General features: G+C 52.3%; 4 protein-coding genes across 8 annotated transcripts; 1 reads left to right on the top strand and 3 right to left on the bottom strand.

The window, feature by feature from the left end:
• Positions 1 to 78,434: 78,434 nt before the first annotated feature.
• On the top strand, positions 78,435 to 79,274 carry SFTA2 (surfactant associated 2; the record flags this gene model as incomplete). Its single annotated transcript, XM_080710362.1, has 3 exons — positions 78,435 to 78,498; positions 78,751 to 78,839; positions 79,188 to 79,274. The coding sequence occupies 3 exons, from the start codon at positions 78,435 to 78,437 to the stop codon at positions 79,272 to 79,274; spliced, it is 240 nt and encodes a 79-aa protein (XP_080566488.1).
• A 2,735-nt stretch (positions 79,275 to 82,009) lies between these two features.
• Positions 82,010 to 97,492, bottom strand: VARS2 (valyl-tRNA synthetase 2, mitochondrial; the record flags this gene model as incomplete). The annotated part of the gene is given in 32 exon segments (XM_080710361.1): positions 82,010 to 82,066; positions 83,136 to 83,236; positions 85,321 to 85,430; positions 85,432 to 85,514; positions 85,604 to 85,732; positions 85,835 to 86,010; positions 86,110 to 86,221; positions 87,325 to 87,531; positions 88,334 to 88,486; positions 88,586 to 88,713; positions 88,794 to 88,872; positions 88,976 to 89,044; positions 89,126 to 89,230; positions 89,383 to 89,508; positions 89,627 to 89,697; positions 89,891 to 89,996; positions 90,775 to 90,847; positions 90,924 to 91,000; positions 91,224 to 91,305; positions 91,767 to 91,870; positions 91,959 to 92,086; positions 92,175 to 92,265; positions 93,534 to 93,622; positions 94,527 to 94,638; positions 95,090 to 95,209; positions 95,370 to 95,451; positions 96,117 to 96,214; positions 96,313 to 96,379; positions 96,485 to 96,606; positions 96,876 to 96,976; positions 97,085 to 97,166; positions 97,292 to 97,492. Coding segments are annotated over 32 exon segments (3,441 nt in total).
• A 651-nt stretch (positions 97,493 to 98,143) lies between these two features.
• On the bottom strand, positions 98,144 to 104,289 carry GTF2H4 (general transcription factor IIH subunit 4; the record flags this gene model as incomplete). 3 transcript variants are annotated; one of them, XM_080710465.1, is made up of 13 exons in its annotated part: positions 98,144 to 98,316; positions 99,085 to 99,163; positions 99,316 to 99,363; positions 100,205 to 100,335; positions 100,535 to 100,667; positions 100,862 to 100,945; positions 101,118 to 101,186; positions 101,297 to 101,408; positions 101,605 to 101,693; positions 101,782 to 101,878; positions 102,126 to 102,257; positions 103,003 to 103,107; positions 104,150 to 104,289. In XM_080710465.1, 13 exons carry the CDS (start codon positions 104,287 to 104,289, stop codon positions 98,144 to 98,146), a joined length of 1,392 nt encoding a protein of 463 aa, XP_080566591.1. The 3 variants fall into 3 exon arrangements, with proteins under 3 accessions (XP_080566591.1, XP_080566592.1, XP_080566593.1); XM_080710466.1 differs by lacking the exon at positions 101,118 to 101,186; XM_080710467.1 differs by lacking the exon at positions 103,003 to 103,107.
• A 6,864-nt stretch (positions 104,290 to 111,153) lies between these two features.
• On the bottom strand, positions 111,154 to 135,900 carry DDR1 (discoidin domain receptor tyrosine kinase 1; the record flags this gene model as incomplete). Of its 3 annotated transcripts, XM_080709904.1 has the most annotated exons (18): positions 111,154 to 111,294; positions 111,385 to 111,534; positions 111,924 to 112,158; positions 112,838 to 113,056; positions 113,227 to 113,354; positions 113,487 to 113,731; positions 114,659 to 114,769; positions 115,838 to 116,003; positions 117,231 to 117,382; positions 117,462 to 117,557; positions 119,194 to 119,440; positions 119,556 to 119,742; positions 121,105 to 121,204; positions 121,429 to 121,576; positions 125,903 to 126,131; positions 126,528 to 126,630; positions 126,723 to 126,852; positions 135,739 to 135,900. In XM_080709904.1, 18 exons carry the CDS (start codon positions 135,898 to 135,900, stop codon positions 111,154 to 111,156), a joined length of 2,949 nt encoding a protein of 982 aa, XP_080566030.1. The 3 variants fall into 3 exon arrangements, with proteins under 3 accessions (XP_080566030.1, XP_080566032.1, XP_080566031.1); XM_080709906.1 differs by lacking the exons at positions 114,659 to 114,769; positions 135,739 to 135,900 and having other exon boundaries at positions 126,723 to 126,846; XM_080709905.1 differs by lacking the exons at positions 113,487 to 113,731; positions 114,659 to 114,769; positions 135,739 to 135,900 and having other exon boundaries at positions 115,838 to 115,921; positions 126,723 to 126,810.
• Between the last annotated feature and the right edge of the window lie 4,489 nt (positions 135,901 to 140,389).

Genomic DNA, 140,389 nt, shown 5'->3' with positions numbered 1-140,389 from the left:
TAAAAAAGGAGACAATGGCCGGGCGTGGTGGCGCACGCTTGTCATCCCCGCGCTTGGGAGGCGGAGACAGGAGGATCGCGCAGGTTCGAAGCCAGCCGCGCGCGCTGGCTTAGGAGACCCTGTTTCCAAATAAAAATATAAAATAGGTCTGGGAGTGTAGCCCGGAGGTAGAAGGGCTTCCAGGAACCCCAGTACCACCACCAAAAAAAAAATAATAATAATAATAATAAATAAAATAGAGAGAGAATGGATGTGAGGAATGAATGAGCAGGCGTTGGGGCAGACGGCAGCTTGTGGAACTTTCTGGGCTTTACCTGCTTCATTTGTGTGGGACGGGGTAGGTGCTAGGGGTGGGACCCAGGGGGCTTCTACCTCTAGGCTACACCCCCAGCCCTATTTTTTATTCTATATTTTGAGACGGTCTCACTGAGTTGCAGAGGGCCTCACTAAGTAGCTGAGGCTGGCCACGAACCGCGATCCTCTGGTCCTAGCCTCCTGAATGCTGGGATGACAGGCGTGCAGAGGGCCCCACTAGGCTGCTGAGGCTGGTCTTGAACCTCGTGTCACTCCTGTCTCAGCTTCCCAAGTATTCGGATTACAAAGCCTGTCTCATTCCCAGCCCTTTTAATTTTTTATTATTATTTATTTATTTATTTTTGCTGTACTGGTGATGAAACCCAGGGATATTCTACCTCTGAGCCGCACTCCCCAACCCTATTTTTTTATTATTTATATTTTGAAATGGTCTCATTGAGTGTAAAGGGCCTCACTTAAGTAGTAGCTGAGGCTGTCTGCGAACTGTGATCCTCCTGTCTCAGTCTCCCAAATGCTGGGATTACAAGCGTGTGCCACCACGTCCGGCTTTAATTTTTATTTTGAAATGGGATCTCGCTACATGGCTGAGGCTCCAGCCTTCGGTTCTCTTGTCTCAGCCTCCCATGTGGTGGGGTTAGAGGCATGCCCACCACACCGGGCTGAGGGGGTGCAGAGCTCCCGGGTCTTCCTTTGTGCAGGGAGGAGCAGCCTGCTCTCTATGAGACTCAGGAGGGGGGCAGGGCAGGGGGACAGAGGTGCCCCTGGGCAGCAGGGGCTTCCGTCTAGGGCTGAGTTGAGCAGCAACACTACAAACCTTGTTACCAGCGGCAGCATCGCTCCTCACGCCCCAAGATGAAAACTCTCCAGAGGGCTGGTACCAGGGATTGAAGCACACGCCCAGCCCTTTTTATTTTGAATGCTGAGGCTGGCCTTGAACCTGCAATCCCCTTGTCTCAGCCTCCCAAGTACTGGAATTACAGGTGTGCATCACCAGGACCAGGTGCCCTTTTCTTCTTGATTTCCATGTTTTGGCGACCTGGAGGTGTGTTTGTTTCCTTGCTGGTACTTTACAACAGCCCCCTGGCTGGATTCCAGCACTCAGGCTATTGGAATTAGGGGAGAGATCTTGTCCCCTACACCCTACAGGTGGCTTCCCGTTGTGACGGGCTGGACTCTAGTCTCCTCGGTGTGCGGCCCCAAGCCCCATGGTTACCCCCCAGCCTCTTCTCGGTGGCGCCATCCAGTCCCACCGTCTCCGGCCCATTCGCCGGCCTGCTGCACCCACCTTGGCACAAGCCATTGGCTTCGCCGCCTTGCAAACGCACTGGCCACAGTCCACACGCCATTTTCTGTTGAGTCAGCCCTCCTCCCTGGGCCGAGGTTTACGTTTCCTCGTGGGGCTCGTCCATCCACAGGACTTGCTCGTTGGCCCACAGCTCATCTGTCTACGAACCTGTCCTGCACCAGACTGGGACTTGCAGGCTCCCAGCTTGTCAGGGCTTTCTCGGGTGCCAAGCAGGGGCTCTATAAATACGGAACATGAGTGAATGAAGACCATGAGGGAGAAAGAGGGTAATTGTTTGGGGTAAAGGCCTGGAGCTGTTAAGGCGGAGGGGACATAGCAGATAGACTGGTTACTACAGCTTCAAGGAAGTGTCATTTTATTGATGCATTGAGATGATACATCATAGTGGGGTGAAAATGGCTCCAGCACCTGGTCTGAGTCCCTCTGGGTCCTGCCACCTGTACATGGCAGTGGGATATAGTGAAGCCTTCATATATGGACATAGCTTTTTTTTTTTTTTTTTTTTTTTTTGGTGGTACTGGGGGTGGAACCCAGAGGCTTTCTACCTCCAGGCTATACTCTCAGACCATTTTTTATATTTTATTTGGAAACAGGGTCTCACTAAGTTGCTGAGAGCCTCACTAAGCAGCTGAGGCTGGCTTTGAACCTGCGTGATCCTCCTGTCTCAGCCTCCCAAGAGCTGGGATTACAAGCGTGTGCTACCATGCCCGGCGACATAGCTTATTTGAACTGTCTTCTTCATCAGTTCCCTCTCCCCACCTCCTTCTCTCAATCCCGCTCCTCTGTTCCCGTCTCACTTTTCATTGATTTTTTTTTTTTTTTTTTTTTTTGGCAGGTCTGGGGATGGAACCCAGGGGCATTTGACCTCCGAGCTTCACCCCCCAGCCCTATTTTTTATTCTTTATTTTGAAACCGGGTCTCACTGAGTTGCAGAGGGCCTCACTAAGTAGCTGAGGCTGGCCACGATCCTCCTGTCTCAGCCTCCCGGATGCTGGGATGACGAGCGTGCGCCTCCACGCCCGGCTTCATTGATCTGAATTCTCTTTAGTTTCCTATTTTTGTTCCAGCTTCTACACATGAGAGAAAACATATGACCCTTGACTTTCTGCGACTGGCTGATCTCAGCTTACTCTCCTCTAGTTCCAGCCATTTTTCTGCAATGACATAATTTCTTACTTCCTCGTGGCTGAGCAAAACTCCATTGCGTGTACGTACACACCACATTCTCTTTAGGCATTCATCTGCTGATGGACGCCTAGGTTGGTTCCCTAATTTGGCTCTACGAATTCTGCTGCTTATAAACATGGATATACGTGTATCCCTACAGTGTTCTGACTTTTATTCTTTTGGAAAGACTGAGGAGTGGTAGACTTGGGTCATATGGTGTTTCTTTTTTTTTTTTTTTTTTGGTGGTACTGGGGGTAGAACCCAGGGGCTTTCTACCTCCGGGCTAAACTCCCAGACCTGTTTTTATATTTTATTTGGAAACAGGGTCTCACTAAGTTGCTGTGAGCCTCACTAAGTAGCTGAGGCTGGCTTCGAACCTGTGCGATCCTCCTGTCTCCGCCTCCCAAGTGCGGGGATTACAAACATGGGCCACCACACGCGGCTCATGTGGTGTTTCTATGTTGTTGTTTTTTTGTTTTGTTTTGTTTTTTTTGTGGCTCTGGGGATGGAATCCAGGGGCACTCTTCCTCCGAGCTATACCCCCAACCCTATTTTTCCCTTTATTTATTTATTTTTGAAACAGTGTCTCAATGAGTTACAAAGGACCTCATCAAGTAGCTGAGGCTGTCTGCAAACCATAATCCTTCTGTCTCAGCCTCCCAAATGCTGGGATTACAATACTTACCCCCATGGTGGTTGTGGTTTTTCTAATTTACTCTCTCACCAACTGAGTATAAGAATTCCTATGTCCCACTGGGCGTGGTGGCGCACGCTTGTAATCCCAATGCTAGGGAGGCTGAGACAGAAGGAGTGCACAGGTTCGAAGCCAGCCTCAGCTACTGAATGAGGCTCTCAGCAACTTAGTGAGACCCTGTTTCCAAATAAAGTATAAATAGGTCTGGCAGTGTAGCCTGGAGGTAAAATGCCCTGGGTCCCACCCCCAGTACCACCAAAAAAAAAAAAAAAGTATTTCTATATCCCCAAATCTTCACCAGCATTTATTATTGTTTATATTCTTTAATTTTTGTGTGGTAATGGGGATGGAAACCAGGGGCATTCTACCTCCAAGCTATACCCCCAGCCTTTTATTCTTTATTTTGAAGCAGGGCCTCACTATACTGAGGCTGGCCACACACTGTGATCCCCCAGTCTCGGCCTCTGGAATGCTGGGATTACAAACCTGTGCCACCTGCCTGGCTTACTGTTTGTATTCCTGATGACTGTCATTCTAACTAGAGTTGGATAGCACCTCAGGATAGTTTTGATTTGCCTTTCCCTGACTGCTAATGATCCCAGCACAAGAGTCAACTCAAGATGGGCCAAAGGCCCATTAGACCCAAAACTTTGCAATAACTAGAAGAAAACATAGGACCAACTCTCCAATGTATAGGCGTGGTAGAGACTTTCTCAATAAGATCCCCAAAGCTCAGGAAATAAAACTAAGAATGAGGAAATGGGATAGCATTTTGTGCTGAGTACAGTGGTGTATACCCGTGACTCCAGACCTTGGGAGTCTGAGACAGGAGGATGGCGAGTTCAAGGCCAACCTCAGTGACTTAGCAAGACCCTCTTTCTTTTTTTATTTTTATTTTATTTTTTTTATTTTATTGGTGCACTGTATTCATACATCATAATGGGATAAAAATAATACTTTTGTAGACATACATGCACACATCACCCAGGTAGCCCCTACCCGATCCCCACCCTGTTCCCCCCCATCCCTCCTTCCCATGCTTGGCTTAGTGATTGACATCTAGTATTATAGCAATTTATCCAATATTAACGTTGATAATCTCACATAACAGTTTCATTTGTCTGATACCAAGCTTTTGATGACTTAAAGATAACACTTCAATATTTCTTTTTGCTTTCTTTCTTACCAGAGAATATTTATTTCTTTTTTAAGGTGAAACTATCATATATTTATTTATTTATTTTTCACAAAAAATCTATCCTAATATGGAATATGGACTCTAGATACCCAAAACGATCTCGAAAAAGAACAAAGCTAGAAGATGTATATTTTCTGATTTCAAACCATATAAAGCTACAATAATTGAAACAGTGTAGTACTGTTCTAAAGGCAGATATATAAACCATTGGAGTTAAATAAAAGCCTAGAGATAAATTCTTCCATATATTATCAAGTTATTTTTGACAAGGTTTCCACGAACATTTTTTTTTCTTTCTTTTTTTTTTTTTGTGGTACTGGGGTTCCTGGAAGCCCTTCTACCTCCGGGCTACACTCCCAGACCTAATTTTACATTTTTATTTGGAAACAGGGTCTCCTAAGCCAGCACGCGCGGCTGGCTTCGAACCTGCGCGATCCTCCTGTCTCTGCCTCCCAAGCGCGGGGATTACAAGCGTGCGCCACCACGCCCGGCTTCCATGAACATTTGGTGGAGGAAATAATTATCTCTTAACTAAATATTGTTGAAAAATAATAATTACATAAAAAGAATAAAATCAGACCCTTACCTAACTCCATATACAAATATTAACTCAAAATATATAAAAGACCTAAATATAAATCTTAAGACTATAAACTTTTAGAAGAAAATCTGGGTCATAAAACCTCACAACATTGAAATTGGCAGTGATTTCTTGGATATGATTTCAATGGCACAGGCAACAAAAGGGTAAACGAACTCCCTAAAAAATAAAAGCATATTGTATATCCAAAGACAATGTAAACAGAGTTAAAAGTTACTGGTAGAATGGGATAAAATATTTCCAAATGCTATATCTGAAGGTATATTAGTATTCCAACTAGAAATCCTAAAAATTAGCAACAATAAAAGCAAACAGTACAATTTAGAGGTAGGTAAAAGACTAACATAAATAATGAATCTCCACAGACAACCAATCTTAGTTGTCTGTTGGATGGAAAATCTTGTTTCTCTGGTTCTGGTGTGAGTTACCTATTTCTTCTTTGTAGTTAATCTCTTTGAGTATTTTCTCTAGTGCTGGTTTTGAAGACATAAATTCCTTCAGTTTTTGTTTGTCGTGGAAGTTTCTTATTTCCCCATCTAATTTGATAGAAAGTTTTTCTGGGTAGGAAATTTTTGGTTGGAAGTTGTTGTCTTTCAGAGTTTGGAATATGTTACTCCAAGCCCTTCTGGCTCTCATGACTTGGTTTGGGAAGTCTGGAGTGATTCTAATTGGCTTGCCTCTGAATGTCACTTGGCCCTTTGTTTTTGTTGCCTTTAAGATTCTCTGCTTGGCTTCCAAATTGGTCATTTTGACAATTATGTGGCGTGGGGATCCTCTTCTCCGATCCTGTCAAAAGGGAGTTCTATAAGTTTCCTGGACCTGTGTATTGACCTCTTGCTCTATGTTTGGAAAATTTTCTGCTATTATTTCTTTGAAGATATTACTTATCCCTTTGGTTTCACCTTCTTTTCCCTCTTCTATTCCAATTATTCTTAGGTTAGCTCTCTTAAAATGGGCCCATATTTCTTCAATGTCAGATTCCTGCTGTCAGATTGTTTTCTAAATTAGAAACTATGCGTTCATTTTTTGAATGATCTTCTTCTAAGATCAAGATTCTATTCTTTATGTGGTCTAGTCCATTGTTTGTACTTTGAATTGAGGCCTTTACTTCATTAATTGCATCCTTTATCTCTTTTTGACTCTCTCTGTATTCTTTTCGAAACACCTCTATTATTTCTACAGTTATTTTCCTGATTTGATCTTCTAGAAATCTCTGAATTTCTGTTTTATCAGGTTCTGATGTTGTGGGGTAGTGGGCATTCATTGCTCCATTGTTATTCCTCTTTCCCATGATTTCGGAAGTTTGTGCCTTCTCTGGGTTCTTCCCTGGGTCACTACGACTTCACTTAAGGTGCTCTGGATCTCAAGTCTGTGGTATCTCAGACCCCACTACTGCTTTACTGGGTTGTATCGCAGAGTGTCAGACCCAGGGAGTCGATAGAGGCTGCTTTAGACCATGGGGGGGTGCCAGGTTGGGCGTTCTCCTATGGTGTGATATCTCTGCCACCGCCACTCCCCCACTGGGTCAAGTCCCTGGGAGTACAGTACTGGGATTTCTCCTCTGGGGCCCGCAATTTGACTCACTGTTGTTGAGTGTGCAGATGGAGCTGTCGTGGACTCGGTGAATTTGCTGTTGCTGCCGCCGGTGGCAATATGGCGCCGCTGCCACGCCCTCGGCCGTGAGGCTGGCGTATTTCTTCTCTGGTTTTGAGCTCTGCTCTGAGTCCCTGCAGGGTGTGCTGAGCCCAGCCCCTGGGAGCTTTAGATGCTCCGTGCGCCGAGAAATCTGCCGAATCCCGCCCGGCTGATCCGCAGCAGCTCACCTTGGCTCGCTGTCCACCGCTCCTCTCTGGAGTCTGGTGGGCTGTTGAGTGCGTTGATCTGGTGCCGTCCGGTGAACTCGCCGCTGCCGCCAGCAGTAAGGCGCTGCTGCTGCGTCCTTGGCCGTGAGGCTGGCGTATCTCCTCTGTGGCTCTGGGCTCCGTTCTGAGTCCCCCTCCTCTCTAGGGCCTGGTGCTGCAAGGAAAGATGGCGCCCGCGCCGTTCCGTGCCATGGCTCTGGCTGCAGCACTGCTGTCTGGTTTCTTTCTGGTGTCTTGTTTTTCCAGCCCTCTTTTTCTCTGTCCCTTGTAATTACATTTTTTGTTTCTCTGCTGATGGTGTTTTCTGGCTATGAAAGGCGCTGATTTTGTGGTAATAGAGATTGGTTGTTAGCAGGGCTCGTAAGCCCCGCTTTCCTCCATCGCCCAAGACCCTCTTTTAAAAGAAGAAATAAAAATAAACTGAGGGCATATTCTCAGTTGAAAAATACCCTGGGTTCAAACCCTGTAAAACACACACACACATACACACACACATACACACACACACCATATTGTATAGTTTTAATTTTTTTTTTGTGTGTGTGTGTGTGTGGTGGTACTGGGGTTCCTGGAAACCCTCCTACCTCTGGCTACACTCCCAGATCTATTTTATTTATATTTTGATTTGAAAACAGGGTCTCTTAAGCCAGCTGTGGCTGGCTTTGAACCTGCGCGATCCTCCTGTCTCCACCTCCCAAGCATGGGGATTACAAGCGTGCGCCACCATTCTGGCTATAGTTTTAATTTTTATTGAGGTGAAATTTGTTAACAGTGAAACTGCACAGATTCTAAGGGTTCAGTTTGCCAAGCTTTGTCAAATTTATTTACCTGTGTAACCAACAACCCAATCGACGTATAAAACATTTCCGTCACTCAGGAAGTCTCCCTCCCTAAAATCCTCACCCTATGGCAGACCAGGGGCCAGGCCTGTGGGCCGCAGACTAGTTTTGCTATCCTTGAGTTTCATAGCAAAGGAATTTCACATCAACGGCACTCTCGGTAAGCACCTGTTAGGCTTTTGTGTTGATGCTACTGGAAAACGCATCATGTCCCTGTCTGAGGCCGGAGCTTGCAGGGGCTGCAGAGAGCCAAGATCTTAGCAGGCGAGCCGGCCCTGGGGAGTGCCTGCTGGGGAGAGAAAGAGGCCTCGCACATCTGTCTTCCCTGTGGGAAGCCCATGCCTCACACCCTGCCAGATGCAACCGGACCACCTTGGTGACAGCCCCACAAGTGAGTCCTTCCCTGCCTCACGGCACACAGGATCTCTTTCCCCTCTGCACAGTCTAAGCTCACGCAGAGACCTCTTCCCACTGCGCGACCCAGGTCCCCAAGTCCAGCACCTGCCTTGTCCATCTTTCCTGATTCTGATGTTCTGTTAGCCCTGAAGCCTCAGGGGAAGGGGAAGGGGAGATGAGACCTATTGGCGCTCTCTGGATTACACAGAAGGGGTTTGAGGATGGGGTGGTGGCTCGTACCAGTAATCCCAGCACTTGGGAGGCTAAACTTAGTGAGATCCTGTTTCAAAATAAAAAATAAAATAAAATAGGGCTGGGGGTGTAGCTCAGAGGTAGAATGCCCCTGGGTCTAATCTCCAGTAACACACACACACATGCACACGCCTGCACACACGGATTCAAGGCTGAGAACCCCTCTTCTCAGCGATGAACAAACACCCGCAGAGTCTGGCTCCCACATATATTAAAGGCATTTATTTTATACTTTGTGAAGCTATTGCTCTATTTTCCAGTCTGGAAAAACCAGACAGGAGAGAGAATGGGGCTGGGCAGGAGGCCGGAGCAGGGCCGGGAGGAGCGGCTCGGCGGGTCCTCTGGTCGGGCCCCCTCCTCAGGACTCCGCTTCTGCCCCTAGGGACACTCAGGGTAGCAGTGTCTCCCAGTCAGCTCCATGGCGTCGGGAGGACAGTCGTCCCCGGGACCCATTCCAGTGGCCCGGGGCATGTTTTCAACCCCATGATAGCCATGAGGACATGGGTCCACGCTGGGGCCGTGGGGGTGGTAGAGGTCCGTGCTGAAGTTCCTGACGCATGGAGAATTTCTCTAAAAACAAGAAGGCAAATGATGTCAGAGTTATGTCTTCTCTCTTCCAGTCTCTCTAAGCCCAAGAATCCCCCACCCACTGTAGCCCTCTTCCTTGTCGCTAATGTTTTGATACTGGAGATTGAACCCAGAGGCATTCTACCTCTGAGTTACACCCTCAGCCATTTTCATTTTTTAAATTTTTATTATTAATATTTTTGGTGGCACTGGGAATGGAACCTAGGGGCATTATACCTCCGAGCTACACCCCAAGCCCTAGTTATTTCGGTCTTTTTATTTTTGAAACAGGGTCTCACTCAGTGGCAGAGGGCTTTGCTAGGTTGCCGAGGTTGGCCTCAAACCTGCGATCCTCCTGTCTCAGCCTCCGAGTACTGGGATGATGGGTGTGTGCCGCCACACGCCCTCCTTTCCCACGTCAGTGTTCTGAGTACCTCCTGGCCTGTCAAGTCCTCTCTTACTAGTTCCAACCTGCCATTCATGTTCAACTCTCCTGACTTCTAATTCCCGGGCAGCCCCACAGTGACCCTACTCTCTGTGTCCTTCCTTCCTCTCTTTCCTGCATGTTCTCTTCAGAAAAGGGGCTCTCAAGCTGGGCATAGTGAGACCTTTAGGAACTTAGTGAGACCCTGTTTCAAAAATAAAAAATAGCCGGGCATGGTGGCGCACCCTTGTAATCACCGCGCTTGGGAGGCTGAGACAGGAGGATCGCGCAGGTTCGAAGCCAGCCTCAGCTACTCAGTGAGGCTCTCAGCAACTTAGTGAGACCCGTTTCCAAATAAAATATAAAATAGGTTGGGGGTATAGCCTGGAGGTAGAAAGCCCCTGGGTTCCATCCCCAACACCACACAAAAAAAGAAAGAAAGAAAAAATAAAAAATATCCAGGGGTATAACTCAGAGGAAGAACACCCCTGGATTCAATCCCCAGTACAAAAAAGGGAAGAAAAAAAAAGGGGGGTCCCCACACTTCAGGCACTCACAAGAGAGATGGCGAGTCCAGTGGAGAGAATCACACCCATGGCCACCGAGGCCAGCGCGATCAGGGCCACTTCCCAGGGCCTCAGTGATCCGTTCAGTGTTTCATCGTTTTCTGGAGAGGCAGTGCTCGTGCTAGGGGAGGCGGAGGCTGTCTCGGCTGTGCTGGTCCCAGCGGAGTCGGTTGTTGATGTTTCTGTTGTTACAGTACTGGCTGCTGTGCTGGTCCCACTGAGGTCGGTTGTTGATGTTTCTGTTGTTACAGTACTGGCCGCTGTGCTGGTCCCAGCAGAGATGGTTGTGTTTGCGGCTGTACTGGTCACAGCTGTGGTTGCTGCAAGGGAGGAGCTTGTGGCGGCCCCACTGGAGGATGTTGTTGACTGGGTGACCACTGCTCAAGAAAGAATGGCCGATTGGTTCCACTGGAAATTCAGTTTGATTCTGCAGTGACTAGGATTGCTACTTTTTTTTTTTTTTTTTTTTTTTTGGTGGTACTAGGGGTGGAACCCAGGGGCTTTCTACCTCTGGGTTATACACCCAGACCTTTTTTATCTTTTTTATATTTTATTTGGAAACAGGTCTCACTAAGTTGCTGAGAGCCTCACTAAGTAGCTGAGGCTGGCCTTGAACCTGCCCGATCCTCCTGTCTCAGTCCCCCACACGCGGGGATTACAAGCGTGCGCCACCACGCCTGGCTAGGATTGCTTCTTATAATGACAGCTTTCGTTTATCGAGTGCTCACGGTGATCCAGGCATTGTGCTAATAAACAGATTAGTACCTTAAACCCTCACAATACCTCCATAAGATAGACAGGGACATTTTTTTTGGGGGGGTAGTGGAGATTGAACCCAGGGGCATTCTATCTTTATGCTATACTCCCAGCCCTTTTTACTAATTTTTCTGAAACGGGGTCTTGTTAAGACACTGAGGTACTCATAAAATTGCCCCGGCTGTCTATAAACTGTTATTACCTGCATTTATTCATTTAAACTGAGGTTTAGAGAAATAAAATAACTAGTTCCAGGAAGACCCTAAGTTGGTAGTAGAAAAAGAGAAAAATTAAACTTATTTTTAAAATTATTTTAAAACTTTTTTTTTTGGTTCTGAGATTGAACCCAGGAGATAATCCCCTACTGATCTACGCCCAGCCCTTTATATTTTTTTGTATTGAAACAGGGTCTCGCTAAATTGCTAAGGCTGGCCTTGAACCTGCGGACCTCTTGACTCAGCCTCCCAAGTCCTGGGATTACAGGCATGCATCACGAAGCCCAGCTGAAACCAAGGCAGTCTGACCCCAGAGCAAAACCTCACCCCGTATGCTATTCCCCATCCCAGTTGTGGGGAGTCTGCGTCCACAGGGAGCTGGTATTATTGTCAACTGTTCCTGCTACTTTCCAGATAAAGCACGTAAGAGAGGATGTCGAAAGGTCCAGATGTGCGTCTTGAACGAATCCCCGGATGATACTGTGCTGGTCTCCTAGGAGGGGTTAGTCAAGGAAGTCCGCTTGACGGAAGGCAGTGATGTGGATTTTACTACGATCGGGTAATTCTCATCACACAAAAACGTGAGCGCCATCAATGCCAGAGATCGCAGGCAGCTTTGGCACATGGTCTTGCAAAACCAACGAGGGATAGCTTGAAAAAGCAGGTCTTATCGGCCAGCTAGAGTCAAGGTGAGACCTGGATTCACTCACCCTTTCTTGGCCCTATTTTCAGTCCTCTTCCGTAGCCACCAAGTGTCTGACCACAGCCCCCTCTTCTCCTGGGCTGTAGGTGATCTGCCCTCACCCTCCGCCCGTGTTCTTTGCTGGGTGTTGCTGGACTGACATAAGAAATACAACTCTCTATCTGGGGGAAGAAGCCAGGTGTGATGATGCACGCCTGTAATCCCAGTACTTGGGAAGCTGAAACAGGAAGATCGCAAGTTCAAGGCCAGCCTCAGCAACTTAGTGAAATTCTGTTTCAAAATAAAAAATAAAAAGGGCCGAGGATATAGCTCAGAGGTAAAATGCCCCTAGGTCAAAAAAGCAACTCTAATATCCCTCCGATTCCAGCGCATCTACATCTGCAATTAATTTATTGTATATTATAAGTCACTATTATTGGTTATTATACAATGTATTATTTATTGTAATTGATTGGACCTCTGGACCTAACAGGAGTTGCAAATGGGAATAAAAGAGAACCAAGTAGGCGTGGTGGCGCACGCTTATAATCTCAGCAAGTGGGAGGCTGAGATAGGAGGATCTCGGTTTGAGGACAGCCTCAGCCCCTCAGTGAGGTCCTGTTTCAAAATAAAGAATAACAAATAGCGCCGGGGGGGGGGGGTGTAGCTAGAAGGTAGAAAACCCCTGGTTTTCATCCTCAGAACCCAAAACAACAGCAACAACAACAACAACAAAAAAGCCAGAGAACAAACACTGGATTGGATTGGTGAGAATAGAGAAAAAACCAGAAGAGCCTTATTCTTCTGTTGAGAGTGGGGGTGAGGAAGACAGGCCTGCCTGCTAGGAGTGGTTGGCATTGTCTACCCAACTGTACCCCAAGATTGGCCGGTTTGAAACAAAACCACTCACCATTTCCCCAAAGTAGAAGAAGATGCAACAGCCAGCCTGCAAGGAGAAACGTTTTTCTCTTCATCTTGAGACCACAGGCCTGTGTGGGGCAGGAAGGAAGAGTCCCGAGTCCAAGATACAATCAGGGCCTACAGGAGAAAGAAAAATGGGGTCTTGTGCAAGCGGAGGTGCCAGGCGGGGATCCGCGGCCGGAGCTGGCTGTTGGGGTCTCCACCGAATGGGTCCTCCACCTGGAGAAACACGGGCGTGGGGGGACGGGGTGGCAGGGTGGGGAGGCCGTGTGTCTCCTGCCTGGGGCTACCTCCATAGAATGTGGCGTCCCTCCTCCCCGCACAGACGGCCTTTATAGCACCGTGGGGCCGGGCAGGGGCTGGGCAGGGGCTGGCCGCGAGCCTGTTTTTGCAGCTCTGAGCAATGACCCGAGTTCAGAGAGGAAGGGACAGAGGCCAGGAGGTGCCTGGAGAGGGAGAAGGGCTTGGCCCCGGTAGGTGGGTCTTGGGGAGGAGTAGGAAGTAGGTCAGCGCAGGGGATCAAGGCTGTCAAAATGGAGGAGACCCACCCTCTGAGGCAGAGGACGGGGCTGAAAACCTGTTCCAGCGGGACACCTCATTTCCTGCCCCAGAGGTCCCACGTGCTTAGGGAGCGGGGTGTGAGGAGCCCCCAGTGATGGAGCTTAGAAAGCAGAACCTTGGACGAACCAGGTTCTGTGTGACTGAGAGTTGGGCCCAGGGCCTCTGGATGGCCCTGAATACACACTGAGTACGCAGTAGGTGCCAAAGCACAACTTGTTTTTTTCTTCTTTTTGTACCGGGATTGAACCCGGGAGCATTCTACTTCCAAGCTACACCCCCAGTCATTATTTATTTACTTATTTATTTATTTTTATTTATTTATTTTTTGCAGGTGTTGGTATGGAACCCGGGGGCGTTCTACCTCCGAGCTACACCCCCAGCCCTATTTTTTATTCTTTGTTTTGAAACCGGGTCTCACTGAGTTGCGGAGGGCCTCACTAAGCAGCTGAGGCTGGCCGCGAACCGCGATCCTCTGGCCTCAGCCTCCCGAGTGCTGGGATGACGAGCGTGCGCCACCGTGCCCGGCTCAGTTTTTAGTTTTTATTTTTTATTTTTTAATTTTGAAACAGGGTTTGCTAGGTTGCTGACGGTCTCACTGTGTTGCTGAGTCTCATCTCGAACCTGCGATCCTCCCGTCTCAGCCTCTCAGGTACTGGGATTACAGGGATGTGCCACCAGGCCCAATTCCAAAGCACATCTTGAATGAGTGGTGGAAGAGAGATTGGGACTGAGAAATAGACTCTGGGGTGTCTGAGGCTGGGGCTGGAACCAGGTATAGATTAGTGTCAAGAGCCCACTGTTATTTTTTTGCAACACAACCATCATTAAAATTAAATTGTACTAACTTACACACACACACACACACACACACACACACATTTTTGTGTGTGTGGTACTGGGGATGGAACCCAGGGGCTTTCTACCTCTGGGCTATACTCCCAGACCTATTTTTATAATTTATTAGAAACAGGGTCTCACCAAGTTGCTGGGAGCCTCACTAGGTAGCTGAGGCTGGCTTTGAACTTGTGCAATCCTCCTGTCTCAATCCCAAATACTGGGATTACAAACGTGTACCACCACGCCCTGATAAATAATTATTTTGTGTGTATGGTACTGGGGGTGGAACCCAGGGGCTTTTCCACTCCGGGCTATACTCCCAGACCTATTTTATACTTTATTTGGAAACAGGGTCTCACTAAGTTGCTGACAGCCTCACTCAGTAGCTGAGGCTGGCTTCGAACCTGCGCGATCCTCCTGTGTCAGCCTCCCAAGCACTGGGATTGCAAGCATGAGCCATTATGCCCGGCCAGAATTAAATAATTTTAAAAGCAAAGGCGAACCAGGTGCAGTGGAGCACACCTATAATCTCAGCTACTTGGGAGGCTGACACAGGAGAATCACAAATTTGAGGCCAGCCTTAGCAATTCAGCAAGACTCTATCTCAAAATAAAATTTTAGGTGAGGGGGACAGAGCTGGGCATGGTAGTACATACCTGTAATCCCATACTTGTAAGCCTGAGACAGGAGGATTACATGTTCAAGACCAGGCTCAGCAACTTAACAAAACCTTATTTCAAAATAAAAACTAAGCTGGGCATGGTGGTGCACACCTGTATTCCCAGTACTTGGGGAGCCTGAGACAGGAGGATCGCAGGTTCATGGCCAGTGTCAGACACTTAGTGAGGCTTTCAGCAACTTAGTGAGACCCTGTTTCAATATTTAAAAAAAAAACCATTCAGATTGCTCAGATGTTGGGGTGGAGGCAGAGTCACGGCATCTGAGGCTCGAGGGAGGAAGCTGCCACTCGGGACGTGACCGGGATCCATCCACAAACGCTCTACCGGACCTTGGGCTCTGGCGAAGGAGACAGATACCACCGTGTTCTTTCGAGCTGACATCCTAAGATAGGAAAGGACCATGAATGAACATGCCGTAGACATGGGAAGAAAATGGGCTAAGGTGGAAAGGGTGGGGAGGGCAGGAGCAGAGAGTCAGATTCTTCAGTTCCCTGGAAAGGGCTTGAAAGTTGATCCGCCCAGGGTCCAGGGTAGGAAACCCTAGCGGGGAAGGATGAGGGCCGGTCAGTAACCAGCAGAGGCGGGGATCGCAGCGTGCTGCTCTAAGGGTAACAATCCCATTAACATGTCTAAGTAGAAAGACATACTTCCATATCTCTCTCTCTCTCTCTCTCTCTCTCTCTCTCTCTCTCTCTCTCTCTCTCTCTCTCTCTCTCTCTCTCTCTTCTCCAATAAAAGAGAAGGAACTTGCTCCTGCTTGCTCATGGGTTAGCTTTTTTTTTTTTTTTTTTTTTTTAGTTACAGGTTTCTCATCTACTTACTGGGGATTACAGTCTATGTTTCTTAGGATTGTTGTGGAGACTGAGCGATGGTGTACATAAAAGTTCCCAGATGCCAGGCTTGGTGATGCATGCCTGTAATTCCAGTTTTTATTTGGGAGGCTGAGACAAGAGAATCGCACGTTTCAGACCAGTCTCAGAAACATGAGACTCTTGGGGACTTAGTGAGACCCTGTTTCAAACTCAAAAACATATTTGGGCTGGGATTAGATCTCAGAGGTTGAATGCCCCTGGGCTCAACCCCCAATACCAAAAACAAAAACAAAATCTTCCTAGAAGAGTGACTGGCACACAGAAATCATTGAATCATTAAAAAAAAAAGAGAGAGAGACAGTAGCAAACCAGTTTTTAAAAAGATAAGGATTTTTGCCGGGCGTGGTGGCGCACGCTTGTAATCCCTGCGCTTGGGAGGCAGAGACAGGAGGATCGCGCAGGTTCGAAGCCAGCCGAGCTGGCTTAAGAGACCCTGTTTCCAAATAAAAGTATATATATGAGACCTGTTTCCAAATTTAAAAAAAAATATATGTATATATAAAATAGATCTGGGAGTGTGGCCCAGAAGTAGAAGGGCTTCCAGGAACCCCAGTACCACCAAAAATAAATAAATAAGGATTTTTATCTGGATACCACATACCTTAATGAATTTTATTTCCTCTCTCTCTCTCTCTCTCTCTCTCTCTCTCTCTCTCTTTCTCTCTCTCTCTCTGTCTCTCTGTCTCTTTCTGTCTCTTTCATGGTATGGTACTGGGGATTGAACCCAGGGGCATACATCCCCAACATTTACACTGATTGATTGACATATTGATTTATTTAATTATTTGTGGTACTGGGGATTGAACTCAGAAGCAGTCTACCTCTGAGCTACACTCCCAGCCCTCTTTTATTTTTTATTTTCAACCAGGGTCTTACTAAGTTGCTGAAGGCCTCACAAAGTTGCTGAAGGTGGCCATGAACCTGTGATCCTCCTGTCTCAGCCTCCCAAGTACTGGGATTACAGTCGTGGGCCACCATGCCTGGCTAACTATTTTGGAAAAAGGTTTCTCTAAATTGCTGAGGCTGGCCTTGAACCTGTGATCCTCCTGTCTCTACCTGTTATTATAGCTATGCACCATCATGCCTGGCAGAAGGATATTTCTTTAAAGGACAAAAATACTGCTGTTTTAAGAGATAAATTATTTTCTCTCCCAGTTTACAACCTTCCTGGTTGACTAAGGTCATAGAATTTCACTTTTTAGAAAAGCTACTTAAAACTTTTTTTTCTGATCTCCTTACTATCTCTTGTGTTTTTCTTCATGTCTTTGTTGTGTTACTCCTTTTTTTTTTTTTTTTTTTTTTCAGTACTGGGGATGGAATCCTGAGGCTTTCTACCTCCGGGCTACACCCCCATCCCTATTTTTTATATTTTATTTGGAAACAGGGTCTCACTAAGTTGCTGAGAACCTCACTAAGTAGCTGAGGCTGGCTTCGAACCTGTGTGATCCTCCTGCCTCAGCCTCCCGAGCACGGGGATTACAATCCTGTGCCACCACGCCCGGCACATGTTGTTCTTTATTTATTGCTGTGAGGGGGGGGGGGGGAATCACAGAGCAAAACAAGCAAAAGTCAAGTAAAACAATGCTGTGTATTCAATTTACTATGTGATTCCAGTGTAATACAGGGGGATTTGTAAAGCAAGACTAAAGCATGAGCCGGGCTTGATGGCGCATGTTTGTAATCCCCGTGCTTGGGAGGCTCAGACAGGAGGATTGTAGGTTCGCAGCCAGCCTCAGCTACTTAGTGAGGCCCTCTGTGACTTAGTGAGACCCTGTTTCAAAATAAAAAATCAGAATAGGGCTGGGGGTGTAGCTCGGAGGTAGAAGGCCCCTGGGTTCCATCCCTAGTACTGAAAACAAACAAACAAACAAACAAACAAATAAATAAATGGAAGACCAGAATTGGGGTGGGGAAACTGGATGAGATTTGCACGTGTCTGAGAAAATTGGACCTCCAAGTCCCGCTGAGCTTTCCTCACCAACAGAGGTGGCCGCTCACCTCTTCGCTGTTCCGGAAGACCTTGTGTTGACACCCTGCACGGCCTACAGCCCATTTCTTGTCCCTCCTCTAGTCAATTACTACTATAACAAATTCCCAGAAACCTGGTGGCTTAGAACAACACAGGTCTCTTATCGTACAGTTCTGGAAGCCAGAAATCCAAAATAGGTTCGATTGGACTAAAGTCAAGGGGTCAGCAGAGCAGTGCTCCTTCCGGAGGCCGGGGTTCTAGGGCCTGCTTCTGCCTTCTAGAGGCTTCTGACATCCTTGGCTTGTGGCTCCCTCTCCAAAGCCCACGTCAAAGCAAGTTGAATCTCACTCTGACCCCGACCCTCCTGCCTCCCACTTATAAGAACCTTGATGATGAGACTGGGCCGGCCACTCACATAACCAATAGTCTGTCCATTGCGGGGTCCATACAGTAATCATGCTGGCAAAATCTCCTTTGCCACATAAGGTAACATATTTAGAGGAATATTTGTTTTTTGGGGGGGAATACTGGGTTTCTCCCAGCTACACCTCCAACTCTTTTTATTTTTTCATTTTGAAAACAGGGTCTGGCTAAGTTGCTGAGGCTGGCCTCAAACCTGCAATCTTCTTGTTTTAGCCTCCCAAGTACTGGGTCTATAGGCATGTACCACCATGCCTGGCTGGATGTGGACATTTGTTGAGAGACCAGTATTCTGTTTACTAAAAGTATTATTTCAATAGCCCTCAGACACCCCAGCTACATACATAGAGACAGATCTAGGAGCTGAAAGCAGCCTTAGCTGTCATTTACCAAAAACCTGCAGGGATTTCTTTTTCTTTTTTTTTTTTTTTTTTTGGTGGTACTGGAGGTGGAACCCAGAGGCTTTCTACCTCCAGGCTATACTCCCAGCCCTATTTTCTATTTTATTTGGAAACAGGGTCTCACTAAGTTGCTGAGAGCCTCACTAAGTAGCTGAGGCTGGCTTCGAACCTGCGTGATCCTCCTGTCTCAGCTTCCCAAGCGCGGGGATTACAAGCGTGCGCCACCACGCCTGGCTTAAACCTGCAGGGATTTCAATTCTACAACCATAAAAACTGAATTTGGCTACATCCACATGAGCTTGGAAGAGAGGCCAAGCCCCAGAGGAGGATGCAGGCTAGTCACACCTTGGCTTGAGCTTTGTAAGACGCCGAGCAGAGTACCCGCTCATGCTGAGCTCAGACGTCACAGCGTCAGACTCACACCTGAGAGCTCACACATGGGCGTTGTTTGAAGCTGATGTCTGAACTAAGTTGCTATGCAACAGTAGAAAATGAACTTATCACACATTCTAGGTGAATATTTCAGCTCAAGCTAAGTGTGGTGGCGCACGCTTGTAATCCCAGTACTTGGGAGGCTGAGACAGGAGGACTGCAGGTTCGAAACCAGCCTTGGCAACTTGACGAGGCTCTCAGCAACCTAGTAAGACCCTGTTTTCAAGTAAAAAATAAAATCTGTCTGGGGGTATAGCTCAGGGGTAGAATGCTTCTGAGTTCAATCTTCAGTACAAAAAAGAAATCAGCTCAGTTAGCTGGGAGTCATCCTGACAGTTTTCTTGCCTGATGAAAATAGAGACTCACAGGTAGCCTACATTAAATGGTGTTAAGAACCCAGTATTCCACTGGTATAATTAGAAGAAAAACTCCAAAGATTCAGAGGGAAAATAAGGTTCATGTGGATTGTTGTTGTGCTGGTGATTGAATCCAGGGGCATTCTACCTCTGAGCTACAGACCCAGCCCTGTTTTATTTTTTATTTGCAAACAAGTTCTTGTGAGGTCGTTGAGAGCCTCACTAAGTTGCTGAGGCTGGCTGTGAACCTGCGATCCTCCTGTCTCACTCTGAAATACTGGGATTGCAGGTATGCACCACCATGTCTGGCTTCAAGTAGATTTAATTTTTATTTTTTATTTTTATTTATTTATTTATTGGTGGTACTGGGGTTCCTGGAAGCCCTTCTTCCTCTGGGCTACACTCACAGACCTATTTTATATTTTTGAAACAGGGTCTCTTACGCCAGCACGGCTGGCTTCGAACCTGCGCGATCCTCCTGTCTCTGCCTCCCAAGCGCGGGGATTACAAGCGTGCGCCACCACGCCCGGCCTTTCAAGTAGATTTAAAAGGCACAATTTGAGCTGGACGTGGTGGTGCACGCTTGTAATCCCAGTACTTGGGAGGCTGAGACAGGAGGATCACAGGTTCGCGGCCAGCCTCAGCTACTTAGTGAGGCCTTCTGCAACTTAGTGAGACCCTGTTTCAAAATAAAGAATAAAAAGTCGGACTGGGGGTGTAGCTCAGAGATAGAATGCCCCTGGGTTCAAACCCCAGTACTACAAAAATTAAAATTAAAATTAAAAAAATAAAAAGCACAGCTTACTCCTTCGTTAGGTTCTCCAGAAGGTTTGATATTTTCTTCTGGTACTGGGGACTCAACCCAGGAACATCCCACCTTGAGCTTCACCGCCCACCCATTTTTATTTTTATTTGGAAACAGGGCCGTGCTAGGTTGTTGAGAGTCTTACTAAGTTGCTGACGGAAGGCCTCAAGTCTTCCATCCTCTTGTCTCAGCCTCCCAAGTGCTAGGATTACAGATGTGCCCACTCATCCTTAGCTCTGGTACTCTGTTCCTCAAGGTGTAGAGAGAAGAGCGCCAACACGTTTGGAGAACCCAGCAGCAGCTCTTTGCCAGATGTATGGTGGGAAATCTCACCTTTGAAATGGGCTTCCTGACTTCAGTGAGTGCGGTGGGATCCTCAAGAGACAGTGGCCACACGGTACGTGTAATCTCCAGAGCGAGGCGGGCGTAGTTACTGAGGTGGGCAGGGTGGCCAGAGCCATAATCAGGGATCTTTGGCCGGGGTGTTCTCAGGAATGATACAGATACCCAGCCTGCTAAAGTCTCGCTTGGTTTGTAGAAGTGCAAATGTCTGGGGTTGGAGAGAGCTGATTCAAGTTATCTCACTGGAGAGTCTTAAGATTCTCCCCTAAGCCGGGCGTGGTAGCACAGGTTTGTAATCCCAGCATTCGGGAGGCTGAGACCGGAGGATCGCGGTTCACGGCCAGCCTCAGCTACTTAGTGAGGCCCTCTGCAACTCAGTGAGACCCTGTTTCAAAATAAAGAATAAAAAATAGGGCAGGGGCTATAGCTTGGAGGTAGAATGCCCCTGGGTTCCATCCCCAGACCTGCAAGCTCCCAGGTCTGGACCTGCGCACGGACGTAGAGATGGAGGGAACGCAGAAGGATCCAACGTTACGACGTGTGTGTGTCATGACTTCTTCCTCCTAGCTCCCAAATGGGACCAAGACTATTTATCACGGCGACAGATTCAATGGGGGAAAAGAAACACCCAAACCTTTAAGGCATTAAAAGACGCCTGGTTGAGTCGGGCGCAGTAGCACACGCTTGCAATCCCAGTACTTGGGAGACTAAGCCGGGAGGATTGTAGGTTTGATGCTACCAAAGCAACTTGGCAAGACCCTGTTTCAAAATAAAAGAATAAAAAATAAAAATAAAATAGAGCTGGGAGTGTAGTGTTGGGAGTAGAATGCCTCTGGGTTCAACCTTTAGTACCAAAACAAAACAAAGACATTGGCAGGGATGATGGATGTAAACCACTACTATAAGCCAAGTGTGGTGGCGCCGCTTGTGATCCCGGTACTTGGGAGGCTGAGACAGGAGAATCGCAGGTTCAAGGCCAGCCCCAGCTACTTAGTGAGGCCCTCTGCAACTTAGTGAGACCCAGTTTCAAAATAAAGGATAAAAAAATAGAGCTGGGGGTGTAGCTCAGAGGTAGAATGTCCCTGGGTTCAATCCCCAGTACGGCAAAACAAAAAAAACAAAGCTACACCACCACCATGATATAGAAGTCAGAGCAGGGCTTATTGAATTGGAGAATGAAGAGTCTTACCTCAAGTCCATCTCCAGTCCCTTATCCACAGCAGAGTCAGAAGAGTGAAATGTATTTTTGTCTTTCCTTTTTTTTTTTTTTTCTTTCTTTTTGTGGTACTAGGGATTGAACCCAGGGATGTTCTACCTTCGAGCTACACCCCCAGCCATTTTTTTGTTTTTGTTTTGTTTTGTTGCAGTTCTGGGGATGAAACCCAGGGGCATTTGACCTCCGAGCTACACCCCTGCCCTATTTTTTATTCTTTATTGTGAAACTGGGTCTCACTGAGTTGCAAAGGGCCTCACTAAGTAGCTGAGGCTGTCCACGAACCGCGATCCTCCGGTCTCAGGCTCCCAAATGCTGGGATAACAAGCGTGCGCCACCACGCCCGGCTTATTTATTTGTTTTGAAATGGGGTGTACCTAAGTTCCCGAGGCTGGCCTCCAACCTGCAATCCTCTTGTCTCAGCCTGCCAAGTAATAGAATTACAAGCCTGTGTTATCACGCCCGGCTGAGGTTTATTCTTAATAGATCCAATGCAGCCCAAAATATCTGTGATAGATCAGAATGTTTATGAAGCCTGTGTAGCCCTGATAGAGGGGACAACTCCAACCCTAGACATCTGGAGCAAAGGCATGCCTTCCAGATCTCCCCCTTTTAATAAGTCTCTGACCTGTTATTGTGTTCTCAGTGTGTAAGAATTCGTGGACGTGAGCTACCCAGTAGGAACTGGGTGTTGTCAGTACCATCAGAAGTGCCTGCCTCATTGAGCATAGGCGGCGTGCACAAATTAGGGTTTAATTAGGTCCTCAAGGTTCAAATATGAGCAGGTCACCGAACCCCAGCTGCATTTCCCACATCTGCCTCTATAACCACAACCGCGGTCACATGGAGAGTTTCCTAGGCCCAGCTGCTGGAGACAGGAGAGACTTGGTTTCAGCTGGTTTGTGGGGTAATACAGGAGCGGAAGTGGGCAGAGCATACCACAGCCCAGGCAGTGTGGTCCCAGGGAAATCCTCCTAGTAAGCTGAAGACAGACTGCCTCCTTCCCTCCCTCCCTCCCTCCACTCCTTCCCTTTTCCCTCCTTTCATTCCTTTACACTGGGGTTTGAACCCAGGGGCATTCTACCTCTGAGCTACATCCCTGGCCCAACTTCTTCTTCTTCTTCTTCTTCTTCTTCTTCTTCTTCTTATTATTATTATTATTATTATTATTATTATTATTATTTATTATTATTATTATTATTATTTTGCGGGTCTGGGGATGGAACCCAGGGGTATTTGACCTCCGAGCTATTTGACACCCCCTGTCCTATTTTTTTATTCTTTATTTTGAAACCAGGTCTCACGAGTTGCAGAGGGCCTCACTAAGTAGCTGAGGCTGTCCATGAACTGCGATCCTCCAGGTCTCAGCCTCCCGAATGCTGGGATTACAAGCATGCGCCACCACGCCCGGCTACTTATTTTTATTTTTATTTCATTTATTTATTTATTGCAATACTGGGGATAGAACCCACCCCAGCCCTATTTTTTATTCTTTATTTTGAAACAGGGTCTCACTCAGTTGCAAAGGGCCTCACTAAGTAGTAGCTGAGGCTGTCCGCGAATGGCGATCCTCCCTGTCTCAGCCTCCCGAATGCTGGGATTACAAGTGTGCGCCACCACACCCGGCTTATTTTTATTTTATTTTGAAACGGGGTCTTACTAAAGTTGCCGAGGACCTCCACTAAATTGCTGAGGCTGGTCTCAAACCCGCGATCCTCCTGTCTCGGTCTCCCAGGTACTGGGTAACAGGTGTGCACCACCACGTCCGACTCAGTGTGTTCTCTGATTTGACTTCCTTTATTCAACATTACGTCTCTGAAATTCACTAATGTCGCATGATCCTGTCATCCGTCTTGTTTACTATTTGGTAGCATCCCATGTATTGTGACTGTGTCCATTTTCTTACTCATTCTAAGGTTAATAGGCTTTGGGTAATTTCCAGCATGGCACTCTTATGGATAAAACAGCTTGGATACATGTCGTTGGTGGGTATAGGCATTCATTTCCGTCGGATATATATGCCGTGAGTAGAACTGCGGGGTCTTGGAATATAGGCGTGTTTAATTTTAGTTTTGCCAAACATTCTCCCAAAATAATTGTAGCAGTTTACACACCCGCTAACACGGTGTGAGAGTTCCAGTTGTCCCACATCCTCACCAGACTTGGTCTAGCTGTTGTGTACGCGTAGTGGTACCTCGTGACGGCTTTGATGGCCATTTCCCTGAGAAGCAGTGATATCCAGTACTTCTTCAGATGTTCACTGGCCGTTCTGATCTCCTCTTTGGGGCAATATTTTTCAAATCTTTTGTCATTTTTAAATTGCATTGTCTTGTCTTTCTTACTGATTGTAGTTCTTCTATATCCAGGATAATAATTCATTTGTTTGTTGTTATGGGTATGTGTGTTACTGGGGATTGAATCCAGGGGCGTTCTACCTCCAAACTATACTCCTAGCTCTATTTTATTTTTTTTTTTTTTGCTTGTTTTTTGGATCCCCCCCCCCATGGTTATTTAGGGCCTTGCTAGGTTGCTGAGGCTAGCTGCAAACCTGTGACCCTTCTCCCAAGTACTGGGGTTACAGGCGTGCGCCACAACGCCTGGCTTATCATCAGACCTTTCTTTTATTGTTAGTGCTTTTTGTATTACCCTTTAATATCTTGGTCTACCTCAAGGTCATAAAGATATTTTCCTCACAGGATTATTTTGAGGACTTATTTATTTTATTTATTTATTTATTTATTTATTTATTTTTGTGGTACTGGGGATGGGACCCAGAGGCATTCTACTTCTGAGCTATACCCCCAGCCCTATTTTTTCTTCTTTATTTTGAAACAGGGTCTCACTAAGTTGCTGAGGGCCTCACTAAGTAGCTGAGCCTGGCCGCGAACCGCGATCCTCCGGTCTCAGCCTCTCAAGTGCTGGGATGTTTGAAGGATCTAATGATGATGTATTTGAAAGCTCCTAGGAAAACACTTAGTACGTAGCAAGCCCTCAGGACAAAAACAGAACAAAAACGCTCACAAGAAAAACTGGAAGAACAAACAGGAGGCCGAATGAGTGGTCCTGAGGACGCGTTCACCGTGGGCTTTTGTTGTGGTGACTCGAAGCATCCTGAGGAAACAGGGACAAGGAACGCTGTCCGCGGCTCGGTGGGGGATGAGAGGGACGACGTCCTCAGGGCGATCGTCATGACTGTCCGCAACAGAAGCTGCCATTCAGGTGGGACGCGTGCCAGCTGTGACGCAGCCCCGCCAGGCCTGGCGAACCCTGCTTCTCTCTCGGAGCCAGACTCTGCTCTGTCTCTCTCAATACTGGTCATGGCTCTGTGACCCTTCTGCTGTTTCTTGTCTGGACCTCGGCCGTGTTCATCTGCATGTTTACTATATATGTATGTGTGTGTGTATGTATTGACACTGGGGATTGAACCTAGGGTCATTCTACCTCTGGACTACACTCCCAGACCTATTTTATTTTTTATTTTGAAGCAGGGTCTTGCTAAGTTGCTGAGGCTGGTCTCGAACCTACGATCTTCCTGTTTTAACCTTCCAGGTACTGTGATTATAGGTGCGTGCCATCATGCCCGGCTTTATGTTTCATTGTAATGGTCGTTCTTTCCTTCTCGTCCACAATTCCTTCCCACCCTAAGCATTCTTTCCCCATAATATTGTCCAATACCCAAGCTACGGCAACAGGTGTCCTGTCCTGCCAGGGGCCCCTGGGTGGCCATTGCTGTGGCTTCTTCCATGCCCGTGAATTCCACCGTGGTTCATTCCATAACCTCCTCCATAGCTGTCTCCAAAGCCATGTGCTCCTGCAGGTCTGACCCCAAGTGGCCCTCTGTGGCCCAGTCCATTTTCCAGGCTGTGGAACATTCCAGAACTCAGGCCTAAATTCAAGTTTCCACCAAAACCAAGGCCGTGGTCATGGGGATAAAAAATACCACTGTGTCTCAGGGGGAAGGAGAAGTCCCTCTAAAAGGAAAAAAAAAACAATATTATAAAAATTGAAATTAAATCCCTCTCTTCTTACATATGGGTGTTTCACCAGCATCAGATTTTCATTTTTCTTTTGTTTGGGGGGGTAACTAGGGATGAAATCCAGGGGAATTTTACCTCTAAGCTACACCCCAAGTCCTATTTTTCTTTATTTTGAAACAGGGTCTCACTGAGTTGCAGAGCCTCAATAAGTAGCTGAGGCTGTCTGCGAACTATGATCCTGCTGTCTCGGCCTCCCGAATGCTGGAATTATAAGCATGTACCACCACGCCTGGCTAGATTTTCATTTTTCTCTACAATTTTCTTTCTTACCATCACCCTTACTTGCTTTCTGTTTGTCTCTCTCCTTGTTTGACCCTTACTTTCTCTGAGAAAACAACCTCTCCTGTGCTGTATTAACTTATCCTTGTGTATGTGTGTGTATGTGCGTGCACGTGCTGGGGATTGAACTCAGGGACATTCTCTTTCTGCACTACACCCCAGCCCTTTTTATTACTTTATTTTGAAACAAAGTCTTGGTAAATTGTGGAGTTCACTAAGTTGCTGAGTGCTGGCCTCGAACCTGTGATCCTCCTGTCTCCACCTCCTAATCCTGGGTTATAGATGTGCTCCACCGGGCTCTGCAGTGGTCAGGTTATATGTTTTGGACTTTCAAGAGAAAAGTGAGCCCACATTTCTATCTGAAAGGCACAGGGGTCCTCCTGAGAGACAGTCTTTCGCTTTGTCGGCTGAGAATGTGAGGACGGGCGTGTGGAATTGGGAGACTTCAGAAAACTGTCCATATATAGTCCTGGCATCAGAGGCGTGAAATACAGACCCAAGGCGGGCGGGCTGAGTCCCAGCTCTGCCACTCCCGGCAAGGGCAGGGACCCAAGACTAAGACCAGGAGCTCCAACGCCTTTGCTGGGAGGCGGCGGACATCCTCACACGATGGAGAGTTAATGACTCGCACTTTTGAAACACTCAGTCCTGAGCCTAGCACTTCCTCTTCCTGCTCCTCCTCCTCCTCCTCCTCCTCCTCCTACTACTACTACTACTACTACTAATAATAATAATAATAACAATAATAAATAAAGTGACAGTCTAAACATCCCCACTCCCATTCTTCTTCCAGGGCTAAACTATTCTGACTTCCACGTTTTGTTTCGATTAGAGATAGATTTTCTCTGGATGTCTTCTTTCTCTTTCCCCCCATCCATCACCCAGTTTCCTCTCCTTTGCCCTCGCTCGTCTCTTCCTTTCTGTTTTCCTGCTCTTCATACCGTGTGCTTTTCCTCCCCGGAAGACCAACTTATTCCCCTCTGTTCTTCTGCTCATCCTCAGCACTATTTACAGAAACCTTTCTCTTCTCGTTGGTGACCCGCCTCCTCCCAGCTCCCTGAGGAGCCCACCCTGGATACTGACCAGACAGACGCTCAGTCCTACTAACAGCCAAGCACCAACTGCAACTGCAGCCAGAGAAATGAGGACGATGCTCCAGGGCTGTAAAGATCCGCTCGGCCTGGTCACGCCTGTGGGCGTGCGGCTCACGCTCGCTGCGCCAGTGCCCAGGGTCACAGGTCCTGGGCGGGAGGTGGCGCCGGCTCCGGGAGTGGTGGTCCCCACACCTGGGGCTGAGGGTGTCGAGGATGTCCCCATGGTGGATGTGATCAGGCCAGAGGTATTCAGGGCTACTCCAGAAGCCGTACTGCTGGTAGCAGAGGCGTTGTGGTCCCTTCCAGGTGCCGTGGTGACGGAGATGGGGGTGGTGGGGGTGCTCCCAGCAGTCTCGGTGCCTGGGAAACAGATCACCGAGAGGATGCGTTTGTAGTGGAGAGAAATAAAGGGGAGACGGGGACCTTGGAGCAGGGGGAGGCTGCTCTCACAGCTCCGTTGGTGGTGGTTTGAGGAGAGGGCTGAGGATTGAAAAAGATGCTATGAAGTGGTTCACCTGTGGCCAAGGTCCCCAGAATAAAGATGAGCGTCTTAGAGGAGAGGACGTGGAATATATTCACGTGAGTGGTGTTGGTGATGGAGGAGAAAAGGGAAGAAAAAGGGAAATGACAGCGACAGACACAGAAGACCCACTCAACTTCCCGGCGGCCGCCCCAGAAGCGGCTGGGCCGGGACACAGTGCGGGGCCTGTTCTCTTGCAGCTGTGATGTCTGGGTGTCAGGAGGAGATGACGGGGTGTGATTCCAGTGAGCGGGGCTTGTGGTCCCCAGAGTGGAGGCGAGTGTGCTCGGAACAGACGCGAAGGGACCTGACCCAGTGGCGGAGACCGGCCGCGGGGACAGGAGGCAGTGATGGAGATGAGGGACAGACAGCAGAGGCGAGGGTGGCGGCGGCAGAGGTAGCAATGGAGGTACCTGGGCCAGAAGTGGTTAAAATCTGATACACAAATGGACCCAATCACGGAGTAGAGGCGCGTGTGCTCAGAACACAGGGTCGGATGCAGAGCTGAGGCCAGCGCAGATGTGGCCTTATTCAGAGCAAGAGCCAGAGGATGAAGACAGTCACTGGCTGTAAACTGAGTAAGGATTGGCAAACCTTCTCTGCAAAGGGCCAGCTAGTCACCAACCATTTGAGGCTCTTTGCAGGATAAAGTCTCTATTGCAGCTACACTGAGGAGCCAGAGAACAGCTGGAGACAATATATACATGATGAGACAATATATAAATGATGTTTTTGTTAAGAAAGCCTTATTGACATGTGCCAATAAAGTTTTATTTACAAAAACAAATAAGAGGGGAGACTTGACCGGGAAGCATGGCTTACTGACCCCTGGACACAGTATCTGGAATGGGAGGTGGTGGTATTAGAAACGGTGGGTCGACAGAGCCAGCTGCCCTTGGTACAGAGGCCAGAGCATCGGACAGAGTTGGGATGGGGGTGGATGGAGTTGAGGTGGGTCTGCGGAGGTAGAACTAAAAGAGCCCAACTAGAGCTGGTGATGGGGAAGCTATTCGCCAACAGCATTCTTAGAGGATTCCAGAAGAGGAAATGGCCTGGGGTGGGGGAGTGGTGCACAGCTGGAAATCCCTGGAGGCTTTCACCAGAAGGTCACAGGTTCAAGGTTGGCCTCAACAATTTGGTGAGACCTTTAGCAACTTAAAAAAGGACCCTGTTTCAAAATAAAATATATAAAGACTGGAGGAATTATAGTTTGGAAGTAGAACTCCTGGGTTCAGCCTTGAAGGAAAAGAAGAGAAGGGGGACAGGGAGAAGATGGCATCTACCTGGCATGCTCGCTTGACTACAGGCTAGGGCAGAGAGGACGGAGATCGGCAAGAGGTGGTGGTTGTCAAAGGATTTTTTAAAAATTTGTTTTGAGTACTGAGGACTGAACCCAGGAGCATTCTACCTCTAAGCTACATCCCTAGCCCTATTTTAATTTAATTAATTAATTTATTTATTTCATTATTTATTTATTTGCGGTGCTGGGGATGGAACCCAGGGGCATTCTATCTTCAAGCTATACACTCAGCCCTATTTTTTTCATTCTTTATTTTGAAACAGGGTTTCACCGAGTTGTAAAGGGCCTCACTAAGTAGCTGAGGCTGTTCTTGAACCCTGATCCTCCTGTCTCAGCCTCCCAAATGCTAGGATTACAAGCATGCACCACCATGCCTGGTGGTTCTATTTCATTTTTTGTGGTACTGGGAATGGAACCCAGGGGCATTCTACCTCCAAGCTACACCCCCAGTCCTATATTTTATTCTTTATTTTGAAACAGGGTCTCACTGGGTTGCAAGGGGCCTCACTAAGTAGCTGAGACTGGCTGAAAACCATGATCCTCCTTGTCTCCGCCTCCAGAATGCTGGGATTACAAGTTTGCACCACCATGGACGGCTTTTTATTTTAATTTAATTTTTTTATTTTTTGGTGGTACTGGGGGTGGAACCCAGAGGTTTTCTACCTCCGGGCTATACTCCCAGACCTATTTTATACTTTATTTGGAAACAGGGTCTCACTAAGTTGCTGAGAGCCTCACTAAGTAGCTGAGGCTGACTTCGAACCTGCGTGATTCTCCTGTCTCAGCCTCCCAAGCGCTGGGATTACAAGCATGTGCCACCACGACCAGCTTTTTTAATTTTTAATTTTAAAACAGGATCTTGCTAGGTTCATGGGAGTCTCGCTACTTGCTGAGACTGTCCTTGACCTGCGATGATCCTCCTGTCTCGGCCTCCCAAGTACTGGGATTACAAGTGTGTGCCACTGCACCCGGCTTGTCAGTGAATTTAAAATGTGTATGTGCAGAGAAGATGTATTATTACCTGACCCAGCCGTGCTGGCAATGGACAGAGTGGCAAGGCCGGTGGCCTTGGTGGCAGAGCTGGTGAAAGGTCCAGAGACTTCTGTGGAGACTGCAGGGGCCCCCGAGGCAGCAGTGGAGGCTGAGGTGGACGAAGCCACAGTGAAGGCTGTGGTGGGTGCAGCCAGTGAGCTGGGAGCCTGGGTGTCCCCCGCAGCAGAGGAGGTCTTAGAACCTGACGTGCTGGTTGCGGTGGGCAGAGTAGACGTGGACAAGTCTGTGGTGAGTTGGGAGGCTGAGGAGGAGGCCGTGGAGGAAGGTGTGTTTGCCTCAGAACCTGTGGTAGTCACTGCATCCGTCGCAAAGGCTGTTTGGGGCACAGACATTATGGTGGAGGCCCCGGTGTGCTCAGAGACTGTGGAAGAGGTTATGGTGGGGACCGATGCTATGATGGAGGGTGAGGTGGTCTCAGAAGCTGTGTTAATGGTCCCGGTGATTCCAAAGCCTGTGGGGGCCTCAGAGGCGATGGTGGTGGATTCGCCAGGATTTGTGGTGTCTGTGGAAGACACAGACTCTACTGTTGTGCCAGAAGTGTTAGTAGAGACCGTGGTTATCTGAGAGGCTGTCACAGAGGCCGTGGTGGTCTCAGAGTTGGTGGTGGAAGCTGTAGGGATCTCAGAGACTGTGCTTTTGGGGCCTAAGGTGGAGGCCATGGTGGGGCCAGACCTTATGGTGGAGTACGTTGTGGCGTCAGCGACCGTGGTAGAGGCTACAGTAGACACTGAGGTGGATTCAGAGGCCATACTTGAGACTGTAGTCAATGTAGACACTGTGGTGGTGGGTGTGAGTGTCCCAGAGGCACTGACAGAAGCTTCAGTGGTCTTTGAATCTGTGGCGATCTGTGAGCCAGTGGTGGTCTCCAAGCCTGTGGTGGTCTCTGAGCCTGTGGTAGTCTGTGAGCCTGTGCTGGTCTCTGAGCGTGTTGTGGTCTCCGAGCCTGTGGTGGTCTCCAAGCCTGTGGTCTGTGAGCCTGTGGTGGACTGTGAGCCTGTGGTAGTCTCTGAGCCTGTGGTGGTCTCCAAGCCTGTAGTCTCTGAACCTGTGGTGATCTGTGAGCTTGTGGTAGTCTCTGAACCTGTGGTGGTCTCTGAGACTGTGCTGATCTGTGATACTGTGGTGGTCTGTGAGCCTGTGGTGATCCCTGAGCCTGTGGTGGTCTGTGAGCCTGTTGTGGTCTCTGAGCCTGTGGTAGACTGTGAGTCTGTGGTGGTCTCTGAGTCTGTGGTAGTCCGTGAGCCTATGGTGGTCTGTGAGCCTGCGGTGGTCTCTGAGCCTGTGGTGGTCTCTGTGACTGTGGTGGTCTGTGAGCCGGTGGTGGTTTCTGAGCCAGTGGTAGACTGTGAGCTTGTGGTGGTCTCTGAGCCTGTGGTGGTTTCTGAGCCAGTGGTAGACTGTGAGACTGTGGTGGTCTGTGAGCCTGTGGTGGTCTGTGAGCTTGTGGTGGTTTCTGAGCCTGTGGAAGTCTCTGAGCCAGTGGTAGACTGTGAGCCTGTGGTGTTCTCTGAGCCTATGGTGGTTTCTGAGCCAGTGGTTGTCTCTGTGCCTGTGGTGGTCTGTGAGCCTGTGGTTGTCTCTGAGACTGTGGTGGTCTCTGATCCTGTGGTTGTCTCTGTGCCTGTGGTGGTCTCTGATCCTATGGTTGTCTCTGTGTCTGTGGTGGTCTGTGAGCCTGTGGTGTTCTCTGAGACTGTGGTGGTCTCTGATCCTGTGGTGGACTGTGAGCCTGTGGTGGTCCGTGAGCCTGTTGTGGTCTCTGAGCCTGTGGTAGACTGTGAGTCTGTGGTGGTCTCTGAGCCTGTGGTAGTCCGTGAGCCTATGGTGGTCTGTGAACCTGCGGTGGTCTCTGAGCCTGTGGTGGTCTCTGTGACTGTGGTGGTCTGTGAGCCTGTGGTGGTTTCTGAGCCAGTGGTAGACTGTGAGCTTGTGGTGGTCTCTGAGCCTGTGGTGGTTTCTGAGCCAGTGGTAGACTGTGAGACTGTGGTGGTCTGTGAGCCTGTGGTGGTCTCTAAGCCTGTGGTTGTTTCTGAGCCTGTTGTGATCTGTGAGCCTGTGGTGGTCTGTGAGCCTGTGGTGTTCTGTGAGCCTGTGGTGGTCTGTGAGCTTGTGGTGGTTTCTGAGCCTGTGGAAGTCTCTGAGCCAGTGGTAGACTGTGAGCCTGTGGTGTTCTCTGAGCCTATGGTGGTTTCTGAGCCAGTGGTAGACTGTGAGACTATGGTGGTCTGTGAGCCTGTGGTGGTCTCTAAGCCTGTGGTTGTTTCTGAGCCTGTTGTGATCTGTGAGCCTGTGGTGGTCTCTGAGACCACAGTGGTCTGTGAGCCTGTGGTGGTCTCTAAGCCTGTGGTTGTTTCTGAGCCTGTTGTGATCTGTGAGCCTGTGGTGGTCTGTGAGCCTGTGGTGGTCTGTGAGCTTGTGGTGGTTTCTGAGCCTGTGGAAGTCTCTGAGCCAGTGGTAGACTGTGAGCCTGTGGTGTTCTCTGAGCCTATGGTGGTTTCTGAGCCAGTGGTTGTCTCTGTGCCTGTGGTGGTCTGTGAGCCTGTGGTTGTCTCTGAGACTGTGGTGGTCTCTGATCCTGTGGTTGTCTCTGTGCCTGTGGTGGTCTCTGATCCTATGGTTGTCTCTGTGTCTGTGGTGGTCTGTGAGCCTGTGGTGGTCTCTGAGACTGTGGTGGTCTCTGATCCTGTGGTGGACTGTGAGCCTGTGGTGGTCTGTGAGCCTGTGGTGATCCCTGAGCCTGTGGTGGTCTGTGAGCCTGTTGTGGTCTCTGAGCCTGTGGTAGACTGTGAGTCTGTGGTGGTCTCTGAGCCTGTGGTAGTCCGTGAGCCTATGGTGGTCTGTGAGCCTACGGTGGTCTCTGAGCCTGTGGTGGTTTCTGAGCCAGTGGTAGACTGTGAGCTTGTGGTGGTCTCTGAGCCTGTGGTGGTTTCTGAGCCAGTGGTAGACTGTGAGACTATGGTGGTCTGTGAGCCTGTGGTGGTCTCTAAGCCTGTGGTTGTTTCTGAGCCTGTTGTGATCTGTGAGCCTGTGGTGGTCTCTGAGACCACAGTGGTCTGTGAGCCTGTGGTGGTCTGTGAGCTTGTGGTGGTTTCTGAGCCAGTGGTTGTCTCTGTGCCTGTGGTGGTCTGTGAGCCTGTGGTTGTCTCTGAGACTGTGGTGGTCTCTGAGCCTGTGGTTGTCTCTGTGCCTGTGGTGGTCTGTGAGCCTGTGGTTGTCTCTGAGACTGTGGTGGTCTCTGATCCTGTGGTTGTCTCTGTGCCTGTGGTGGTCTGTGAGCCTGTGGTGGTCTCTGAGACTGTGGTGGTCTCTGATCCTGTGGTGGACTGTGAGCCTGTGGTGGTCTGTGAGCCTGTGGTAGACTGTGAGCTTGTGGTAGACTCTGAGCCTGTGGTGGACTGTGAGCCTGCGGTGGACTGTGAGCCTGTGGTGGTGTCTGAGCCTGTGATGGACTGTGAGCCTGTGGTGGTCTGTGAGCCTGTGGTAGACTCTGAGACTGTGGCGGTTTGTGAACCTGTGGTGGCGTCTGAGCCTGTGGTGGTCTGTGAGCCTGTTGTGATCTGTGAACCTGCGGTGGTTTCTGAGTCAGTGGGGGTCTGTGTGCCTATTGTGGTCTGTAAGACTGTGGTGATCTGTGAGCCTGTGGTAGTCTGTGAGCCAGTGATGGTCTCTGAGCCAGTGGTGGAGTGTGAGCCTGTGGTGGTCTCTGAGTCTGTGGTGGTCTCTGAACCTGTGGTGGACTGTGAGCCTGTGGTAGTCTCTGTGACTACGGTGGTCTCTGAGCCTGTGGTGGTCTCTGAGCTTGTGGTGGTCTGTGAGACTGTGGTGGTCTGTGAGCCTGTGGTGGTCTGTAAGCCTGCAGTAGTCTCTGAGACAGTGGTGGTCTCTGAGCCTGTGGTGATCTGTGAGCCTGTGGTAGACTGTGAGCCTGTGGTAATCAGTAAGCCTGTGGTAGCCTCTGAGCCTGTGGTAGTATATGTGACTCTGGTTGTCTCTGAGCCTGGGGTGGTGTGTGAGCCTGTAGTGTTCTCTAAGCCTGTGGTCATTTGTGAGCCTGTCGTCTGTGAGCCTGTGGTGGTCTCTGAGCTTGTAGTGGTCTGTGAGACTATGGTGGTCTCTGAGCCTGTGGTGGACTGTGAGCCTGTGGTGGTCTCTAGGACTACAGTGGTCTGTGAGCCTATGGTGGTCTCTGTTCCTGTGGTGGTCTGTGAGCCTGCAGTAGTTTCTGAGCCAGCAGTGGACTGTGAGCCTGTAGTGAACTGTGAGCCTAGTGTGGTCTGTAAGCCTGTGGTAGTTTCTGAGACTGTAGTGGTCTCTGAGCCTGTGGTGGTCCCTGAACCAGCGGTGGTCTGTGAGCCTGTGGTGGTCACTGAGCTTGTGGTGGCCTGTGAGCCTGTGGTAGTCTGTAAGTCTATGGTTGTCTCTGAGCCTGTAGTGGTCCCTGAACCAGCAGTGGTCTCTGAGCCTGTGGTGGTCTGTGAATATGTGGTGGTCGGTGAGCCTGCGGTTGTCGATGAACCTGCGGTGGTCAGTGCGGTGGTCGATGAGCCTGCGGTGGTTGGTGAGCCTATGGTGGTCGATGAGCCTGTGGTGGTCGGTGAGCCTGCACTGGTTGATGAGCCTGTAGTGGTCGGTGAGCCTGTGGTGGTGGATGACCCTGTAGTGGTCGATGAGCCTGTAGTGGTCGGTGAGCCTGCGGTGGTCTCTGAGCCTGCGGTTGTTGATGAGCCTGCGGTGGTCGATGAGCCCATGGTGGTTGGTGGGCCTATGGTGGTCTCTGAGCTTATGGTGGTCGATGAGCCTGTGGTGGTCTGTGAACCTGCAGTGGTCGATGAGCCTGCGGTGGTCAGTGAGCCTGCGGTGGTCGGTGAGCCTGTGGTGGTCGGTGAGCCTGTGGTAGTCTCTGAGCCTGTGGTGGTCTCTGAGCCTGTGGTGGTCGGTGAGCCTGTGGTGGTCGGTGAGCCTGTGGTGGTCTCTGAGCTTGCGGTGGTCGGTGAACCTGTGGTGGTCAGTGAGCCTGCAGTGGTCGGTGAGCCTGTGGTGGTCGGTGAGCTTGCAGTGGTCGGTGAGCCTGTGGTGGTCCGTGAGCTTGTGGTGGTCGGTGAGCCTGTGGTAGTCTCTGAGCCTGTGGTGGTCTCTGAGCCTGTGGTGGTCGGTGAGCCTGTGGTGGTCTCTGAGCCTGTGGTGGTCGGTGAGCCTGTGGTGGTCTCTGAGCCTGTGGTGGTCTCTGAGCCTGTGGTGGTCCGTGAGCCTGCGGTGGTCTCTGAGCCTGTGGTGGTCGGTGAGCCTGCGGTGGTCTCTGAGCCTGCGGTGGTCTCTGAGCCTGTGGTGGTCCGTGAGCCTGTGGTGGTCCGTGAGCCTGTGGTGGTCCGTGAGCCTGTGGCGGTCGGTGAGCCTGTGGTGGTCGGTGAGCCTGTGGTGGTCCGTGAGCCTGCGGTGGTCGGTGAGCCTGTGGTGGTCCGTGACCCTGCGGTGGTCGGTGAGCCTGTGGTGGTCTCTGAGCCTGCGGTGGTCAGTGAGCCTGCGGTGGTCTCTGAGCCTGTGGTGGTCTCTGAGCCTGTGGTGGTCGGTGAGCCTGTGGTGGTCTCTGAGCCTGCGGTGGTCGGTGAGCCTGCGGTGGTCTGTGAGCCTGTGGTGGTCTCTGAGCCTGCGGTGGGTGTTGAGTTGACGTCAGGGCCAGTGGTGGTTTCAGATGTGCCAGTTGAGACTGTGATGGGCACAGATGTTATTACTGTGGTGTCAGTGGATTTGACGATTACTATGGATTAAAAAAATAAAAATTAGTTGGGCCTGGTGGGACACAATTGTAATCCCAGTACTTGAGAGTCCCAGACAGGAGGATCTTGGTTCAGGGTTTCAAGGCCAGACTCAGTTATATAGTGAGCCCTCCGCAATTTAGTGAGACCTTGTTTCAAAATAAAGAATAAAAAAATGGGCTGAGGATGTAGCTGGGAGGTAGAATGCCTCTGGACTCAATACGCAGCAACACACACACACACATACACATTATTCCTTGTTTTCTATTGTACATGGTTTCTATATCCTTCTGGTCCAGACAGCTTAATATTAAGATATGTGTGTCCCTTTTTTATATTGACTGTTTCCTTTCATCTATAACTCTGTGTTGCCCCCCCCCCATTTTTTTTGTTTGTTTTTGGTGGTACTAAGGATTAAACTCAGGGGCTTACTACCTCCGAGTTACACCCCCAGCCCAAATATTTTATTTTTTATTTAAAAACAGGATCTCACTAAGTTGCAAAGTTGCAGAGGGCCTCACTAACTATCTGAGGCTCCCCCAACTCACCCATCCATTTTTTAAAATTATTTCTTCAAGAATTCACATTGTCGCCGGGAGTGGTGGTTCATGCTTGTAATCCCCGCGCTTGGGAGGCGGAGACAGGAGGATCGCGCTGGTTCGGAGCCAGCCTCGCTGGCTTAAGAGACCCTGTTTCCACATAAAAAAGTTAAAAAATAGTTCTGGGAGTGTAGCCCGTGGGAGTGTATCCTGGAGGTAGAAGGGCTTCCAGGAACCCCAGTACCACCAAAAAAAAAAAAAAAAAAAAAAAATTCACATTGTCTCCGGGCATGGTGGCACATGTTTGCAATCCTAGTATTTGGGAGATGCTAGGACAGGCAGGGCACTGTTCGAAGACAACCTCAGTTACTTAATGAGGCCTTTTTGCGACTCAGTGAGACCCTGTTTCAAAAAATAAAGAATAAAAAATAGGGCTGGGAGTGTCGCTTGAAGGTAGAATGCCCCTGGGTTCCGTCTCCAGTACTGGAAAAAAAAAAAAAAAAGAAAAAGAAAAAGAAAAAAGAAATCACAGTCTTCAAGTCTCTATTTTACTCCCAGAACAATGCTTTATTTTGGCCTAATCCTGTTTTTCCAACACTAAAACTTGCATGTTAATGTTCTTAGAGGATTTCTTCAAAACCTTAAAACAAACTGGGTATGGCTGCACACACCTGGAATCCCAGTACTTGGGAGGCTGAGACAGGAGGAACACACACACACACACACACACACACACACACACTCACTCACTCACTCACTCACTCACACATGCTGTGCTATATCCAGACCATAATAGGCAGCTCAGCTACAAAAGAGGAACTACTGATGCATGTAATAACATGGACGACTCTGAAACACATTCCACTGTGAGAAAGAAGCCAGACTCTGTGTTATTTAGAGTCTGTATTCTTTAGGCTTCCATTTATATGACATTTTAGAAAAAGCAAGAGCTGAGACACAAAACATAGCATTGGTTACCAGGAGCTCTTGAAGCTGGTTCTGATTTCAAATTAAGAATGTAATAGGAGTTGGAATTTTCCAGTTTAAAAGAAAACATTTGCCAGGCATCATGGTGCACACCTGTAATTCAAAGGATTGCAGGTTCAAGGCCATCCTCAGCAATTTAGTGAGGCCCTGTTTCAAAATTAAGAAAATAAAAAGGAGCCGGGTGTGGTGGCACATGCTTGTGATCCCAGCATTCGGGAGGCTGAGACAGGAGGATCACGTTTCGTGGACAACCTCAGCTACTTAGTGAGGCCCTCTGCAACTCAGTGAGACCAGGTTTCAAAATAAAGAATAAAAAATAGGGCAGGGGGTGTAACTTGGAGGTCAAATGCCCCTGGGTTCCATTACTAGACCGCAAATAAATTAATGAATGAATAAATAAATAAATAAATAAATAAAATAAAAAGGACTAGGATATAGCTTATAGGTAGAATAGTCTTGGAAGAAAGAAAGAAAGAAAGAAAGAAAGAAAGAAAGAAAGAAAGAAAGAAAGAAAGAAAGAAAGAAAGAAAGAGGAAGGAAGGAAACCCAAGCTATAAAGGAGAGTGGAATGACCCCACAGAGAGATGTGTGCAGATGTGCTGCCTGGGTTGCTTAGAGTCACGGGCGTGGACTCAGTCCAGGTCCGTGCACAAAGCACCGACTCATCTTTGCCTCTGGAAGACCCTGCGTCCTTCGGGCCTCCCGTGGCCTCTGACCCTCTTGCTCACGCATAGGTACACACTTACTGGGTCCCAGGAGCCCAAAGAGGACGAGCAGCCTCAGGAACCTAGAAGCAGGAGAGAAGTTTCCTCTTCTCATCTTGATTTCAAGATGCACACGGGAGGCTGTCGTGGAGAGCGCCTGGGCCGCAGAGGAAGGTGGACCGCAGAGGCGGAGAGTGAAGGAGACTGAAGGAGCTCCGGGGCAGGGCCTCCAGGTGTAAGAGCCGCGGGCCGGCTGGGGTGAGCCTGGGGAGCAGGGGGAGCTGGGGAAATCGCTCTGCAATTTGGTGCCTCCTCGCCTCATGGGCATAGCGATGGCACTTATACCTGCGACCAGGTAGGAGAGGCCAGCGCCCCGGTCCTCCCCACCGAGGGAGGGGCATCTCTGGGCGCTGCGCTCGGAGCAGTGTGAAGAGTGGTACCCTCTGGGTCAAGGCGGAAGCGAGCGCAGCGCACCGACGTGCTCGGAGGGTATAGATGGGCGCACGAGCAGAAAGGGGAGCAGAATAGGAGGCTCAGCCTTGTCAGCGGGGAGGCCCCACCCTGTGAGCAGAGATGATTTATGACCTTGTCCCTTGGCTCAGCCTCATCTCTAGAGCAGGAGGCCTCTGTAGGGGCGAGGAGGAGGAAGAGAAGACAAGGAAGCAGGCAGCCATCAAAGGTCAAAGATGTCTACTTGGAGCAGTGGAGACTTGAAGACCAGGTTGTGTGAGTGACCTCGTTCACTCACCCTGGACTCTCTGAGGCTGCAGGCGAATGCAGAAAGAGCCCAGTGGAGGCGGGGGTGGAGGAGAGGGGTGCTGAGCTACCAATGTTCCTAGGTCTGTCTTTTTCCTTTTTTTTTTATTTTTTAATTTGCAGTACTGGGGTTGGAACCCTGGGGGCAGTCTACCTCCAAGCTACATCCCCAGCCCTATTTTTTATTCTTTATTTTGAAACAAGATCTCACTGAGTTGCAAAAGTAGCTGAGGCTGTCCGCAAACCGCGATCCTCCTGTTTCTCCCAAATGCTGGGATTCAAGCGTATGCTACCACGCCTCGCTTACTTTTTTTTTTGTATTGAGGATTGAACCTCAGGAACGTCCTGCTTCCAAGCCACACCCTCAACCCTTTTTATGTATTTCTTTTTATTTACCTTGCTAAGTTGCTGAGTGTCTCACTAGGTTGCTGAGGCTGACCTCGAACCTGCAATCCTCCCATCCCAGCCTCCCAGGTCCTAGGATTACAGGTGTGCACCACCATGTCTGGCTTCCCTGGTCTACCTTTGATAATTTTCAGCTTGGCCAGGGGTTCTCCTAACTCATCTGGTCTCTATTTGGAGACCTTACAGCTAGCGGTCAGTCTCAGTTTATACCATGCAATTCAGAGGCACAAGGAAAACCAGGTAACACTATTTGCTATAACTGGTCTGACTTGGTTGTTGGCTCTCCTTCCAGCTCCAGCAGGGGGGACCGGGTAAGAGGGGATATGAATCTAAGCTTCCAAATATTGATGCTTCCATTTTGTTCCTATTTATTTATTTATTTATTTATTTTTGTGGGTCTGGGGATGGAACCCAGGGGCATTCAACCTCGGAGCTACACCCCCTGCCCTTATTTTTTTTATTCTTTATTTGGAAAACGGGTCTCACTGAGTTGCGGAGGGCCTCACTAAGTAGCTGAGGCTGTCCGCGAACCGCGATCCTCCTGGCTCAGCCTCCCTAATGCTGGGATGACAAGCGTGCGCCACCATGCCTGGCAGTTTTGTTCCTTTTTAAAGGGTCCTTTTTAGGGAGCATATCGTATGGTTCCTTTTATATAAAGGTCAAGTACGGGGAAAATCGACGGGTGATGATCAAAGACAGATAGTGGCCACGTGTGGGGTGGTAATGACGGAGGCAGCGGGGCGGGAGCCTGTTGCAGTTCACTTGAACTCGTGATTTGCCCACTTGGCACATTCCACGTCTTCTATTTATGTATTTGCACTTATATTACGCTTCAGTTTTCTCTTGTGTAGTACTGGGGACTGAACCCAGGGGCATTCTACCTCTAAACTACACCCTTAGCCCTATTTTATTTATTTGTTTTTATTTTGAAGCAATAAAAAATAATAAACCGCTGGGTGTGGTGGCGTGCGCTTGTAATCCCAGCATTTGGGAGGCTGAGACAGGAGGATTGCGGTTCACGACCAGCCTCAGCTACTTAGTGAGGCCCTTGCAACTCAGTAAGACCCTGTTTCAAAATATAGAATAAAAAAAATAGGGCTGGGGGTGTAGCTCAGAGGTAGAATGCCCCTGGGTTCCAACCTCAGTATCACAAAAAAATAAAAAATTAAAAAAAAAACAAGTTGCTGGGGGTCTTGCTTAGTGGCTGAGGTTGCCCTGGATCCTGCGATCCTCCTGTCTCAGCTTCCCAAATTCTAGGATTGCAGGTGTGTACCACCATTCCCAGCTTTTATATTTAATTTTTAAACAGAATCTTGTTAAGTTGCTGAGAGTCTCACTTAGATGCTGGGGCTGGTCTTGAACCTGTAATCCTCCTGTCTCAGCCTCCCAAGTACTGGGATTACAAACATGCACTACCATGCCTGACAACCTTTCCTGTTTATAAACTGATTGTCTCACATATTGTGTTATAGTAACAGAAAGCTGACTAAAACACTCCCTCCAACCAGATTGCCAGTCTCTACCCTAGTTCTGGATAGAAATTCTGGAACCATCACTGTTGGAATATACCTAGAATAATACACAAACACACACACACACGCACGCACGCACGCACGCACATACACGTGGTGGAGAGGCCCGGATATATGGGGTTTGGAAAAACAGATGGAAGAGTCATCCAAAGAAACAAGCCAGGAGAATTGATGACTTGGGAGCAGGTTGACCTAGCAAAGCTAACAGGTCAGGGACCATTTTTTGAGTTCCTATTTGGACAGTCAGTTCCGGAGACTGCAAAGGAAGAAACACGCGGGAGCCAAGGACTCAGAACTTATATTTGTTTGGAGAGTAAGAGATTAATTTATCATGGTGTAAGAACTCACAGGCAGTAGTCAGTTTGTAAACACAGCATAGATTTTACACAGATCTTGTATCATTCATGCCGAATGTCTTGTTTAGGGACTGCCTGAGTTCTCGATCCCACTGCCAAGTCAGATCCACACCCTGGCTCAACATGAATCTGCTTTGAATTCCGAATTTCACTCTATTCCCAATTCAAGCTCAGCTCTCTCCATTACAAGAAGTCTCAAGGCAACTTCCCATAGGATATAGGGCTCATCAGAAAATGAATAAAAATGGCTAGGACATAACAGTGAGAGTGTGTTCTTAGCAGGTGCAAAACTCTGAGTTCAATCCCAAGCAGAGAGAGAGAGAGAGAGAGAGAGAGAGAGAGAGAGAGAGAGAGAGAGAGAGAGAGAGAGGAAGAGAAACAGAGAGAGAGACGGAGAGAGAGAGAGAGAAAGAAACAGAGACGGAGAGAGACAGAGAGAGACAGAGACAGAGACAGAGAGAGAGACTGAGAGAGAGATGAGAGAGAGAGAGAGAGAGGGAGAGAGAGACAGAGACAAAGACAGAGAGACAGAGACAGAGACAGAGACAGAGACAGAGAGACAGAGAGAGAGGCAGAGACAGAGAGAGAGACAGAGAGACAGAGAGAGAGACAGAGAGAGAGAAATTGATTTTCTGTGAAGCACCAAGGCACAGCCACACTGTTCTGGGCCTCCACCCAGCCGCCTCCAAGCTGCCCCGACCCCTGGTGGCAGCCATCCTTGGATCTGGAACTCTCTTCTGTGACTATTTAGACTTCACTGAATACTTGAAACTACCATTTGTGTAGAAATGTCCTTATAAGCTCAGACAGTTTGATATGCACATATTCCCACAAAGAAATTTGAAAACCAATATATTCTGTTTGGAAAACTATATATTCTGCTATGTGTTTAACCAAAAATTTTTGTCCTAAATGTTAATAGTTGCAAAATGTGTAATTTCTACCATATTGTAAATATAGACATTCAAATAATGAAACAGTTTTCCTTTTCTTTAAAATGTTGCCAGTAGCCAGGTGTGGTAACACATGCCTGTAATCCCAGTTCTTGGGAGAAGGCTGAGACAGGAGGATCACAGGTTCAAGGCCAGTCTCAGCAATTTACCAAGACTCGGCTTCAAAATGAAAATTAAAAATAAAAAAGGGCTGGGGGTATAGCACAGTAGAGTTCATTCCCCAGTACAAAGAAAGAAAAAAGAAAGAAAGAGAGAAAGGAAGGAAGGAAGGAAGGAAGGAAGGAAGGAAGGAAGGGAGGAAGGAAGAGTTTCCAATACATTTTAAATACTACAACATCTATATACCCACTTTTTCTTTCTTTATTTTTGGGGGTGTGTAGCATTGGGGATTGAACCCAGGGGAATTCTATCTCTTAAATACACCCCAAGCCCTTTCTATTTTTTATTTGAAACAGAGCCTCACAAATTTGAAACAAAGACTCTCTAAGCTGAGAGTCTAACTAAGTTGCTGAGAATGGCCTTGAACCTGCAACCTTTCTATCGCAGCCTCCCAAGTACCAGGACTACAGGCATGTGGCACTATACCTAGCAATTTTTTTTTTTTTTTGGTGGTACTGGGGGTGGAACCCAGAGGCTTTCTACCTCCAGGCTATACTCCCAGACCTATTTTATATTTTATTTGGATACAAGGTCTCACTAAGTTGCTGAGAGCCTCACTAAGTAGCTGAGGCTGGCTTCGAACCTGTGCGATCCTCCTGTCTCAGCCTCCCAAGCACTGGGATTATAAGCGTGCGCCACCATGCCCGACCCTAGCATTTTTTTTTTTTATAAAATAAAAACGTGCTTTCCCACAACAGCCCCAGTTCCTTGAGCTTTGTGAATTTATAATTCCATTTCAGTTGTGTGGCATTATTCCACTGTTCCATACAGCTGAAGCGTGTACAGTAGTTATGTAAATTTCTATTGTTTTATATATGTCTATGTGTCTCAGCGCTCTCACAGTGATAATCTAAAGAACTGGCCACATAAATTGGGGGAAGGATGGCTTGCTTGACATGCTCGCCTCAGAGGCCCTCTGAGATCAGTTTTAAACAAAAAGTATATGCGGAAGTCAAACATTTGATGGAAAAGTGGATCCCATCAAACAACCATACTTCCTTAACATTCTTCATATGCGGTGGCGCACGCCTGTAATCCCAGAACTCGGGAGGCTGAGACAGGAGGACCTCAGTTTCAAGGCCAGCCTTCGTTAACTTGGTGAGAACCTCAGTAACTGCGTGAGGTCCTGCTTTAAGATAAAAGGGGCTGAGGGTGTAGCTCAAGGTAGATTGACCCAGGGTTCAATCCCCAGCACCGTACCCCACAAAAAAAAGTCTTCCCATACCTCCAAAAATATGACTCCCAAACACACGGTGTGAACATCACTGAAATCAAGAGTGCAAAGGTGTAGGCAGCACGTGACCCCTGTCCACTCCCTGGACTTTTGCTTGAGTCAAACATGCGTGGGGGGGTGTATTCATTTCGAGTCACCCCCCCCCCCGTGCCATTTTGGCATGGGGCTGTATTTCTATTTTCTGTATTTCTATCTTTCTAAAAAAAAAAAAAACATGCTGTGGGGGGAGCGGCAGGGCCCTGTCGGGTTAGAGGAGGAGGCGAATTCCATGACAGTATCTGGGTAATGATGCCCGTAAACGCTACGCGTACACGCTCCAGTTGCTGGAAGGAATGGCATATTCACAGCATAATCCTGAGGCTAAATCATAAACTAAGCTGCCACCACGGCTCCTCCTCCCCTTTACCTTCCCCTAGTTCAGCATGCCCGTCCTCCTTTTCATTTGTTACTTATTCTTGAAAATACAAAAATTGCTTCACAGGAGGTGCCTCGTAATATTTTAAGGGCTTTGTTGAGATATAATTTACCTACCGTATAGTTTACTTGCTTAAAGTGCATAAGCCAGCCGGGTGTGGTGGCTTGCCATCCAGTACTTAGGAGGCTGAGATGGGAGGATCGCAGGTTCGCGGCCAGTCTTGGGTACTTAGTGAGGCCCTCTGCCTCTCATTGAGACCCCGTTTCAAAATAGAGAATAAACCGGGCGTGGTGGCGCACACTTGTAATTGCCATGCATGGGAGGCTGAGACAGGAGGATCGCAGTTCGCAGCCAGCCTCAGCTACTTAGTGAGGCCCTCTGCAACTCAGCGAGACCCTGTTTTAAAATAAAGAATAAAAAAATAAGGCTGGGGGTATAGCTAGGAGGTAGAATGCCCCTGGTTTCCATCCCTAGTACTGCAAAAAATAAATAAGAAAGAACGAAAGAACGAAAGGAAGGAAGGAAGGAAAGAAGGAAGGAAGGAAGGAAGGAAGGAAGGAAAGAAAGAAAGAAAGAAAGAAAGAAAGAAAGAAAGAAAGAAAGGGAGAACAAAAAAATAAGGCTGGGGTGTAGCTTAGTTAACCTCTATGCTCTTAGGTTCAATTCTCAGTACCACAAAAAATAATAATAATATAATAATATATAATATATAATAATATAATAAAGTATATAAACCAATGGTTTAATTATTTTTTAATCTTTGGTGCTGGGAATTTAACCCATAGGCATTCTACTTCCAAGCTACACCACCAGCCCTATTTTTGTTTGTTTGTTTGTTTTTGGTGGTACTGGGGTTCCTGGAAGCCCTTCTGCCTCGGGCTACACTCCCAGACCTATTTTTTATTTGGAAACAGGGTCTCCTAAACCAGCGCACGCGGCTGGCTTCGCACCTGCGCGATCCTCCTGTCTCTGCCTCCCAAGCGCGGGGATGACAAGCGTGCACCACCACGCCCGGCCTATTTTTTTTTTTTTTTGAAACAGGGTCTCACTGGGTTGCTGAAAGTTTTGCTCCATGCTGAAGCTGTCTTTGAACTTGCGATCCCCCTGTCAGCCTCCCAAGTACCAGGATTATGGGTATGCACCATCACACTGGGTTTTAAAATCGTAATCTTTATTCTATTTATTTATTTTTCAGTACTGGGGATGGAACCAAGCAGCATTCTACCTCCGAGCTATATCCCCAATCCTATTTGTGTGTGTGTGTGCGTGTACGTGTGTGTGTGTGTATGTGTGTGTGTGTGTGTGTGTGTGTTACTGGAGGTGGAATCAAGGGGCTTTTCTACCTCCAGGCTATATTCCCAGACCTATTTTATACTATATTTGGAAACAGGGTCTCACTAAGTTGCTGGGGGGGTCTCACTAAGTAGCTGAGACTGGCTTTGAGCCTATGCGAGCCTCCTGTCTCAGTCTCCCAAGAGCTGGGATTAGAAACATGCACCACCATGCCTGGCCAACCAATCCTATTTCCTATGTTTTAATTCTTTATTTTGAAACAGGGTCGCACTGAGTTGCAGAGGGCCTCACTAAGTAGCTGAGGCTGTCCGCAAACCGCGATCCTCCTGTCTCAGCCTCCCGAATGCTGAGATTGCAAGTGTGTGCCACCACGTCTGGCTTAAAAATTGTAATAATCTTCGATCTGAGTGCGGTGGTGCAGTGAGATGACGATGGCGATGATAAGGATGGTTGCTTGTGTCTCTGGTTCAGAATGGCCTCATTGATAAGATTCACCCGTTTGGTGTGATGAGTCTTGGGAAATCCAATGAGCTCTGCAAGACAGCGATTTCCTCTGCTGGGAGCTGGGGCGAGCCCACCAACGCGCAGCGAGTCTCCTTTGAGGGCTCTGCTTCAGGTAGGAGCCTTCACCACCTTGAGGAGTCAAGGCCACTTTGCCTCTAAAGGCATTGTCCACCAAGACTTGGACCCATGATGGGGCAGAGGTCTCTCAATACTCCCTTGAGATGCAGAAAGCAAGTGCTTCCTGTCTTCCCAAGGAAAAGACTTCCCAGTCTAAACTTCCAGGAGCCTTTGGTGAAGACACCAGAGGGAAAACTTGGGCTTCTTATGAGTCCCCTTCCAGAAAGGCCACGTGTGTCCCTTCAGGCCTGACGAGGGGCCCAGGTCTGAGCACGTGTCGGTGCCTAGGAATTGAGACTGCGGGTGCACACTTCCCGCCCCGCCCCCAGTGTTTTAAGTGCACCCCAACACACCATTGCGCCCTGAGTTCTCTGTGCACCAGTCCTGGCACCAGCCTCCTTTCTCATCTCTCAAATTCAACCTTCCTGCTAACCCACGTGACTCTCGAGGATGTGGACGTCCTGTTTGGGGCAAGAAGGATTAGAAAACTGGGACACCCAGCTGGGTGTGGTGGCACACACATGTAATCCCAGTACTTGGGAGGCTGAGTCAGTAGGAACTCTGGTTCGCGGCCAGCCTTAGCTACGTAGTGAAGCCCTCTGCAACTTAGGGAGATCCTGTTTCAAAATAAAGAATAAAAAATAGGGCTGAGGGTGTAGCTCGGAGGTAAAATGCCCCCTGGGTTCCATCCCCAGAACTTGAAAGAAAGAAAGAGAGAGAGAGAGAGAGAGAGAGAGAGAGAGAGAGAGAGAGGGAGAGAGAGAGAAAGAAAGAGAGAAAGAAAGAAAGGAAGGAGAAAATTGGGAAACCCAGATACGAATGAGGTCTCTAGATTTCACTGTAGAGGTGTGTGTGTGTGTGTGTGTGTGTGTGTGTGTGTGTGCACGTGTGTGTGTTGCTGGGGATTAAGCCCAGGGGCATTCTATCTCCAAGCTATCTCCTAACCCTATTTTATCTTTTATTTGGAAACAGGATCTCACTAAGTTGTCGAGAGCCTCTCTAAATGTCTGGGGCTGACTTTGAACCTGTGATCCTATCCTCCTGTCTCAGCCTCCCAGGTACTGGTATTACAGGCATACACCACCATGCCTGGCTACTGTGGAAATTTTGAAAACCACTTTGATTATAGCATGTAAGTTACCTTATATAACTGAGAAATTCAATTCGGAGCCGTAGACACCCACTCAGGCACACACACAGTGTATTCGTTCATTTTTTGATCGTTGTGATAAAAATACCCAACACAAAAAATTTAGGACAGGAAAGGTTTATTTTGGCTCATAGTTTCAAAGGTTTAGTCCATAGTTGGCCAGCTCCCAGGCAGAAACATGGTGGTGGCAGTTAAGGCATGATGGAAGGAGCTTCTCCACTCATGTCAGCTGGAAACAGAGACAGAGACAAGAAGCAACCAGGGACAAAGACAGTCCCCAAGGCCACGCTCCAAGTGACCCAACTCCCCCAGCCACGCCCCACCTCTGCACCTTGCCACATCGCCAACACATGAGCTTTTAGGGACGGAATTCCATCTCCTTACCCCAACACGCAAGGTTCCCTCTGTCAGAGATGGATGTATTGATCTTAGCTAAATGACATTATTCTCTTTCCCATGTCTAGCATGGGGAAGACTTCCTTGAGGATGACTTAGCTGGGAAGGGACTCCGAGGGAGGGTTAAGAAGAAACTCGGGGTCGGCCCAGGTTCACCTCCCCCCTGCAGGACGTGGTCCTCTGGCTTTAGGGCCCGTTCAGTGCAAACTATCCCTGCTCGTCTCCATAGCCACCGAAGACACTGGTCTCCTCCAGAGCCAATTATGGCTCCAGCCCGGCCCACGGGGCTCTCTGATTCCCTCAAGGTCCCGAGCCAAAGTGGGGGCCATGGGGGTGGTAGGTAGCTGTGTCCAAGGCATTTCTCAGGACCAGGTAGTTTCTCTAGAAAAAGAAAAATCAATAGTTTCAGAAATGTATCCCCCCTCCTTGACCAAGCCTTCACCAGGGTCACACCCAGCTCCCACCGAGCACCCTTCCCTCGCCATGATTCCTAGCCATGATTCCTTTTACAGCATCCCCTTCTCACAGGTCAGCCATTTTCTCTGCATCCTGGCAGGCTCCCCCAGTTCCAGTGTGCTATTGCTATCTGTGACTCTCTCCCAAGCCCCACCTCTCCCCTCCCCACCCTGGCCTGAGGTCTCTCTGCTCTTCACACCCTCTTCCTTCTGTCCCCGCTGCTCTTTCCACAGGGATTTTCCTACATATTAAGCACTCACCACATAAAAGAAGAGCCCGACCAAGAGCCCCATGGCCACCACCACTGAGGCTAGGGCGATGAGGAAGATCTCCCAGGGCACCAGGGACCCGCTGGGCTGCGCGGTGCTCACAGGAGTGGCCACGCTCACGCTCATCCTGTGGGAAGTCGAGTGTGAGCCAGGTGTGCTGGGCCCTGTGGACGCTGCATCTGAGTTGGAGTCGGAGGTTGTGCCGGTCCCACGGGAGGTCCCCTTGGACACAGTGTTGATCGCTGTGCTGGCCTCACTGGAGGGCGCACTGGACATGGCATTGGGTGCAGTGCTGGCTCCGCTGGAAGTCGAGGTGGACCTAGTGTTGGGGGTGGAGCTGGTCCCGCTGGAAGTCGAGGTGGACGCAGTGTTGGTGGTGCTGCTGGTCCAGGAAGTCGAGGTGGACACAGTGTTGGGGGTGGAGCTGGCCCCATTGGAAGTTGAGGTGGGTGTAGTGTTGGAGGTGGTGGTGACCATGCTGGAGGTCGAGGTGGACGCAGTATTGGGGGTGGAGCTGGTCCAGGAAGTCAAGGTGGACGCAGTGTTGGGGGTGGTGGTGACCATGCTGGAGGTCGAGGTGGACGCAGTGTTGGGGGTGGAGCTGGTCCCGCTGGAGGTCGAGATGGACGCAGTGTTGGGGGTGGAGCTGGTCCCGCTGGAAGTCGAGGTGGACGCAGTGTTGGAGGTGGTGGTGATCATGCTGGAGGTCGAGGTGGACGCAGTGTTGGCGGTGGAGCTGGTCCCGCTGGAAGTCGAGGTGGACGCAGTATTGGGGGTGGAGCTGGTCCAGGAAGTCAAGGTGGATGCAGTGTTGGGGGTGGTGGTGACCATGCTGGAGGTCAAGGTGGACACAGTGTTGGGGGTGGTGGTGACCATGCTGGAGGTCGAGGTGGACGCAGTGTTGGCGGTGGAGCTGGCCCCGCTGGAAGTCGAGGTGGATGCAGTGTTGGCGGTGGAGCTGGCCCCATTGGAAGATGAGGTGGGCGTAGTGTTGGAGGTGGTGGTGATCATGCTGGAGGTCGAGGTGGATGCAGTGTTGGGGGTGGAGCTGGTCCCGCTGGAAGTCGATATTCCCAGTACTGGAAAGGCTGAAACAGGAGGATTGCAGGTTTGAGGACAACCTCAGCAATGTAGCAAGACTCCCAATAACCTAAGAAGACCCTGTTTCAAAAAAATAAAAATAAAGAAAGCCTGGGAGTGTAACTTGGAGGTAGAATGCCCCTGAGGTCAATCTCCTGTATGAAAGAAAAGGAAGGAAGGAAGGAAGGAAGGAAGGAAGGAAGGAAGGAAGGAAGGAAGGGAGGAAGGACAGATGGATGGATGGATGGATGGATCCAGGGCCCCAGACTAAATGAATGTGAGCTGGGAGGGGTGCGGTGTCTGCGCTTCCTGCCAGAGCCCGTGATCCCTGTGCACTGACGCTCAGAGACTCTGCTCGCTGTGCGAAAGCTGGAGAACACGGTCTATGTGGCTCAAATGCGTGAGATCTCCTAGGGTAAGGGCCACACCGAGGTGCGCGGGCGCTGGGAAGGTTCTCGACTTCTTGGCGGCTGAGCTGGAGCTTCGGTTGCACCTTCTCTTGGTCCCTCAGACCCTGGGACGTGGCCGCAGCCTCCTCTCCATCACTCTCCTCATCTCACTGTGGCTCATCTTTCTACTAACTGGACATGGTGCCCAGCACCTCACCCTGCGTACGCCTGTATTTTCCTTTAGTCTTATTTGAACTAACAGATGATTCCAGTTTAGCACTATTTAGGTTAGGCCCTAAATTTTTTTTTGATGTGATACCAATGAGTGTTAAGATCAAAATCATAGCCGAGCGTGGTGGCACACACCTATAATCTCAGTACTTGGAGGCTGAGACAGAAGGGCCACAGGTTCATGGCCAGCTTCAGCAATTTAGTGAGGCCCTCCACAACAAAGTGAGACCCTGTTTCAAAATAAAGAATAAAGAGCCAGGCGTGGTGACGCACGCTTGTAATCCCTGCGCTTAGGAGGCTGAGACAGGAGGATCGCATAAGTTCAAAGCCAGCCTCAGCTACTTAGTGAGGCTCTCGGCAACTTAGCGAGACCCTGTTTCCAAATAAAATATAAAATAGGTCTGGGAGTATAGCCCAGAGGTAGAAAAGCTCCTGGGTTCCATCCCCAATACCACCAAAAATAAATAAATAAATAAATTAATTAATTAATTTAAAAAATGAGGGCTGGGTGTATCTCAGAGGTAGAATGCCCCTGGGTTCCATCCTTGGTACGAGAGAGAGAGAGAGAGAGAGGGACAGTCCACAGAGTATCTGAAATGTCAGAAAGGGGTGGAAATTCGCTTTGCTTCTTAAATTCTCATCTCCGTGGTCGGAGGCTGACTTAGGCTGACGTGGATTCGAGGCGAGGGACGGGAAGGAAATCGTCCGTAGGCCACCGAGCAGTGATCGTTAAAGAGCCAGCTCTTCCTGTTCTTGCTGTTCAGATGCCCAGCCGTGTCACACAGGTTCACACCTCACAGATGCACAGGCAGAGAAAAGCAACTCGCCCTGAGCACGCAGTTAATGAACGGCGCCCGGACTCAGGCGAGGCGAGGCCAGAGGCCACAGTGTGAACCACTGCCTCTGGGTGACAGCGTTCACCTGGAAGGATGAGCATAAGACACCATTCCTCATTCTGTGAAGGGAAACTAGCGATCGTCCCCGCAGTAACTAACCCTCTCATAACTCCTTAAAACTTCTTACTATCTACTTTATCTATTTTTGTAGTACTGGGGATGGGATACAGGGGCATTCTACCTCCGAGCTATTTTTTATTCTTTATTTTGAAACAGGGTCTCGCTGAGTTGCAGAGGGCCTCACTAAGTAGCTGAGGCTGTCCGCGAACCGCGATCCTCCAGTCTCAGCCTCCCGAATGCTGGGATTACAAGCGTGCGCCACCACGCCCAGTTTACTATCCACTTTTAAATAAAATCACTCACCATCTTCTACAAGTAGGAGGTTAAAGAGTAAGCAATAGGTGAGGAGAATGTTTCTTTTCCGCATCGTCATCTGACTCTGTGTGGCTGGAAAGCAAGATGTCTGGATCCCCGATGTGACCAAGACCTAGAGGACAAAAAAACAAGGCGTTCGTGAGAAAGAAGGGCCCAGGGTGGAGCGATGGGCTGGGGGTCCAGGAGCCTGGTCTCCTACGTCTGTACTCTTAGAAAGAACCTTGGCCTTGGGGTTGGGACTCCAGCTGGATGGCTGGGCGCCGCTGCCTGTTTCTCTAGCGTGGAAGCGCTGCCGGGGCCTTTATAGCTTCCCAGGGCAGGGCAGGAGCTGGGCAGGTGTCCTGACCATCTGTCAACTGTGAGCCGGTGACCAACACTGAGCCTGGGAAGGAATAGGCCAGGATATCGAGAGAAAAATGAGAAAGAGGCTGACATGATGACACTAGGCAGGTCACTGGGCCGGCTTGGAGCAGGAAGTAGAAGGGAGTCGATCGAGGTTGTCAGGATGATGGAGACCCACCCTCGGCAGCAGGGATGGAGCTAGAAACCTACTCGGGTTCAAGACTGTTTCCTGATCCACGGCTGGCTTTAGCCGCGGAGAGCCCCGATGAGTTCAGCTGAGGGCAGGACCCCACATCCGTGAAGCAGATGAAAAGGAGATTCAGAAGAGAGAAGCGGTGAGGAACCGGGGCTCCTGTGTTACAGGCAGCGGAGTGTTGCTGGGTCTGTAGCACACTCAATCAGCGGAGGACGAGAGAGCCAAGCTCAACGGAGCCGTCTTTGGGGGTCTCAGTTTATCTTGTGTTGCTATAACAAAATATCCGAGGCTGGATGCTTTATACAGAGTAGAAATTGATTTAGCATATAATATTAGGGACTGACAGTGCAAGACTGAGAGGTCTCGTTTGCTTGACTGTGGTGAGGGCCTGCTAGCTACCGCCAGACATGTCACCAATGTCTTGGTAGAAGCACACGCAAGAGGGGGAAATCACCTGGTGAAAAATGGAGAGAGAGAGAGAGAGAGAGAGAGAGAGAGAGAGAGAGAGAGAGAGATGATAATGATGATTCAGGGAAGATCAGTTTCTCTTATAAAAGCTTGCTCTCTCCAGAGCATGAAAGCTCACCCCGTAAGCAAAGTGTTGATCTCACAAAGACCTAATCACCTTCCACTAGGCCCCACCCCTTCAGGTTTCCATCAGCATTGCCACACGGAGGCTGAGCCTGAGCCTGGGAACCTTGGGTACAAACCATATTCCAAAGTATCAGAACCTCTGGAGCACAGACATTGTGTTGGATGTGCGGGAATGATGCACCTGCCCGACCCCTGGCACAGGCCCCCTTGCTGGACCTCAGGCATACGTGTGCCTAATTTATTTATTTAGTCTTCAGAGGTCTCCGTAAGAGTGCTTGCATCCCAGGACCCTTCAGATTCTTCTTCTCATCTGTCCACAGGAAGCATCTCTCAGGAGTTACGCTGCAGGGGGAGTCATGGACACCACCGGGGAGACTCCAAGTCTAATGGAGGAGAGTCGAGGTAGCCTGAGTTTGGTCTGGACACTCGGATGTGGCTGGCAGAAAGGACACACAGCCGGCAAAATGAGTGTGGCCGAGCAGACCCAGTTGAGCAGAAGGTGGGGAGCTGGTACGCAGGGCGTCCATCCTGCGACTAGGGTAACGGGGATCCCAGTGGTCAGTCTGTGTAACTAACGTGAGCTGAGCGCACCCCCTGCGGATGAGGAGAGGCTTCCTACGAGAAACAGCATCTCAGATAGTGTGTGTGTAGCAAACGTCCTGTGCACACAGGACCTGTCGGAAGGAAGCAGACGAGCAGGTGGCTGAAGACACGAAGGAGCTTGGAGTGGATGAGCGTGAGGGGCGGGAGGGCAGCAGATGGTGCCGTGTTGATGGGTTGACCAGAAGTCTCTTGCATGAATGATAACGGAGTCAAAATGAAGAGACAGCTGAGGGCCTGGGGAGGAGGGAGAGACCTCTCCTCCTGTCCTTCCACCAGCGTCTTGCTTTTATTGAGAGTTTTAACCAAAACATTGTAATTACAGAAGACAGCACAGCAGTCAAGGCGTGAGTCAGGGAAAAACATCAAGTCATGGATGATTCGGAGAATGAAAAAGTAAAATTCTGGGAAATAAATAAGCCAGGCTGACCTCGAACCTGTGATCCTCCGGTCTCAGCCTCCCGAATGCTGGGATTACAATCGTGCACCACCACAGCCAGCTTACACATGTGCTCAGTTAAAGCTTGTAATTCCAGCATTCGGGAGATTGAGACACAAGGACCACAGTTCGAGGACAGCCTCAGCTACTTAATGAGGCTCTTTGCAACTCAGTGAGACACTGTTTCAAAGTAAAAAGTAGGGCAGGGGGTGTAGCTTGGAGGTAGAATGCCCCTGGGTTCCATCCTCACTACCACAAAACAAAACAAAGGCCTTTAATTCTTATTATTCATCTCCCTCACCCTATACTAATGTCATCAAGTACTTTAATTCCATCTTGTTGGTTTACGCACCAGCACCCAGGCATAGTAATATCGCTACATGAAGCTTCAGGGGAGACAGGGAAACAGACTCTGAGAGGGCTGAGCATGTGCTCAGTGTGTGTGTGTGTGTGTGTGTGTGTGTGTGTGTGTGTGTGTGTCTGGGGATGGAACCTAGGGGCATTTGACCTCTGAGCTACATGCCCTGCCCTATTTTTTACTCTTTTTTTTTTTTTTTGATGGTACTGGGGGTAGAACCCAGAGGCTTTCAACCTCTGGGCTATACTCCCAGACCTATTTTATACTTTATTTGGAAACAGGGTCTCACTAAGTTGCTGAGAGCCTCACTCAGTAGCTGAGGCTGGCTTTGAACCTGTGCGATCCTCCTGTCTCAGCCTCCCAAGCGCGGGGATTACAAGCATGCGCCACCACGCCCAGCCTTTTTTTGTGTGTGTGTGCAGGTCTGGGGATGGAACCCAGGGGCATTCAACCTCCCAGCTACACCCCCTGCCCAATTTTTTATTCTTTATTTTGAAACAGGGTCTCACTGAGTTGCGGAGGGCCTCACTAAGTAGCTGAGGCTGTCCGCGAACCGCGATCCTCCATCCTCCAGTCTCTGCCTCCCGAATGCTGGGATTACAAGCGTGCGCCAGCGCGCCCAGCTTAACAAGTGCTCAATTAAAGCTTGAGCATTCTGTTGCCACGGGTGGAAGATGGGCCTTAGTGGGCTACCATCAACCTGTGACACACATTTAAACCTTCCTGCTTTCTATTCTGTACTTACTCATTCCAACTCCTAAAGCCTTTGTGGATCTGATTCTGTCTTGGTTTTGTTTGTTTATTTGTTTATTGATTTGCTTTCCTGCTGGCCTTCACTAACCGTGTCTGTTTTCATTTGTGATTTGAGATGTGCGATGAATTTATTCTTCCTGGCATATTACCTGTAAAAGCTCTTGGAAACCTGAGATGTAGGAGGATGAAGGATAGAGCTTCCACAGAAAATTTGCATACTTTTACCAAGCACATGAAGGTGTTACCATTTGAGGATTCTTTAAATTGGGTTATAGGTTTGAGGGTGGTGTGTGTGTGTGTGTGTGTGTGTGTGTGTGTGTGTGTGTGTGTGTAGTGCTGGTAATCAAGCACCCGGGCATTCTACCTCCAAACTACACCCCCACACCCCCCCTTTTTTTAATAACAGGGTTTTATTGCTGAGGCTGGCCTTAAATTAAACCTGCGATCCTCCTGTCTCAACCTCCCAAGTACTGGGATTTGGGCCACACACAACCAGCTTCCATTAATCAGTATTTACAAATGCAGACAAGAGAATTGACCCAGGAAGCACATTTTACTAATCCCTGAGGTAGTGGGATGCAGGTCTGATAAAGTTACTTGGCAGGAAGTGAGAATGGCTGAATACTTGTGCTGGTTGTCAGGGCCGGGATGTCACTCAGTGGTAGAGCACTTCCTCCCTTGCAGAAAGCCCTGGGCTCAGCGGGGCGTGGTGGCGCACACTTGTAATCCCAGCATTCCAGAGGCTGAGACCGGCAGCCAGCCTCAGCTACTTAGTGAGCCCCTTCGCAACTTCAATGCTAGAAGGAGATGGAATCCCAATGCCCTAGGAGGTCTCCACAGTGGTGGCAGACCTGGTGGACGGTCAATAGACCCTGGCGGAGACTGCAGCCGTCCTAGAAGGAGCTGTAGAGGCCAAGATGGGGGAAGAGGTCAAAGCAAGGGTAAGCTGGGAACCTGGGTGTGCCCCGGGCGGTGGAGATCTCAGAACCTGGCGTTCTGGTTGCAGCAGGCAGCACAGACTTGGACACGTCTGTGGTGAGTTGGGAGGCTGAGTTGGGAGGCTGGGGAGGACGTGATGGCCTCAGGGCCGGTGGAGGAAACTGGGGTGGTCATGAACGCTGCTGTGGGTGACACAGTGGTCTCAGAGCCTGTTGCAGAAGCGGCCCCACTACGAGGCTCTGAAGTGACCACAGAGGCTGTGCCGGTCTGAGATCCCGTGGTGAAGGCTGTGGTAGTCTCCCGTGACCAGGTGGCCACCTTCATGATAGATCTAAGCAGGCAGTGCAGTGTGTGTGGAGGACACAGACTCTCCAGGGGTCCCAGAGGCTGTGGTGGAGGCTGCAATGGCCTCCAAGGCTGTGGTAGAGGCCAGAATGGTTTCCGCATGATGGGTGGAGGTCAGGTGTTGTGTCCTTAGATCCTGAGAGGTTGAGGGACTGGTAGAGACCATGGTGGAGGCTGAGAAGGACTCTCAGGCAAGATTAGAGAATCTGGTGCTCAGAGCCTCCATGGTGGAGGAGTCAGAGCCTGTGGGGAGGCCGAGGTGGCCTCAGAGCCCGTGAAGACTGTGCTGTGGACTGAGGCTGCGGTAGAGGCTGGGTGACCAGGACACAGAGCCCGGGGGGCGTCGGAGGCTGTGATGGAGGTCAAGGTGAACACAGACCCGGCTGTGGAGGTTGTGGGGACGTCAGAGACCGGGGAGAGGCCATGGAGGTCTCAGGACCTGCGGTGGCCTCCGAGGTCTTGGTGGAGACCGCGCTGGTCCCTGCAGGGGCGGCAGAGTCCGTGGAGGACCCAGCCTGTCCGGGAGTCCCAGAGGAATTAGAGGAGGCTGTAGTGGTGGGCCCAGGGGTTTGGGTCAAAGTCCAGGGGGTCTTGTCAATGAAGGTGCAGGCCGGGGCGGACTCAGAGTTTGGGTGGAGGTTGGGGTGAGGATGTGGGCAGTGTTGGGAGCCAGGGTGGTCTTAGGGGCTTGGGTGGAGGTCATGGTGTTGATGTGGATAGTACTGGAAGCCAGGGTGGTTTCATGGCTTGGGTGGAAGTCATGGCGGTGGTGTTGGCGGCAGGGCTGGAGGCGGGGTGGTACCCAGGGTCTGGCCTCTCTCAGGGGTTGTGCCTGAGGTCCGAGTGCACACAGACGCCCGAGTTGGGGGTCTTGGAGCTCCTGGTGGAGGATTATCATATGTGACAGGCTTCCAGTTTTCTGCAAATGGGGATATGCAAAGTAGCAAAGGGCCCCGCTACTTGATTCTGGATGGAGCTGGGTGGGAAGACCTGCGGCAAATCAGAGCACACTTCTCAGCAAGGATGCTGTCCTCCGGTGAGAGGGAGAGCCCAAGGTCCAGCAGGACAGGCAGGGACCTGCTGGGACTGACACTTGGACACAGAGGGGCTGGGGACAGGGCTCGTGTTCGACATAAATGTGCGTGGTGGATGCTCATAAATACTGGGACTAATTCACTGGGGTGTTGTTTTACCCTCTATAGCAGTTCTCGTGACAACTCTTGTAGAATGACTTAATTTTAATTGTCCTGTATTTATCTCAGGTGGGAAGTATGTCTTATACTTTTCAGGGGGGTGGTTGAGTATTGCGAATTGAACCCAGAAATATTGTATCTTTGGGCTAAACCTAGCCCTTTCTATTTATTTTAATTTTAATTAATTAATTTTTATTTATTTTGCAGTACTGAGAATTGAACCCAGAGATAGTCTACCTCCGAGCTACATCCCCAGCCCTATTTTTTTATTATTATTCTTTATTTTGAAACAGGACCTCACTAAATTGCTGAGGCTGGCCTTGAACCTGCAATCCTCCCATCTAAGCCTCCCAAATACTGAGATTACAAGCATGCACCACACTGCTGAGTCTTATACTCATCATATTTATTATAATTTATATTCATTACATTTGCCTTATACTTCATTGTGTCCTCAACACATTATATATAATGGCTATTTAAAGATACTTGCCTATCCAACAATGTTTCTCCGCCTCATTTTTGTCATCAGGCAGATAAACCCAGCATGCACTAAAGCTGGTTCTTATCCAGCCATTTTCTAAACAATGGACACGTGTCCTCCCCTCTGCCCCTCTCCCTCCAGCTCCAAAGAACTCCTGTCCTGCCCTCCAGCCCTCGGGGCCGGGGTCAACTGTAAGGCCACAGCCAGAGCCAGGAACACCAACCAGTTCTTTATAAATATGTTTCACTTTATTATAAAAAATAGATAGGAGGAAACTGTCCACTGTCTTCTCCCCCACCCATGCCCAAGCAGTAAAAGGGCTATAATAAGTTGCAGAGAAAATCCAGAAAACACACACAGATGAAATACTCACAAGGGGGAATCTCGGAATTTGGGGAAGCAAGAAAATGGACACGGTAAAAAAGATGGGTGGGTCCTGCAAGATAAGGCCAGGATTGGCCTTAGGTAGGAGAGACCAGACAATAAACGCCGTGTGGGGGGCACCTGCTGGGAAGGTCTGAGATGGAGACAGTGGGGGAGACTTCAAACACCCCGACCGCCCACCCGAACCAACAGGAGCCCGCCAGGGACATCGACAGAAACCAAAGCCCTAGGAAGAAGACGAGGGACCATCTGGGTGAGAAATATTTATGATCTTCTCTGGAATTTTCCTTCTCCAGAGAATGGAGAGATTACCAAGGAAATACTATAAATCCGCTTTTCTTCTTAGATCCTTTTTTTTATTTTTTTTAAAAATAAGGGCAAGAATCCTGGGAACTCAGAGATAAGTCTATGTGCAAACTCTTAATTAGATATGGATAAAAATAATGTAGGTCAGCCCGAAAACCATGGGCTTTGTACTTATTTCCCCCTCTCCCCAGAATCCCCCACCCCCCGCTCCTGAGTCCGCCTTCCAGCCTCGGCCCCTCCCAGGACCCAGCGTCCAGTACTGGCCCCACCTACGAGTCCATCAGCCCTCAGTCCTCACACCGCCACTTGTCACAGAGAACACTTGCTTCTCTTATTCTTTGTTTTTTCTTCTCTTTCCCCCTTTCTTGCTCATCATCTCTTCCCCAAACCAGTTTCAGCTAAGGAGACAGCTGGGGGAGGGTTAGCCCCATTGACCCTTGATATTCTCCGCCCTTCGCGGAATGGGAATTGGGAGTCAGTGTAATGGCTCATCCAGGAAGACGGGAAAGTTGGAAAGAGCCTGGGTGGCTGGCTGCCTTCTAGCAAATCACTGCGGGGCGGGGATCCGGCTCCTGCCCAGGTTCTGCTGCTCCATCAGGTAGACCGGGTAGGAGTTGCGGCCCCCCTTGTCCTCTGGGTCATTGTCCTCGGCCAGTGCGTGGCGCGCTCTGGACATACAGAAGACCTGCGGGGTTGGAACGAGAAAGGAAGAATGAGAGGCACCTACTGCACCCTCCGCCTTCCCAAGCAGCGTCTCGGGCTCTGAGTCTATGCTCCCTGGCTCTGGACCTTTGGTTGCTTCTTTCCCGACATCCGTCCACGCCTCTATCCTTATTCCATCCATGTCAGACCCCATCCGTTCTCCCCTCTGTCCTCTTCTCCTTATTCTTTTTTTTTCTTGCAGTGCTGGGGATGGAACCCAGGGACATTCTACCTCTGAGCTACACCCCAGCCCTATTTTTTAGGCTTGCTTTCTTTCTTTCTTTCTTTCTTTCTTTCTTTCTTTCTTTCTTTCTTTCTTTCCTTATTTTTGTGGTACTGGGGGTGGAACCCAGGGGCTTTCTACCTCCAGGCTATACTCCCAGAACTATTTTATACTTTATTTGGAAACAGGGTCTCACTAAGTTTCTAAGAGCTTCACTCAGCAGCTGAGCCTGGCTTGGAACCTGCGCGATCCTCCTGTCTCAGCTTCCCAAGCACGGGGATTACAAGCGTGCGCCACCATGCCCGGCTTCTTATTCTTACGACCCCCGTTCTCACACCCACAGCTCTAGTTCCCGCCCCCTCAGTTTTCTCTCTCTCACGCATTTTGTCTCAGCCATGGCACCCCGATTCCAACTTTTCACACCTTGTACGTTTACTGCCTTTCCCCTATGTTCCTGCCAGCACCACCCGCGTTTCCAGCCCCGTCGTACGTCGTTTCCTAGACCCGTTATTCCCTCTAACTCTGACCCCTAATCCCTCCTCACCTCCCATCACGGGTTCCCTCCCAGGGCCCCTCTGCCCCTTACCATGACGATCAAGCCAATGAACAGCAGCAGGAGGATCACAGCCACGAGGACCACAATGACTATGGCCCAGGCAGGGAACGAGCCGCCGCCCGCCGGCTCTGCAGTGTGGAGCCCTGCCTGTGCGGCGCTCTGGGTTTGGTGAGGACTGCTCTTGTCTGGGGCATCTGTCAAGGTAGCACTCGGGTTCTTTCCAGATGTGGTGCGTGTCGGCGAACCAACGGGCCCTTGATGGGCAGCCTGGGTTGCATTGAAGTAAGAAGAGGGAGGAGCGGTGGATTCGTCTCCCGTGACCTGGGCTGCAGGTCGTAGAGTCTGCGTGACCGTGGCTGGCTTTCCTGGGCTTTCTGTGGACTTTGTGAGGACTTTTATGGTCTCAGCGGTCATTGGGATAGGATTTTCTGAGATGCTTGTGATTTTCTCTTCTGGGTGTCCGATGGGCTGTGTTGAGACTTGGGTCATCTCCTCGTGGGCTGACGTGGCCCCTGCTCCATGGTCTGCGGGGGTTACATGTCCCCCCGTGACCTCCTCGTGGGCTGACATGGTCCCTGCTCCATGGTCTACAGGGGTCACATGTGCCCCCGTGGCCCCCTCGTGGGCTGATGTGGCCCCTGCTCCATGGTCTACAGGGGTCACATGTGCCCCCGTGGCCCCCTCGTGGGCTGACGTGGCCCCTGCTGCATGGTCTGTGGGGGTTACATGTCCCCCCGTGACCTCCTCGTGGGCTGACATGGTCCCTGCTCCATGGTCTGTGGGGGTTTCATGTCCCCCTGTGGCCTCCTCGTGGGCTGACATGGTCCCTGCTCCATGGTCTGCGGGGGTTACATGTGCCCCCGTGACCTTCTCGTAGGCTGACGTGGCCCCTGCTCCATGGTCTACAGGGGTTACATGTCCCCCCGTGGCCTCCTCATGGTTTGACATGGTCCCTGCTGCATGGTCTGCGGGGGTTACATGTCCCCCCGTGACCTTCTCGTGGGCTGACATGGTCCCTGCTCCATGGTCTACAGGGGTTACATGTGCCCCCGTGGCCCCCTTGTGGGCTGACATGGTCCCTGCTCCATGGTCTGCGGGAGTTACATGTGCCCCCGTGGCCTCCTCGTGGGCTGACGTGGCCCCTGCTGCATCGTCTACAGGGGTTACATGTGTCCCCGTGGCCCCCTCGTGGGCCGACATGGTCTCTTTTCTGTATTTTGTAGGACTTATCAGGGGCCTCTCTGAGGCACCTGTGGTCCCATGGTCTGCAGCTCCGTCTGACTTTTCTGGGGTGGCTCGTGCGGTGATTCTGCTGCTCTCTGGGCTGCCTGGGTTGTGGGGAGGCGCCGAGGTCTTACTCTCTGTGGGTCTGGGGGTTGTAGCTAGGTTCTGTGTGACTCTTGTATTGCGTGTGGAGGACCTACAAGTTGTCTTGGTCTTGGGTACCGAGGTAGTTTGCACCCCATCAGAAGATCCTTTCCCTGTACCAGGGGCGTCGGCCATGTCGGCAGCCCGCCCACTCCGGGCAACTAGGTCTTTTTCCCGACTGTCGCTGTTCTGTTCAGAGGTAGGAGGAGCGTTTTGACGAGCTCTGGAGCGTTCATGGTCGGGATTCTTGGAGGCGTCTGTAGGTTTGTGAACTGTCTTGGCACTGTGTGTAGTGTTGCACTGCCGTTTTGCTTTCTGGGTTTCCGTAGCTATTGGGTTCTGTTCAGAGGTAGGAGGAGTGTTCTGATGACCTCTGGAGCGTTCCTGGTCGGGATTCTTGGAGGCGTCCGTTGGTTTGTGAACTGTCTTGGCACGGTGTGTGGTGTTGCACTGGCGTTTTGGTTTCTGGGTTTCTGCAGCTGTCGGGAAGTCTGGAGGTCTTTGTCCTGAGTGCAGATGAGAGTGGTCAGGAGGAGGACTATACACACGGCCTGGAGTGCGGGGGAGTGAATGATTGGATTTGGGGGAGGCAGCAGTTTTCTGAGGTTCCTGCAATGCAGTAGCACCACCTACGGAGAAAAGGAGACAAGTAAGAAACTGAGCTGGGCGTGGTGGCGCACGCTTGTAATCCCAGCATTCGGGAGGCTGAGACAGGAGGATCGCGGTTCACGGACAGCCTCAGCTACTTAGTGAGGCCCTCTGCAACTCAGTGAGACCCTGTTTAAAAATAAAGAATCAAAAGTAGGGCTGGGGATGTCACTCGGAGGTAGAATGCCCCTGGGTTCCATCCCCAGTCCCCCCCCCCATAAAAAAGAAACCTCGCCTAAAGTCTGCTCGGCCTCCCCCTGTCTCTAGGGGTCCTTTGGTTCCAACAGGGGTGTCTCCCAGACAGTCTGCGGCTCAGAGGACCGTGGTATCTGATTCTTACCCTCACCGCCAGCCTCAGACCTTTGCTCAGGTTGAGCCCTCAGCAAAACTGCCCCTCCGCCCCTTCCTCACCTCCACCCCCAGCTCTCCAGCTCACATCCTCTGGAGTCTTTTCTGATCCCTCCAAGCAGATAAGATTTAACTGCATCTCAGTGCTCTAAGAAAGTCCTTATTAGCTGGGCACGGCGGTACATGCCTGTAATCCCAGTACTTGGGAGACTGAGACCAGAGGATCATAGGTTTGAGGCTAATACATGGTAACTTGGTGAGACACTGTCTCAAAATAAAACAGGGCAGGGGATGTAACCCGGAGGTAAGAACCCCTGGGTTCAATCCCTGGTGCCACATACATACAAAGACTTTTTTTTTTTTTTTTTTTGGTGGTACTATGGATGGAACCCAGGGGCTTTCTACCTCTAGGCTACACTCCCAGACCTATTTTATACTTTATTTGGAAACAGGGTCTCACCAAGTTGCTGAGAGCCTCACTAAGTAGCTGAGGCTGGCTTCGAACCTGCGCGATCCTCCTGTCTCAGCCTCCCAAGCGCGGGGATTACAAGCGTGCACCACGACGCTCAAAGACTCTATTAATTACTCTTCCTGTTACTTGCAACTTGACACTGCAGCTCTTTGTGAACCTGCTGGCATCTGAGTCCTACCAAGCCTATCAAATTGTAAAGTTAGTTTGTTTGTTTGTGGTTTGTTTGTTTGGGGGCACTCTACACCTCCAGCACTTTTTATTTTCTTGTTTTGAAACAGGGTCATGCTAGGTTGCTGAGAGTTTTGCTATGTTGCTGAGGCCGGCCTCTAACCTGCAATCCTCCTGTCTCGGTCTTCCAAGTATTGGGATTACAGATGTGCATCACCACGCTCAGCTAGCTGTAAGGCTTTGAGAGCGAGGTGATTTGTTAAGCAGGAACTCCTTTAGGGTATGTAGACGTACGAAATGGAATCTCCTTTCCACAGCAGGGAAAGCTATCTCCTTACGGTCCTGACAGGAGTGAATGAACTTGTTGACTCTCAGAGGGACTGTCTATGTTTTTTTGTTTGTTTGTTTTTGTTTCTGTTTTTCTGTTTGGGGGATACTGGAGATTGAACCCAAGGCCATTCTACTTCTGAGCTATACCCCTAGTCCTTATTTATTTATTATTTTTTTGCTGTGCTGAGGATGGAACCCAGGGACATTTCTACCTCTGAGCTACACCCCCAGCCCTATTTTTAATTCTTTATTTTGAAACAGGGTCTCACTGAGTTGCAAAGGGCCTCACTAAGTAGCTGAGGCTGTTCTCGAACCACGATTCTCCTTTCTCGGCCTCCCAAATGCTAGGATGACAAGTGTCCACCACCACGCCTGGCTCCTTTTTTTTTTTTAATTTTTATTTTGAAACAGGGTCTTGTTAAACTGCTAATGCTGGCTTTGAGCCTGCAATCTTCCTATCTCAGCCTCCAAGTACTGAGATTACGGGTAGGCACCACCACACCTGGCAGGACTGTTTAAGGACAGGGTGTGAAGGAAAACATCCCTATCACTGGACAGATATGGGCCTTAACTCCATGGGGAAACAATCAGATGTGGACAGGGGACGTGTCCCTGGTAACTAGCCAAAAAAAATCAGAACCAGATCACCAAAGAGGGAGGGTGAGGTGAGGTCAGGCAGTGGCACATGTCTGTAATCCCAGCACTTGGGAGGCTGAGACAGGAGGAATGCAGGTTCTAGGCCAACCTTGGCAACTTAGCAAGACCCTCAGCAACTTAGTGACACTCTGTTTCAAAATAAAAAATTAAAAGGACTGCAGCTATAGCTCAGAAGTAGAATGTCCCTGGATTCAATCCACAATACAAAAAAAAAAAAAAAAAAAAAAGAGGAAGGGTGATTGTGCAGTTACATAACTTAGATTTCTAGTCTCTGTTAGCTCAAGGTGGCAGCCAGAACCTGGACCTGTTCCCAACCACAGGAAACCATGATCCACCCACCTCTCTGCTGACCAGGAGGACTGGGATCTGGGGAACTTGATCCTTGAAAGAAATATGGGTAGAAAAAGAAGGGGTGAGGGTAGCAGAGAAGGGGTGAGGGTAACAGAGAAACCCAGAACAGAGACCTTGTACTCAGGCCCCACCAACAGCAATGGCCAGCCTTTCTTGAGACAGATCAGACCTGAGATTCAAAACGAACATTAACTCATTTACTTTTCACAAGAATCCTTGGAGGTTGAGAGCTATTTACTATGCTCCCAACTTTCTAGATGAGGGAATAAAGTTGAGAGTGGTTAAGTCGATGCCTCAAGGAAACCCAGAAAGTAAGAGTTGGGGTTGGAATTTGAACACATTGTGGGCTCCCAGGTATAGATTTTCACTGGCTAAGACCTAGTACACCAATGAAAGGCCAGGCCAGTCTCTTGGAGAAAGAAGGACCCTAACGTTTGGGAAACAAATGAAATATTCATATGTTTGCTTATTTAAAGTTTTCACAAAACAATGAAGTGAGTTATGATCTTCCAGTTCTGTGAGGAAAGAGATTCAAATAGGTTAAGTAATTGGCAAAATTGGACTTTACAGTATACCCCAGATGCTTTTAAACATAATAAGGGAAAAATAAATATTCATTAAATGAATGCATGAACTTAGCAAGACCCTCAATGACTTGGTGAGACCCTGGTTCAATTTTATTTTATTTATTTATTTATTTATGCTGTACTAGGGATAGAACCCAGGGGGATTCTACCTCCGAGCTGCACCCCCAGCCCTATTTTTTTATTCTTTATTTTGAAACAGGGTCTCACTGAGTTGCAGAGGGCCTCACTAAGTAGCTGAGGCTGTTTGCGAACCGCGATCCTCCTGTCTCAGCCTCCCGAGTGCTGGGATTACAAGTGGGCGTCACCACGCCCGGCTGGTTCAAATTTTTTTTTTTGGGGGGGGGTCTGGGGATGGAACCCAGGGGCATTCTACCTCTGAGCTACACCCCCTGCCCAATTTTTTATTCTTCATTTTGAAACAGGGTCTCACTGAGTTGCAGAGGGCCTCACTAAGTAGCTGAGGCTGGCTGCGAACCACGATCCTCCGGTCTCAGCCTCCCGAATGCTGGGATTACAAGCGTGCGCCACCACGCCTGGCTTGGTCCAAATTTTTTTTAAAAAACAACATTTTTTAAGTGCTTGGGGGTGTAGCTCAGAGGTAGAATGCCCTTGAGTTCAATCCCCAGTAAAATACAGATAGATAGATGATGATAGATGATAGATAATGTGTGTGTGTGTGTGTGTGTGTGTGTGTTGAATACAAATTGCCATCTACAAGCCTGAGCCACCGCCCTGCCCTCCCTTCTACAGCAGCTGGAGTTTCTCTTTTTTTTTTTTTTTTTTTTTTGGTGGTACTGGGGTTCCTGGAAACCCTTCTCCCTCCGGGTTACACTCCCAGACCTATTTTTATACTTTTTTTTTTTAAACAGGGTCTCTTAAGCCAGTGCAGCTGGCCTCGAACCGTTAAGCCAGCATGGCTGGCTTTACAAGCCTGCGCCACCACGACCGGCTGGAGTTTCTCTTCTGACCCTGCTCCATCCCTCCCTTGACCAGCTCTTCACAAGAGCAGCCCCTGCATTCCTCGGCCACGTTCCCTGTTGCATTACATCAACAGGGCTTTTAAATTTTTTCGTTCATCACTAACTCTCTAGCCTAGAACAGTAGCCAGCCCATTGGGAGCACCACATAAATATTTATCAGACATATATATATATATATATATATGTCTGATAAATATATATATATCTACCAGACATATATATATACCATATATATACCATATATATGTATATATATACATATATATACCAGACATTATATATATACATATATATACATACATACATACATATATATATATATATATGTCTGGTAGTGTAGCCCGGAGGTGGAAGGGTTTCCAGGAACCCCAGTACCACCAAAACAAACAAATTAAAAAAAACCCACACATACACACACATTTAAAAACACTTTAAGACTGTTGGAAACATTTTAGAAGTCTTGCCAACAATCTTTTTTTAAAAAAAAAAATGCCAGGAGTGTTGCTGCAAGCCTGCCTGTAATCCCAATACTTGGGAGGCTGAGACAGGATTGCAAATATCAGGCCATCTTGGGCAATTTAGCAAGTCCTTGTTTCAAAATAAAAAATTAAAAAGGCTGGGGGTATATATAGGAGACAGACTGTCCCTGGCTTTGGCCCCTAGTATCAAACATACATATCGTGGAGTCTGAGTTCAGTGTGGGTCTAAAACACAGACGCAGAAGAAGGGCTGAAGAGAAATGTACTCCGACCACTGCCTGGGATTAGGAGAGATTTTGTTTTTCTTTCTAATTTTTTTCCAGTTTCCAGTTTCTACAATGAGCTTATAGTATTCTTGTCATGGAAATTTGTTTTTTGTGTTTGTTTTTGGTACTGAGGGTTGAACCCAGGGACATTCTACCTCTAGGCTACACCCCCAGCCCTTTGTATTTTATTTATTTATTTTTAAATTTTGAAACAGGGTGTGTCTAAGTTGCAGAGGCTGGTCCCCAGCCTGTGAGCCTCCTGTCTCAGCCTCCCAAGTACTGGGATTACAGGCATGAACCGCCAGGTCTGGCATAGAAATTGAATTAAATAAACTTTGTAAGCCGGGTGTGGTGGTGCACACTTGTAATCCCAGCATTTGGGAGGCTGAGACTGGAGGATCAAGGTTCTCCATAGCCTCAGCTACTTAGCGAGGTCCTTTGCAACTCAGTGAGACCCTGTTTCAAAATAAAGAGTAAAAAATAGGCCTGGGGCTGTAGCTCAGAGATAGAATGCCTCTGGGTTCCATCCCAAGTACCGGAAAAAAAAAAAAAAAAAAACCACTTGGTTGTAAGAAAATATCCTTTTGAGATTCCCCCAAACCCCAGCCCCAATCCCCCCCTCCTGCCTCGCCTGTGTTTCCCTCGCGTGATTTAGCCTTCATTCTGCACGCGGTTCTATAACCAGGTGATGCGGGTCCTGGGGCTCCAGGGTCTAGGTGAGCCCGCATTTGATATAACGCCCAAGGGCCCCCGGGCACTGCGTCCGCCAAGGGCTCTGCCCATCCTAGGGGTCACTCTTCCCTCCATAACCTGGCTCCACTCTGCTGTGTGTGTTCCAGTCCCACCGGACCCCGCCCTTCCCTGACCCCAGACCCCAGGACGCCAGGCCTGCCCTGACCCACCTAACCCCAAGATCACAGCCCGGTGGCGTCCGAGCCCAGCCCCTCCAGCGCGCCCGCGCCCCTGGCCGCGCTGCCCACTGCCTCTGGCCCAGAGCAACTCCCCCGACTGCGCGCACTGTCCATCGGTGACTTGTGCCCCTGCGCCCCCTGCTGGTTGACTGGGGCAGGCTCTGGCGCTCCCTAGAGTTTAAAGTTTGTCAGCCAAGGGACCTGGGAGAGCTCTGCGACCAGGGCTGCGGAACCGGAGCTACGGGGGCCGTCATCATCTCAGGGCTGAGGATTCCTTGGCCCTGCCATCCCGTCCCGTCCCATGCGCCCCAGAAGACACTGAGCTCAGGGAAGGAGCGTTCCTCTAACCACCTCCATCAAACACCACTGTATGAAAGTGCTGGGTGCCGAGTCCCAGAAAGTGCCCAGAGCACCCCAGGCTGCTCCACGCCCGCCCTGGTCTGGGGTCATCAGCCGCCTCCCCCATGGTTAACTCTATCCGGGATGCAGAGACTCTGAATCTATTGCTGCATGTTAACCTTGTGAAGACTGACTTTCTTTCTTTCTTTCTTTCTCTCTTTCCTTCTTTCTTTTCTTTTCTTTCTTTCTTTCTTTTCTGGGTATTGGGGATTGAACCCAGAGGCATTCCACTTCCAAGCTACACCCCAGCCCTTTGAGAAAGGTTCTCAGTTGCTGAGCGGCCCCCTCCAACCTGGGATCCTCCTGTCTTGGTCTCCCAAGCACTGGGATTACAGCCTTGCGCCACTGCGCCTGGCCTTGAAGACCCTCCTCCTGATTGCTCAGGTCCCCCAAAAGCCCCAGGTTTGGCATTAGCCTCCGCTCCCTGGCCCAGTCCCAGAACTGTTTCCTACTAAATGAACTAATTTAGTAATTTCATCTGATCTTGTATAGTGTGTGTGTGTGTGTGTGTGTGTGTGTGTGTGTGTGTGTGTGTGTATTACTGGGGATTGAGCCCAGGGGCATTCTACTGCCAAACTACACCTCCAGCCCTTTTTATTTATTTATTTATTTTTTGTTTTAAAACAAGGTCTCACTAGGTAGCTGAGAGTCTTGCTAAATTGCTGAAGCTGGCCTTGAACCTGCAATCATCCCGTCTCAGCCTCCCACATAGTAGGGTTTCGGGCATGCACCCCTGCGCCTGGCTCTTAGGGCCTGTTTTGCTCATCAACTGTTCCTGTTTGCATTTTCTTACTGGAGCGTTGGAAAGTTCCCCATCACCAGATGGGGACCGGATCTTGTTCTGCTGCAGTGAGGGTAAAATAAGCAAATGTGGATGAGGAGCAAGACAGGAGCAGGGCCGAGGTCAGCACAGAACAGGCCTCTTAGGAGAGAAGCTCACCCAGCGCCCCCACACAGCAGTCTGGCACAGGATGCCTGCATGAGCCGCCAGCTGTGTGACCTCGGGTCAGCCCCTTTCCTCTCTGAGTCTCACTCTGCTCTGCTAGAAGGATATTGGTTATTTTTTCCCCTAGTACTGGGGACTGAACCCAGGGGCATTCTACCTCCAAGCGAAACCCCCAGCCCTGTTTTTTATTCTTTATTTTGAAACAGGGGCTCACTGAGTTGCAAAGGGCCTAAGTAGCTGAGGCTGTCTGTGAACCGTGATCCTCCTGTCTCAGCCTCCCCACTGCTGGGATGACAAGCATGCCCACCACGCCCGGCGGGAGAGGATATTGTTAACTACCGCAGTAGATGCTCAGGAGATGGGATGGGATGAAGTGCCAGGACCACCTGCGAGCTTCTCACATGTCGCAGGTGCTTAATAAAAGGAATTTCCCCAGTCCTGCCGTCCCAGGCTGCCAGCCCATACAGTATCTCTATAAAAGCCTGAAGAAGCCCATGGGGAAGGTGCGGCACAGGCTGGGCTGGACGCATTCCCTACTGGCTCCTTGGCTAGCAAACTGGATCAGGAATGCCCTAGACAACCGCAAGCAGCAGCCCCATGCCCAGCGCCCTTCGTCCATGTCCGGGGTTGGTCATCAACCCTCTACCTACCAAGGACTAGCCCTCGCTGGCTTCTGTCCCCCCTTGTGATGGGACGGGCATCTTACCTGCCTGCCAAGAAGCTAGAAGGAAAAGGAGACAGCACTGGAAGCCAAAAGTGGAATAGAGGCCGGCGGCTGGCTGGGCCATGTTGGAGCTGGGTGTCCGCTTGGCCACCGCGAGCTGGGGACCCCTTATATAGGGTCAGGTCTGACATCATGGGGGCTGGGGCCCCTCAGGACTAAGCCTTAAGCAAATGGAGCCACCCCACCCCATGGGGTGCCCTGATAACAGAGGACCGCAGCTACTGCGTCATGGAGCAGGTCCCTGGGTGTCTCAGAAGGGTGGGACCTGGGGGCAGACTGGAGACCGGCTGCAGCCGAGGGCAGGGGCCCGGGCGGGGCGGCCTGCAGGGCTCCGAGGAGGTGAGGGGTAGATGGCCGGGTTCTAGAAGGACCCCGCTCTGACTGGGGCAGGTGGGTGGGGCCCTGGGAGAAGTTTCTCGTTCTGCTCCTCCGGCCTCTCTCGCGTCAGCCGCGCCACACCTCTTACTCACACAAGGCTGCTCTTTCTGGCCCCGGGTGGAGCTGTCCCCAGGGACCAGGTGGAAGAGCTCCAGGGGGACAGGCCTCACGCGGCCGGCTGCGTTTTTCAGGATGTCTCAGAGGATATGGTGAGCGGTGGGGGTGTCGGAGGCCGTGACAGGGACCCACCTCACGAACTTCTCCAGGGCGCAGCCAGCTGGGGCCACCCAGAGAGACGAGGCCTAGTGGTCACTTTCTCTCTTCAAAGCCTCCATCCTCCCCCTTCAGAAATGCAGGGTCTCACTCCTTGGCGCTCCCTGGAGCTCTTCTTGCCCTCTCTCTTCTTTGGTACTGGGGATCAGTTCTCTCTAGTTGCAATACCTGTAGTTGGAGTAGTGAAGAAAAGACCCCCTTGGTTTCCAAAAGAGAGGAGCCCCCACCACCACCCCTCTCTACTGCTTGCTATGGGTCTCCCCGAGGGAAAGTAAGACAAATAGACAAGGTCCTTACCTCCATCCCTGTTGTATCCCCAGCACCAGGGACAGCACCTGGCACACAGGAAGCAGTCAAGAAATTTCACAAGCCTGTCATCCCAGAGCTTGGGAGGCTGAGATAGGAGGATCTCGGGTTCAAGGACAGCCTTGGCAACTTAGTGAGACTCAACAACCTAGCAAGACTCTGTTTCAAACTAAAGAATAAAATAGGGATAAGGGTGGGACTCAGAAGTAGATTGCCCCTGGGTTCAATCCCCATTACAACACACACACACACACACACACACACACACACACCAAAAAAAATCAATGGCTTTCTTATATATATAATCAGCAATGAATCTGCTGAAATATAAATCTGAAAAACAATCCCATTCACAATGGTCTCAAAAAAATAAAATACCTAGGCGTAAGTCTAACCAAAGAGGAAAAAGATCTCTACAATGAAAATTATAGAACACTGGAGAAAGAAATTGATGAAAATGTTAGAAGATGGAAAAACCTCCCATGTTCATGGATAGGCAGAATAAATAGTGTCAAAAGGGCCATATTACCAAGAGCCATCCACAGATTCAATGCAATCCCTATCAAAATACCAATGACTTTCTTCATAGAACTAGAAAAGATCATTCTAAAATAACCAAAATAATTCCGAGCAATAAGAACCTTGCAGGAGGCATCCTAATACCTGATTTTACATTATACTACAGAGCTGTAGTAACACAAACTGTATGGGAGTGGCATAAAAACAGACTCCTAGACCAAAGGGATAGACTAGAAGATACAGAAACAATCCACACAGGTGCAGGCATCTAATCTTTGACAAAAGGGCCTTTTTAACAATTGGTATTGGGAAAACTGGATATTCACATGTAAAAGAATGAAATTAGATCCCTGTCTCTCACCCTACACAAAATTGAACTCAAAGTGATTCAAAGACCTAGGAATTAGATCAGAAACTTTGCAAAAGCTATAAAAAAAAAAAACATAAGACCAACACTGCAACATACAGATATAGGCATTGACTTCCTTAATAAGACCCTTAAACTGGGCACAATGACACACACCTATAACCCCAGTACTTGGGAGACTGAGACAGAAGGATCACAGGTTTAAGGCAGTTTAGCAAGACACTATTTCGAAATTTTTTAAAAACTAAAAGGGCTGGGGGTGTAGTTTAGTGGTAGAATGCCTCTGTGTTCAATCCCCAGTACCACAGAATAATAATAATCATCATCATCCCCCTAAACTTAAGAAAATAAAGCCAAGAATCAGTAAGTGGGTGGCTTCAAGTTACAGAGCTTCTGTACAAGCAAGTGTGGTGGCGCACACTTGTAATCCCAGTACTTGGGAGGCTGAGACAGGAGGATCGCAGGTTCACAGCCACCCTCAGCAACTTAGTGAGACCCTGTTTCCAAATAAAAGAATAAAACAGGTCTGGGGGTATAGCTCTGAGGTAGAATGCCCCTGGGTTCCATCCCCAGTACCACCAAAAGAAAATTGGGGGGAGGGACTAGAGATTGAACCCAGGGGCATTCTTCCTCTGAGCTATACTCCCAGCCTTATTTTATTATTGAGAAACAGGATCTTGCTAGATTGCTGAGTCTCACAACTTGCTGAGGCTGTCCTCGAACCTGAAATCTTCCACCTCAGCCTCCCAAATACTGGGATTATAGGCGTGGGCCACCACCTCTAGCTAGTTTTTTTTTTTTTTTTTTTTTTTCTCCTCTCCAGGACAGTGGATGGAACCCAGGGGCACAGTACCTCCAAGCTAACCCCCAGTCCTATTTTTCTTAGTCTTTTTTTTTTGGGGGGGGGTGATACCGGGAGTGGAACCCAGGGGCTTTCTACCTCCAGGCTATACTCCCAGACCTATTTTATACTTTATTTGGAGACAGGGTCTCACTAAGTTGCTGAGAGCCTCACTCAGTAGCTAAGGCTGGCTTTGAACCTCTGCGATCCTCTGTCTCAGCCTCCCAAGCGCGGGGACTACAGCGTCGCCACCACACCCGGCCTAATCTTTTTATTTTTTTTAAATAGGATCTCACTGAGTTGCAAAGGGTCTCGCTAAGTAGCTGAGGCTGTCCAAGAACTGAGATACTCCTGTCTCAGCCTCCCGAATGCTGGGATTACAAGCTTGCACCACCATGCCTGGCTAATTAATTAATTTAAAAGAAAGAAATGCTTTATCTGCTGATGGAGTAGAAGCAGGCTGGCCTGGGGGAAGCGGAGCAGGCAGAGGGGTGGTGAGAGTCAAGCCTGGAGGCCGGAGGCCAGGCCTGGGCAGCGCGCATGGATTCTTGGCATGATTGGCCCTGAGCCTTAGGTTGGGCTGGAATGGAGGAAGAGGGGAGAGGCCAACTGTTTATGAACTCAATTAATGGGAGATTAATGAGGCTCCAGGGAGTCAGGCCAAAGGCTGACTACTCAGCACTGGGCGGCCTGCATCACGTAGGAAAAGGAAACTTTTCCAGAGGTAAGCTGTTCTTTGCAAATCTATCTGGATTCAGGGGTGACTGGAAACCCCCACCTGCCCCCCACCCTACCCTTTCTCCAGGGACCCCAACTTCTAGACCCCCAACTTCTAGAACAGTGGTTCTCTCTGAACCTCCTGGAGCCCATCTAGCCCTGGCCCTTCCTTTGACAGATGAGCAACCAGAGTTGGGCATGATGGTGCATACCCTGATCCCAGTACTTGGGAGTCCACCAAAAAGATCACAGGTTCAAGGCCAGCCTCAGCAACTTAGTGAGACCCTCAGCAACAAACCAAGACCCTGTTTTGAACTAAAAGGAAAAAAAGATTCAGTCGGGCACGGGGGTACACACTTGTAATCCCACTATTTGGGAGGCTGAGTCAGGATCGCAGGTTCAAGGCCAGCCTCAGCAACTTGGGAAGGCCCTCTGCAACTTAATGAGACCCTGTTTCAAAATAAAAAAATAAAATAAAATAGGGCTAAAGATGTGGCTCAGGGGTAGTGTGCCCTCGGGTCCAATCCCCAGTACCACGAAAAATATAACATAACATAATATAACATAAATGTTTTAAGGGCCAGGGGTGCGACTTGGAGGTAGAATGCCCCTGGGTTCGATCCCCAGTGCCAAAACAAACAAAAAGGGAAGGAAACAGCAAAGGGCAGAGTCAGCCCGATGGGAAAGCATCCTCGGCAGGTGCCTCCCGGGGTGCACAGGGCTGGCGGGCGGCGGGACGAGGACCCGGATCCCAGCCCCTCACTTGGCCTGTGAGCGGACCTCCAATTGCCCTGTGAGCGGAGGACTGGGGACTAATGACCCAGGAGTCCACCCAGGCGCCAGGGAGGGCGGACAGGACCGGGGAGCCTGGGAGGAGGCGCTCTGGGAGAGGGGTGGGGGCTTTCGGCTGTCTGGGACTGACCCCTTCCCTTGACTGAACAGCACGGGTAGGTGGGGAGAAGGGGTCACAGAGCCACGGCCGCACCCCGTACTCATCTCCCTCCAGACTGGCAGGGCCGTGAGACAAGAGACGGACAGGGTGGTTAACTGAGGGGCCGGGGACCCCCAGGCCTCAGCTCCCCCAGGGCAGCCCGTCTCCCTGCAACAGCACAACCCTTGGCATTTCTCTCTGAGCAGGAATGATCCTAGAGAGCGGCTTCCGGCCACCGTGATGCGAGAGTAACTTCCGGCCGCCATGATGTGAGGAGCTTCCGGCCTCCATGATGTGAGGAGCTTCCGGCCTCCATGATACAGGAGCAAGCTTCTGGCATCTATACTGTGAGAGGGACTTCTGGCATCCAGGATGTGAGGAGCTTCCAGCCTCCATGATGTGAGCGCGGCTTCCGGCCTCCATGATGTGAGGAGCCTCCGGCCGCCATGATGTGAGGAGCTTCCGGCCTCCATGATGTGAGGAGCTTCAGGCCTCCATGATGTGAGGAGCTTCCGGCCTCCATGATGTGAGGAGCTTCAGGCCTCCATGATGTGAGGAGCTTCCGGCCGCCATGATACAGGAGCAAGCTTCTGGCATCTATACTGTGAGAGGGACTTCTGGCATCCAGGATGTGAAAGTGACTTCTCTTTCCCTGATGTAAGAGCGGCTTCTGGCCTCCCAGATGTGATCGACTTCCAGCCACCATGAAGTGAGCGCGGCTTCTGGACTCCGTGGCACTGGAGCAGCGGCCTCCACGCTCCCCGCCACCACAGCCGCTGCCGTTTATGCTTCGGAGCCCCGTGGACTGAAACGGAGCCTCAAGGTCTCCGCCAAATTGGCACCATGAAATTATTTCACCTTCTCTTCTTCCTTGGCTGCTTCCTCGCTCAAGTCATGCCAGGTCAGGGGAATATCAAAATTTATCATTATTGTGATTCACGTACAAGTGTGGGCCTGAAGAGGAAGAAAAATTGTATTTCTTGTAGGCAAGGTTCGGCCCCGGCGGGAGCTTCTGCTGGAAGATTGGCCTGAGGAGCACACGCTTCACCGGTCTATCCTGAAATAAATCAGACATCTCATTCATCGTTTCATTTATTTTTCAACACCTCTCGAGCTCAAACTGTGTCAGAAACTGTGCTAGTGGACAGGGAGGGATAAGGGTCACAGTCACGTTGCTAAGAAACTCATGGAAATCCCAAGCTGTGTGGATCAGGGACATCAGACCAGTAAAGCCACGTCTGAACAGAGCCTAAAATATTAGCAAGAAATATAAAAGAAGAATGCTCACAATAATTAGTAAGACCAGGCTGGGCCCAGTGGTGTGCACGTACTATCCCAACACTTGGGAGGCTGAGACATGAGGTTCATGGTTCGAGGCCAGCCTCAGCAAATTAACAAGGCCTGCAGAAACTTAGCAGGACCCTATTTCAAAAATAAGATGCAAAGCTGGGCGTGGTGGCGCACGCTTGTAATCCCAGCATTCGGGAGGCTGAGACCAGAGGATCGCGGTTCGCGGACAGCCTCAACTACTTAGTGAGGCCCTCTGCAACTCAGTGAGACCTGGTTTCAGAATAAAAAATAGGACTGGGGGATGTAGCCCGGAGGTCGAATGCCCCTGGGTTCCAACCCCAGACCCACACACAAAAAAATAAGAAGCACTGGGAGTATAGCTTGGAGGTAGAACACTACTGAGTTCAACCCCCATTACCCAAAATGGCATTAATAATAATAATTAGTAAGTCCATATGTTGAATACTGTTGAGAGCTTGCCATACATAAGCCCATCTGCTCTTCCCAACAGCCTTTAAGGTGGTTGCTGTAAATTTTTTTTTTTTTTTCGGTACTGAGGCCCTTTGCAACTCAGTGAGACCCTGTTTCAAAATAAAGAATAAAACAATAAGGCTGGGGTATAGCTCACACGTAGAATATCCCTGGGTTCCATCCCCAGTACTGCAAAAAAATTAATTAAAATTTTTTTAATTAAAAAAAAGAACAGTGCATCCAATTACATATATTCGGTACATAATAAATGATAATAAGAAAGGGTTATGTTATTTTTATTTTTACTATACTTTTATCATTTAATTTTATTTATTTATTTTATTTATTTTTTGCAGGTCTGGGGATGAAACCCAGGGGCATTTGACCTACAGGCTACACCTCCTGTCCTGCCCTATTTTTCATTTTTTATTTTGAAACAGGGTCTCACTAAGTTGCGGAGGGCCTCAGTAAGTAGCTGAGGCTGTCTGCAAATCCCGATCCTCTGGCCTCGGCTTCCGGAATGCTGGGATTACAAGCCTGCGCCACCACGGCCCGGCTGGCTATTCTTTATTTTGAAACAAAGGTCTCACTAAATTATGGAGGGCCTCACTAAGCAGCTGAGTCTAGCCAGGAACCTGCACTCCTCGGGTCTCAGCCTCCCAAGTACTGGGATTACAGGGTGCGCCACCACACCTGGCTAACATAGTTGTTGACTGCACCAGGAGGCCACCTGGAGCGATTGGCCCACACCATCTAGGTTTGTGTAAGGGTGCTCTGAAGCTTGCACAACGACAAAATTGCCTGAGGGCACGTTTCTTAGCATCCATCCCCTCGTTAAGTAACCAGAGCCTGTAGGAGTAGCTCAGTGCCCGCATGCCCAGCGCCGCAGACGGGGTGGCTCCTCCGTCCTTCATTGCAGCAGAACCTTCTGAGGTGGCCGTACTCGATTTGATTTAGACTTCGGACGCCCCCAGCACAGCTGGGGCAGTTCCAGCGGCTGCAGTGGGGGAGATCCTAGGAGAACAGGGGGGAACAAAGCAGAAATCATACCCGACGCACTCTCCCTCAGAATCCTAGCAAGCTTTTAGTAGGAATTGAACTGATTCTATGAAATTCGAAGGACTGAAAATAGCCAAGACAACTTCAAAACAAAACGCAGGAGCCAGGCATATCGGCGCACGCCTGGAGTCCCAGTCAGCCCTTGGGAGGCTGAGACAGGAGGTTCCCGGCCAGCCTCAGCACCTTAGCAACACCCCCAGCAATTTAGTGAGACCCGATTTCAAAATTAAAAACAAAAACGGCCGAGGGTGGAGCTCAGAGGTAGAATGCCCCTGGGTTCCATCCCCAGACCCGCAAGAAAAGAAGAAAGAAGAAAGAAGGAAGGAAGGAAGGAGAGAGAGAGAAGAGAGAGAGAGATTTAAAAATAGGGGCTGGGGATATAGCTTGGAGGTAGAATGCCTCTGAGTTCGATCCTCACTAACACACACACACACACACACACACACACACACACACAGTATTTTAGTTAGGCACAAAATGCACTAACTACAGAGAAAAAGCTAGGTTGATAGATTGAAAAGCAGATAGGGGCCCTGTAGAGCCTCGGGAAGGGCTGGGAAGCCGCGCAGAGCTCGGGAGGCCATGGGCTGGGCAAGAGCTCAGAGATGGGTGAGCCGCAGAGACCACTGAGGCTGTCCTGAGCGCCCCAGGAATGGGGGAGCCGGAGCCTGAGAAGCCCCAGCGGTCAGAGAGGTGGCTAAGAAACTCCCAGAGACGGCGGGGAGATGTGAAGAGATGCGGGGAGTCTGGGAGTCGGTGGGGAGACCTCAGACACTCCCAAAGAGCTCCCAGTGGAGTTGTCTGAGCCGCTGGACAAAGAAGAGAAACAGCAGGGCTGGGTGAGGAGAGCTAGCTATGCCCAGCTCTCACCCTCACCTCTACATCCTCACCCCCGCCCCGGGCCCAGCCCAGGCCTCCCAGCTGAGGAGCAGCCCCCACCTGGCACCCCAGCACCAGCCGACAGCCCAGCCAGGCCCAACTCCTGAGCACATATTTATTTACCTAGTTACTTATTAGTACTAGGGACTGAACCCAGGAGCATTCTGTCTCTGGGGTATATGCCAGTTCAGGGTGTGTGTGTGTGTGTGTGTGTGTGTGTGTGTGTGTGTGTGACTAGGGATTGAACTCAGAGGGATTCTACCTCTGAGCTATACCCCCAGCCCTGTTTTTTGTTGCTGTTGTTGTTGTTGTTGGTTTTTTTTTTTTTTTTTTTTTTTTTTTTTTGGTGGTACTTGGGTTCCTGGAAACCCTTCTACCTCTGGGCTATACTCCCAGACCCATTTTTATATTTTTACTTGGAAACAGGGTCTCTTCTAATTATTATTATTTTGAAACAGAGTCTCACTAAGTTGTGGAGGGCCTCAGCAAATTGCTGAGGCTGGCCACAAACTTACAGTCCTCAAGCATGCACCACCCCATCCCGCTATCCCAGCCCTTTTCTTTCTTTGCAGTACTGGGGATATAAAGAATAGCGGTGGGCACGCTTGTAATCCCAGCATTCGGGAGGCTGAGACAGGAGGATCGCGGTTCAAGGACAGCCTCAGCTACTTAGTGAGGCCCTCCGCAACTTAGTGAGACCCTGTTTCAAAATAAAGGGGGGGGGGCGCGGGGATACAGTTCAGTGATAGAGCACTCCTGAGTTCAATCCCTAGAACTACACATGAAGGAGGAGGAGGAGGAGAAGCAGGGGGAGGATGACTGTATACGGGATGGACCCCAACTCTGCCTGCCGTAGGGTGCGCCCGTTGGCAGGTCCGCGTTGGGAGCGCACAGGTGGCCCCTTTGCTTAGATGTTCGAGGGAGAGGAAAGAAAGTTGGCAAAGCTCCCGTCTCCATCTGAGGTGCTAGGTGGGTTAGAGCATTGAAAGTGAAAATGCCCCATCACCCAGATTTCTCTCCTGAAGAGCTGTTGAGGCTGAGAAACACCTGGGCTGGGAAGAAACTTCTTTAGAAGTCCACCCCTCCCTTTTGGGGCTGCATTCCTGAGGCCTCTGGTGGCAGGAATGATGCCAACTAGCAGCAGTTAATAATTAACCCCTAATGGGCCTGAGACCCAGGCATGGGTGGGGCGCAGACACCCGGCTGGGACACCTCCCTGGCCCCCACCCCTCCCATTTCCCTCTCCTTACGCCTGGCACTGCCTCCTGGGAGCCTGGAGACCTGGGGGAGGGGTGGGGCGCACGCCCAATGCATGGGCCCTCTCTAGGGTCCTCGAAATGGTCCTGCAGAACTGGAAAATCCAGATGCCCAGGTCCCCCCTCCGTCTCCCCCAACCCAACCCCAACACTAAGGACCAAGAGGTCACCAGGACTTCAAATATCTCTTCCCTCCGTTAGAGACGTGAGTGGCCACCATGGGGACCGGGCTCCCCCTCTTCCTCTTCCTCCTGGCCCTCCTGGGCAGCGCCTTCGGGACAGGTGAGGGCCGCAGGGTGGACACCCGGGGCCTCAGGGCTAGGAGGGGCGGGAGGAGGGGAGCAAGGGCGCCTTGGCCTCTGAGAATATGAGCTTCCGAGGATGCGAGGATGCGGTGGAATCCCTGCCGCCTAGAAGTCATGGAAGGGCGGCTCAAGAAAGAGGAGCTTGGGCAAGTGGGCAGGAGGGTGGCTGCTCCCCTGCAGGACGCCTGGCCTGACCGCTGGGTGCTTTGGGGTCCTCTGGGATCCCCAGGGCCGCACGTGGCTTTGCAAGTGAAACTGAAGGCGTCTTTGCTGGCAAATGCCTCCCTTGACTCCAGCTTCCTGGAATTGCTCCAAAAGGTAAATCTTGGGGAGCGGAAAGGATGGGGCTGAGCTGGGCATCATGGCGCACACCTATAATCCAGTACTGGAGAGGCTGAGACCGGAGGATCATAGGTTCAAGGTCACCCTCCACAATTTAGCAAGATCCCAGCAACTTAGCAAGACCCTATTTCAAAATTAAAAGGGCTGAGGGTGTAGCTTGAAGGTAGAATATCCCTGGGTTCAATTTCCAGTGCCTCCCCCACAAAATAAAATTGCGGGGCTGTGTGTTTCTGTTGTGTCGGTTTGGGTCTCTGTGCTAGGGTCTTGGTGTTTTAAGGGTGGGAGCAGGACGCCACCTTATACCTAACCCTCTCTGTTCCCCAGCTCTGCCTCCTCCTCCACCTCCCATCAGGGACCAACGTCACCCTCCATCGTGAAGGACCCCCACGCTTCTTCATCTGCGGCGCCTGAGAGCACTGGAAGCCTGTGATGGGCCCTGGGTGCCAGGCGCACCCTGACCCTGGCTCCCAGCTGGCTCTCCCCTGATGTGTGCCAATAAAATGCTGAACCCAATGACTTGACTTGTGAGTCCACGAGTGCAGGGTGGGCAGAAAAGGGGCACTGGGTGCCCAGGCGTCTGACTTTCCCTGCTTCTGAGCAGAGGGTCCCAGGGAGGCCTCTCCCTCAACACCACAAAGGCCTGGAGAGTACCTGGGGACTTCATGAACTGCTCAGGAGTGGGATCCAGCAGTGCATGCCTGTAACTCCAGTACTTGGGAGGCCGAGACAGGAGAATCTCAGGTTTGAGGCCAGCCTCAGCAATTTAGGGCACTCTCAGCAGCCTAGTGAGACCCTATTTCAAAATAAAAAATAAGGATTTGGGGATAGTGGTGCATACCTGTAATCCCAGTGCTTAAAAGGCCAAGAGAGCCTGACCCTAGCCAGAGAGACCCAGGATTTTATTTTGAAGAAAGGTCTTACTAAATTTCCAGCTTCAGAAAATCAGCAATTCAGTGAGAACTTTTTTTAAAATAAAAGGGTTACGCCTGGCGTGGTGGCGCACGCTTGTAATCCTCGAGCTTGGGAGGCGGAGACAGGAGGATCACGCAGGAAGCCAGCCGTGCTTCCAAAAAAAAAAAAAAAAAAATAGGTCTGGGAGTGTAGCCCGGAGGAAGAAGGGCTTCCAGGAACCCCAGTACCACCAAAAAAAAAAAAAAAAAGGAAAAAAATAAAAGGGTTGCCGGGCGTGGTAGCGCATGCTTATAATCCCAGCATTTGGGAGGCTGAGACCTGGAGGATCGCGGTTCGCAGACAACAGCCTCAGCTGCTTAGTGAGGCCCTAGTGAGGCCCTCCGCAACTCAGACCCGGTTCCAAAATAAAGAATAAAAAATAGGGCAGGGGTCAGATGTCAAATGCCCCTGGGTTCCATCCCCAGACCTGCAATAAAATAAAATAAAATAAAAGGGTTGCTGGGCGTGGTGGCGCACACTTGTAATCCCTGCGCTTGGGAGGCTGAGACAGGAGGATCGCACGGGTTCGAAGCCAGCCTCAGCTACTTAGTGAGGCTCTCAGCAACTTAGTGAGACCCTGTTTCCAAATAAAATATAAAAAAGGTCTGGGCATATAGCCCGGAGGTAGAAAGCCTCTGGGTTCCACCCCCAGTACCACCAAAAAAATAAAATAAAATAAAAGGGTTAAGCCAGGCATGGTGGCCCATGTTTGTAATCCCAACATTTGGGAGGCTGAAACCAGAGGGTCGCAGTTCAAGACCAGCCTCAGCTACGGGGATCGCGGTTCGAGGCCAGCCTCAGCTACTTAGTGAGGCCCTTTGTAACTCAGTGAGACCCTATTTCAAAATAAAGAATAAAAAACAGGGCTGGGAGTGTAGCTTGAAGGTAGAATGCCTCTGGGTTCCATCCATAGTACCACAAAAAAAAAAAAAAAAAAAAAGAAATGTGCCCCCAAAAAAGCTCGCGCGTGTGCCGGGCGTGGTGGCGCGCGCTTGGAATCCCCGCGCTTGGGAGGCAGAGACAGGAGGATCGCGCAGGTTCGAAGCCAGCCGTGCTGGCGTAAGAGACTCTGTTTCCAAAATAAAAAAAAATAGGTCTGGGATCTGGAGTCTGTCCTGTCTCCGCTTCTGGCTTCCTGGGCTCCGGGGTCTCCCGTCCCAGCTGCAGGGTCCCAGAGGGGAAGGGGAGGGGACCCGCCCATCAATGTAGAGAAAGCCTGCCAGGTCCCTGCGTTCAGCGTGGGGCTCGGCTGGGGCGGGCACGTCACCGGCGGAGCTCTGGGGACTATGTCCGGGGCCCCTCCTCTCACTGCCTCGAGTTGCGGAGTGCTTCCTCTCCCACGCTGAGCCGCCATGATGCCTCCGCCCTGGAGTCAGCCAACTATGGATGAGCCTCTGAGTCTGAGCCTGAACAGACCCTCCCTCCTCTAAGGCGATCTGGTCAGGCATTTTGGTAACAGCGGCAGGAAGACTTCCCAGCCTGCGCTCGCAGCGGTCTGGAGCATCACTCCGTTGGTATCTTTATCAGTATCACAGATGAGCGAAGCAGAAGCTTAGAGCACAAGTCGCTTGCCTGAGGCCCAGGGCGAGCCGTGCAGGGCTGGAGAAGCAGACCCATGTCTCTTCTAGTTTTTAGTTCTGAGGATGGAACTTGGGCATTCTACCTCCAAGCCACACCCCCCCGACCCTACTTGATTTTTTTTTTTTTTTTTTGGCGGGTCTGGGGATGCGACCCAGAGGCAATCGACCTCCATTGGAATGGGAGAAGGGAGCCAGGTGTGGTGGCACAAGCCTGTGAGAGGCAGACGCATCTCAGGTTCACGGTCAGCCTCATTAACCTAGCAAGACCCCCAGCAACTTAGCAAGGCTCTGTTTCAAAAATAAAAAGGGCTGGCTGGGGTGTAGCTTGGAGGTAGAATGTCTCTGGGTTTAATCCCCAATATCACAAATAAAAAAGAAAGAAAAATAGAAAAGAGGGAAGGAGAGAAGAAAAGAGGAACAAAGGAAGAGGAAAAGAGGAAAGGAAAAAAGAAAAAAAATGGGAGAGGGAGACCAAAACAGTAATTTCTCTACTCTTCTTTAAACCGTCCTGGGACATTTAGCCCCAAGGAGAGGTAGCTAGGGGATCCCCCCAAAGGAAACGAGTATTTTATGACCTGCCCCTAGTTTGCACCAGTACACAGGTGGCTCCATGGGTCAGGTGTACACATCCCCAGACAAGTTGGGGGACTGGATGTCTGAATCTCCAAGAAGCTGCTGGAGAGAAAGACAGAAAAATTCCTCAACTCGGTTCTTAGATCTCAGGCCTGGGATCACCAGGATGTGGTTTCTAGATTCTTTTTCTCCAAGAATTGTCTTGCTGGATCCAAGGTAGAGCAGTGCAGTAAAGAGAATTGTTTGGGGTCACCAGAGACAGCTAACCAGCCCTCTGAGAGCCAATCTTGGTTAGTCATGTAAATTTTAGCTTTGCACATAGTTCATGACGTTACATTTCCCAGCCTCCTTTGCGGCTAGGTGTGACAGAGTGATTAAGTTTTGTCCAACAGGGTACAAAGAGAAGTATGAACTTCCTGGCAGCAACCTTGAAAGGAAAGGAGCTCCCCTCCAGAGAGGGGAGGATAGCCCTTAAACCAGCCCGCTCAGTGACGCGTGCCTGTAATCTCAGCACCAGGGCAGCTACACCAGGAGGAGCGCAGGTTTGTGGCCAGCCTCAGCAACTTAGCAAGACCCTGTTTCAAAATACAATATAAAACAGGGCTGGGGTTGTAGCTCAGAGTAGTTCCTGGGTTCAGTTCCCAGTAAAACACACACACACACACACACACACACACACACACACACACACACACACACACACACACACCAGCCTACAGTATCTTTTTTTAAATTTTTTTGTACTGGGTATTAAATGCTGGGACATTCTACTGCATGGGCTAAACCTCCAACCCCCCTTAATTTTTTTTTTTTTTTTGGTGGTACTGGGGTTCCTGGAAGCCCTTCTATCTCCAGACTACACTCCCAGACCTATTTTTACATTTTTATTTGGAAACAGGGTCTCCTAAGCCAGCGTGCACAGCTGGCTTCGAACCTGCGCGATCCTCCCGTCTCTGCCTCCCAAGCGCGGGGATTACAAGCATGCGCCACCACGCCCGGCACCCCTTAATTTTTTTTAAACAGTGTCTCACTTAATTGCTGAGGCTGGCTGGCCTCAAGCCTGTGATCCTCCTGTCTCAGCCTCTCAAGCAGTGGAATTAGAGGCAGGTGCACAGACTACAAGATCTACAAGATATACTACACAGACTACAAGATCTTACATCCGCACTTTCAAATAGAACTTCCTGCGGCCCTGGGAAGGTGTTAGAACTGTGCCGCTGAGTGTGGCAGCCACTAGCCACATGTGGCCATCGAACACTTGAAATGCGGCTGAGGGACCGAATGTTCCGGTTTTCATTTCAACTGCTTTCGCGCGTCAACTCCCCACCTCCTGGAGCCCCCTGGAGCCCTCCCTACTCCCGACTCCGTCCCTCAGCAATTGGCCTCCCCGCAGATGGGCGCCCCTTTTCTCCGTCTGCCTCACGCCCCCTCCCTGCTCTGAGCACCCCAAGCATGCCCCCATCTTAGTTTTGCCCTGGCTCTTCACTGTATCTAGAATATGCTCTAGGAATCCACTTGGCTTATTCCTGCACCTCCTGGAAGTCTTTGCTTAAATTTCACCTTCGCGGGATCAACCCTCCCCCCAACACACACACTGGAGCCCCTACTTTATCCCCTTCATTCGCCCACAGCATGGAGGACCCGCAGACTGTATCCTTTGCTCATTCGTGTATTGCTGATTTCTGACTGCTTCTGTTGGAATGAAAGTCTTCGAGGGCAGAGGTCTCCGCCCCACTCGCTGACAAATCCCAGTGTCCAGCACACAGTAGGTGCTCAAGAAATGCTTGTTGAATCCAGGGAAAAGAAACAAGGACTGCCCACGCCTGTCCCTCTCCCCTTCCAGGGATAAATGCAGACATGGAGGTGGGGGCTGGAGCAGGTCTTGGGCCTGAAGTCAAAGTATATCAGAATGTCAGGAAAGTAAGATTACAACAGGGGCAAGACTCCGCTATCGCAAAGCCCTGCAGCGCTAACGCCCAGCAGGAGAAGCATCCACGTTGCTGGGCGTGGTGGCGCACGCCTGTGATCCCAGTACTTGGGAGGCTGAGACGGGAGGTTCAAAGTCAGCCTCGGCAACTTAGGGAGACTCTCAGAAAGTTAGCAAGATCCTGCTTCAAAATTAAAAATAAATAAATAAAGGGCTAGGGATGTAGTCTGGAGAGAGAGAGCGAGCACAAAAACGAGAGACAGACATCTTGTCTAAGGCATCGCTGTATTTGAAGTTTCCTGATGGCAGCCAGAAAAGACCTGCACGTGAGTTTTGAGGTTCAGCTCATTGGGTTCAATCCCACGACAACTTGAACAAGTTGCTTCCATTCTCTGAGCACGTTTCATCTCCAAAAGGAGCCAGCACCACCTCGTGAGGCTCTTGGTGGGATCAAATACCCCGCCCACCACACGCTCGTCCCAGCTCGCTGCCCAGAGCTGCTGGGCGGCGTAACCTGGGCGTGGAAGGGCCGGGCTCCTAATTCCACTGAGCTGAGGTGCCTGGGTGGGCGGGGTGGGGCGGCCACCTGTGTGAAACCATCAGGTCCTGGCGGTTTGGAGTTGGTGTATTGGGCGCATAGTGGGTGGGGGTCCCGCAACCCCCAGCACACCCTGCAGCCCCTCAGCCTGTGGGAAGCTCTGCGTCTCTGGCACCTCTGGGGCTAGGGCAGAAAACAGGGAAGCGTGGAACAGGCAGAGCCAGGTCCCTGCCTGGGCCCACCTGCTGTTGGAAGCCCTTCCTCCCCAGCACCCCTCTCCCACGTGATCCAGAGTCCGGAGCCCAGAGGAGGCCTTCCTTTTTCTCCACAGTATTCAGGGAACAACGGGCAGGCAGGGAAGCCACGGCTAGCAGGACAGGGATAAAAGTCCCACAAGCAGACGCAATTGCAATTTTTATTTATTCTTATTTATCTGTGTACTGGGGATTGAACCCAGGGGCGCTCAACCGCTGAGCTACACCCATGGCCCATTTTTATTTTGAGACAGGGTCTCGCTAAGTTGCCCAGCCTCGCCTCAAATTTGTAATCCTACCTCAGCCTCCTGGTTTGCTAAGAGTACAGGCATGTGCCACTCTACAAATTTGGCATTTTTAAAGTTCGTGCTTGTGTGTTTGTCCTGGGTAATGAACCCAGGGGCATCCCACCTCTGAGCTACATCCCCAGCCCTTTTGGTTTGTTTTGAAACAGGGCCTTGCTAAGGTACTGAGGCTGGCCTTGAACCTGAGACCCTCCTGCCCCAGCCTCTGGAGTAGCCAGGATTTCAGGCGTGCATTCCAGGTGGGACTGCACGGGAGGGAGGCCGGGCGGCCACGTGTGCATCTCGAGGGGTGACAGTCACGGTGACCAGGCCGGGGCTTCCTCACTCACAAAACGAGCACGGTGGGCCCGGAGTCTCGGTGCTCCCATCAGATCTGCTGTCCTCAGACAGGCGCGGGAGGGCGGGCGACGGGGACGGCGAGCTCGGGCTCGGAGCTCCTGGGGCTGGGGCACACGTCCCTCAGCTGCTGGAGGTGAGAGGCCGCCTGGTCCAGTCTCGACAACTCCAGCCGGAGGGAGGAGAGCTGCAGGAGAGAAGGGAGGCCCCGTCTGAGTACATCTCCAGCCCAGCCTGTGCAGGGCTCAGCCCCCAGCCGCAGCCTTCGAGCCTCACCCTCTGCCGCCTCTGAGTCTCGGCCTCCTCTCCTGATGGGGCCCGGGCCACGAGGCCGTCGAGCTGCTTCTGCAGCTTGTGCCTTCGGGCAGTGAGCAGAGGCAGCTGCGTGTGGGGGTCCACCAGGCCCTGGGGACGGACAGGGAGAGGCTGGGACACCTGTGAGACCTCATGTCTCTCCCCAGCCCTCCCCCTCCACCCGCACCTTCCATCCTGCCGGCCCCTGCTCACCTGCAGCTCCATGTAGATCTGAATCGTGTCACGGAGCGTGGCCCGGGCCCAGCCAGGGGGCGCTGCTGCGCCCAGGGGAAGGAGGCCCACAGAGCCACAGTGGCCCAGGGTGCGCAGGGGCTCCAGGAAGGCCTGGAGCAGGGCCTGCTCTCCGGGCTCCGAGCTCTGCAGCAGCACTGGGGAGGGAAGGAGCGTTGGTCCAGGCCTCGGCCTCTGGCCTCCCATCCTGCACCTGCGGACCCGGGCTCCTGTGCGCGCCTGCAGGCCCGTCTTACCCCGAGGCTGCGCCTTGGTGAGCTGGTAGGTGGCACGGAGGGCCCTCAGCGCCTGCACCACCTCCTGGACCTGGGAGAAGCACTGCTCCAGCTCTGGCTGGCGCCAGTGTTCCTGGCAAGGGGGACCAGAATTGGTGAAGGGGCTCCTGGAAGACTAGCTCTCTCCACCTGCCCACCCCCAACTCCTGAGGGTGACAGGTCCGTTGATGACACAGAAGGCTCCAGGCACACGGCAGCAAGGCAAGCGCCATCAAAGTTCCAGATGATGGCTGGCAGCGGGAGGCTGCTTAGCCGCACTAGTTGAAGGGGCTGACAACCAAAGCCAAGTTGGAATTTAAAACACCATTCAAAATTCCAAGTAAGTGGCAAAGCAATTTACATCATCAAAACCACAGGGAGAATCTAGCCTTTATCATTCTGAAGGCACAAAATCTGCCCTGAGGCCGTGGTGACACTGTTCCTAACTCATCTCCCGATTACACTGTGTCAACTGTGTCACGTATTCTTACTGTCCCAGCTTAAGAGAAGCCGACCTAGAGGGTCAGGCGTGGTGCGCATACCTGTAATCCCTTTATGTGGGGGCTGAGATAGAAAGGATTGCAGGTTTGAAACCAGCCTCGGCAACTTAGGGAGGGTCTCAGCAACCTAGCGAGACCTTTTTTCCAAATGAGAAATAAAATAGGGCTGGGGTGTGACTTGGAGGTAGAATGCCTCTGGGTGCAATCTTCAGTACCACACACAAAAATAAAATAAAATAAAATAAAATAAAGATGAAGGAAAGTAGAGCGTAAGGAGTGGCCGTGCGCACCTGCAGTCCCACTACTGGGAGGCTGAGACAGGAAGATCACGGGTTCACAGCCAGCCTCAGCCACTTAGCAAGGCCCTCAGCAATTAGGTGAGACTGTTTCAAAATGAAAATAAAAAAGGGCTGGGTGTGTATCTTGAAGGAAGAATCTCCTGGGTTCAATCCCCAGTAACACAAACAAAAAAGGAATGAGGGAACCAAGGCATAGTACCACAGTTACTAAGTAATGGTCTAGCAAGACCATTGACTGCCGTGCTCATACTCCAGGACTCTAGTCGCCCTGGAGTCCTGCAGAACCACCACCCTCCCAAGGGCTCCCGGGCTGAGTCCACGCGCCACGGCAGTGAGCACCCAGCGGCTGCTCCCAGCCTCCCACCGGGCCCAACCCCAGGCACCAGCCCGAGTCTCACCAGGCTGCGGGCACTGGGGTAGGGGGCGATGGAGATGCTGGGGGGCGGGGGGCCGCCAGGCCTGGGAGGCAGCCTCTGCCAGAGCTCCTCAGCCAGGAAGGGCATCAGCGGGGCGAGGAGGCGGAGACCGACATCCGCACAGGAGAACAGGACCTGCACAGGCTCCTCGGGACGGGGCACCTGCGACAGCACCGGCTTCACGGCCTCCTGGGGAGGGAGCCCGGCCAGAGGGTCAGAGGCCAGGCCACGCCCTCCCCCCCACAGTTGCCGTGGGCCAGCAGGGGCGGCCCTGGAGAGAGGGCCACAGGATGCTCAGCCGTCAGATCACCCGGCTGTCAAGGACAAGGCCAGGGCAGCGATTCTCAGGGCTCAGGGTGGGGAAGATCTCCATGAGACTGGACAGGTTAGGAAAAGAATAAGTTCTTATCAAAAGGGAGTGGAGGTTTTACTGTTGTTTCTTTTGTGATACTGGGGATTAAACCCAGGGGCATTCTACCTCTAAGCTGCACACCAAGCCTCAACAACTTAGCAAGACCCGGTTTTAAAATAAAAATTAAGCTGGACATTGTAGTGCTCCCTCGTAATCCCAGAGCTTGAGAGGCTGAGACAGGAGAATTTCACAGGTTCGAAGCCAGCCTCAGCTACTTAGGCTCTCAGCAACTTAGTGAGACCCTGTTTCCAAATAAAGTATAAAATAGGTCTGGGAATATCGCCCGGAGGTAGAAAGCCCCTGGGTTCCACCCCCAGTACCACCAAACAAACCAAAAAACCAAAAAATACCCCCCCCCAAAAAAAAACAAAAAGAGCTGGGTGTAGCTCAGAGGTAGGGTGTCCCTGGGTTCAATTCCCAGAAACAAAATAAATAAATAGATAACAGACCCGTCCAGCTCTCCCTGGGCTGCCCTTTCTAACTGAGGGGACAAGAGGAACCTGGTAACTGCGAAACTGTCCACCATGAACCCTGAGGGCGGGAGGCGCCGGCCGTGGCGCTGGGGGGCTGGCTGCTCACCAGGTAGACGTCACAGAGGTTGTGAAGCCAGAAGTGGTGCAGGGTGTGGGTGACGAGCGACAGCTCCCGGGCCAAGAAGCCGCGCTCACACTCCTGGGCAGCGAGGGCCAGGCGGCTGAGGATCCAGGCGTCCACGGGAGAGGCGGGGGACAGCTGCGGGAAGAGCAGGGTCAGCACCAGCCGGCTCGACCCCGCTTCCCCGTGTCCTTTCCTTGAAGGGGCAGGTGACCACCCAGGCCCCGGCTCCGTCACCTGCTCCGCAGGCTGGGGTGTGAAGCGCCCCCCTAGCGCCTTGAGGACGAAGCGCAGGGCATTCCAGATCTTGTTGCAGAAGTGCCGGCAGCTCAGGACCTCAGAGACCGACAGGCGCAAGTCGCCCCCTGGAGGGAGGCAGCGGGGAGTCTGCAGGTGGAAGCCCACAGGGGCGCCCCGCCCTCAACCGCCTTCCTGCCCTGCTCACCCAGGACCCCGTGGGAGCACAGTGCAAATCTCAGGGCGTCGGTCCCACACTCGGGGATCCCGTGAGGAAAGTCCTTTTTCTGCAAGCAGAGGAGGCAGGGTGGCAGACGCCCACGCTTCTGCGGGGCCAGAAGCCTGGGTGCGTGGACGCCGAACTAGAGGCTGGGCGGCGAGGGGGCTCACCTGCGCTGCGGCTGCGATGGCCAGCTCGGCGGGGTCCAAGTTCCCATCTCTCAGCTTCGCCTGCAGCACCTGGGATGCGCGAGGAGGTCACCGGCCAAGGCTAGACCCCCCTCACCCCGTCCCTCCCAGGGGCCCCCTCAGGCGCCCCACCTGCAGCTCCACCCCGCTGGTGATGTCGCGCGGGTCCAGCACGTTTCCCAGGGACTTGCTCATCTTCCGGCCCTGCCTGTCCCGCACCATGGGGTGAAGCAGCACCTGGAGGCACAACGGGGCGGTAGAGGGCGAGGCCTCTGGCCCTGCACTTCAGGGCCGCAGCGGATCAGGAAAACGATCACAGGAGCACCACACCAGGGACCAGAGGGAGGACGGGCGCGGGGGCCTGCAGACCCACCCCGATGAGCTGTTACCTTGTTGAAGGGGAGCTGCCCGGTGAGCTGGGTCCCCAGCATGACCATGCGGCCCACCCAGAACAGCAGGAGGTCGCTGCCCGTTTCCAAAAGCGACAGGGGATAGAAACGTGCGAGGTCGGGGGTCTAGAAGGAGAGCGGCAGGCAGTAAGTGCCCAGGCCCCACCCTGGCTCTGCTCCACTAGGCCGGCTGCCCCCCACCCCGTCACCCCACCCTCCCGCTCACACTCTCAACCCACCTCACCTCTTGGGGCCAGCCCAGGGCAGAAAAGGGGAAAAGAGCCGAAGAGAACCAGGTGTCCAGGACATCAGGGTCTGGGAAACAGAACAGCTTTGGGGACAACTGGAATCTCAGCGACTGTGGCCCGCCCTCGCGGCCCAACCCCACCGCAGAGACCAGGGGCCTCACCATTCGCTCCCTCCCCAGCTCCCCCAACCCCACCTCCGCCTGAATGTCTGTTCCCCCCAACACCCAGCCGCCCGGCCCCGTGGCCCCTCAGACGCTCACCCCTCTCCAGGCGCAGCTCCGACCCCGGCCTCCCGGTCAGTTCTGCCGCCGCCTCTCTGGCCTCAGCCTCCGACCGCCCAACCACCCAGAGGTCCTCCCCGTCGTCCTGCAAAATTAGAGGGTGAGGAGAGTGAGGGAAAGTAACAATGGACAGGTATAAAACATGTGGGGGGCGTGCAGGGCAGGCCTGCAATCTCAGTACTGACACGGGGATAACAGGTTGGAGGCCAGCCTTAGCAACTCAGTGGGACCCTCAGCAGCCCCGCAAGACCATTTTAGAAAAGGGCTGGGCATATAACTCAGAAGCAGAATGCCCTGGGTTCAATTCCAAGTACCAAATATATTCTTAGATTTCATGTTCTCTTCTGTGATCTCAGAGTGAACAGCTCCCTCTGAGGGCAAGAAGAAACTCAGGACCAAAGTGAAAGGCTGAGGGGCAGGAGCGCGCCGGGCACGGTGGTGATGTCTGTCATCCCAGTACTTGGGAGGCGGAGACAGGAGGATCAACAGGTTCCAGGACTGCCTCAGTTTAGTGAGACCCTATGTCAATAAAAAAATAAATAGGGCCGCAGGAACCAGGCCTGGTGACACACACCTGTAATCCCAGTACTCAGGAGGCTGAGATGGTTTGAGGCCAGCCTCAGCAACTTAGCAAGACCGTTGCAAAATAAGATAGGGCTGGCGGTGTGGCTCAGAGGTAGACTTCCCCTGGATTCAGTCCCCATTACCACAAAAGAAAGGAAATCTAGGGACGCAGCCTGGCGGTAGACTGCCCCGAGGTCGATCTCCAGTACCAGAAAAAGTGAGGTGGGAGCTGGGCCAAGCGCTGGCAGCCCAGACTCCAGCTAAGGCTGTTCCGCCACACCCAGCTGCCGCCTACCCACCTTGCCATCCTCGATGACCAGGTAAGCTGGGATCTGATGGCCCCACCACAGCTGCCGGGAGACACACCAGTCCCTGCCGAGAGGAGAGGCATCGGTGGCGCCTCGGCGTGGCCGGCAGCCCCTCCGCGCTGCCAGGAGAGCCCCCTTACCCGATGTGGGCAAACCAGTGCTGCCAGCTCTTCTGGTGGGAGGAGGGGTGGAGCTCCAGGGCGCCGGACTCCACGGCCTGCGGGGAGGTGCACAGCCAGTGCGGGTGGGCAGTCTCAGCAGTGCTTTGAAGGCAGAGAGACCGCCAACTCCGGGCTGGCTGGAGCGAGGCGCAGCCCGCCCTCTGCGGGCCACCTCCCCTCCCTCCCGCACACGCAGGAGGTTCCCGGGCCTCCCCTCTCTTCACCCCAGTTCTCAGGAAGCTCCCGCCCCCAGCCCGTCCTCCCGTTCTGCGGCCTCACCTTGGCAGCTCGGGCCCCCATTTCCCGGCAGCGGACAAACCACTGGCTCTTCAGGAGGTACTCCACCACGTCCCCGGAACGGCTGAAAGGGGACGGGGTGATTCTGCGGCTCCTCCGGCCCTCCGCCTCCTCCACACCAGGCGCGGGTGCCAGCGGTACAGCCGCGAGCGAGCGGAGCCAGCCGGAGCCGCGGCCTCACGGCAGCGCCGAGCCCAGGCGTCGTCACCCTGGTATTTTGGTATTGAACCCAGAGACTACCCAGGAGGCACACCCCTACACTGACTTTATTTATTTGGAAACAGGGTCCTGCTAAGCAGCTGAGGCTGGCTTCAAACCTACAGTCCTCTTGCCTCGGCCTCCCAAGTACTGGGGTCACAGGCGCGTCACCACGCCTGGCCTATTTATTTGGAATCAGGGTCCTGCGAAGTTGGTTGCTGAAGGGTCTCCATCAGTTGCTGAGGCTGGTCTTAAGCCTGCAACCCTCCCATCTCAGCCTCCAAGTACTGGGATTATAGGCATGTCGAGGAGTTAAAATGGGGCTACCTGCAGATGGGGAGCACCATGGTGTGGTCCTGGAGGCCCCGGAACAGGCCCCGCTCCCTCAGCGCACACGCGATCTTTTCCCGGGCCACAAATCGGTGAAGTCCCTGGTGCAGGGGGAACAGTAAGGATAAAGGCCTCAGGGGACATGAGGGTGGGAGGGGAGGCGGGGCGGAGGTGACGGGCTGGTCCCACCTGCAGCCAGGCCCCGCACACGGGGGTCATGGTCCCATCTTCGGCGATGATGCTCGGGGCGCTCAAGCCATGTCGCACCCCCATTTCAGCATCTGCGGGACTGTGAGCTGGAGTGACCTTCACTGCCCCTGGGGGAGCACAAGCGCGGTAACACTGCCCGCTGCGGGCCTCCCTGGTCCCGCACACGAAGCTCCTCTCCGCCCGCCCTCCACTCACCTGTGCCCATGTGCGGCTGGACAGCAGTGTCTGTGATGAGGGGGAGAAGCTGCCCTGTCAAGGGGTGACGAAGCTGTCGCCCGTGTAGATGCTGAAGGGAAGGGAGGGGGTCAGGGAAGGGCACACCTGCTGGGTAGGCAAATCTGGGGTGCAATGACTCCGGAACAAGAGGGTTGACACGAGAAGGTAGAGAGTTAGAGCAAAGTTGCTCAACTTTTCCTCTGGGGTCAGAATGTATTTTAGGCTTTGGGGCCAAGAGGCAAGTTCAGCCTCAATGATCACTCCACCCTGCCACTGTGGCAGAGTTAGATAATACACACACGGCAGCCGCCATGGATGACACACAAAGAAACTAGTGTGCTCATACAAAAACAGGCAGTGGTTGGACTTGGTCCAGGGCCAGAGTTGGCCAAGCCTGAGCTAGAGAAAAAACTTAACATCAAGAGAAGGCAGTGGTGCACGCCTGCAATCCCAGTACCTGGGAGGCTAAAAGAGGAGGATCGCAGGGACAAGACCAGTCTCAGAGACTCAGTGAGACTCTGCTTCAAAATAAAAAATTAAGAGCCAGGCATGGTGGCGAATGCTTGTAATCCCAGCACTCGAGAGGCTGAGACAGGAGGATCACAATTTGCAGACAGCCTCAGCCTCTTAGTGAGGCCCTCTGCGACTCAGTGGGACCCTGTTTCAAAATAAAGAATAAATAATAGGGCTGGGGTTGTAGCTCAGAGGTAGAATGCCCCATCCCCAGTACAACAATAAATAAATAAATAGGGGTAGGGTGTAGCTCAGAGGTTGAATGCTGTTGGGTTCAATCCCCATATTAAAAAAGAATAAAAGGGCCGGGCATGGTGACGCACGCTTGTAATCCCCACGCTTGGAGGCAGAGACAGGAGGATCGCGTAGGTTCGAAGCCAGCACGGCTGGCTTCAGAGTCCCTGTTTCAAAAAAAAAAAAAAAAAGGTCTGGAAGTGTAGCCCAAAGGTAGAAGGGCTTCCAGGAACCCCAGTACCACCAAAGAAACAAAAAAAAAAAAAAAAGAAAGAAAAAAAAGAATGGCACACACTTGTAATCCCAGCATTTGGGAGGCTGAGACAGGAGTATCATGGTTCACAACAGCCTCAGCTACTTACTGAGGCCTTCTGCAACTTAGTGAGACCTTGTTTCAAAATAAAGAATAAAAGAAACAGGGCTGAGGGTATAGCTCGGAGGTAGAATGCCCCTGGGTTCCATCCTCATTGCCACAAACAGGAAAAGAAAGAAAGAAAGAGTAAGTAGGAGCAGGAGCGAAGGAGCCAGCATCTGGGAAGGACGGGAGGCGGGGCGGGGGTGGAGGCGGGGCGGGCACACTGCATCCATTACTGTGTAGCGGGGGTCTGCGGGGTGGACGGCCACAGCCACGTCTCCGGGCAACGTCTCTGGCCTTGTGGTTCCCACCACGACCTCTGCATCTAAAGGCAAACATTCAAGCACTTACGGCCGGCCACCACCTCCTCCAGACCCAGCTCACGCAAGGAACACGAGGAGGGAAGGGCGAGGAGCAGCCGGGGAAGCAGGCTCCTGGAAGTAACGGGAAAATGAGAAGCCAAGCTCACAGGAGCCCAAGCTTCCTATGAGAACCTGACCGAGGCCTGAGAGGGAGTTGGTGCAAAGGAATTCCTCCATAACTTGCACGGGAGAAGGGGAATAACGCTAAAAGAAGCAACTAGAAGCTGGGCACAGTGGTGTTCGCCTGTGATCCCAATACTTAAGAGGCTGACGCCGGAGGAGGGCAGGCTTAAGTTCAGCCTCGGCAACTTACGGAGACCCTGTTTCAAAATAAAAAGGGCTGGGGTGAAGCTCAGAGGTAGAATGCCCCTAGGTTTAATTCCCAGTGCCTAATAATAATAATAATAATAGCAACTAGAATCCAGCCAGGTGTCCAGAGGACTCCAGGGATTTTTAGGACTCGAATCACAATTGCTATATTCCTCAGGGCTAGCACCAAACCCTCTTACAAAACACTTCCTGACACTACTGCACTCATCTCTCTGGATAAAACACACTCTGTTTTGTTTTGTTGGTACTGGCTACACCTGAGGCCCTATTTTATTCTTTCTGAAACAGTCCCTCACTAAATCGCTGAAGGTCTCACTAAGTTTCTGAGGCTGACCTCCAACCTGTGATCCTCCTGTCTCAGCCTCCCTTAGTACTGATTACAGATGTGCACCACCATGCCCAGCCTGGTGCCACTTCTCTGAATCCCCTGGACACCCACGTAACTGCCTACAATACAATGACACAGACACGACCGGGACCCCCGCAGATTACAGGGGTAACAGGTAAGTGGGCGGCCTTTCAGGGGCCCACACTCACCCGGCTCTCCGTCCACAGGAAAGGCGACAGAAATGAGGAGACCGAAAGACACAGGCGTGGGGCAGCCGGGGACTCGGAGCTCTGTGCGGCCAGCCAGAGGCCGGCTCTCCACCTGGAGAGGCAAGGCAGTGGTCAGACAGCAGGCCCCCGGAGAGCGCACACCCCGGCTTCCTATGTCACACATCCGTGCACCCCAACCCTCTGCAATCCACCTAACCCCATTCACAGGACCCAAAGCCGCCTCCCTTCCCCTCACCCAGTTTCTGTGCAGTCAGTTACAGTAGATACTCACTGAGCGATTAAGGCATGGCCAGGTACTGTGCTGAGCACCTTACACAAATCTTCGCCTCATCTTTACCCCCCAGGAGCCAGCCCCCCGGCACCTCGGATTTACAGGTTGAGGAAGCGGAGGCCAAAAGAGGCTAGGCAGCCACCAAAAGTCACACAGCTGGGAACAGGACTCAGATCTGAGTCCAGGGGGGTCTAGCCGAGTCTGAGCTCTTACCTACTCAACTACCCCACCCTGGAGCTCCCACAAACCTGCTTCTCGTTCTCTGCCTCACCTCGATGTCCGAGATCGCTGATCTTAGAGCACACGACCAGTTAACGAGCTGACGGTTCCGGTACAACAACCCCGCGTCGTAGAGTCGCACAAAAGCTTCGGTCACGGCCACTGAGGAGCCCTAGAATGACACGAGTGTGCACTTCCAACCCCTTCTCAGCCAAACCCGTCCCCTCAGGGGCCCGGTCGCTCCCACCTCCCTTTCCCAACACACCATCCCACACAGCTCTCTAAACAGCCTCCCCTCCAGCACCCACAGGGACCACCGCACGGACACTCACAGCATCCATGGTGAAACACTCTCGATCCCAGTCCAGGGAGGCACCCAGAGCGCGCAGCTGCTCACAAATCTCTCCTCCTTTCCTGCATCCAGAGAGATTCTTGTTGGCAAACTCAGCCTGGGTGCTTCCCCAGTACCAGGCCCGTGATGCCCCCCAGCAGCAACAGGTGTTGGAGGAAAATGCTCATGCGTGTGGCACTGATCTAGCCTCTAGACCCTGATGAGGGAAGAAGACCCACACACCCACTGTGGGGCTTTCTGTGACAGGAAAAGCAGCTCAGGGCTCTATGGGAAGCAAAGTTCTACAGAGGAGGGGCAGCCAATGTGCGGAAAACCTAGGAGAGCGACGCAGAGAAAACAGCACATGAGAGACGTGGAAGAATACAGGTAATTTTGGAGGAATTGGGAGAATACAAGTAATTTTACAGGAAATGGGCGAGTGACAAAACCGAAGCAAGGGAAAATGGGACAGAGAGGAAATACAAACACACACACACACATGTCCACAGCTGCATGTATATATGCACACAAATACGTACATTCTAAAGTATACATATAGTTACACGTACACATATACACAAAGCTTGGAGACGCCACATGCTTAGGGGTTTCAGAGCTTTGATCTCTGAGTAAATGAGGAGCGCACTGGGAAGAACTGAGGACTACCAGTTAGCAGAGAAAGTGGAGGCGAGTGAGGACCCGGCCTGCCACCTCCGAGTGCCCCGGCGGCCCCGCTCACGGTACTCACGCCTCCTTCCACTGCCACACCGCGCTGAGGAAGTCCTCCCGGCTCAGCTCATGTCTCCTCACTCCCCGCTCCTTCCACAGCTGTTTCTCCACCACTGCCTGAAGAGGGATTAGGGGCAAATGAACAGCAAATCAGGTCATTACAGGAGAAAATATTGCTTTCACCCAAGAAGAGGAAAACAAGACACAGGACCTACTTGGGTAGCAATTCCTGCATGGTCTGAGCCGGGGACCCACAGCACTTGATCCCCGCGCATCCGGTGCCTGCAACAGAAACACCTGCGGGTGAGATCCTGGGCTCCCGTCTATCCTCACCCATTCCCACACCTTCTAGCTTCCCTCCAAGAACGGCAGCCCCCTTCCCCTCACCAGCGCACGAGAGCATCCTGTATGGCCACTGTGAGCGCATGGCCGATGTGCAGGGAACCCGTGACATTGGGGGGTGGGATACACATGGAAAAGGTCTCCCCTGAAGCCTGGGGCATCCGCGCCTAGAAAGAATGAGGAAAGTCAGAGTGCGACAGGACTGGGAGAACAGCACCCTCTGGTGCCTCCAATGTAGAAAGGACTTCAGGGGAGAACCACCCATCACATAACAGAAAAGTAGGGTAGGAGCACTAGTCAAGCAAAACCTTTGGAGAAGCCAGAGGCCCAAAGACAAGTCTGCAATACAAGCTCACCCCGGGTTCAGGTGTGCCCACCGACCTCAAAGGCCACACCGTTCTGAGGACTGTTTAGTACCCTCCCTGCCAGCACTAACCTGATACTCTGGTTTGAAGAAGCCCTCTCGCACCCACCACGGGTACCAGGCAGCCTCAACATATCGGGGGCTGTAGGCAGGAGGCAGGGGCCCAGAAACATCTGTAAAAGAAGAGAGCTCCTCTAACTACTGGACTTCTTCCAGGCTGCATTTCAGAAAAAGAAAAATGGGCAGGGAAATCTGAGAAGGCCTTCGCGTTCCCTGGATACCTTTCTTTTCACCGGGCTCCGTAGGGATTTCGTACAATACTACCTCCTTGGGACTCCAGGCCTTGGTGGGTTCTGCAGGTGACTGGGAGGAGGGAACAGAGGGGCAGGCCTGCAATTCCCAGTATACTCCAGCCATCTGGATACCCGGCTGCCTCCTCCGCCCCCTTCCAAGTCTCAGACCCAGGGACAAGCTATCTGACCCCTAACCTTGCTCTTGTGGGCTCTCCCGGCCTCCAGCGCTGCCTGCTTCTCCCGGAGGCGCTTCTGCTTGGCCTCATGGTTCCTCCGGGAGATAGAAGATCCATGGGGCTCTGACTGTGTAGAAAAGGGATGGGGTCTGGGGGGGCCCCGTGAGGGCCTCAGCCCCCAAAGTGATGGTCGAAAAGAGGCCAGAGGCAAATGAGGCATGAGGAGTGTTTGGGAACAGGTCAAGAACTACTCCGGAAAGACTGCACACGAGGAAGATACGGAGGCGCAAGGGGGCGCGGGCGGGTCACGCCCCCAAATCACTCTTCCCTGGTTCCAGCTAGCCGTGGCCTGCTCCGCTAGCTCCTTCCACACAACCCTCCCTTCTGGAGGGCACGGGGTCGACAGCGCAGCACGCCAGTCACGGAGACCCAGACGCTTCCGGAGGAAGGTCGGAGCCCCTGCCCGCACCCTACGCGTCTGAGACGGGGCGCTGAGCGCCGGCGCAGGGAAGGACGGGGCCCGATGGCGGGGAGATGCCGGGCATCCGCGCGCCGGGAGCAGCGAGGGCCGCACGGCCGCCGCCACCGACGCCCAGCTCAACCCGAGCCGCCGCCCGGAAGCCGCCGCGGCGCGCGCCCGCCCCGCCGCTATCCCAGGAGCCCCCGCGGCCGCGCAGGGGGCGGGGCCAGCCCGGCGCGTGCGCAGTCACAGGCCCGGCCCCGCCCCTGCGCGACGGCCGAGGAGCGGGGCTGCGATGGAGACGCCGCGCGGGGACCCGGCGCCGCTTAGCTCACTTCAACAACTTTATTAGACAAGAGAAGTCCCGGTGTGTACATAAAAACCCTGAGATGTGGCCGCCCGCCCGGCCCCTCAGGAGCTGTGCTTCTGCCGCTTCCAGAAGCGCTTCACGTCGCTGTGCCCGGCCGGCGTCACCACCATGAGCCGCTTGGCCGCGTTCTCGAACACCAGCACGCCCAGCTCCCGCGCGTGCGCCAGCAGCAGCTCGAAGTCCACTTGCGACAGGAACTGGTTGTACAGGACGCCTGCGGGCGGGCGAGGGGGCTGCGGCCGGCCGTCTCCGCAGCCAGCCTTACAGCCTTGGGTTTTGTTTTATACTGGCAATTGAACCCAGGGGAATTCTACCTTTAGGCTACAACCCCAGCCGCCGTCTCATATTTTGTTTTGAAACAGAGTCCCGCTGAGAACCTGAAATCCTCCTGCCTCAGCCTCTCAAGTACTGGGATTACAGTTCTGTGCCACCATGCCCCGGCTATCCCTACCACAATTTTATTTATTTATTTATTTATTTTATTTTTTGCGGGCCTGGGGATGGGACGCAGAGGCTTTTGACCTCCGAGCCACACCCCCTGCCCTATTTTTATTCTTTATTTTGAAACAGGGTCTCACTAAGTTGCCCAAGGCTAAGTAGCTGTGGCTGTCGGCGAACCGCGATCCTCCGGTTTCAGCCTCCCGAACGCTGGGATTACAGGCATACGCCACCACGCCCGGCTCCTACCATAATTTTAAATACTAATTCTCAATGTTTGTCTGCTTAGTAGCTTAAAACTAGTGTGCCCTGGTTATATTCAGAAAATCAGTATAATAAGAAAACCTCCGAATGCTAACCAAACCCAGGGAAATGACTAAATTATCTCTCACTGATTTGGGACAAATTCTGGCCACCCACTCACCCACAAAAGGTTGTCAGCTTTTCCCTCCCCTTCCATGTAGTGCACACAAATAAATGAAATGCACACAAAATTCAGTTCAAGATGGAGTTGCCTCTAGCCAGTGACCAAGACTTCACTCACCCTCCGTGAACCGGAGTCTGTCCCTTTCCAGCTCCCACAGGCGAATCTGGTCTGTGATGGTCGGGGGCAGCACCGGGGTCTGCGGGTGCAAGGGTGGGCTGTGGGATCCAGGAAGACTGCCCAGACAGTCGGGTTGTCCACACCTTCCCCAGGCCCTGGTCCCCCTTTCTCTTTCCCATCATCCCATCACCAGGGGCTACAGGCCTCCGCCATCTTGGTACCTGTCCATACCTGCTTGAGCATCACAGGATGAGCCCTTGTCCTAAGAAAATGTATTATCTAGGAAGACAGATGAGAAATGGGATGAGGGCTAAGGCAAGAAGGCAGGAAGCGTCAGCGGTCACCTCACGTCAGGACAGCAACCATGCACCTGCCATGCTTCTGCTGTGACCTCAGCCCAGCCCTGCTCAGCTGTCATCCAAGTTGCTGCCCCCACCAGTCATGTCTGCTCTCCCTTCTCTGGCACATTTGCTCTTTCTGTAGTCTTATTTTGGGTTTCTTCCTTGAAAATAGCAGCAGCTACTATATTTTGATTTCTTACTCCTCTGAAGTAAAGCTTTATCTCTATTTTGTATGAGAGTGTGCGTGTGTGTGTGTACACTGAGGATTGAATCCAGGGCTATTCTACCTCTGAGCTATACCCGCAGCTCTATTTTTTATTTTGAAACAGGGTCTTACTAACTTAGCAGAGGGCCTAGGTTGCTGTGGCTGGGCACAAACCTGCGATCCTGTCTCAAGGCCTAGTACTAGGATTATGGACGCAGCCACCAGGACCAGCCAAATGCTTTACCTCGGGCTTCCAGGGAATCCCCCCAACAACCCTGCAAGCTAAGAACCATATGAGGAAACTGAGACTCACAGAAGTAAAGCAACTAACCCCAATTTACACAAGAAGTGCTGAGGACCAGACACAAATGCAGAGCTATACCTCCTTTTTCTGTTTCTTCCCTTCAAGACTGCCTGTTACCATACCAAACACCTTGGTGTCTCCTGGTGCCTGGTGCTCACAGACAACTTAGCACCACTCTGCTGACAACCTGAGGCTCGCTTCTGTAATGGGACCACCCTGCACACAGGCCACACGACCCATCTTCCCACCTCCACCTCTCCGCACGGGTACCTGCTGGGCCGTGATGCCACTGGCGATTGCCTGCTGCACGCTCTCCCGGGTCACCTGTGCCACCACCATGTTGGGGAAGCGGTACAGCATCTCAGAGAAGAGGGCGATGAGGGCAATCTGCAGCTCCGACTCTGCCCAGGGACCAGAAGAGAGGCTGAGGAAGCTCCCCCGTACCAAGGCCCTTTGAACCCTTCCCTCCAGTGTGAAGGGAGATGTCAGAGACCTTTACAAACCACCAGTAAAGGTAGCCATAAAGCACTCCCTCCTGCCTCCTTCCCCATCCCACGCCTGCGCCCATCCTGCTCTCCTGGGGCCTCCGGCCAGCCTCACCAGTGTAAGCGTACAGTCGGTAGTTGGTTTCCACGACAATGAAGCCTGGCTGATGCACAGTGCCCCCGGCTCCAGAGACACCTGAAGAGAGATTGATGGCCAGCCGCGTGGGGTAGTAACGCCGAGACTTCCTCTGGGAAGGACAGAGGGAAACACAAATGCCTTCTCTTAGGCGCCTCTGCCCTCCATCTTCCTGCCTGGGACACCAAGCAGGAATGCCAAGCCTCAGCTTCCTCCCCCAGGGACCTGTGTACTCAGTCCTGGCAACTGTTCCCGCTCCTGCCTAGACCCCACTTCCCTAGAAACCATGCAGAGGGGTGCTCATACCTTCCTCTGGAAAACAAGCCCAAACTCACGCAGATGTTGCAGGAAGTTCAACAGAGAATCACTCATACCTTCCACCGAATAGTCCTGGGGAAGGGGTGGCCAGGGTGGCTGTGAACATGTCCCTTCCGCCCTCGCCGAGCCCGTACACCCATTCACTCTTCCCCTTCTCTTGCCAATCTGTGTTCATTTTCTTCTTAGCACTCTGCTGCCTCAAAACCTGACTTCCTTCCCCTCTTCCTCCCTTGCCCCTGCTTACCTTGCCCAGAGTAGAAAAGCTAAGCTGGAATAGGAAGGAGAGAATCTCCACCAGGTCCATGCCCCGGCTCTGGGGAGAGAAGGGAGCGGGAGTGGAGAAGGGGGACCAGGAAGAGCCTGCGGGCAGTCCTCTCGGTGGGACCTGAGACGGCGGGGCGACGGCGGGGCCCCGCGCCTCACCTGGACTATCTGCAGATACTGCAGCATAAAGTACCAGAGCTGCGCAGACGTGTCCAGCAACAGGAACTGGAAGCCAGCGGACGTGATGCAGGGCGGCTCTCCGGGCTCAGTACTGCAGGTCAAGAGGGACGATGGAGACTTGCAAAGGAAGCCGCCATCCCACCCATCCGCCCCTGCGGCTCCTGGTAGCCCTGGCTGGACTCCATTCAGCCAACTCTCTCTGATCCCGACTCTCCTGGACACCCAGTCTATCGGGCGGGGACCCGAGGAGACGCAGAGCAGGGAGCCGCGCGCCTGGGCCGCCTCACCTCTTCATGAGTCCGGCCTGGCTGAGGAGCTGAGCCAAGTCCTGGCTGACGGCTGCGCTGGGAGAGCCCACCATGAAGTGTAAGACCACCTAGAAACGGAAGGGAACAGGAGACCGAGGCATCCAGGGCTGCAGAGAGCAGGCGCGGCAGAGGTGCACACAGAGGCCACGTGCTTACCTCCCATCGCTCTTCCGCGTATTTGTCCAGCGAAGGGACATCGCGAGCATGCTTGTCCGGTCCCAGCTGACTTGTGTCATCAGACCAGGCCTTCCCCCTACGGCAGGAAAGGCCGAGAGTAAGGAGCTCTGTCCCTTCCCTGTTGCCCCCCACCCTTCCCATCTGTAACCCATGGGCCATGAGTGGGGGACATTTCCTGTATCAACAGCCACATCTGATCCAACTTATTCCTGAAGGAATTCCCGAAGGTCCCAGGGTGCCAAGATGGTTCTTCGGAGGCTCCCCTCCAGCCCAGTAACTAGCAGGTCCCCAGCCTGGTTTAGGAAGAGATGGGAGTGACATACCCACCCAGAAGGGCAATGCGGAGGTTCTGGCGAAAGATGGGGTTAAGGATGAAGCCCTGGAGACCGCCAGGGAGCAGCTGAGTGTGCCAGATGCGGAGGCCGCTCAGCAGCCCTGTGCTCTCCTCCTGAGCCCTGGAACAGAAACGAAGGGGAAGCAGGGTGTCTAAGAGGAAAAGAAGGAAGCCCATGTCTAAGAGGAAAAGAAGGAAGCCCGTGGAGGCCTGCATCTCTGCCTTTCCTGAACTGGTGAGCCTTGTAGCACTGTTCCGTAGGGCAAGACTGTGCCCTCTTAAATGTCTCTACCACAAGAGCCTTGTACAGACATCACAACTCTCCAAGAGGAAAAATGTAGTATGCATTAGTTTCCCAAACTTTAGTTGCAAATTTTGTACATTAATATTTTGTATGTTAATATTACATCAGTATTTCCTGGAAGGGGTACAGCTCAGTGGTAGAGACAGGCTCTGTATGTACCACAAGGGCTGGGTTCAATCCCCAGCACCGCCCCACCGAAAAAGCCAGGTGTGGTGGTGCACGCAAGTAATCATGGAAGGCTGAGACAGGAGGATCACGGGTTCAGGGTGCAGCAATTTAGTTGGACCCTCAGTGACCTAGCAAGACCCTGTTTCAAAATAAGAAATATATGAAATAGGGCTGGGAGTGTGGCTCAAAGGTAGAATGCCTCTGGGTTCAATCCCTAGTACCACACACACACACACACACACACACACACACACACACACACCAAGTTTTATCTATCTTCTTTGGAAAACAGATATAGATATCTATCTTCCTGGAAATGTTCCAAGAAACATCAGTTTGAGAAATCTAGAGGTTGAAAAATGAGTATCTGGCTGAAAATGTAGTAGGAACTCACTTGCTGAATTCCTTCTTCACCCACAGGGCTACGGCAGCTTGTGGCAAAGGCTGCTCCAGAAAGAGCATCCGCATTACCCAGTTCTTAGCCAAAGGTGGGAGCTCCCTGTGGGAGTAGAGTTCAAATGTTAATATCATAAGTTACCTCACAGCCAGATATGGTGGCACACGCTTGTAATTCCAGTACCTAGGGGGCTGAGACAGGAGGATCACAGGTTCACAGCCAGCCTCAGCAACTTAGGCCCTCTGCAACTTAGTGAGACCCTGTTTCAAACTAAAAAATAAAATAGGGCTGGATGTGTAGTTCAGAGGTAGAAATGCCCCTAGGTTCAATCTCCAGTAGCGCGCGCACACACACACGCGCGCACACACACACACACACACACAGAGCAACAATTTTTAAAAAGAAGTTAGCCAAGTGTGGTGGTGCACACCTGTAACCCCAGCATTCGGGAGAGTGAGACCGGAGGATCACAGTTCACAGACAGCCTCAGCTACTTAGTGAGGCCCTCCACAACTGAGATCCTGTTTCAAAATAAAGAATAATCTAGGGCAGGGGATGTAGCTCAGAGGACAAATTCCCCTGGGTTCCATCCCCAGACCAACAAAAAAAAAAAAAAAAAAAATAGGGCTGAGGGTGTAGCTCGGAGGTAGAATGCCCTGGGTTCCAGCCCCAGTACCCCCCCCAAAAAAAAAAAAAAAAAGTTGCCTCGTAGCCAGGTGTGGTGGAACATACTTGTAAACCCAGGAATTGGGAGGCTGAGACAGGAAGAATCACAGGTTTGCGGCCAGCCTCAACTACTTAGTGAAACCCTGTTTCAAAAAAAAAAAAAGAGGGGGTCTGGGGGTGTAGCTCAGAGGTAGAATGCCCCTGGGTTCAATCTCCAGTACCACACACACAAAAGAAGTTGCCTCATACCTGCACCTCTGGCCTCAACTGCCCTTTAAACATCTTACCTCACTCCCACACCTTTATCAGTCCCGCTGCCTTCAGCAAGCTCCATCTCTTAGTCTACCACGCTTTGGAATTATCTCCAACACCCTCTATGCCACTGGGCTGCCAAGCTTCTACCAATGATAGCCGATTCCAACCTGCAGGTCCGTGACATTTCCCCACCACAGTCCCTGATAAGGAGGAGGCGTCTCACCTAAAGACGGCCAGACAAGTGGCAGGGTGCCCATAGAGCCGGTCCAGTACCCCAGGGCTCAGGCTACCCAAGAACTCCTGTAGATTCCGGCATTGTAGGTGCACTCGGTTCAGCCCGCCCCTCGCAGGGGCGCTCTCCATCGCCTGAGATGCAAGGGTTAGAAGTACACACCATGATCATGGCAGTGTCACCCCAGGTCTTTCTCATTCGGACTCCAGGTCCGTCAGCCCCACAATAACCCCGACTTTTCTGTGGTTTCCTCTCCGGGTCACTCATTATTTCTCCAGAACCTCACAACTTTCCTTCCCTCCAGTTCTGCCCTCAACGCCAGTCTTCTCTCAGTTCCCAAATGTCAGAATTAATCTCCTCGTCCTCTACTTGAGCAATCACTGTGATTCAAAGACTTGGCTTATCGTTAGCGGGGCGGGGACAAAGGCATGTCTGTGAAGCCACCACTCCTCCTGGTCCATCGGTCTACAATTCCCACGCTGTCCTTCCAATCGTCTCTCAGCGCACCCTGCTAGACCTGGCAGTCAGCCCCTCTCTTCTCCCACATCTGAGCCCAACTCCGTCCTGTCCCTCCCCCAGTCGGTTTCCCGGGTGTCGCTGAGCCCACGCCGCCCGCCCTCCTCGCCCTCACGCCGCTCTCATCCCTCCCTCCTCAGCCCATCACCACCCCGGCTCGAGCCCCTCGCGCACCCCGAGTCTCGAGCCGACGCTTAATCGGGACCGATGTCTCTCATTGGCTCCCGAAGATAGAGAAAATGATGGTGAGAAATGCAAGAAAGAAAGAGGGGCACGCGAAGAATTTCACAGTCAGAAGCCCAGAGTGGAGAAGCCAGCAGAGAAGGAAGGAAAGGAATGGAAGAGTTGGGAGGATGAGAACTGGCGCTGCACTCGCCCGCCGCGAGGCACGCTGGGAATTGGAGTCCCATGCTCGCCCACGCTAGGGCCGGCCGATGAGCTTCGGACTACAACTCCCGAAGGGCATCGCGAAGGGGGCGGGGCGAGAGGAGCCGCTTTTAATTTAGACGGCTGGGAATGGCAGGGGGCGGGCCATTTCGTTCCGCCGAGCTCTCTGCCCACGCAGCTAACGGCGGGTCCCGCCCGCCTGCGCTTGAGGGCGGTCCAGGGAGTAGGAGCTCCGGGAGGGCTTCCAGGAGGAGGCTCGCTAACGCGTCTTGGAGTTAAGCGTTAGGCTTAGAAACTGCAAAACTGGGTTCCTTGAATTCAGTGGTGCCCCATAAGATTGGGAAAGTGCACACCGCACAGCATTTTCACAAGTATTAACACGACCAAGCGCACCTTACTACTTACTAAGTACTCAATAGGTCTTAATTTCTGCATACACCCTCTATGTGGTTAGAAGACTCTTATACAGGTTTGTTTAGTTTTTACTTTCTGGTTACTGAGGAATAAACCAGGGCACTTTTCTACTATAAATCTCTGACCTACCCGTCCACCCATCCCACTTTTTTTTAAATATTGAAAGTGCCTCACTAAATTGACCAGGTCTGCCTCGAGTTTGCCAGCCCCAGTAGCCAGGATTATAGGTGTCTGCCCTACTTGATACAGGTTTTTCAAGAAACTAATTGTTGCTAAACGTGGTGGCACATACCTGTAATCTCAGTACTTGGGAGGCAGAAACAAGAAGATTACAGGTTTAAAGTCAGCTTCAGCAACTTACTAAGACCCTTGGCAACTTAACACAACCCAGTTTAAAAGGAAAGAATAAAAGAATTGAAGGTGTTGGGCTTGGTGGCGCACGCTTGTAATCCCCGCACTTGGGAGGCTGAGACAGGAGGATCGCACAGGTTCGAAGCCAGCCTCAGCTACTTAGTGAGGCTCTCGGCAACTTAGTGAGACCCTGTTTCCAAATAAAGTAGGTCTGGGAGTATAGCCTAGCCTGGAGGTAGAAAAGCCCCTGGGTTCGACCTCCAGTACCACCAAAATAAAAAGGATGGAAAGTTTGTCAACTTCACTTATAATGAAGAGAAAATAGATTAAAGGAACTAAATAGCTGTGTGGTGGCACAAACCTGTAATCCCAGTACTTGGGAGGCTAAGACAGGAGGGGTGCAGGTTTGAGGCCAGCCTTAGCCACTTAGCAAGACCTTCAGCAACCTAGTGAGAGCTTACCTCAAAAAATAATAGTATCTAGGTGTTGTGGTGCCCACCTGTAATCCTAGCACTTGGGAGACTGAAATAGGAGCATCGCAGGTTCAAAGCCAGCCTCAGTAATTTAGTAAGGCCATCTGCAATTTAGACCCTGTTTTAATATTTTAAAAATAGACCTGAAAATTATTTTATTTATTTATTTATTTATTTATTTATTTATTTGGTGGTACTGGGGTTCCTGGAAGCCCTTCTACCTCCGGGCTACACTCCCAGACCTATTTTTTATACTTTTTTATTTGGAAACAGGGTCTCTTAAGCCAGCGCGCGCGGCTGGCTTCGAACCTGCGCGATCCTCCTGTCTCCGCCTCCCCAGCGCGGGGATGACAAGCGTGCCCACCACGCCCGGCTGAAAATATTTTAAAAATAGACCTGGGGGTGTGTGGCTTCGACTTTAAATGACCCTGGGTTCCATCCCTAGTACCACATACAAAATAATAAATGATAATGATAATAATAATAATAATAATAATAATAATAATAATAATGTAATGGGGATATAGCTTGGAGGTAGAATGCCATCCACTCAATATCAAATACCAAAAAAAGAAAAAGAAGGAAAGAAATTAAGCAAACTATGAAACAATTGTTAGCAAACAAGAAACAGAAATTCAAGGCTTGGCTCCTTAGGTGCGGGAACACACTTAGATACTTGCTGAAGGTCGCTATAGGCATGCCTTTTTTTTTTTTTTTTTTTTTCCTGTACTAGAGAATGGAACTCAGGAGCATTCTACCAAGGAGCTACACCCCCAGTCTTTTTAATTTTTGTATCGAAACAGGGTCTGGCTGGGTTGCTGAGCTGCTGAGGCTGTCCTTGAACCTGCGATCCTGTCAGCCTCCCCAGCACTGGGATTGCAGGCACGCGCCACCACGCCCGTCAGATGTATGTGTTTCTAAAGATCTCTGTGTTTTCAGGGCCAAAAACAAACGAGAGAAGCAGGAGAAGGGGGTGTGGCCACCTCGGGGACAACCGTCGGGGTCCAGGCGAGAGGAGGCCTTGTGTGCTGGGGTCAGCGGAGGTGGACAGAAGCGACAAGTTCCAGGGAGGCTGGGAAGACAAAGCACGTTTGTGCCAGAGCGGACATGGCAGGTGGGAAAAGGGAGAAGGGCCATCGGCCACCTGGAGTCAGGACTGTGGGGAGGAGCAGGTTTGGACTTGCTGAGCATGACATTAGCCTGAGGCCCAGAGCTTAAAACAGTCTGAGCAGCCTAAACGGTGGTGCACGCCGGTAATCACAGTACTTGGGAGGCTGAGACAGGAGGATCGCAGGTTGGGGGACGGTCTCAGCAAGCAGTGAGACTCTCATCAACCTAGTAAGACCTTGTTTTATTTATTTATTATTTATTTATTTATTTATTTTGTGGTACTGGGGTTAAACCCAGGGGCATTCTACCTCCAAGCTATATCCCTATCCCTTTTTTTTTTTCTTATTCCTTATTTTTGAGATGGTCTCACTGAGTTGTGGAGGGCCTCACTAGGTAACTGAGGCTGTCTGCAAACTAAGATCCTCCTGTCTCAGCCTCCCAAGTACTGGGATTACAAGCATGCACCACCATGCCCGGCTAAGACCTTGTTCTAAAATAATAAAAAAATAAAATTGGGCTGCGGGTGTAATTCTGAGGTAGAATGTCCTTAGGTTCAACCCCCACCAACCCCCCTCCACACACACACACACACACACACACACACACACACAGCCTAGGCTTGGAGACTTGGGAGCCACCGGCTCGCTGCTGTGGCTTCTGCCGCTTGCTTATTATTCCTTTTTTTTTTTTTTTTGTGGTACTGGGGTTCCTGGAAGCCCTTCTACCTCCGGGCTACACTCCCACGGGCTACACTCCCAGACCTATTTTTAACTTTTTTTATGTGGAAACAGGGTCTCTTAAGCCAGCGCGGCTGGCTTCGAACCTGCGTGATCCTCCTGTCTCTGCCTCCCAAGCGCGGGGATGCCAAGCGTGCGCCACCGCGCCCGGCTCTTTATTCCAGTTCTGGCCTCTGAGCTCTGACCCATCACTGCCCATCTTAAATTAGGGTGCACAGCGGTCTGCCCACAGCGGGATGGTTGGATCTCTGACCTGGACCCTGAGAGGCTGTTAATTCAGCCTTGGATTCAATTATCTTTATTGCGCCCTCGTTATCCATTTGCCTCTTTTGTGAGCACCACCGGCCAAAACCCAGGGGGCCTTATTTCACATGAACTGCTGTTGCCACGACGGCTCTGCCTCCTTCAGTTCCTGCAGCCACGTGTGTTTTGTTGGGGATTGAACCCAGGGGCTTTCTACCTCCGAGTCAGCACAGGTTACTGAGGCTCACTTCAACCTGCCATCCTCCTCGCCCGGCCTCCCCAGTCCTGGGATTACGGGTGTGCGTCACCACGCCCGGTGCTTTCAGACCCAAATCCTAACTTCTTGTTCTGTGATTTCTTAGCAGTTGCGGCTCCTCTTTCTGAGCCTCTGAGATCACTGAGGCCCACCACGGCCTGGCTTCTGTCCAAACAGCTCACACTTACAGGCTCATTTGCACACTCGAGAAGCCTAATCCCGGGGCGCCCCCCTGGGCCCCCTGGACCTTGGGGATGGGGTCCTAGAGTTTGAGCAAGAAAAAGCAACTTAACAATACTGTTTCAAAATAAAAAATAGAAGCCGGCCGTGGCGGCGCACACTTGTAATCCCTGCGCTTGGGAGGCTGAGACAGGAGGATCGCACGGGTTTGAAGCCAGCCTCAGCTACTTGGTGAGGCTCTCAGCAACTTAGTGAGACCCTGTTTCCAAATAAAACATAAAATGGGTCTGGGAGTATAGCCCGGAGCTAGAAAGCCTCTGGGTTCCACCCCCAGTAACACACACACACACACAAAAAAAAAAGTAGAAAAGGGCTGGGTGTGCAGCTGAGGTAGAATATCCCTGGGTTCAATTTCCAGTAACGCACACACAAACACGCACGCACACACACACACATACAACTGTATTCGAGGAAGAATCTACTGAGGTTTCCAAACTGCCAGAGAGGCTCATGGCACACACACACAAAAAAAGGCTCAGAATCCCTGGACTGAGTGAGCTCCCCTCGGGCCTCCTGCAGTGTAGACAAGGCTCATACACTCCTGCAACCTCCGGAGGTCCTGCTGGCAAGGGCCTGGATTATATGGAAACAGCACAGTGCTGAGCCAAGCAGGCAGCAGACAACAGACTGGCGAGAGGGGAAAGAGAAAGAAGGGAACTGGAGCAGGGCGTGGGGGCGGTGCCTGTAATCCCAGCATTCGGGAGGCTGAGATCGCGGCTCGCAGACAGCCTCAGCTACTACTTAGTGAGGCCCTCTGCAACTCAGTGAAACCCTGTTTCAAAATAAAAACTAAGCGTGGTAGCGCACACTTATAATCCAAGTGCTTGGGAGGCTGACACAGGAGGATCGCACAGGTTCAAAGTCAGCCTCAGCTACTTAGTGAGGCTCTCAGCGACTTAGTGAGACCCTGTTTCCAAATAAAATACAAAATAGGTCTGGGAGTATAGCCTGGAGGTAGAAGGCCCCTGGGTTCCACCCCCAGTAACCCCCCCAACCACACAAACAAAGACTAAAATTAGCCGGGGGCGTGGTGGCGCAGGCTTGTAATCCCAGCATTTGGAGGCTGAGACCTGGTTTGCGGCCAACCTCAGCTACTTAGTGAGGCCCTCTGAAACTTAGTGAGATCCTGTTTCAAAATAAAGAATAAAAAATAGGGCAGGGGGTGTAGCTCGGAGGTTGAATGCCCCTGGGTTCCATCCCCAGACCCAAAAAAAAAAAAAGAAGGAAGGAAGGGAGGGAGGGAGGGAGGGAGAGAGGGAACTGTGATCCCAGTGTTTGGGAGGCCGAGACAGGAGGATGGTGAGTTCAAGGCCAGCCTCAGCAAGCTGCTGAGACTGTTTCAAAACAGAAAATAAAAAGGGCTGGGGGTGAAGCTTGGAGGTAGAATGCCTCTGGATTTAACTCCTAATACTATGAAAAAAAATGGAGAAGAGAAAGGGTTGGGGGAAAGGGTTGGGGGGGCAGATTTCACCGGTAACCCAAGAAGCCCACTCGCAGCTGTGGAAAACTCAACCTTTATTATTACCTGCCTACTGCAGGGGTTAAAATCGCCTCAAGCTAGGTCCATATATTAGTGTAAAAATCTGTCTCTCCCCCCAAAAAATGTACAAACCCCAAGTGATTATAGAAAACCCACCATGGCAGCTACGACAGGTGTCCGACCCCAGGCCCACAGGCGGTTGCTCCCTTCCCCAACCCCAATATTTCCTCCACGGAGACGTACAGTGAGAAGTGCTAGCTACGGCGGGCAGGGGAGGCGGGCAGCGATCGCCCCAGGTCCAGTGTGTCAGGGGCTGGCGGGGAGGCGGCCAAAGCCCAGGCCAGTTCCGGGGGTGGACACAGGGAACAGCTTCCTTCCCTCTCTCGTCCTTCCCACCCCCCTAATTCTCAGCCAGTGGGGTCCAGTGTGTGACAGAGAGGGGCTGCAGCCGCAGCCACTCCCCGGGAACCAGTGTTGTCCAGGGGCGCCCCAGTGTTCCAGCGGGCCGTGTCCAGTGTGTGGCCTGCATCTGCCCCCAGCCTGCCCGGGAGGGCCGAAGTCAGAGAGGATCCCGTCCACGGGGTGAGCGGCAGGAGCTAGGGAGGACCAGGAGGCGAGGAGGCGGCGGCGGCTCGGCAGGGCCAGCCCACTGCGGTCAGTCACCCACTGCGGTCAGTCACCGCCTCGCTGAGGCAACACCGGGCGGCGCGCCTGCCCCGGCTCCCCTGTATGAGCCATCCCTGGCTTCCCTCGCATGGCTCCCCGACGGGGGCAGCTGGTTGCGTGATTCACACGGTGTTGAGTGCATCCTCGGCCAGGAACCGGTGCAGCTGGGAGAAAGGCGGCCTCTGCTCGGGCTCCCGGCTCCAGCACCGAACCATCAGCTCGTACAGGCTCTGCGGGCAGGCCGGCGGCCGGGACAGGTACACCTAAAGGAGAGGCCTTTAGTCCCCGCGGTGCCAAGCTCAGCCTTCCCGCCGCCCTCCGCCCTCCGCCGCATCCCCCTCCCTGGCTCAGACCTGCCGGCCCTGGTCCCGGAAGAATTCCCCGGCGTTCTCGATGACTTGCTCGTCGGTGAGCTGCCCGAAGGGCTGGGCCCTGCAGAGCATCAGCACCTCCCACAAGGTCACCCCAAAGGCCCACACGTCGCTGGCGGTCGTGAACTTGCCCTGGCACACGGAAAGGTGACAGACAGAGGGCGTCAGGCGGCTGGGCGACCGGACTCCTCCCCGCCCGGCCCCTTCCGCACGCCCGCCCTTCTCCGCTTGGGCTCTGCCTTCCTCCCCACGGTCTGCTCCTCTTCCTTCCTCCCCACCTGCCCCACTGGATCCTGAGCCATCTCCCCAGCCTCTCCCCTCCCCACTTCCACCACGACGTCGATCCCCAGCACCCACTCCTGGCTCCTGGACCCTTCTCCCGGCACACCACTGTTCTGTGGGTTCTCGGGTCTCCTGAGCCAGAGGGAGCCTGGTTTTACAGTTATGGAGCCCAGAGGATGGAGTGAGGGAGGGAGTGAGCAGAGGAGCCTCAGCGCCCCGCCCTGCCCGCCCGCCCTCACCATGAGGATGCACTCCCAGGCCATCCAGCGGATGGGCAGCACCGCCCGGCCCTGCACGCGGTAATAGTCCCCGGCGTACAGGTTCCGGCTCATGCCAAAGTCGGCGATTTTGATGGTGTAGTTTTCCCCAACCAGGCAGTTCCGCGTGGCCAGGTCCCGATGCACGAAGTTGAGCGTGGCCAGGTAGCGCATGCCTGAGGCAATCTGGGCCGCCACGTGCAGCAGCCTGGGGTAGCTGAGGAAGGGGGAAAATGGCGGGGAGTCACTGGGGCCGGCCCCTGGCTCCTCCGTGCTTCACGTGTTCCTGTCCAGGAGAGGATGAGGAGCCGGCCCCCCAGACCAGGTGAGTCCCTCTCCCCGCGCAGAGAGGGAATGCCACACGAAGGGCAGATGCCCTCCGCCCGTCCAACCCGGGGAGGACGTGGGCTTTTTGTTTGGGGTATTAAGGATTGAACCAGAGGCACCGTGCCTCTAAGCTACACCCTAGCCCATTTTATTTATTTTTTTAGTACTAGGGATTAAATCCAGGAGCATTCTACCTCTGAGCTACACCCTGACCCTTTTTATTTGAAACAGGGCCTTGCTAAGTTGCTGAGGCTGGCCTCAAACTTGCAATCCTCCTGTCTCAGCCTCCCAAGTACTGGTGAGCCCCACCAGTTTTGTTAGGCTCGGCCATCTGAGCTCAGGGGCAGAGAGGGCAGAGGGAATTCACAGCAGGGTCCGACTCCCTTCACCACGCTCCCCATAGGCATCTCCAGCCTCTCTGGCCACAATCCCGTTACCACAGTCCCAGGCCCCTGCTGGAGCCCCAGCCTGTCTCCCACCCCACGCTCCTCTCTGCTCGCGGGCTGGGTCAGGGAGGGGAGGAGACCCACTTGCAGCTGCCGGGAACCTGCGCCTGCGCACACGGGTACCTGATGGTGGGTCCCTGGGCAGCCTCCCCGGCCCCCGGGGCCCCCTCGGCCGCCTTGTCCTCCAGCTGGTGGGCGCTGAGGAACTGGTTGAGGTCCCCGTTCTCCATGTAATCGGTAATCATGCAGAGGGGGTCGTCCTGCACACACACTCCCAGCAGCCGGATGATGTTTGGGTCCTTGAGCCGCGACATGATCTTCACCTCCTTTAAGAAATCATTCCTGGAGAAGCAAGGAGAAGGTGGGTGCGCGCCGAGGGTGGCGGTCTGCGCCCGCCTCCCGCCTCCAGCCCCAGCACACGCGCAGGCGCCCTCGCCGCCGGCCGCCCTGCTGGTCTCTAGCGTGGCTCCCTCTCATCTCCTCTCTCCTTCCAGAGGCCACCCCGTCCTCACCTGGCGTTCTTGGTGGCATCCGGCCGTAGGATCTTGACAGCGACCAGCAAGGGCTGCCCCTTGCGCACGCTGATGGGGAAGTCAAGACTGGCCAGGTCTTGGGGGTTCTCTACCTCACACAGGTGCACCTGGAGGGAGAAGGCCATTGGAGAAGGCTGCACGGTTCACCGAGGTCACAGGGTCGAACAGGGTCGCGGGCCCAGCTGGCAAGGTTCCTGGGGGATGCAGGGCCGACCCAGGGCAGACCCAGGCCTCCTTACCTCCCCAAACTGGCCCTCGCCAAGCTTCTCCTTGAAGCGGAGCCGTGACCGAGGGAAATCCACTCTGGGGGGCCCATCCCCAGCCGCCCCTGGGGGCAGCGCGGGCACGGCATAGGTGTTGCCCCCGGTGACGCCCTGCAGGGTGACAATGTCAGCCTCGGCATAGTGGGGGACGCTGTTCTGGGGAGGTGGGGGCAGAAGCGGGGCGCCCGGCTTCTCGGGCTCCATATACTCCCCACTGCAGGCTGGAGGGGCGAGGGGAGAGAAGACAGGATGCGGCGTCAGGAGCAGCCCCCAGAGCCACGGGGCTCTAGGCCGCGGCCTCCCGGAGGCGTCTCCCTGTCGGGCGAGAGACGGCCTGGCATCTCCGCTGGTTTTCCAGCCACCAGCCTCAAACCAGAGCGGGCACTGGTGTGGGAGGAGAAGGAACTACTCCAGAGAGTGTTTCTGAGCCAACGGAAATGGCTCGAAAGCCGTCAGCACGTCTCACACTAGGGATCCCAGCACCGCCCAGGAGAGCAGACAGAGGTCTTGGCTGAGAGGAACCTCTCTGTCCACCATGGAAGAAGCCGGCGCCCACCACCCCATCGCCTTCACTTTCCAAAGCCCAGTCCCTCCTCTTCTCTCAGCGCTTCACCCTGGCCTTCCCCCGCCATGGCTACCCAGCCCCGGTCCCCTAACACACTGAGCTCAAAGACAGGCAGAGACGGGGACACAGAGGGAGGCGACGGCTCCTCAGAGACAGGAGGGAGGAAGGCTGTCCTCTCAGCCCTGGGAGCCACAGGAGAGGCGACACGGGGGTGGGGGAGACAGAGGGCGGGATGTGAGCCTTCACCTCTGGGACTGCAGAGAGAGGACACAGGGGGGGCCGGGGCAAGCGCCCCGGGTGGGAGGCCCTCCTCCTCGCAGCTCTAGAGAGAGGGGAGAATAAAGGAGTTATGTGAGAACCCGGGGCCGCAGCCACCTCATCTCCAGCTCTGGAGAGCGGGAGGTGGGAGAGGAGAAGGGACGGCCGTCTGCAGGAGGAGCGAGGGGCGGCAGAGGTGGGCGAGGGCCCCGGAGCTTCCTGCAGAAGAGGCCACGGGGGAGAGGAGGGCGTGCGAAGCGGGAGGCGCCTCCCTGCCCGGTGGAGGCGCGGGGAGCCTGGCGCAGCCGAGGGCAGAGGGGCTTACCCTGGGTGTTGGTGGGTTTGGCCCAGGCGGGTGTGGGGGGGCCCGGGCCTCGAGGGGGGCGGGCGTAAGTGGCCAGGAGGAGGCGGTAGGCCGGATTGGAGAGCAGCAACGCTGTCGGGAGAAGGGGGGGGGAGACACGGGGAGGGATGAGACTCGAGGCTGGACAGACACGGAGACCTGGAACGGGGCGAGACGGGCCGATGGCGCGAGTGTACTAAGAGACAGAGACAGGCTGCGACGAGGACCTGGACAGCGGTGGGCAGCTGGGTGGATGGCGGATGCGTGGATGATAAGCCGAGATTGGATGGTGGACGGCTGAGGGTGTAAGTAGATGATGGTGGTTGGACAAATGGATGCATGAATAGAGATAAATGGCTGGAGGACAGTGTAAGTGATGGGTGGAGAGATGGAAGAAAGGAAGGAGGAACAAGCCTGGGGAAAGAAGAGGAACTGGGGAGACAGAATGAGAGGGTCAACCAGAGACAGAGAAAGGCTGTGCGACATGGAGGGAGGATGAGCCCAGCGGGGATCATGGGCTGTAGCTGGGAAGTTTTGTTGTTGTTTTTGTGGTTCTGGGGATTGAACCCAGGAGCATACTGCCTCCAAGCTACACTCCCAGCCCTACTTTGTTTTTATTTTAAAACAGGGTCTCGCTGGGCTGATGAGAGTCTTCCTACTAAGTTGCTGGGGCTGCCCTTGAACCCTCGATCCTCTAGTTTCAGCCTTCCAAGTACTGGGATTACAGGAATTCATCACCACGCCCAGCTGAGGTGGGAAATTCTTGAAAGAGATTGTATGGTGGGGATGAAGACTGACGGAGAAGGCGATTTGGGGCGCAGAAATAAGAAACTAAGCCAGGCATGATGGCGCACGCTTGTAATCCCAGCAGTTGGGAGGCTGAGACAGGAGGATCGCGGGTTCAAGGCCAGCCCCAGCTACTTAGTGAGGCCCTCCACAACTTAGACCCTGTTTCAAAATAAAGAATAAAAAAATAGGGCTGGGGTATAGCTTGGAGGTAGAATCCCCTGGGTTCCAACCCCGGTAAAGCAAAAGCAAAAGAAAAAAAAATAAAAGAAGTTGAAACTGAAGAAGACAAGAAGAAACTAGGCGAGGGGAGGAGGGAGAATGCAATAGAAACCAAGTTGAGGACAAGGGTGGCCTGGACAGGGCAAGCCTTACCGGAGCCATTGGGGACACAGGGAGCGGAGTGGGGCGGGCTCCCGCGCGGCCGGGGCTCCTGGTAAGGGGGTGGCTCCCGGGGACCCGGGCGGTTGTTGATGAGAATGGTGTCTCCAGGGACGGAGAGGTGGACCGTCAGCTCCTCTTCCAGGACCCGGCGCTCGGCCTTGTTGGGGGAATGGGCAATGTTAAGCACTGCCCTGTCCAGCCTGTATCTCCCAGTACTTGGTAATTGCCGTCCTGTGTTCCCTCTTCAGTCCTCCTGAAAGTCCTAAGCTGTAGCTCCTGTCCACCCCATTTCACAGGCAAAGAAACTGACGCTCAGCCGGGCATGGGGGCGCACGCTTGTAATCCCAGTACTTGGGAGGCTGAGACAGGAGGATCGCAGGTTCTCAGCCAGCTTCAGCTACTTAGTGAGACCTTGTTTCAAAATAAAGAATAAAAATAGGGCCGGGAGGTAGAATGCCCCTGGGTTCAATGCCCAGTGCCAGCAAAAGAGCAGAAAAAAAAGAAAGAAACTGAATGAAGCCCAGGAGCACCGATGTAGCTGCTCCGATGTTCCCTTGCAGAGTCCCAACCCAAAGCCATTACTCGTCAGCCCTGATGTGGCTCAGCACCCTGCGCTCCCTCCGGAAGGCAAGGGCTCGGGCAGCTCGAGAATCTTCCATGCGCCTCTCTTGCTCCATCCTCCACCTTTTCCATCCGGCTTTTGCCCCAAGCAGTGTGAACTGCATCACAGGCTGGAGTTTGGAGGGAGGCCGGCAAGTGAGGTCGGAGGAATGAAGGCTGGACTCCGCCAGGCTGCATCCTTGCACCGAGGTCCAGCGCCCTCTTGGGCGTGCTTTCTAGACTCCAGAGCCTGGGAGTCACCTAAGTCCCACACACCCTGCTCGTACCTCTAAAGTGGTAGCTACAGCCGGCCGTGGCGCCTGTCATCCCAGTCCTTGTGAGGCTGAGACAGGAGGGCCGCAGGTTTGCAGCCAGCCTCAGCCACTTAGTGAGGCCCTCTGCGACTTAAAACTGGCTCTGTTTTAAAATTAAAAAAATAAGATAAGCCGGGCGTGGTGGCGCACGCTTATAATCCCCGCGCTTGGGAGGCGGAGGCAGGAGGATCACGCTGGTTCGGAGCCAGCCGCACTGGCTTAGGAGACCCTGTTTCCACATAAAAAAGTTAAGAAATAGGTCTGGGAGTGTAGCCTGTGGGAGTGCATCCCGGAGGCAGAAGGGCTTCCAGGAACCCCAGTACCACCAAAAAAAATAAATTAATAAAAATAAGATAGAGCTGGGGGTACAGCAACGCCCCAACGTTCAACGCCCAGTACAGAAAAAAAAAGTGCTATCTACCCCGCCTGCCCGCCGTGCGCACGCCCATGGCCCTCCGTGCCGCGCCCACCTTGCTGAGGAGCCTCCGCCAGTGCAGCCGCCACAGCATGAGGGCGATGACGAGCAGCAGCAGCAGGATGATGGCCACCAGGCAGCCGATGACGATGGCGGTCGGGCTCCCCTCCGCCTTGGCCACGGGCTGCTGGCCCCGGGGCTCCAGCTCTGGCAGAGGCAGAAGGGTCAGCGCCATGGAGGCCCCGGCCCCATCCCGAGGCCACCCCGGGCCGCCCCGGGTGCTCACCCAAGCTGCTGGAGTTGGTGGGGGGCCGGCCAGGCGGCCACCAGGGCGCCGGCGGGAAGGTGCCGCCCAGGGCCTGCGCTGAGTCGTTCACCACATCTGGGGAGAAGGGGAAAAGGGGATCAGAGGAGGGGCCGCCCCGGGGAGGGTTGCAGGAGGAGACCGCGGGACAGGAGATACAGGGGTGACAGTGCGGGCACCGCTGGCCAGCCATCAGAGCAGGTGGTCAGATAGCTCTGGGAGTCCCTGGCTGTGGCAGATGTTAACCCTTTGCTGCTCAGCGGTGGGGAAGTGGAGGACTCCCCCGCCACACAGTGATGGGTATTAGAAGACTCAAGAGATAACAGATACAGAAAACATTTCAATATCTATGTGTGTGTGTGTGTGTGTGTGTGTATAAATATATATATTAAAATATATATATTTATTTTTTTTTGTAGTACTGGAGATTTAATCCAGGGTCGTTCTACCTCCAAGTTATACCCAGCCCTCTTTTTTTTTTATTTTTTGTTTTTTGCAGGTCTGGGGATGGAACCCAGGGGCATTCGACCTCTGGGGTACACCCCCTGCCCTACTATTTTTTTTTTGGTGGGGGTATTGGGGGTGGAACCCAGAGGCTTTCTACCTCCAGGCTATACTCCTAGACCTATTTTCTATTTTATTTGGAAACAGGGTCTCACTAAGTTGCTGAGAGCCTCACTAAGTAGCTGAGGCTGGCTTTGAACCTGTGCGCGCCTCCCAGGCACGAGGATTACAAGCATGAGCCATCACGCCTGGCTCCTATTATTTATTTTTTATTTTGAAACCGGGTCTCACTGAGTTGCAGAGGGCCTCACTAAGTAGCTGAGGCTGGCTGCAAACATGCAATCCTCCTATCTCAGCCTCCCAAATATGGAGATTACAAGCATGTACCACCACACCCAACTAGTATCTCATTATTTAACATGCAGAACTCTTCTTATTGGCTCAATATTAGTCATTAGGTGAAGGGATCATAAAAAAAAAAAGAGAAGAAAGCCACACCTGATGCCACATAACTATGATCCCAGTACTTCAAAGGTTTTGGGGGTTTTGCTTTTATTTATTTATTTATTATGATACTGAGGATAACTCAGGTGCTTTCTACCTCTGAGCTACACCGCCATCCCTATTTTATTTTTATCTTGAAAGAAGGTCTCATTAAGTTACCACGCACAGGTCTTGAACCTGCGACCTCCAGTCTCAGCCTCCCGAGTACTAGGATGACAGGTGCGCACTACCATGCCTGGCTAGGATTGCAGGTTTGAGGCCAGCCTCGGCAACTTGGCAAATCCCTCAGCAGCTTAGTGAGAACTTGTTTCTAAATAAAGAGGGCTAGGGGTGTAGCTCTGAGGGTAAATGCCCTTGGATTCAATCCTGAGTGAGAGAAAGGGGTGGGAGAGAGGGAGAGATGTGCAGGTAACTAAGGGAAGCAAGAGATTCCAACTATTCTGCCAGCCGGGCGCAGTGGCGCACGCTTGTCATCCCCGCGCTTGGGAGGCTGAGACAGGAGGATCGCGCAGGTTCGAAGCCAGCCTCAGCTACTTAGTGAGGCTCTCGGCACCTTGGTGAGACCCTGTTTCCAAATTATTCTGCCCCTGGTTGAGAGGCCATCACCGGCGATGGGGAGATCTGATGCCAGGAGTGTATTCTGGGGCACTACAGGGTCAGGAACCAATTCAGTGGGTGACCCCAAGGCTGGGCAGTGAGGGCTTACCAGAGCTGAAGGAGATTTCGCTGACGAGTAACCAGGGCCCAGCGAAGAGGAAGCGGCACTGCAGGAAGCGAGCCGCGCGGCCGCCCAGGGGCACGGAGATGACCCGGGCCCTGGGGTCCCCCAGGCTGCCGCCCAGGGCGTGGCGCACGGGCTCCCCCTCCCAGGCCAGGGCCGGGCCGCGCTTGAAGCGACACTCCACGCCGCCCGGCAGGCGGGCACCCAGTGTGTGCATGTTGTTACAGTGGACCTGGGAGGAGGAGGAGGAGGAGGAGGAGGAGGGCCTGGGTCAAAGCCAGGGCCCCGGGGCCACCCACACACGGCCACCCCGGCTTCCCGGCCTCCTGAGCACCAGCCTGGCTTACCTGCATGGCTTGGAAGGCCCTCAGCCGGTCAAACTCAAACTCCATCTCCACGTAACCACTGGAGAAGCTGTGGTTGCTCCAGCCCACGTAATCATAGCCCGGCCAGACCCGCAGCTCCTGGCTCTGCCTGAAGTCGTCCAGCCCCACCACGCCGTCTGCCAGCTGGCCCAGGCCGCCGTACTGCAGCCTGGCAGAAGGGACCAAGGAGGGAGGTCAGAAAGGAAGGAAGGAATAGCGCGGCGTGGCCCAGGTACTCCTAGGATGCTGCCCCCGCCCGACCCCACCCACCCCAGGAATCAGAGCCTCTGCAAGTCACACCACACAAAAGTGCCACCTCTAAGGCAGTCCACGAGCTATTACTGTGGCAATTCCCAACAGGTGCTCTCAGCCAAGGTGCCTTTTTCTCTACCACTGAACTAAACCCCAGCTCTGTTTTGTTTTGGTGGTACTGGAGATGGAACCCAGGAACATTCTGCCCCCAGCCCTTTGTATTTTTTTTTGTATTTTTTATTTTATTTATTTATTATTTTTGTGGTACTTGGAGTGGAACCCAGGGGCATTTTGCCTCCGAGCTACACCCCCAGCCCTATTTTTTATTCTTTATTTTGAAACAGGGTCTCACTGAGTTGCAGAGGGCCTCACTAAGTAGCTGAGGCTGTCCGCGAACCACTATCCTCCTGTCTCAGCCTCCCGAATGCCGGGATTACAAGTGTTGTATTCTTTATTTTGAAACAGGATTTCACTAGATTGCTGAGGCTGGCCTTGAGCCTGTGCTCCTCCTGTCTCAGCCTCCCAAGTACTGGGATTACAGTCATGCTCCACCACACCGGGCTTGTTTTTTCTTTCCTTTTCTTTTAGGTACTGGGGATGGAACCCAGGGGCATTCTACCTCTGAGCTACACCCCCCAGCCCTCTTTCTTATTCTTTATTTTGAAATAGGGTGTCACTGAGTTGCAGAGGGCCTCACTAAGTAGCTGAGGCTGGCTGTGAACCGCAATCCTCCTGTCTCAGCCTCCCAAATACTGGAATTACAGTCATACACCACCACACTGGATTTGTTTTTTTTTTCTTTTGTTTATTTTTTATTATTATTATTTTTTGGTTGTACTGGGGTTCCTGGAAACCCTTCTACTTCCGAGGTACACTCCCAGAACTACTTTTTATATTTTTATTTGGAAATAGGGTCTCCTAAGCCAGCGTGGCTGGCTTCGAACCTGCGTGATCCTCCTGTCTCCGCCTCCCTAGCATGGGGATTACAAGCGTGCGCCACCACGCCTGGCATCATTTTTTTTTTCTTTTGAAACGGTCTCTTAAGTTGCAGGCGCTGGCCTTGAACCTGTGATCCTCCTGTCTCAGCCTCTCAAGTACTAGGAATATGGGCGTGCATTGATATACCTGGCTCCCAGGGATGCCTTTTTCTGATTTGCACTGTGTCCTGTAGATGAATGGTTGCCCTGCTACACTCTATTCCTGGTCCTGTCCCGGGAGGCCCCACCTGACGGACCCTCCCTCCCACCGGCTCCACGTCCCACAGGGCCCATGTGCTCACCCGCCGACGGTGTACCCATCGTAGGTGGAGTCGTTGAGGTGCACCGCCTCGGACAGGTACATGGTCTGCCCCGCGGGGGCCGTGTACGACAGGAGTCCATCTGCGGCAAGGTCGAAGGGCGGAGGGCTGTTAGCGCCTGTCCCACCCCGGGTGACTTCAGACCAGGCCTGGATCCCTCCCCGGGCCCGGCAGGGAGGAGACCATGGTGGTCGGGCCCCTCCTTTCTCAGCTTCCCGACAGGAGACAGGATCCCGAATTCCCCTCTTCACACTCCCCGCCTGAGCCCCCAGGACTGCGAGTGGACAGCAGGGGCTGAGTACTCACCCCTCCAGAGGCAGCCATAGAGCTCCACCCGCAGACAGACACTCATGACCCGGTCGGCCCGGGGATAGAAGCGAACCATCCGGGCCACCATGGGGGGCCCGAGGTCCTTCAGCACCACTCCCCCAGGGTCCTCGTTACCTGAGATCACCTGTGGGCCAGGAAATGGGTTGGACGGGCGGGAAGGGCTCCAGGTTAGATAGAACTTTCTTTCTTTCTTTCCTTCCTTCCTTCCTTCCTTCCTTCCTTTCTGCGGTACTAGGGATGGAACCCAGGGGCATTCTACCTCGGAGCCCCACCCCCAGCCCTATTTTTTATTCTTTATTTTATTTATTTATTTTTTTTTGGTGGTACTAGGGGTGGAACCCAGAGGCTTTCTACCTCTGGGCTATACTCCCAGACCTTTTTTTATATTTTATTTGGAAACAGGGTCTCACTAAGTAGCTAAAAGCCTCACTTAGTAGCTGAGGCTGGCTTTGAACCCGTGCGATCCTCCTGTCTCAGCCTCCCAAGCGCGGGGATTACAAGCGTGCGCCACCACGCCCGGCTTTTATTCTTTATTTTGAAACAGGGTCTCACTGAGTTGCAGAGGGCCTCACTAAGTAGCTGAGGCTGGCCACGATCCTCCTGTCTCAGCCTCCCAAATGTTGGGATTACAAGCGTGCGCCACCACACACAGCCTTAGATAGAACTTTCTTGAGAGAGGGAAGGAATACTGGGGATTAAACCCAGGGCCATTCTACCTCTGAGCCATACCCCAGCCCTTTTAATTTTCTTATTTTAAAACAGAGTCTCAGCCGGGTGTGGTGGCACACGCTTGTAATCCCCACGTTTGGAAGGCTGAGACAGGAGGATCGCACAGGTTCGAAGCCAGACTCAGCTGGCTTAAGAGATCCTGTTTCCAAATAAAAATATAAAATAGGTCTGGGAGTGTAGCCCGGAGGTAGAAGAGCCCTGGGTTCCATCCCTAGTACCATAAATAAATAAATAAATAAATAAATAAATAAATAAATAAAAACAGGGTTGAGGGTATAGCTCTAAGGTAGAATGTTCCTGGGTTGAATTTCTAGTACCACAAAAAAAGAAAAAAAAGAACACACAGCTCTGCCAGGTGCTGCCTGACATTTGTAAAACAAGGGTCTGCAGCAGAGACCTCGGACGTGCCTCACAGCCCCGGCGGCCTGTCCCCCAACTCCAGGCTCAGCTGCTCCTTTCTTCTCTCTCCCCTGCCTGGCTCTATCAGCTGCAAATTCTGATGCCAGTGCACCGGGACCCTGCCCAGTCTCTCAGAGCCCTGCACCCCACCTCAGCTTCCCCTTCTTGCTTCACCCATTTCCTCTGTTCATTCAGGATTGCTGGCTGCGGGCCAGCTCCATGCTAGACATGTGTCAGGAGTAAAAGTCAGTCCCTTTCCTCGCAGAGCTGAGATTCCAGAGGAGACAGCTGTGAGGGACAAGAGGCAGTGTGTGGGGACTGCGCGGTGACGGAGGTCTCAGAAAAGGCCCCCCGAGGCCAGACGTGGTGGTGCAAGCCTGGAACTCCTGTACTTGGGAGGCTGAGACCCAAAGATCGCAGGTTCAAGGCCAGCCTCAGCAACTTAGTGAGACCCCCGTTTTCAAAATAAAAAGGGCTGGGGGTATAGCTCCAAGGTAGAATGCCCTGGGTTCAATCCCAGTACCAAGAAGAAAAAAAAAAAGATATCAGGTCACTATGTCATAGTGCTATTTGATTAGTGTGGTGCTAATTTTTAACTTGTTGCTGGTTACCTTCTCCACTAGACTTTTTGTGTGTATGTGATACTGGGGTTGGAACCCAGGGGCTTTTCTACCCCCAGGATACACTCCCAGCCCTATTTTATACTTTATTTGGCAACAGGGTCTCACTAAGTTGCTGAGAGCCTCACTAAGTAGCTGGGGCTGGCTTCGAACCTGTGCAATCCTCCTGTCTCAGCCTCCCAAGTACTGGAATTACAAATGTGTGCCACCACATCTGGCTCCACTAGACTATTAACTCCACAGCTGTGGGGACTTTGTTATCCTTATCATTGCTATAACCTAAAAACATTTTGGCATATCATGGCTACTTAATAGAGGAATACAGTACATATATAAAGGCTGGAGATAATAGATTAAAGAGGAGAGAGAAAATGATGGAGGGAAAAATCATCAAGAAATAATTCACAGGTTCGAAGCCAGCCTCAGCTACTTAGTGAGGCTCTCAGCAACTTAGTGAGACCCTGTTTCCAAATAAGTATAAAATAGGTCTGGGAGTATAGCCCGGAGGTAGAAAGCCTCTGGGTTCCACCCCAGTACCACCAAAAAAAAAAAAAAAAAGAAAGAAAGAATTCAATAAAATCTCCTACGTCTAAGCTGGGCATGGTGGTGCACACTTAATCCCAGAATTTGGGAGGCAGAGACAGGAAGATCGAGGCTCAGGGCCAGCCTCAGCTACTTAGTGAGGCCCTTTGCAACTCAGTGAGAACCTGTTTCAGAGTAAAGAATAAAAAATAGGGCCGGGGGTGTTGCTCAGAGGTAGAATGCCCCTGGGTTCCATCCCCAGTACCACACACACAAAAAAATTCCCAGGACTAAAAATGTATAAATTTGTAGATCAAGAGGCCCACTGAGATAAATTAGCACAATAAGGGAAAACTCATACAAGGGCACTTCAAGAAATCTAAAGTCTGAGCCGGGTGTGATGGCGCACACTTGTCATCCCAGCACTCGGGAGGCTGAGACAGGAGGATCACAGTTCGTGGACAGCCTCAGCTACTTAGTGAGGCCCTTCGCAACTCAGCGAGATCCGGTTTCAAAAATAAAAAGACTAAAAAATAGGGTTGGGGGTGTAGCTCAGAGGTACAATGCTCCTGGGTTCCATCTCTAGTACCACACACACAAAAAAAAAAAGGAAGAAAGAAAGAAAGAAAGAAAGAAAGAAAGAAAGAAAGAAAGAAAGAGAGAGAGAAAAGAAATCTAAAAGTCTGTAATCCTAATACTTAGGAGGCTGGGAAAGGGCTGGGGTGTAGCTTGGAGAGAGACCAGTCCTGGGTTCCATCCCTGGTACTAAAAGGAAAGAAAGACAAGGCTCTTGAGGAAGTGCCAGCTCAGAGGAGCTTGGGGAGAGCCTCCGGGAGAGCCTAGCGTGCCGGGCAGGGGGAGGAGCTTGCCAGGCACCAGGGAGGGCGGAGAGCAGAGCCATGATGTCCTGGCTCTGTGGGCACGGGCCCCGGCTTGTTCCAGGAACAAAGAAAAGCAGCGTAGCCAAGGTGCAGCCAGAAAAAGGGGTGCAGCCGGGGCCAGGCCGGCAGGTGGGGCAGCGCAGGCTGCACCCACAGTGCAGCTGATTTACATCTTCTAAGGTCCACTGTGTGCAGCCGGGGGATGGAGGCTACACTGCAGCCAGGAAAGGCAGAGCCGGACAGTCTGGACCAGGCTGCAGTGTTCAGATACGGGGGAGGGGGAGGGGAGGGGAGGGGGAGGGGGGCCGCAGTAGAGCAGGGAGAAGTGATAAGATTCAGGAAATGCCAGGAGGTAGGACTGCCAAAAACTGCCAAAGCTTTGGAAGAAGGTGAGAGAAAGAGAAATCAAGGATGTCGTCTTGGCTCGCCGCCTGAGCAGCTGGGCCATGATGATACCATTTTTCTGTGTATAGGGAAATGGGGGAGCACTGGGGATTGAGCCGGTGCTTTCTGTCTCTGAGCTACACCCTCATGCCTATCGTATGTATGTATGTATGTATGTATGTATGTATGTATGTATATAGGTATTTTTTTGGCTGGGATTGAACCAGGAGCATTCTACCTCTGAGCTACACCCCCAGCCCTGTTTTTTAATTTTTTGTTTGGACACAGTCTTACTAAGTTTCTGAGAACCTCACTAAGTTTCTGAGGTCGGCCTTGAACCTGCAATCCTTCAGTCTCAGCCTCCCCAGGACTATAGTTACAGGCATGCACCACCGTGTGTGTGTGTGTGTGTGTGTGTGTGTGTGTGTGTGTGTGTGTGTTTCTTTTGTGGTATTGAGGATTGAACCAGTAGCACAAAAGATTTCTACCCCACACTACATTTCCTATATTATTTTTTATTTTGAAACAGGGTCTCTCTAAGGTGCCAAGGGTCTTGCTAAGTTGCTAAAGATGACCTTGAACCTGCGATCCTTATGTCTCAGCCTCCCAAGTACTGGGATTACAGGTGTGCACCACCATGCCTGACTTGGTGGTACCATTTCTTAAGCTGAAAGGCTGGGGAAGAACAGGTTTGGGGCAGGAGTGGGAACCGGGTTCTGCCCAGGAAGTCAAGGGTAAGTATGAGATGCCCACAAACACCGAGGTGCCTGGGGGAGCTTAGTTTTGTAAAATTGGGTGCTGCTCTGAGGAGAAGCTCGCACTGGAGATGCTATCGCCAGCATATCCTCAGCTCACTATGTGGTTAAAAGTGCAGCTAGGGGAGAGAAGAGAGCCAGCCTCCCCTAGCAGCCTCACCTCCTGACCCCAGCGGTCCTTCCAGTCCATCCAGCGGTGGCCGTCCCGGGAGTAACGCAGCCGGTAGCTGCGGGAGAACTCTTTGCCCAGGCCCCCAGCATGGCGCCCCTGGGTGCCCACCAGAGCCACCAGGTGGAGCCGCCGTAGATCCACCTGCAGGTACTCCTCCTCCTTGGGAAACACGGGGCCTGCGGGGCACCATGCCCCATCCCCATCGCTGCTCTCCAGCCTGGCAGGGAGAAGGCGGGCACAGGGAACATCTGGTGGGAAGTTGCATCTGTCTCGAACTTTTTTTTTTTCCAGTACCGGGGATGGAACCCAGGGGCATTCAAACTCCGAGCAACACCCCCAGCCCTATTTTTTATTCTTTATTTTGAAACAGGGTCTAAGTTGCAAAAAGTAGCTGAGACTGTCCGCGAAGCACCACCCTCCTGTCTCAGCCTCCCAAATGCTGGGATTACAAGCTTACAAGCGTGCGCCACGACGCCCAGCCTGTCTCTAACATTTACAACGTCCTCCCACTGGACTGCGGGGGTCTCACTGGCAACGGCTCCCTCAAAAGCCTCTTCATATGGGGTGAGGGGCAGGAAGGGCGAGCAGAGGCTGCCCAGGGAGTACCAGGTACCTGCTGTGGCGGGCTGCTGTGGAGTCTGACCAGGAGCTGGACACAGAGATGTCACTGTCCGGAATGGTCCGGTCCTGCATGCCCAGGGCATAGCGGCACTTGGCTGGGTGAAGACAGGCACGTGATGGGTCAGAGTCCCCAGTTCTTCAGCCCCCAAGCCCTGTCCCTCGGGGACCCGAGATGCGGTCTTCTCACCAGGGTCAAAATGTCCCTTCATGTCAGCATCTCCAGTGGCCACCAGGATGAGCAGCAGGAGTAGAGCGGAGCGGGCCCCTGGCCCCATAGCTCCGGAGCCCTGGGGCCTAGGGGGGTGGGGGCAGCATCTCTGCAGGGGACAAAAGGGATCGCAGGCTAAATCAGTCAGGGGGAACGAGCCGCAGCCAACGGCAATAGACACACACGGGGCGGCTGCTTTGGGGATAAGAGCAGTAAAATGACAAGAATGGTCACTGTTTAACAGCACCGACTCTATTTTTAGAATAGTTGCCCTGCGTCAGACACTGGGCTAAACCCTTAAACAGAACCCATAATTTTGTCTTCACAGCCACTTTTTTTTTGTTGTTGTTGTTCACTACTGGGGACGGAACGCAGGGGCATTCTACCTCCAAGCTATACCCCCAGCCCTATTTTTATTCTTTATTTTAAAGCAGGGTCTCACTGAGTTGCAGAGGGCCTCCCTAAGTAGCCGAGGCTGGCCGCGAACCGCGCTCCTCCCGTCTCAGCCTCCCGGATGCTGGGATGCCAAGCGTGCGCCGCGCCCGGCTCACAGCCACGTCCTAAGGTAGGTTCTGTTGCTGCTGTTTATGGCATGAGAAGGAAGTGAACTGAGATCCATCAAATAGCCCACCCCATCGATAAAGGCGAAATACCCCCAGAAGCCATGGCTTTGAGCAAACGACAAATCTGCAAAATAAAAAAAAGTTTCGACAACACATCGAACAGAAAAGAGGTGGTTAATAGTGACAATAAACTAAGGGCTCTTACAAATGGATGAGAAAAAAAACAAACAACCCAACAGAGAAACGGCCAGAGCGTATGAATAGTCATTTCATAGAAGAGCCAAAAGCCCGATTGTCAACAAACATTTGTTTTTAAGTAATGAAATTCACTAGAATCAGGGAAGTACAAATCAAATTAACAAAAAAAGAATTGATTTCTGTATTTACTTATTTCTTGGTCTCCAATCCTGGGCTAACGTGATCCTTTGCTTCAGCCTCCAAAGTAGCCGGGGCTGCAGGGGCACAGCACTGTGCCCACTTTATAAAGACTTTCTTGTTTCCTTGTGGTACCTGAGTCTGAACGCAGGGGCATTCTACCTTCGAGCTATACTCCTAGCCCTTTAAAAAAAAATCATTTTTTTTATTTTGAAACAGACTCTTGCTAAGTTTCTGAGTGTCTCACTAAGTTGCTGAGGCTGTCCTCAAACCTATGATCCTCCAGTCGCAGCCTCCCAAGTACTGCGATTACAGGTGTGTGCCGCCACACCTAGCAACAAGATACTTTTCAAGGTTATAACATCTACAGGTGGCAGAAAGTGATGAAGAGGGAGCTACCGATGCTCAGTGGCAGGAATGTAGTATCACCATTTCTTTGGAGAGCTAGCTGGCAATATGTTGTCATTAACACCTCAGTCTGGGGGTGTCGCTCAGTTGTAGAGTGTTTGCCTAGCATGCACAAGGCCATAAGTTCGATCCCCAGTACCACCAAAAGAAAGGAAATTATTAATGCCCTGACCCTCGGATACAATAAGTGTTTGCTGAGCATTGAAAGTTTGCAGCCAGCCTCACAATTTAGGCCATCTGCAACTTAGTGAGACCTTGTTTCAAAATAAATGAATAAAATAGGGCAGGGGGTATAGCTTGGAGGTAGAATGCCCCTGGGTTTTTTCTACCAGTACCTCGAGTACTGGTTTTTTCCCCAGTACAGAAGGAGGAGAAGAATAATGGGGGGAGGAGAAGGGGAGGGGAGGTGGGAGGGGAGGGGAAGAAGAAGAAGGAGAAGGAGGAGAAGAAGGAGGAGGAGGAGGAGGAGGAGGAGGAGGAGGAGGAGGAGGAAGAGGAATAGAATAATAGAATGTCCCTGGCTTCAATCCCCAATACCAAAAAAATTCAGGACCCCCCCCCCCACAATCCTGAGGTCCCCACCTGACAATCTAACCAAAGGAGCAGAAGCAGCAGGAATCAAGAACAGACATCAAAGATGTCTACTATGGCACCTTTCGTGAGGACCCAAATCCTTAAGCCAAGCTAGCCCATTAGAGACCCGCTTAGAAAAAAATTAAGTTACGGTTCATAGCTTCTGTGGGGGCTATGCAAAGCGACAAAGAAGAAGCGAATCTCTGGCTTGGCATGTTTCCTTCTGCCACTTTTTTTTAATTCTTTATTTTGAAGGAGGGTCTCACTGAGTTGCAGAGGGCCTCACTAAGAAGCTGAGGCTGTCCGCGAACCATGATCCTCCTGTCTCAGCCTCCCGAATGCTGGGATCACAAGCGTGCGCCACCACTCCTAAACATGAAAAGCAAGATACCGAAATGTGAAAATGATCCCTCTTGAAAAGGAAGAATAAACACACCCCTGTGTTTGTACACAGTTGTATGGCTGGTGAGGACACGCCATAGTGAGTTAACATAAATAGAACAAGGGAAGAAAGAATAGATAAAAAAGACTAAAGGCGCCAGGCACGGTGGCGCACGCTTGTAATCCCGCATTTGGGAGGCTGAGACAAGAGGATCGCGGTTCGAGGACAGCCTCAGCTACTTAGTGAGGCCCTTTGAAAACTCAGTGAGACCCTGTTTCAAAATAAAGAACAAAACATAGGGCTGCGGTGTAGCTTGGGGGTAGAATGTCCCTGGGTTCCATCTCCACACACACACACACACACACACACACACACACACACACACACACACACGGTTAAAGACAGACTGCCTGTGGTTTGTATCACATAGCAACCAGTATATATGTATGTAAGATCATGTAACATATAAAAGAATATAAAAATTATTTTGAGCCATGCACAGTGGCACACACCTGTAATCCCAGTATTTGGGAGGCTGAAACAAGAGAATCGCAGGTTTGAGGCCAGCCCCAGCAACTCAGTGAGACCCTGTTTCAAAATAAAAAAATTTTTAAAAAGGACTGGGGCTGGGCGTAGTGGTGCACACTTATAATCTCCGCGCTTGAAAGGCAAAAACAGGAGGATCGCACAGGTTCAAAGCCCCTCTCTGGCTTAAGAGACCCTGTTTCCAAATTTAAAAAATATATAAAATGGGTCTGGGAGTGTAGCCCAGAGGTAGAAGAGTTCCAACCCCAGTACCACCAAAAAAAAAAAAGGACTGGGAATGTAGTTATAATGCCTCTGCGTTCAATTCCCAGTACCTCCCCATCATTGAGCCAGGAATAGTGGCACACACCTACAATACTAGCTACTGGGGAAACTGAGGCAGGAGGAATAAGAATTCAAGGCCAGCGCAGGCAATTTGGCAAACCTCCCATCTCAAAAATAATAATAATTTTGATTTCTAAAAAAATTAAAATGCCCTAAGCCCGGCGTGGTGGTGCACACTTGTAATTCCAGTACTTGGGAGGCTGAGACAGGAGGATCGCACAGGTTCGAAGCCAGCCTCAGCTGCTTAGTGAGGCTCTCAGCAACTCAGTGAGACCCTGTTTCCAAATAAAATATAAAATAGGTCTGGGAGTATAGCCTGGAGGTAGAAAGCCCCTGGGTTTCATCCCCAGTACCATTAAAAAAAAAAAAAAAAAAAAAAAAGAACTAAACATCTGATAAACCTGGGCCTGCTATCCTGGGCCCCTTCCACCTCAAGACCCACAACCTCAGTACCTAAGTACAGGACCCAGCACCTTCCAGTTTTACTGTCCTCTGCATCCCTGGAGGCCCAGTGTGGTCCAGCAGCCTCAGCATCTTCTGGGAGCTTAGGAGAAACCCAGAACCCCAGGCTCTGCCTAGACCTGCTGAATTTTAACACCATCCCCAGGTGTCCTGCACCACTGATGTTTGAGAATCTCTATTCCATTTTGGAGGGGGCCCCAGCAGCTCACTCACCCAAATCTACTGGCATCTCTACGACCTACTGCCCCAACTGCAGGAAAAGCTATTGTAACCCACGCCAGGGCCCTGCACACTGCCAGCTCCCACACCCCACCCCAGCCCTGTCATCAGGTATGCAGCATCCCAGCCCCGGCTCCCCCTCTCTGCACACACCCCATCCCCCAGCTCCCACTTTCAGAAGGTGGCTGCCGCTGAAGAGCCCCAGGCAGAGGAAGGGGCTGAGTTGCCTAGGAGAAGAGGGCGGGTCTAAGGACGGGGAAGTCAGGTCACCCCAGGAGGTAGGAGGAGTGGGGGACGCTCCCCCATCCCTTTGTCCTCCTCCAGCTGCTCCCACAGCGCTCCGGGCAGGAATGTTTGAGGCAGCTGAGACCCCTGAGCCTCAAAGCAGCAGCTGAGGGGGGGATGAGTGAGTTGTGGGGGGCACTCGGTTATCAAAGGAGAGCTGGAACCAAAAGACACCATGGCTAGTGTTGGGGGTCCAGCGCCCAGGTGCAGGGAGCCACTGGCGGAGACTGGCAGGGAATTCCTGGGTGCTGCTCTCCACCCCCACCTCTCTGGGAACAGCGGGGCCCTTGTTCCCCAGAGTAACCTTCACGCCTATCCCAGATGAGTCATCGAGCCAGACGAGCAGAGAGGAGCCCGGGGCACAGATACAAAGCCGGGCAGAGGCAGGAGGCAGGGGGAGGCCCAGAGGCACAAAGCAAGAGGTAAATAGGGCAGGCTGGGAAACACAGGGCACCCGGCCAGGCGGAGGGCCGCGGAGAAACTCCGCCGGGTCTGGGCAGCCCGTTCTACATCCCAGGCCACCTGGCTCCCCAGGGGCCTGCTTGACTCCACAGGCAGATACACCTAGCACAGGCTCAGAAGCCCCGTCCGAGCACACCCCCTGCCAGCCAATTATGAGCTAGGAAGGGGCCACAACACCCTGCCTCTGGCGCCCGCTCCTCTCCCAAACCCCACCTCCTACCCCAAACAACAGCCACACAGCTCTGTGTACACACACACTCAGCCACACAAACTTACTGAGCCAGCTGTGGCTAAATGTAGCACACACCATACAGCTCACAGGCAACAGCTCACAGGCAACCCCTCACGGCCCCCCAGGGACAGGCAAACACCGTCACCCACGCACCCCTGGCATCCTTCAAAGTCCAACCCTCTGGCTCAGGGCACAGCTACCATCCTCCGCACCCGCGGAGTCCAGGCGGCAGGGCCCACCTGCTCCTGCGATGGGAGACAGAGCCGGACACACGGACACGCGGACACGCGGGCGGCCCACCCTCCGACCACGGGGTGACTGAGCCCGAGGAAGCCCAGGGGGTGGGGACCGGACTGCAAGTAGGTTTCTCCACTCTCGCACACTCTGAGGCCACGCAGCCCGGACACACCTCCGCCCCTGGCCGCGGGCGGGATGGAGCCGGGCGGGGGGCGGCCCTGGGGGCCGCGGGGCGGCTCGGCAGGTGGGGGCCGGGCCGGGGCCGGGTGGGGTGCTCCGCGGCTCCGCGCACCTGTCCTTCCTTCCTCCTCCCGGGTCGAGCCTGCGAGCTGGGGCGGGGATCGCGCCCGGGCTGGGCCCGCTGGGCGCCCGCCCGCCCCGCCGCCATCCTACCTCCCCAGGCTCCTCCGGGCCTGGCGCTGGCGGGCGAGGGCGGCGGGGGCCGGGCCGGGCGGCGGCGGCGCCGGCGGGCTCGGGTGTCGGAGGCGGCTCCCGCCAGCAGCTGTCGGGGGCCTGTTCCGGGGAGCCGAGCCAGGCCGGGCGCCGCCTCCGCCTCCCGCTCCGCCCCGGCCGGCGCCCGGGTCCCACGCCCACCGCCGCGGCCGGCCCTCCCATCCCACCCGCCGGCCCGCACCCCAGCCCCGCACCCAGCCCCGCCGGGCCGCGCGGGGAGGGCGCCCGCCCTGCGCCGCCTCTTCTGGGCTCGGCTCCTGCAGGGCGGCCCCAGGGCACCGGGCAAGAAGCAGGTTCCCACAGGCCGGGCGCCCAGCCCAGCACCCGAGGAGCCCGGGTGGAGGGAGGAGCGGGCTCACCTGTCCAGCCCCACCCGCGCTTTTCTTTTCACGAGGCCCTCTCGGCGGCCCCCGCCCTCCCAGCCCAGCCGAGATGGCTCCAGAGCCTGGCGGGGGCCACTCTGCTGGCCCCTCCTCCCTCTCTCTCTCTCTCTCTCTCTGTCTGTCTGTCTGTCTGTCTTCTCCTAGACACTCTCCCCGTCTTCTCTGCAACTCTGAGGTGCAGACTCCCAGGCCCTGGTTGCCCTGGACTCCAGAGCCAGCTCTGGCCTCGGTGCAGGCAGGAGGGTCTGCTCACTGGACACGAAGCCAGGTCCATGTTGGTGGTGGGAGGAGGGAGAGCAGAGTAGGTCAGGCTCAGCCCAACAGGGTAGGAGGAAGCGCCTGGGACGGAAGCAGACTGGGCGGACAGGTGACATTGGAAAACTCTTGGGCAGTAGACAGAGGACATGGGGGTGGACAGAGAGCTTGAGGTGGGTTCCCGGCCCCGCTTAGCTCACACCCCACACCTGCCAAACACCTAGACAGTCTAGGCAACGTCACCACCACGGTAGGAGTCATTGCAGGTCTCCGCACCCTTGTGCCTCACCGCTGATAGGATCTCACACCCCATGTGCAGTTCCAAACAACCAAGTCCCAACCAGAGAGCTGCGCAAGAGCATTCCAGGAAGAGGCTGCTGGCCCTTGGGAGAGGCCAGGGCATATATATGGACACAAGTTCACAGACTTAAGGATACTAAGCTGCTGAGACCCGCTAGTAGACAGCCCCACGGTCACTGGGGGGAGTGCCTCTTGCCCTCCCAACCAAGCCCCGCAGAAGCTTCCCCCAGAGCACCTACCCCTCTGCAGACAGCGCTGGGAATCCGCCTGGGAGAGGCTGGGCCAGGGTGGAGCCAGGCTGGGGGTGGGGCCGAGGCTTCCCAAGTAACCTCACCTGGGCCGGCGCTCAGCCCCTCCTCCCGAGCTGTGCTCTGGGGAAGCCCAGGGCCTGATCCCCAGGCCAGCTACACCTCCTGGCACCCCGGTGGGACATTCCACACTTGGGGCCCTTGGTGAGCCGGGCAGAAAGGTCCTCTGGGGAGAGTGGAGGGTACCCGAGAGTCCTGAACTGTTACCCCCTCTTCTCAATCTCCCAGGAGAAATTCCCAGTAGGCGAAGCCCACCTCGCCCCAGCCCAGGGCTGGAGGAGTAAGTAGGAGGATGCTGGGCTGGGGCCCCGCAGAGTCAAGTGTCAACAGAAGCGCTGGAGCCGGCTGGAATGCAGGGCTTGGAGCCGAGATTCCCAGGGGCCAGAGAGGGAAACCCCAGCCATCCAGGGGCCCAGAGCAGGGCCCCAAACCAAGACCTCCAGCCAGCCGCCGGTGGCTCTCATTTCCTGGACCACTCCCGACCACAGAGGGCCCCACAACCTCCAGAACCCACAAATGCCCCCCTCCTGTCCTGGGCCGGCCTCCCGCCAAGCCTGTGGCCTCCCAGCCCAGGAAGGAGCTGGGGAAACAGCTGGAAAAATGGGAGAAGAAAGAAAAGCTTCAGGCCTGCGGGGACCGGCAGGACCAGAGAGGGAGGACAGACCGGATGGCCTCAAACGCACGTGTGTGCAGGCGCACACATGTACCCGCACACAGACATGCACGCGCACACATTCTGGTTACAGCCCCTTGCTGGGGTGGTGCAGCTGCTTCCGGGGCAGCAGGTTGGGTCAGCAGCTGGGAGAGTGGTAAGCCGCTGATGGGGGCAGAGTGAGGGTGGGCGGAAGTCATACCTTAATGGTGCTGAGCACAAATGGGAAACTGAGGCCCACAGTGTGACGGAGGTGGAAGAGATGGCATAGCACTGAAAGAAAGAAGAGGAGACCAAGCTCAGCTGTGGACAGTCCTGGGGAGGGGGAAGGGGAAGGGGTGCCCCAGAGGGAGGAGCACTACACAGGAGGACAGTGATGGAACACTCAGAGAGAGAAACTGGGGGTCGGAGGGGGGGAAGGAGGGGAGGACTGAGGGCTCACACAGCCTAAGGGGTAACACCAAGAGACTGGGGAGAAAAGGGAGGGACCCTGAGTGGGAAGGGAAAGAGTGGGGGAACAGGGACCTCAAAAGTGGGCCCCAGGAGGTGAGCAGACAAAGGGGATGAGAATCAAGGACGAAGGCCACAGGCCTGGAATCCCAGGACCTGGGGGGCTGAGACAGGAGGATCACAGGTGTGAGGCCAGCCTCAGCAACTCAGTGAGACCCTATTTTAAAATAAAAAATAAAGCCAGGCATGGTGGCGCACGCTTGTAATCCCAGCATTCGGGAGGCTGAGACAGGAGGATCGCTGTTCGCGGACAGCCTCAGCTACTTAGTGAGGCCCTCTGCAACACAGTGAGACCCGGTTTCAAAATAAAGAATATAGCTCGGAGGTCAAATGCCCCTGGGTTCCATCCCCAGACCCGCAAAATAAATAAATAAATAAATAAATAAATAAATAATATATGGGTGTGGTGGCGCACGCTTGTAATCCCAGCATTTGGGAGGCTGAGACAGGATGGTGGTTCACGGCCAGCCTTAGCCACTTAGTGAAGCCCTTTGTAATTCAGTGAGACCCTGTTTCAAAATAAAGAATAAAAAACAGAACTGAGGTGTAGTGTGAAGGTAGAATGTCCCTGGGTTCCATCCCCAGTATCAAAATAAAATAAAAATTAAAAGGCTGAGGATGTAATGTAGCTCAGAGGTAGAATGCCCCTGGGTTTGATCCCCCAGTACCAAACCACACACACACACACACACACACACACACACACACACACACACCAACAACCGGGAGAGAAGAGGCTGAAGGGGAGGCCAGACAAGGAGGGGGAGGACTGAGGCTCAGAACTTGAAACTAAGGGACCCTGGGGACAAGGAGTGTCCGAGGTTGACCAAGGGGAGGAGAGCTTGAGGCCCGGAGATAAATGGAACCTGTTTCTAGACCGGGGCACAAAGTCCTCTGCCCTTTCTTTGGGGACCCTCGCCGTTTGCCACACAGGCCCCCACTCTAAGGCGCACCCTTCGCCCTCCCCTCCTCCACGCACCACGAGCCAGGCCCACCTGGCCCCTCCCCTCAAAAGGAGGGCCCTGCCCCAGGCCACCAGCCACCAGCTCAGCTCCCTCCCTCTCACCTCCAGCTCCGGGGGTCTCCCGGCTCCCGATCCCCCCAGCCTCAGGCCTTTGGGGTTCCAGCTTTGGGGCCGCCGAGGCGGCCTGGCTTTGTCCACGCGTCTGGGGCCCGGGGCCCAGGAGCAGCTGCCCGGGCCAGCTGCAGCAGGCTTCGACGTGACCATGGCAACCCAGCCCGCCCCCCTCGCAGAGCCTCTCGGCCCCCGCAGAGAGGGAGGGGACAGCCTGACCAGAGAAAGGGAGAGGAGCCTGAGAGCGGGGAAACTGAACCGAAGGGAGCCCCCAGACAAAGGCGCCCAGACAAAGGGAGGGGGCGGGAGGCAGGGCCGGCGGGGACAGGGCCCTGCGGGAGAGGGGCATGGGGGAGGGGCGCTCCAAATTGCCTGGGGGTGCCCCCCCCAGACCTCCCCCGGGTCCCCAACAGTGTACCTCCGCCCCTGGGGTTCTGATTTTGCACCCCGGGAGCAGCAGAATCCCAGTGTCCCGGGGGCTGCTCAAGTTAACGGCGAGCGCCCTCCTCCCATCGCACCCTGGCTGCCGGAAGTACCTTCAGGGAAAAGGCTTCCAGGAACCCTGAGCACGGCAGACGTGCACTGGCCTGTCACCTGGTAAATAGAAACGACAGTGTCAGACAGTGAACTCTGGGATTCTTGGTTTGGAAACAGACCCTCGGAGGCAGATGAAGGTGCCTGATTGGGCGGGCGGGGTGGGGCCAGAGAGGGAGTGGAGATGTCTCTGTGGTGGGAGGCAGCCCAGCTCCGAAGGCTCAGCCATCCAGCCGGCTCCACTCCCCCCACCCTGTGGCTTCCCCAGGCTGTGACCACACCGTCCAGCCCCCTCACTAGGAGGATGGCGCCCCCGGAGTCTGGGCAGTAATGGCCAGCATCTGTCAAGGACGGGCCCATCTGCTCCAGCTATCCGACTCCACTAACACCCTGAGACTTAGATTTGTCGTTTAGGACCTCTGAGTTCCACCGCATAATTCATTGCAAAAACACAGTAGTCGGAGTAGTACTAGGGATAGAACCCAGGGACATAATACCTCCAAGCTACATCCCCAGCACGTTTTTTCCCCCCAGTACTGGGGATGGAACCCAGGGGCATTCTGCCTCTGAGCTACACCCTCAGCCCTATTTTTTACACTTTATTTTGAAACAGGGTCTCACTGAATTGCAAAGAGCCTCACTAAGTAGCTGAGGCTGTCTGCGAATTGCGATCCTCTTGTCTCAGCCTCCCAAATGCTGGGATTACAAATGTGTGCCACCACGTCTGGCTCTCCCCAGCATTTTTTATTTTTTATTTTGAAACAGGGTCTTATCAAGTGCTGGGGGGGGGGTGTCTCACTAAGTTGCTGAGGATGGCCTCGAACCTGTTATCCTCCCGTCTCGGCCTACCTAGGACTGGGATTAAAACACTTCCTACTGAAGTTTGCACAGGGCAGGGCCCTGGCTTCCAGCACTCTAGGAAGTCAGGGCACTTCCAGGGAGAGGTGAGAGGCACAGCTAGGCATGCACATATCTGGAGTTGTGGCGGAGACACTGACCCCCCTCTGTAGACTATAGAGCTCGAAGGGGCCCTGGGAGGCCGAGGAGGGCCAGGCCAGGTCCCTGGAGTGGGCCAGGAGACAAGACTGAGGAAGGCCTCATGGAGAAGCTGCAGCTTAAACTAGGCCTTAGGTCAGGTTCAGAACTGCAGAGATGAGACAAGGCCAGTCCTGGCAGAGGGGCCGCGAGCAAGGGCCAGGAGGCGCCTGTGCCAGCGTGGGATGGGAAACTGGGTCTGTCCGGCTGATTAACCCCAGAAAAGCCCACTCGGGTTCTAGCTAGTAGTTGCACCTATTCCAAAGGTAAAAGAAAAGGCCTTAAAAGACATGATTAAATTGTGGTATTTATTTATTTACTTGTTTGTTTATTTTGGTGGTACTGGGGTTCCTGGAAGCCCTTCTACCTCCGGGCTACACTCCCAGACCTATTTTATACTTTTTATTTGGAAACAGGGTTTCTTAAGCCAGCACGGCTGGCTTAGAACCTGCGGGATTCTCCTATCTCAGCTTCCCAAGGACAGGGATAACAAGTGTGCGCCACCACGCCTGGCTGGTTTTTATTTTGTTTTGGTACTGGGGATTGAACGCCAGTGCATTCTACCTCTGAGCTATACTCCCAGCCTGTTTAATTTAGTTGATTTTTCCCCCCCTGGGTCTGGGGATGGAACCCAGGGGCATTTGACCTCTGAGCTACACCCCCTGCCCTATTTTTTATTCTTTATTTTGAAATAGGGTCTCACTAAGTTGCAGAGGGCCTAAGTAGCTGAAGCTATCTGCGAACTGTGATCCTCCGGTCTCAGCCTCCCAAATGCTGGGATTACAAGCATACTCTACCATGCCCGGCTTTTTTTTTTATTCTTTATTTTGAAACAGGGTCTCACTAAGTTGTGGAGGGCCTCACTAAGTAGCTGAGGCTGTCCGCGAACCGCGATCCTCTGGTCTCAGCCTCACTAAGTAGCTAAGGCTGGCTTCGAACCTGTGATCCTCCTGTGCCAGCCTCCCAAGGACTAGGATTACAAGCTGTGCCACCACCATGGCCTGCTCCAGAAATCACTTTTTAAAACACACACACACACACACACACACACACACACACACACACACACACTTGGCCAGGTGTGGTGGTGTACATCTGCAACCCCAATATTTGGGAGACAGGAAGATTGCAGGTTTGAGACCAACCTCAGCAACTTAAAGTGGTGTCTGGTAGTAAGATGTGGGATACACTGTTCAGGGCAGCAGTTTGAGGGGAGCAGGGAGTTAACCCCAGCTTTTTCCTGCCCATTCTTCCTGGTGGTTCACCTCCATCCTCCCAGCCAGGCGTGCCCTGAGGGAAATGAGATCCTGGTGTGAGCAGAGCACACGCGAGGTGTCCTGCGTTTCACCCGTCCTGTGACCGAACACAGAGCCCCTGAGGTGAGTGGGACTCGTCACAAAAACAAAACTAGGCCCAGAGAGGTTGGAACTTGTCCTGGGTCAGTGGCAAGGTGCCGCTTTCCACCCAGGATTTCCAGGTTCTTCCACCTCCCCCTTCTAAAGGGGCTGGGGATCCAGAACAGCTCCCTAGGCCTCAGGACAGGACACACCCCTGAACCTCTGGAGGCCTGGCCAAGGGAAAGTCCCACCTTTGGCGGACTTCATCGTCTGCAAAGGACAGGAAGACCACTGGGGGGCGCTCACTCGCTGCAAGGCGACCGACACCAATAGCTGGCCAAGGACGGAGAGGAATGGAGAGCCCACGCCTCACCGAGGACCTGGACCCGGGAAGGCAGAGTGTCAGCACAGGGTAGCGACCGGGGCGCAATGTCTTGACAGTGCACATTGACTATTGTCATGTATAGACAAAATTGGAATCTTCTTAGCAACCTGTAAGCCTGCCTGCCTCCCCCCTTCTCTCTCTCTTTTCTTTTGTACTGAGGATTAAAGCCAGAGGCATTCTACCTCTGAGCTCCACCTCAGTTCCATTTTATTATTTATTTGGAAATAGGTTCTCTCAGCCCCCCAAGTACTAAAATTACAGGCCTGCGCCACCACATTCGGCTTTTTTTTTTTTTTTCCCATACTGGGAGTTGAACTTGGGGTATTCTACCTCTGAGCTACAACCCCAACCCTTTTTTTTTTTTTTTTTGCAGCCTGGGGATGGAACCCAGAGTCATTCAACCTCTGAGCTACACCCCTTGCCCTATTTTTAATTCTTTATTTCAAAACAAGGAGGATCTCACTAAGTTACGGTGGGCTTCACTAAGTAGCTGAGGCTGTCTGTGAACCATGATCCTCCTGTCTCAGCCTCCCAAGTACCAGGATAACAGGTGTGCACCTCTGCACCTGGCTCCATTCATCCTTGTTTATGTAGAAATAATCATACAAGCTCTGGGTGTGGTGGCACACGCCCGGTTTATGTTTTTGTTTTGAAACAGGTCTCAAGCTGGGAGTGGTGGTGCACACTTGTAATCCCAGCATTCTGGAGGCTGAGACAGGATCGCAGGTCTCAGTGAGACCCTGTTTCAAAAGAAAGAATGAAAAACAGGGCTGCCATGTAGTTTGGAGGTAGAATGCCCCGGGGTTCAGTCCCCAGTACCGAAAAAAAAAATTTTTTTTTTCAGCTGGCGTGGTGGTGCATGCTTGTAATCCCAGCATTTGGGAGGCTGAGACAGGAGGATCACAGTTTGCGGACAGCCTCAGCTATTTAGTGAGGCTCTCCGTAACTTAGTGAGACCCTGTTTCAAAATAAAGAATAAAAAAAAAATAGGGCAGGGGATGTAGCTTGGAGGTCAAATGCCCCTGGGTTGCATCACCAGACCCACAAAAAAACTAATAAATGAAAAAATAAATTAAAAATATTCTAGTCGGGCGTGGTGGCGCACGCCTGTAATCCCCACGCTTGGGAGGCTGAGACAGGAGGATCGCACAGGTTCGAAGCCAGCCTCAGCTACTTAGTGAGGCTCTCAGCAACTTGGTGAGACCCTGTTTCCAAGTAAAGTATAAAATAGGTCTGGGAGTATAGCCCGGAAGTAGAAAGCCTCTGGGTTCCACCCCCAGTACCACAAAAAAAAAAAAAAAAAAAAAAAAAAATTCTAGTCTGTGTTTTTATTTCCTTGGTAAATTCTGAA

The sequence above is a fragment of the Muscardinus avellanarius genome (genome assembly GCF_963383645.1).
Source record: "Muscardinus avellanarius genome assembly, chromosome: 14".
NCBI classification, from domain to species: Eukaryota; Metazoa; Chordata; class Mammalia; order Rodentia; family Gliridae; genus Muscardinus; species Muscardinus avellanarius.
This window is presented reverse-complemented; position numbering and strand designations above follow the sequence as displayed.